The sequence below is a fragment of the Saimiri boliviensis genome, chromosome 5 (genome assembly GCF_048565385.1).
Source record: "Saimiri boliviensis isolate mSaiBol1 chromosome 5, mSaiBol1.pri, whole genome shotgun sequence".
In the NCBI taxonomy this organism is placed as follows: Eukaryota; Metazoa; Chordata; class Mammalia; order Primates; family Cebidae; genus Saimiri; species Saimiri boliviensis.
This window is the reverse complement of record NC_133453.1, coordinates 108352901-108474796: the sequence shown is the minus strand read 5'-3', so window position 1 is coordinate 108474796 and position 121896 is coordinate 108352901. Positions and strand designations below refer to the sequence as shown.

Below are 121896 nucleotides of genomic sequence, written 5' to 3'. Positions count from 1 at the left end.
GCCGAGGTGGGTGGATCACGAGGTCGAGAGATCGAGACCATCCTGGTCAACATAGTGAAACCCCGTCTCTACTAAAAATACAAAAAACTAGCTGGGCGTGGTGGCGCGTGCCTGTAATCCCAGCTACTTAGGAGGCTGAGGCAGGAGAATTGCCTGAGCCCAGGAGGCGGAGGTTGCGGTGAGCCGAGATCGCGCCATTGCACTCCAGCCTGGGTAACAAGAGCAAAACTCGGTCTCAAAAAAAAAAAAAAAGAATTGAAAAAATTGTCTTGAGGCTGTGGGTGACCTAAAAGCACTCGACAAGCTTTTAGGAGTCCTTTCTATGCTCATCGGTCAAGCTGTGCCTTGGCTCCGAGAGTCCCTTGAACAATTTAGCCAGTTTTTTCCCCTAATTCAGAGGAGACAGCTCAAATCCTTGCAAACTTCTGAAAACTAGAATCACCAGCTAGTAGTAATTATTACTTACTGCAACCGCCTCCAGCTACCTTTAAACATTGGCACTCATCAGTGACCCCTTGGTCACCATAAACCCCCAAAGGACATTTTCCCTCTCAGAGCAGTAATGAATCCTTGGTACCTGTATTGTCCATTCTTGCATTGCTATAAAGAAACATCTGACCAGGCATGGTGGTTCCCGCCTGTAATTCCAGCACTTTGGGAGGCCAGCGTGAGTGGATCACTTGAAGTCAGGAGTTCAAGACCAGCCTGGCCAACATGGTGAATCCCTATCTCTCCAAAAAAAAATCTCAAAAATTAGGCAGGTGTGATGGCGCCTGCCCATAATCACAGCTACTTGGGAGGCTGAAGCACAAGAATCGCTTGAACCCAGGAGGTGGAGATTGCAGTGAGCCAAGATTGCACAACTGCATTCCAACCTGGGTGACAGAGAGAGACTCTGTCTCCAATAATAATAATAATAATAATAATAATAATAAAAGAAATATTTGAGACTGGGTAATTAATAAAGAAAAGAAGTTTAATTGGCTTGCAGTTATTCAGGATGTTCAGGAAGCATGATGCTGGCATCTGCTTGGCTTCGGGGGGGCCCCAGGAAGCTTACACTCATGGTGGAAGATGAACAGGGAGCAGGCATGTCTTACAAGGCAGGAGCAGGAAAGAGAGAGAAGGGGGATGTGCCACAAACTTTTAAACAACCAGACCCACGATAACTCACTCACTGTAAGAACAGCACCAAGACAGGAAGGTGCTACAGCATTTCTGAGAAATCTACCCCATGATCCAATCACCTCCCACAAGGCCCCACCTCCAGCACTGGGGATTACAATTCCACATGAGATTTGGTGGGGACATAGATTCAAACCCTACCCGTATTTAAAGCCCATGTGTTCTCTCACAGCACAAATAGACTTTGGATACAAAAGCCACAAAGATTAGGCTCAATGCAGCCCAGACCCGAGAGGAACCTACTCATGATCCCAGGGCTCAATGAAAAAGACCCGGCAGGAGTCAGTGGTGCCTTGCCTGTGTTCCTTCGGGACCTCAAGAGCCATCAGAAATCTCCTTCAGGTTGTTTCATTGGTCATCAGAACTGTCAAAAGCCAAAACTGCAAATAATTTTGTAATTTTAAATGATCCAATTGGCTTTTATTAGCAATTCACGAATAAGGGCAGCATTTACTCTAAAAATTTAGTTAAGGTCCTCTGATAAGCTGAGCCGAAGAGATTGGCTTTATAGGTAGAAAAAGGGCTGAAGAAGGCAGAAATAGAAAACCGAAGGCTGACTGGTCACATCAGGTTACTCCAAGGTATTTTCGTTGTAACAGTTAAAGCAAAGGGGACTTCCTCAGCAAGCTGGCTAAAACTGGCTTGTTTGCAGATTTGGTTACGATCTTTCCCTCTCCTGATTTCCTAGAATGTCAGACAAATCAGTTTCAGTTTGGTGACATGAAACTTTAGCATGAGTGACTCCATTTTGGTTTGGTCTACTGGGGTCTGGTTCAGGAGCTCAGTACAAACCAATGGCCTCCCATTTAATGTATATTATTGAAACTAACTTGGTATTATTCGAAGTATATTGTCAGAAGTTTAGGATCTTAACTGAAATACCCGAGGTAACTCCTAAGAAAATAACTTAAAAAATATACAGAAAAGTAAAGAAGAAGGGAATCAAAATGATATATTATAAAAAATCAACTACAAGAAAAGGTAGTAATGGAGAAATTAAGAAACAAAACTAAAAGATGCACAGAAAAAAATTACTAAATAACAGAGGTAAATCCTTCTTTATCAGTAATCACTTTCAATGCAAGTTGACTAAACTCTCCTATTAAAAGACACAGAATTGGGTAGGCAGGCGTGGCGGTTTGCATTTGTATTCCCAGCACTTTGGAAGGCTGAGAGAGGAGGACTGCTTGAGCCCAGGAATTTGACACCAGACTGAGCAACATAGTGGGATCCTGTCTGTACAAATAATTATAAAAATTAGCTAGTTGTGGTAAGAGATGCCTATAGTTCCAGCTCCTCAGGAGGCTGAGGTGGGAGGATAGCTTGAGCCCAGGAGGTTGAGGCTTCAGTGAGCTGTGATTGCGTCACTGCACTCCAGCCTGGCTGACAAAGGGAGACCCTATCTCAAAAAAAAAAAAAAAAAAAAAAAAAGAAGAAGAAAAAGAAAGAAAGGAAGGAAGGCAGAGAATGAATGATGGGATGAAGAGAAGTTGGTTAATGGGTACAAACATTCAGTTAGATAGAAGGAATAAGTCCTTGTGTTCAATAGCACAGTACAGTGGCTATAGTTAATTATATACTGTACATTTCAAAGGTAACTAAAAGATTTGAAATGTTCCCAACACAAATGTTGAAGGTGATGGATATCCAAAATATCCTGATTTGATGATCACATATTAGTTACGTGTACCCTAATACTACATGCATCCCATAAATATGCAATTATTATGTATCAAAAAAAAAAAAAAGAAACATAAAAATACAGGTTAGGCACCTATAATCCCAGCACTTTGGGAGGCTAAGGTGGGCAGATCACCTAAGGTCAGGAGTTCAAGATCAACCTGGCCAACATGACAAAAACCCGTTTCTACAAAAAATACAAAATTAGCTGGGCGTGGTGGCACATGCCTGTAGTCTCAGCACTTGGGAGGCTGAGGAAGGAGAAATGCTTAAATCCCAGGAGGCAGAGGTTGCAGTGAGCCGAGATTGTGCTACTGCATTCTGGCCTGGGTGACAGAACGAGTCTGCCTCAAAAACAAAAAACAAAAAATAAAATTAGCCAGGCCTGGTGGTGGGTACCTGTAGTCCCAGCTACTCAGGTGGCCAAGGCAGCAGAATCACTGGAAACCAGGAGGTAGAGGTTACAGTGAGCTGAGATCATGTCACTGCACGCCAGTCTGGGTGACAGAGCAAGACTCCATCTCAAAACAAAAAACAAAAAACAAAACCCTATATGCTGGCCACAAGATACTTATTTTATATATAAAAAAACAGCCAGGCGCGGTGGCTCAAGCCTGTAATCCCAGCACTTTGGGAGGCCGAGGTGGGTGGATCACGAGGTCAAGAGATCGAGACCATCCTGGTCAACATGGTGAAACCCTGTCTCTACTAAAAATACAAAAATTAGCTGGACACGGTGGCACGTGCCTGTAATCCCAGCTACTCAGGAGGCTGAGGCAGGAGAATTGCCTGAACCCAGGAGGCGGAGGTTGCGGTGAACCGAGATAGCGCCATTGCACTCCAGCCTGGGTAACAAAAGTGAAACTCCGTCTAAAAAAAAAAAAAAAAAAGAGGCTGAAAATGAAAGGATGGAAAATGATATTTAGACTTAAATTACTAAAATCTTTTATTCCAAAAGGGGAAATGATAAAAAATTACTAAAATTAGAAAATGAAAGTAGAGATACTAATGCCAATTTTATAGAAATGGAAAACATTAGAAGAGACTGTTATGAATAGTTACAAACCCACAAATTAGCCCAATCTAGCCACAACTTCAGACACCTAATTAGATGAAATAAATAAATTCTAGAAACACATAATCTACCAAAACTGATTCAAGAAATGAGTGCGGGTGGGGGTCCTATGGAAGGCAAGCTGGCAGTGTGGAGGGCTGTTGGGGGTGAAGGCACCTCATATAACAGGGCCAGGCCCAGACATTCATGTCTTTGTAAAGTGAAACATTCAATGATAACCTTCCTCTGTAAAGATGCTAAAGCCAGTTCTCATTCTAAAGAACACAGCAAGCATATCCCAGTATGAGAGCTCAGTTACTGGGGAAGACGTCTCTGAAAGCAAGCTTCCAACTAGAAAGCACTCTGGACCCATTCATCTGCATTTTCGGTGAGCTTGGATCACCTTCCCTAGGGAGGCTTCTGAAGACTGATCAGTTTTTTTTTTTTTTTTTTTTTTTTTTTGAGACGGAGTTTCGCTCTTGTTACCCAGGCTGGAGTGCAATGGCGCGATCTCGGCTCACCGCAACCTCCGCCTCCTGGGTTCAAGCAATTCTCCTGCCTCAGCCTCCTGAGTAGCTGGGATTACAGGCAAGCGCCACCATGCCCAGCTAATTTTTTGTATTTTTAGTAGAGACGGGGTTTCACCATGTTGACCAGGATGGTCTCGATCTCTTGACCTCGTGATCCACCCGCCTCGGCCTCCCAAAGTGCTGGGATTACAGGCTTGAGCCACCGCGCCCGGTGACTGATCAGTTTTCAATGATCCTTACAGGAGAAATGCCCCAGAGAAATGCAGTATTTCTATATAGTCTATTGGAATATATTGGATCTCTAGGAAACGCCAGAATTATTAGTGTAGAATATATTCAATGGTTCACAGGCTACTGTGAAGCATTATTTTGTGGCTTGACAGTACAACTCCCAGAACCAGCTCCTATTTCTGCAATGAGGTGTTCTTTCAGACTCAGTGATAACGCACAAAACCTGCAAATTCATGCCGGGCACATTCTAAAGTGAAAAAAAAAACCAAAAAGGAAACCTAAAGACACATTCTATGTTGCAGGGATAACAATGACTGATCTTAACCGGAGAGACACCTAGAATTTTGTGTTTGGACAGGCTTCTTTGACAGATGGTGTGGGGAATTCAGCTTTGCCAGGTACAGCAGTGATTTTTATAGTTTGTGATATAAAAAAATGTGAAGAGGTCCCAGAGAACATCTTCAAGTGACAACGGCAGTCCTGGAAGGACAAGTATTTTGCCTCTTCAATCCTGCAAGACTTGAGCGGGGGATGGATGGCTTGCTTAGTGGGTACAGTGTGTGTCGCTCCAGAGATGGATGCACTGAGGGCCCTGACTTCACCACAACACAATATATCATTGGAGCAAAAGCGCATCTTTATTACTTGAATATATACAAAGAAAGAAAGAAAAAAGGTTTTTATATAAGAATAATTTAGGCCGGGTGTATGGTGGCACACGCCTTTAATCCCAGCACTTTGGGAGGTTGGGGCAGGTGGGTCACCTGAGGTCAGGAGTCCAAGATCAGCCTGGCCAACATGGTGAAACCCTGTCTCTACTAAAAACACAAAAATCAGCCATGCGTGGTGGTGCATGCCTGTGATCCCAGCTACTTGGGAGGCTGAGGCAGGAGAATTGCTTGAAGCTGGGAGGCGGTGGTTGCAGTGAGCTAAGATCAGGCCAGTGCACTCCAGCCTGGGTGACGAGCAAGACTCCATCTCAAAAAAAAAAAAAATAATAATAATAATAATTTTAACCTGCAACTTATAAAAGTATACAAACTCGCCCTCTATATATATCACAAAATTCTTAGATTTCCAAAAAAGGTCAGGTGCTCACACCTGCAATCCTAGCACTTTGGGAGCCCAGGACAGGAGTTCAAGACCAGCCTGAGCAACAAAGCAAGACTCATTTCTACCAAAAATTAAGAAGTTAGCTTGCCAGGTGGCACATGCTTATAGAACAGCTACTCTGGAGTTGGAGGGGAGGATCACTTGAGTCTGGGAGGCTGAGGCTGCAGTGAGCTGCAATTGCACCACTGAACTCCAGCCTGGACAACAAATGAGGCCTTGTCTCAAAAAAAAAAAAAAAAAAAAGAAAAAAAAAATCCCATAAAACTTTAAACTCATGAGACTCAACATATATCCTGACTGCAACATTACCAGGGCTCACATGCCTAGCGTAAGTTTCCAACCACTTGGAAGAAACTGACTGTCACCTTCTCAACCTTTGCCCACCTATTTGTGCAAGTTGCAATGTGCTATGGCTTCAACACCGTAGAAAGGTAACTGAGTGCTGGTGAGGGACTGATGATGAAATCTCCTGACATTCCGGGAGTCACTCTGAAACATCATCGTGGCAATAATGTGAATTTACCAGACCCAATGGAAACTTTGAAGAAAAGAAACATGTGGACAATAAAATGCCTTGCAGCCCTCCAAAATAAACAATCTTTAAATAGGAATAATTAAAATGAAATAGTTGCACATAAAAGAAAAAAGAAATAGAAAATCTGAAAATAGTCATCTACCACATAATGACGCTTTGGGCAAGTCAGACCTGATAAATGGCCATGGTCCCATAGGCTTTCATAGAGCTGCAAAATTCCTATTGCCTGGTATTACTGTAGCCATTGTTGAGCAATGCATTACTCATGTGTTTGTGATGATGCTGGTGTAAAAAGGCTCACTGCACTGCCAGTCATACAAAAGCATAGCACATACAATTAAGTACAGTGCATAATACTTGATGATAATGAACAACTGTTATTGGTTTATGTATTTAATATACTATGCTTTTAATCAGTATTTTCGAGTATACTTCTCTACTAAAAATACACACACAAAAAAAATCAGCCAGGTGTAGTGGTACATGCCTGTAATCCCAGCTACTTGGGAGGCTGAGGCAGGAGAATTGCTTGAACCTGGGAGGTGGAGGCTGCAGTGAGTTGCGATGGCTCCACTACACTCCAGCCAGGGCAACAAGAGTGAAACTCCATCTCAAAAATAAATAAATCCTGGCCCGGCACGGTGGCTCAAGCCTGTAATCCCAGCACTTTGGGAGGCCGAGGCGGCTGGATCACGAGGTCAAGAGATCGAGACCATCCTGGTCAACATAGTGAAACCCCGTCTCTACTAAAAATACAAAAAATTAGCTGGGCATGGTGGCGCGTGCCTGTAATCCCAGCTACTCAGGAGGCCGAGACAGGAGAATTGCCTGAGCCCAGGAGGCGGAGGTTGCGGTGAGCCGAGATCGCGCCATTGCACTCCAGCCTGGGTAACAAGAGCGAAACTCCGTCTCAAAAAAAAAAAAAAAAAATAAATAAATAAATAAATAAATAAATCCAAATAAAAACAAAAAAGAATATAAAATGGCACAGTGACTATAAAAAATAGTTTAGTGGCTATACACGGAATTATCATGTGATACAGCAATTCCATTCACCGATATAGATTCAAAGGAATTAGCCACTGAAACAGACACTTGTATACCAGTGTTCACTGCAGTATTCCTTACAACAGCCAAAAGGTAGAAACAACCAGGTATCTACCAACACATAAATGAATAAAAATGTGATATACACTTACAATGGAATGTTACTCAGATTTAAAAATAAATGAAGTCCTGGTGCATGCTACAACATGGATGGACCTTGAAAACCATGTGCTACGTGAAATAAGCCCAACACCAAAGAACATACATTGTACAATTCTAGTGGCATAACATTGTATCACGATTGCCACTGAGCTGTACACTTAAAATAGCAAATTTTATGTTACATATATTTTAATACAGTTTTAAAAATTAGCAATTTAATGTATCAAAAATCTTTGAACTATATACTTAAATAGGTAAATTGTATGCTATATGAATTGTGTTTCATGATCCACCTGTCTCAGCCTCCCAAGGTGCTGGGATTACAGGCGTGAGCCACTGTGCCCAGCCAAAAATAAAAAAAATAATCAATTGTATTTCTATTGCATACTCATTGGTATGGTAGTACCAATGAGTATACCTACTAGGAAATTAAGAAAACAATTCAATTTACAATAGCATCGAAAACAATAAAGTCCTTAGAAATAGTTTTAGCATATGAAGTGAAGAACTTATACTCTGAATACTTTAAATGAAAGAAATTAAAGTAGCACTAAATAAATGAAAGGACATACCAGGTTTATAAATCAGGAGTCTTAATACTAAGATGGCAAAATTTCCCAAACTGCTCAACAGATTCAACATAAACCATATCAAAATCCTAGATGACTTATTTGCAGAAGCCTGATCCTAAATTCACATGGAAATTTATGGGCCCCAGAACAGCCAGCTCAACCTTAAGAAAGACTAACAAAATGGAGAACTCACACTTCCCAATTTCAAAACTTACTACAATGTTACAATAAGTGAAACAGTAGGGTAGAGGCCATCACATATACAGAGCAATGGAATAGAATTGAGAGTCCATAAATAAACCTTTACATATACAACTTATTGATCTTTGAAAAACTGTCAAGACACTTCAGTGGAGAAAGAATCGTTTTCAACAGATGGTATTGGGACAACTGGTTAGCCAAATCTGTAGTATTAACGAAATCAAGTGGGACCCCTTTATGTCACACCACATGCAAAAATTAACTCACATTAAACACCAAAATAAGGGTAATAGTTACAGGCTGGAGGGTTTGTTTTGGGGACAACAAAATGTTCCTTTTTTTTTTTTTTTAAGCGGCTGGAGGGGGCCAGGACCACGTGCTGGAGGCAGAGGGATCCCCCCCGACCCTTTCCCAACGAAAATATTCTCAAACTGATTATTGTGATAGATGCCCAACTCTGTGAATATGATAAAAGCCATTGAATTATATACTTCAAGTAGGTGAACTGTATGGAATGTAAATTGTAATACCTCAATAAATCATTTTAAACAATGATATGACAAAGGGTTATCACTAATGATTGCATGGATGGGACAAGGATGATAAAGGAATCCTATGAACAATTCCATGCCCACAAATCTCATAATTTAGATGAAATGGCCCAATTCCTTAAAAGACAGACACTAGTAAAACACACATAAGGAGAGAGAGACAATCTGACTATGCCTATGTCTATTTTAAATTGAATCAACAATTAATAATCTTCCAAAAAAGAAAATGGCAGGTCTAAATATTTTCACTGCTGAATTTTACTGAACATTTCAGGAAGAAATACCAATTGTCTATGATCTCCTCTAGGAAACAGAAGCAGAAAGAACACTTTCACTCATTGCAAGAGACTAGTATTGCTCTGATGCCAAAACCATGCAGAGATAAAACAAAAAAGAAAACCACAGACCACTAACTCTTATGAACACATGTGTTGGGAAAAGCAGCAAAGGAGAAAGGACTTACAGAGTGCCTACAGAAATCGGTTATGAGTAACATATAAACAAGGAACAACAAACGGAGGAAGGCCTCTCCATGCCTCATGTTCTGGTGCAGGGTGACCTCAACTCTGTTGTCATAAACATTGTGCTCAAGGATGTAAAACCCCTTCGTAGCACTATGACGTAGCCAGACCTGTAGGCTCCTTGTAAGGTCCACATTCCATCAGCTGCACGTAGATAATAAGCTAAAGACAACATGTTCTTGTTTTGTGAAACTCCCAAACTGCCAGTGTTATCAGTCCTTAGAATAACACACCAGCTCCGACTCACTGATTCACTCCACCATCACGTCACCCACTCCCCACCATTACTCCACCCCTACCCTATAGATCAAAGTGATTGTAATCAATAGTGTGGATAATCAGAGCTCGGGGCCTTCACTGTTTCCTCCAAAGTAATTAGTGATCACCCCCTGGTCCCACTGTCTCTCTTAATCTGTTTTTTTCTCATTCCTTTGTCACCACCGAACTCGGGGTACCCATGGATGATGTAGGGCTGGTTCCCTACATTCTGGTGCCCAAAGTGGGGCTCATGGATCCCGACATTCTGGCACCCAATGTGTGGGGCTCATGAATTCCCTACACATTTATACAACAAAATATTGCCAAACTGAATCTAACAATGTATCAAAAGAATTGCACATCACAACCAAGTGGGCTTTATTTCAGGTATGCTGGGGTTGGACTGGCTGTATCGACAATGAAAATTCAATTAATGTAACCTACTATGTTGACAGTCTAAAAGGAAAATTTACATGATCATATCAGTTGATGTAAAAAAGCATGTGACAAAATCTACCATCTATTCAATGATCGAAAACTCTTAGCAAAGGAGGAATAGACAGGAGCTTCCTCAACTTGATAAATCTACAAAAAACCCTACAGCTAACATCATAGTGAATAGTGAGAAACTGGTCACCTTACTCTTAGGATTGGGAAGAAGGGGAGAATGTTGGCTCTCTCCATTCCTATTCAATACCTTTCTGGAAGTCCTAGCTAATGTATTGACAGGAAAAGGAAATACAAGTTATACAGATAGGAAAAGGAGAAATAAAACTGTGTTCACAGAAGGAATGATGGGTTCTGTAGAAAATCTCTAAGAATTGGCAATAAAGCCCACCCAAACAAAACAGCAACAACAACAACAAAAAAACAAACTTCTGCAAATATTGCAACATGTAGTACCCAAGGTTAATAACATAGAAATGCCAATTGCTTTTTCTATATGCCACCAGGGAACAACTGGATTTTGAAATTAAAAAGTGCCATTTACAATAGTACCAAAAAAATCAAACACTTACAATTTTTTTTTTTTTTTTTTTTTTTTTTTCTGACATGCAGTTTCACTGTTTTTGCCCAGGCTGAAGTGTAATGGCACAATCTCGGCTCACCGCAACCTCCACCTCCCAGGTTCAAGTGATTCTCCTGCCTCAGCCTCCCAAATAGTTGGGATTATAAGGTGTGCGCCACCACACCTAGCTCTTTTTGATTTTTAATAGAGATGGGGTTTCTCCATGTTGGTCAGGCTGGTCTTGAACTCGACCTCAGGTGATCCACCCACCTCAGCCTCCCAAAGTGCTGGGATTACAGGCGTGAGCCACCAAGCCTGGCTAAACACTTACACATTTTAATGAAATATGTACAGGATATAATATGAGGAAAACTACAAAACTCTAGTAAAAGAAATCAAAGATATAGATAAAGGGATAGTTCATATTTGTGAGTTAGAACACACAACACTGTTATCAATCATTTCCAACTTGATCTACAAAGTCTACATAATGCTAATCAAAGTCTCAGCAAACTATTTTGTAGATAGTAAAAGACAAAAGACCCTAAGAGCCAAAACAAGAACGAAGAACGAAGATGAAAAGCTGACAGTGCCCAGACTTACTATAAAACTACACTCTATTCATCAAGAAAGTGGATCAGTGGAACAGAAGCGAAAATCCAACAAATACAGTCAATTGATCTCTGACAAGGGAGCAAAGGCCATTCAATGGTGCTGGAACATAGCTGGGTGTTCATAAGACAAAACAAAACACAAAAACCCTGACTGGGCGCAGTGGCTCATGCCTGCAGTCCCAACACTTTGGGAGGCAGAGGACGGATTGTTTGAGCTCAGGGGTTCAGGACCAGCCTGGCTGACATGGTGAAAAACCATCTTTACAAAAAATACAAAAATTAGCTGGTCATGGTGGCATGCACCTATAGTCACAGACACTTTGGAGGCTGAGGTGGGAGGATAGCTTGGGTCCAGGAAATTGAGGCTGCAGTGAACCATGATCATGCCACTGCACTCCAGCCAGGGTGAGAAAGCGAGATCCTGTCTCAAAAACAAAAACAAAAAAATCTTGACCTTACATCTTTCATAAAAATCAACTCAAAATGGGTCATAAATCTAAATGTAAAACACAAAACTATAAAATTCATAAAAAAAACCCAAAAAATCTAGGTGCCTTGGGTTTAACAGTATCTTTAGCTATAATGTTCAAAGCATAATTCATGAAAATAAAATTAAAAAGTTGTACTTTATTAAAATTAAAAACATCTGCTCTTCAAAAGGTACTACTGGCCAGGCATAATGCCACAAGCCCAGCGCTTTGGGAGGCTGAGAGGCTGAGGTAGGAGATTCCTTGAGCCCATGAGTTTGAGATCAGCTTGGGCAACATGAGAACCCATCTCTACAAAAAATACAAAAATCAGCTGGGTGTGGTGGTGCATGCCTGAAGTCTCAGCTACTCGGGAAACTGAGGTGTGAGGATTGCTTGAGCCTGGGACATTGAGGTAACAGTAACCTGTGATCACGCTACTGCACTCTGGTCTGGACAGCAGAATGAGACCCTGCCTCAATTTTAGAAAAAAAGGCCAGGATTGGTGGCTCAGGCCTGTAATCCCAGCACTTTGGGAGGCCAAGGTGGGCGGATCATGAGGTCAGGATATCGAGACCATCCTGACCAACGTGGTGAAATGCCATCTCTACTAAAAATACAAAAAAATTAGCTGGCCATGGTGGCGTGTGCCTGTAGTCCCCGCTATTTGGGAGGCTGAGGCAGGAGAACTGCCTGAACCTAGGAGGCAGAGGTTGCAGTGGGCTGAGATCAAGCCACTGCACTCCAGCCTGGCTCTGTCTCCGAGAAAAAAAAAAATAAGGTGAAGACGTGAATAGATATTTCACCTGAGAAGATAACTAAAGAAGGCAAATGAACATAAGAAAATGCTCAACATCATGTATCACCAAGGAATTGCAAATGAAAATGAAATACCACTACATACCTATTAGAAAGACTAAAATCCAAAACACATTGACAACACCAAATCCAGGAACTCTCATTCATTTCTGGTTGCAATGTGAAATGATACAGCTATATTAGAGGACAGTTCGGCAGTACCTTACAAAACGAAATAGTTTCTCACCTTACAACCCAGCAATCACACTTGTTTTCTTAACCAACTGATCTGAAAAGTGATTTATGCACACAAACCTGAACACAAATGTTCATAGCAGCTTTATTCGTAATAGCCAAAAATGGAAAGCAAACCGTAGGCCCTTCGGCAGGGAAGTGGACGGACTGTTGTATACTCACACAGAATACCTCTCAGCAGGAGAAACCGACAACATACTGATATTCATGACAAATGGATGAAGCTCAATTTATGTTGAGCAAAAGGAGCCAAACACAAATAAGTATGTACTGTATGAATCTATTTATATGAAGTGAAAGAACAGACAAAACTACTCTGTTAACAGGTGGTAGATCAGAGTTTACTGTTTTTTGTGGGGGGCAGGGTGAGGCAGAGGGGTACTGACTACAAAAAGGTGCTCCTTTGGGGTTATAGAAACATCATGGATCTTTATTTGGGTGTTGGCTATGGGTGTATATATTTGTCAAAACACAAGATTTTGACACATCTTATTAGGATTTGGGCATTCTTTGCTGTATTTATACAATAAAAATGATTATTGAAAAAAAGGTTAGTGGGGCAGTGGAGGGCTATGATTGGATGTGGCAGTGCCTAGGCTGGTCTTGAACTCCCAGGCTCAAGAGATCTTCCTGCCTTGGCCTTCCAGTGTTGAGATTATAGGTGTGTCACTAATCCTCTTTAATAAAACTGTATTTTTGTTTTCAGACAGGGTCTCACTCTGTCACCCAGGTTAGAGTGCAGTGGTATAATCTTGGTTCACTGCAGCCTCTGCCTACCAGGTTCAAGTGATTCCCTGCCTCAGCCTCCTGAGTAACCGGGACTATAGGTATGTGCCACCACACTGTGCTAACTTTTATTTTTCTTAGTAGAGACAAGGTTTCACCATATTGGGCAGGCTGGTCTCAAACTCCTGAGCTCAAGTAATCTGCCTGCCTTGGCCTCCCAAAGTGCTGGGATTACAGGTATTAGCCACTGCACCCAGCCAATACAACTATATTCAAAAACCATTGTTTGTAGGCAAGAATCGTCCCCTCTGCCTCTCCTAACTGCTGATTGCATTGTCCTCTTAAGGGGAATACGTCCTGAAAATACTGTTTTCTAACCTGCACTGACTTCAAGCCTTGTACTGACAAGCTTTCTTTGAAAAAGTAATCTCTAGCCTGAGTAACACAGTGAGATCTCATCTCCTAAAAAAAAGGGAAAAAATTAGGCTGGAAATGGTGGCTCACACCTGTAATCCAAACACTTTGGGAGGCTGAAGCGGGTGGATCATGAGGTCAAGAGATTGAGACCATCCTGGCCAACATGATGAAACCCCCTCTCTACTAAAATACAAATTAGCTGGGCATGGTGGTGAGTGCCTGTAGTCCCAGCTACAAGGGAGGCTGAGGTGGGGGAATTGCTTGAACCTGGGAGGCAGAGGTTGTAGTGAGCCGAGATTGCACCACTGCACTCCAGCTTGGTGACACAGCGAGACTCCGTCTCAAAAAAAAAAAAAAAAAAAAATTAGCTGGGTGTGGAGGCAAGTACTGGTAGTCCCAGATACTCGAGACTGAGGCAGGAAAATCGCTTGAGTCCAGGAGTTGGAGGCTGCAGTGAGCTATGATTGAGCCACTGCATTCCAACCTGGGTGACAGAGTGAGATCCTATCTCAAAAAACAACCCACAGAGACATTCTATAATACAGAATCCCACATATCTGAATCCTGTCCTGCTCTAGCCGAAGACCACATGTGATCACTAAGGCAACATGTGCACTGATGAGAAACTCCAGCAAAGGAACATTATTCCAGGAGTCACACTAGATTGGCGCCTAGTAAACAACTGGTAAAACCTTTTAAAGCGTTCTCCATATTTTCATGAAAGACTCCAGTCACACAGTCTCGATGACACCCAGACAGCCTAGGCTCTGCAGGCCTGGGTGGCCCAATTGCAGGAAGGCCAATAGTCTTCTTTGCTTCTCTCTTCCCCAGTCCTACAGATGATCGCTTACCATTCCACTATGAGGAAGGCTGTCTCAGTGAGCCATGGCGTCGGTCCCAAGGGCAAGGGTGGAAATGGAACACTGCCCATCTGTTCAGGTCAGAACAAAGAAGAGATCTAACTCCAACCTGGTAGCTGAAAGCACGTGTCCTAAGGAAGGAGGATGGTCATGTCTTGTCCGCAGAGGCAACAGCCTTTGAGAAAAATCTTTCCTGGTCTGTCACATGGAGGCTAGAGATGGCTGGTCTTCTGCCCACAGGAAGCCGATCTGAGCTACCTTTCTACTCAGGTTAATTCAGAGCAAGAGCAACCTATGGACAGGATCCAGCCGCCCAAAAGCTCCGCCTCCAGTACGGCAGCCTTAACAGTCTTATAATTGAAGCAATTTCCAATTACATATCAGCACAGGGCCACAATACAGGCTCATATTTAAGGCAGCCAAAATCCCAACAGATTTTACTACTGTAGCATATTCAAACTACCCTGATAAGTGGAACTCTACGTGAACAGCAAAACTTCAACGAACGAAGTAGGCTCCCAACAATATGTAAGAAACCAAAGCACAGTAAACGTTTCAGTGAAGGTCAGTGTGGCACTGATTCACTTTACAAGAAGATGCAAACTGCGCATGTACAAAAACCTCTGAGTCCTTTATTAACGTCTGGAGATGTGTGGTACATACAATTAACAGCATCACACCAGCTACAGAAGTACAGATAATCAAGATTGTACTTCAGAACAAGGATCTGAGAGCAACTTACGGTGTTGCCTGCTCTGAACCTCCACAAAAACCCAATTCTGACACACGCAAGACAGACGATATAACAATTTCACATGGGAATGGTTCTTTTAAAAAATGACAAGAACTAATAGTTCAAACCCTTTAGAGTGTGAGATGTGGCAGCTCGCTTGGTGCCATGGCACTGCTGTAAAAGGCCAACATGGGCATTTGAAGGTCAGGCAGAAGAACCGAATGGGGTGGGTGGAAGAGGTTTCATTTTCAGTGTAGAGATAACAGATGGTCCGAGTGGATGCCTTCAGTCCAGGCTCGGTATGGGGCCTGCAGGAATCCACTATATAAATACAGTCTATAAACCGGACGGCTGAGAAACACCAGCCAGCCATCCTTGTCATTGCTTCCAACTGGTGGACACTGACGCATCCGAAGTCACTCAGGACACAGAGCAGATTTAACAGGGGTGCACCCGAACGCAAGAAGGTGGCTCACTGTGTCCAGTCAGCTCTGATCCCTTCATGCCACTGGATGCCATGGGTCCCTCTGCTTTCACATGTGAATGAAGGAACACTTCCTTTGTTTCAATGTTCCACTTTGGAAATAACCAAAACCCTCCCCCCACCCCCATCATCATTCTTCATAAATTCTGCTTCCAATCTCCCGATTCTTCTGGGTCTAGGCTTTTTCCTTTCGCTTCAATTTTGACACTTTTTTGACAGTCCCGTTCTTGTTAAGAAGCTTCAGGACGCGGTCTTTATGATCTAAAACCTTAAGCATGGAGTCTCTGGCTTCACTGATTTGATCCATCACAAGTTTACATCTCTGCATATTTCCCTGAAACAGAAGACATTACATCATTAATCAGTGACCATGAGGATAGTACAGCTTTTAACAAACTGTTTGCCTTTGGGCAGAGGCTATGTTGAGGCTTCCACAGAGAGAAAATGTCTTCTTGTTTCTCAGTAGTGCAGGCTGAAGCACATGTTTTTACTGCAGATATGAGGGACATAGGGGGAAACGGAAGAAGTAGGGCTTTATAGAAAGCAACTTTATAAAGTGGATGATCAGAAGGGAAGGGGCTCATTCAAACCTGTATCAGTTCATTTATTCGGTGGAGATCATCATCAGTTGCTGCTTTTTTCTTTGGGATAATCCCTTCCTGTAGGTTGGTAAGTCTTTCATAGACGTCATGTTCAAGATTCGTCTGCAACACACAAAAGGGAGGATATCATGACCTCAGAGATATTTTTCTCTGTCAATCCCAGACAAATGAACCCACCTTGAATCACTTTTGTAAACTGCTTCAGAGCTGTTTGGGTGACAACGTCCTTTCTTCTAAGGACTAAGATACTAAGGTTTAAAAACAGTAAAGGGGCTGGGCACAGTGGCTCACAACTGTAATCCCAGCACTTTGGGAGGCCAAGGCAGGTGGATCACTTGAGGTCAGGAGTTTGAGACCAACCTGACCAAAACGGTGAAACCCCATCTCTACTAAAAATACAAAAAATTAGCTGGGCGTGATGGCGCATGCCTGTAATCCCAGCTCCTTGGGAAGCTGAGGCAGGTTCGCTTGAACCCAGGAGGTGGAGGTTGTAGTGAGCTGAGACTGCATCATTGCACTCCAGCCTTGGCAACAAGAGCAAATCTCTGTCTGAAATAAATAAAATAAAAACAGTAAAGAAAACTGATCAACAAAGATTTACATTATAATTTGCCATAGTTGAGAGTCTACCTGCAAGAATAACTTTTGAATACTGCCTTGAATCCACAATTCTTCTGAAAAACAAGTCTCCAAGTTTCACAGAAATGATTTTTGCTAAATCAAAAATAGCGAAGGCACTACATTTTTTAGATACTACCAACGTTCTTCAGATCACTGCTACTGAAAAGAAGGAAAAACGTTTTTTTTGAGATGGAGTTTTACTCTTTTTGCCCAGGGTGGAGTGCAATGGTAAGATCTCAGCTCACTGCAACCTCTGCCACCCTGGTTTAAGTGATTCTCCTGCCTCAGCCTCCGTGTAGCTGGGATTACAGGTGCAAGCCATCACGCCCTGCTAATTCTGTATTTTTAGTAGAGAAGGGGTTTCTCCATGTTGGTCAAGCTGGTGTCAAACTCCTGACCTCAGGTGATTTGCCCACCTCAGCCTCCCAAAGTACTGGGATTACAGGCATAGAAGGAAAAACTTTATGAGGTTGTTGCCTCCTCTTCACCCAGCTGCTGAAGGAGGGATTCTTGCACTAGGGTTATAGAAATGGCCAAACATACAAGATCCAACACTGGACAGATAAGACTAGCAGTTTATGAGTCACAAATATAGTCATGCACTACTTCGTGACAGAGATATGTTCTGAGAAATGTGTCTTCAGGCAATTTAGTTTTTGTGTGAACATCACACCACATACCTAGGCTATATGATAGAGCCCACCGCTCCCAGTTACAAACATGTACACCACGTTACTGCAATGAATAGTGTGGGAAATTGATGTATTTATGTTAAGTATTTATGTATCTAAATATATCTATATATAGAAAAGATACAGTAAAAATATGGCATGACAGATGAAGAATGGTACTCCTATATAGAGCACTTGTTACGAATGGAGCTTACCAACACTGTTAAGGTGCTCTGGGTGAGTCAGTGGGTGAGGAGTGAGTGAATGTGAAGATCCAAGATCTCACCATACAAATACTCTAGGCTTTATAAACACTGTGTCTTAGGCTACACTAAATTTATTAAAAATATTATTCTTTGTTCAATAACAAATTAACTTTAGTATACTCTACATTTTTTACTTTATAAACTTTTAAATTGTTTTAAACTTTTTGACTCTTTTGCAATGAAACTTAGCTTAAAAGACACATTGTTGAACAACTTTGGACACTGTTGGACGGTTATGAAAAATATTTTCTTTCTTTATATCTTTATTTTAGAAACTTTTTCTTTTTTATTTTTGAGACAGTGTCATCCAGGATGGAGTGCAGTGGCACGATCATGGCTAAGGGCAGCCCCTGTCTTTTGGGCTCAAGAGATCCTCCTACCTCAGCCTTCCAGGTAGCTGGGACTACAGGTGTGCACCACTACACCTGGCTAATTAAAAAATTTTTTCTTTTTGTAGAGACAGTGTCCCACTATGTTGCCCAGGCTGGCCTTGAACTTCTGGGATCAAGAAATCCTCTTGCCTCAACCTGCATTAAGTACTGGGATCATGTGCCTGAGCCACTGAACCTGGCCCTGTTTTTTCTATTAAAAAAAAAAATTTAACTTTTTAAACTTGTTTGTTAAAAATGAAGACACAGTACAGCCTGGGCAACATAGTGAGACCCTGTCTCTACAAAAAATTTTTCAGCTGGGTGCAGTGGCTCACATCTGTAGTTCCAGCTATTTGGGAGGCTGAGGTGAGAGGATTATTTAAGCCTAGCAGGTCGATCATGGCTGTAGTAAACCATGATCGTGCTTCTGCACTCCAGCCTGGACAACACCACCACCACCAACAACCACAAAGAACAGGAGAGAGGGAGAGGCCCTGGTCTCTGAATGATGATGTGTGTGACTGGCTTATCTGAGTAATATTGGAATACTGGAAGCTGACAGGGAACTGGAGCCCACTACTCAGTGAGGAGCAGGAATTGTGTGCCTGGTCCCTGTGGTATAAGGATTATTTGCCTAGGAGACTTCATCTCAGGGAGCAGAGTGGGGAGGAGGGCCTCATGGTTAGGCCGTTTTAGGGTCCCCCTATTTCAGATGTCATAACAGCACATCCCACTGAATCTTAAATTTAGGTCTTATACCACAGTTGTTCCATATATTTTGGATCTGGGTACCAGAACTCAGATATATTTCAATTATAATCACATGTAACTGACACAGTGATTATACTACGTAGCACACGTAAAAATTCTACCATTACCCATGTTAGCTGGGAATGCTTCAGAGTCACTTTTTTAAAAAGTTCTATGAACTCAGCTATCTCCAGTGTCTTCTCCTCTCTTCAGCATGAGGAACAACTGCTAGAACTCCACTTACCAACTGTAGTAACTGGGCGGCACAGAGGTGGACTTTCCAGCCTTGAGCACGACAGGATACTCCTTTCTGATTAGCTATTTCCTGCAGCATAGCTTTCTTCTCCTCTGGAACCATAAAAAATAAAAACAAGTATATTTCAGTGTTTAAAAGTTAAATGGTTTGTGTTCAAGCAGCCTAAATTCCATTATTTTAACAAGAATTTAGGTTTTATTTATTTATTTATTTTTGAGATAGTGTCTGGTTCTGTCACCTAGGCTGAAGAGCAGTGGTACAATCTTGGCTCACCACAACCTCTGCCTCCCAGGCTCAAGCAATTCTCCCACTTCAGCCTTCCAAGTAGCTGAGACTACAGGTGTGCGCCACCATGCTGGGCTCACGTTTGTATTTTTTGTAGAGATGGGGTCTTCCTATGTGCCCAGGTTGGTCTTGAACTCCTGGCTCAAGCAATTTGCCTGCCTTGGCCTCACAGACTATTGGGATTACAGGCATGAGCTACTGCACCTGGCCATAAGAACTTCTTTACTTGAGGTGGTGGTTTCATTTAGCGGGGGGGGCAAGCCAAGAGGTCTCCAGGCTGCTTACTCTCCTCTTTCCCCTCCACTAAGTGCTACCGCCTAAAGCAGGGCTGTCACTCAGAGAAAAGCTTGCCACATGCCAAGCCAGGGCCTCCCCCATCTCTAAGGCCCTGGCTCAAACATTTTGCCAGAAGAAGTGAGCTGTATTAACAGATACCTTTTAATTTCTTCCTGAAGCAACTGAGTCCATTTGCAAGAGTGTAAAGAAGTTCAGACCTAAAGGTGCTCCCAAGAACAGTGGAGGCTATGGTGAAGGGAACTGGGGGGAGATTTGTGGAACTAACGAAGATATAGCCTAGACTATGTACATGCTGGTTTGAAGGAAAGAACAACCTATAAGAGAAATAGGGGAGCCTTTCTGAGGGCAGAACAAATATGGAACACTGACATCAGAAACTATCCTGCCCAGGGAACTACAATTTGACTGAATTTGTTTTATAGAGGAACTTGTGCTCCAGGGCAGCGTTGAAAACATTATAGAGAAAACACGCAGCAATTGGTGGCTTTATCAGCTGGGTAAAGTGAGGGATAGAGTGGAGGAGACAGCGTGGTGGCTCATGCCTGTGATCCTAGCACTTAGGAGGCCAACTTGGGGGTGGGAGTGGGGGTGAGGATTGGGGAAGATCATTTGAGCCCAGGAGTTTGAGACCATCCTGGGCAACATGGTAAAACCCCATCTATACAAAAAATACAAAAATTAGCTGGGCATGGTGGCATGCACCTGTGATCCCAGACATTTGGGAGGCGGAGGTGGGAGGATCGCTTGAGCCCAGGAGGTTAAGGCTGTGGTGAGTCATTATCATGCCACTGCACTCTAGCCTATGCAACACAGTGGTACACTGTCTCGAAAAAAGAGTGAAAGAGAGAGCCCACCAAAGCCACTGTCATCTTAGGGTGACTGTGGGCATGCACAAAGGTGAGCCTCCCTGAGCAGCAACAACAGAAACAGAACATGCATGTGCAAATGGGGGATGAAGTGGCTAGATGTCGCTAAATTAATCCAGTCAGTCACTGAGCAAATAGACAAGCAAATAACAATTGGAAGCCCAACAGTGGGGATACCAGTCTGAGCTGCTTCAATACATTATCTAAAAAGTCCAGTTTCCAACAAAAAATTCCAAGGCTTGCAAAGAAACAGGAAAATACAACCCATACTCATGAAAACAAAGCAGGCAACAGAAAGTGCCTGTGAGAATGACCATGTCATGTTCAACAGAAAAATATCTCAAAATCCCATAATAAATACGTTCACAGCCCTAAGAGAAAGCAAGACTGAAGAAGTAAGGGAAGGTGAGATGTCTGACACATGAAATAGAGAACACTAATAGAGAAGAGAAATAACAAAAAAGAACCAAGTAAAAATTCTGGAGTTGAAAGGTACAATAGCTGAAATGTACAAATCACTAGAGGGGCTCAACAATTGCTTTGCACCGGTACAAGAATTAGCCACTTTCAAGATAGATCTATGGAGATTATGAAAGCCAAAGAACTGAGAAAGAATAAAGAAAAGTGAATAGTGCTGCAGAGAAATGTGGGGCACCATTAAGAAAACCTACACATGCGATGGGCATACTGTGAGAGGAGAGTTAAGACGAAGACAAATATTAAAAAAAAAAAACAAAAACGGCACAACACTTAGCAAATTTATTGAAAATAACCTGCACACTGAGGAAGCTGAAGGAACTACAAGGTTTTTTTTTTTGTTTTTTTTTTTTTTTTTAAGACATACAGAAGCTTATTCTAAACTTCGTATGGAGAGGCACAGGAACCAGAATAAGCTTTTCTATGTCTTAAAAAAACCTTGCTATGGGCTGGGCATGGTGGTTCATGCCTGTAATCCTAGCACTTTGGGAGGCTGAAGTGGGCAGATCACTTAAGGTCAGAAGTTTGAGACCACCCTGGCCAACATGGTGAAACCCCAACTCTACTAAAAATACAAAAATTAGCCAGGTGTTGTAGTCCCAGCTACTAAGGAAGCAGAGGCAGGAGAATCACTTGAACCTGGAAGGCAGAGGTTGCAGTGAGCAGAGATTGTGACATTTGACTCCAGCCTGGATGACAGAGTGAAACTCTATCTCAAACAAACGAACAAAAAAACCTTGCTATAATTTTGGTAGGAAGTGTATTAAATCTATAATCAGTATCTGGAAAGAACTCACATCTTTAATATGTGTTTTCTAATCAATAAATATTTTATGTCTCTCCACTTATTTGCAGCTTTTTTTTTTTTTTTTTGTCTGAGGTAAGAGTCTCACTTCCATCACTCAGGCTAGAGTGCAGTGGTGCAATCTTGGCTCACTGCAACCTCCACCTCCCAGGCTCAAGTGATTCTCCTGCCTCAGCCTCTCAAGTGGTTGGGATTACAGGTGCCCGCCACCAAGCCTGGCTAATTTTTTTTGTATTTTTAGTGGAGACAGGGTTTTACCATGTTGCCCAGGCTGATCTTGAACTCCTGACCTCAAATGATCTGCCTGCTTCGGCCTCCTAAAGAGCTGGGATTTGAGCCATTGTGCCCAGCCAGTATTTAAAGTTTTCAGGAAATAAATTTTGTTCACAGTTTGCTAGATTTATGCCTAAGTGTATCATTTTGGAGGAGCAACTATGAATAATCTATACTTTTAACATCAGTTTCCAGAAGTTCATTCCAAGAATTTAGAAAAATAATTTGTGTTACTTTTAAATCTTTGTTGTTTTTAAAAAAATGATTGATTTTTGTGCTGACATTGTATTCTGTGACCTTACTGAATTCATTTACTAGTTCCAGGAATATTTTTTGGGAGAATCCTTGACATTTTCTATCTGGACCATGAGGTCATCTGCAAATGGAGACAATTTCATTTATTTCATTCCCATTTGTGTTACTTTCAACTCTTTATCTTGCCTTATTGTGTAGTCAAATCTGATACTACATTGAGTGGGAGTGGTGAGAGAGGACCTCCTTGTCTTTTTGCCAATCTCAGGTGGAATTCAGTCTTTTGCTATTAAGTATGTTAGATGGTTTTCTGCAGACTTTATCAAATCCAGTAAGAACCACTCTTTTCTGTTTTTGAACAGTTTTATCATGAAAACGTGCTGAATTTTGTCAAGTTTTCTACATTGATTGATATAATCATGTGATTTTTCTTTTTTAGCTTTTGTTGTGGGTTGAATGGTTTTCCCCCAAGAGATATATTGAAGTTCCCTGATACCTGTGACTATAACTATATTAGAATGTAATGTAGGCCGAGTGCAGTGGCTCACACCTGCAACATTAACATTTTGGGAGGCCAAGGAGGGTGGATCACTTGAGTTCAGGAGTTTAAGACCAGCCTGGCCAACGTGGTGAAATCTTGTCTCTACTAATAACACAAAAATGTTAGCTGGGTGAAGGGTGAATGTCTGTAATCTCAGCTACTCAGGAAGCTGAGGCAGGAGAGTCATTTGAATCTGGGAGGCAGAGGTTGCAGTGAGCTGAGATCGCACTACTGCACTCCAGCCTAGGGGACGCAGCAAGACTCCATCATAAAAATAATAATAATAATGATAATGTTATGTAATTTGGTTAAGAAGTTATACTGGATTAAGGTGAGCTGTAAATCCAATGACTGGTGTCCTTACAAGGAGGAAGGGAGAGAGAAAAATAAAGAAGGGAGAGTGAGAAAAGGAAGGGGAGAGAAGGAGAAAGCATAGGAGAGACAGAGAAGAATGCCATTTGAAGATGGAGGCAGAGACTGCAGTGGTGCAGGTACAAGCCAGGGAACACCAAAGATTGCTGGCAGTCACCAGAAACCAAAGAGGCAAGGAAGGATTCTCCTCTAATGCTTTCAGAGTGAGCATGACCCCATTAGACCTTTATTCTAGATGACCCCAGAACCACGAGAGAATAATTTGTACTGTTTTATGCCACCCAGTTCGCAGTACTTTGTTATGGCAACCCTAGGAAATTAACAAGGCCAGTCGACAGAGTGAATTACTTTGGTTTTCAAATGTTGAACGAGCTTTGTACAGCAAGAATAAATTCTACTTGGTCAAGGTATATACTGTTTGAATTGATTTGCTAATATTTTATTAATGCATTTTTACATCTATATTCATGAGGACTAATGATCTGTCATTTTCTATATTTGTACACTCTGATTTTGATAGCATGAAAATATTGGCTTCATAAAATAAATTTGGAATGTCCTTGCCTATATTTTAAAAGACACTGCAGAAAAATGGATCATTACCTGGTCAGCTGATTATCTTATCAGTATGTAATATCCCTCTGTGCCTCCAGCAATTTTCTTTCCTCAGAAGTTTACTTTATGTGACATTAATATAGCCACTCCTGCTCTTTTGTAAATTAATTTTTGTATTTTATATGTTTTTCTTTTTTTTTTAGTTTTTTTGAGACGGAATCTTGCTGTTCCCTAGGCTGGAGAGCAGTAGTGAGACCTCAGCTCACTGCAAACCTCCACTTCCTGGGTTGGAGTGATGCTCCTGCCTCAGCCTCCTAAACAGCTGAAACTACAGGTGTGTGACTCCACTGCCAGCTAATTTTTGTATTTTTATTAGGGCTGTGGTTTCGCCATGTTGGCCAGGCTGGTCTCAAACTCCTGACTTCAGGTGATCCACCCACCTTGGCCTCCCAAAGTGTTGGGATTACAGGTGTGAGCCACCATGCCTGGCCTGTGTGTATTTCTCTAGCCTTTTACTGTCAATCTACCTATGCTGTTGTATTCAAAGTGAGTTTCGTGTACACAGTACGTAGTTGGATTGTGTTTTTTCATTATTTCTGCCAATCTGTGTTTAATTGGCACGTTTAGACTATTTATGACAGTAACTAATATGTTAAAGCTTAGGTCTGCCACATTACTATTGCTTTCTGTGCTTCTTTTCTGTTTCTCTTTTTCCTTTTTTTTTTTTGAGATACGGTCTCAACTCTGCAGCCTAGGCTGGCATGTGGTGGTGCGATCTCAGCTCATTGCAACCTCTGCCTCCTGGGTTCAAGAGATTCTCCTGCCTCAGCCTCCTGAGTAGCTGAGATTACAAGCACCCACCATCACGCCTGGATAATTTTTTTGTATTTTTAGTCGACAGGGTTTTACCATGTTGGCCAGGCTGGTTTTGAACTTCTGGCTTCAAGTGATCCGCCTACCTCGGCCTCCCAAAATGCTGGGATTACAGGCGTGAGTCACTGTGCCCAGCTCCTGTGAGTTTTAGTCTACCTTGGATGTATTTACACATATAATCTATATGTATTTTATAACTTAGGGAAAATAGCTGCACTAAAGCTTCATAGTCAAGAGGCAGCGTGTAAAGGTTAGTATGAATATACTGAAATAGAAGATTTGGGGATCATAAACTCTTCATCTGTCAAGTTATCTTTCTTGAGATAATTTTTGAAGAGCAAGTTCCAATAAGCATTAAGACTCTTGTAGTGTGGCTTAAAATGCTATCAGGCAGATTCCTAAGTATTTTTTCTACGGAATTCTTGCAGCATGAAGAGATGTTCAGTGGTTCATATCCTATTTCCATTAAAAGGCAATACTCCCTGACCTCTGGAAATCTCACTTTCTTTTCAAACCTCAGAGTACACTGTGAGGAAGAAAAGCTGGGAAATGTAGCCATCTCTGTACTTCCATTCAGAGACTGAACTACTAGCATTTCCACTTCTGCTTAATTAGTCAGTACTCCATCCAAGTTGGACTCATTTTGAACCTTCAAGAAAACCCTTAGAGCAGTTTCCAAATGCAATTTACGTAAGAGAATGGGAAATGTGACCAATTATCTATAAACTCATCTCTTTGTACATATATTTGAGTGCCAAGTCCATCAGTAGAAATATTTGCAGGTATCTGCAAAGTACTATCAGCCATTTTTAATCATACGTGGGTTTATTAAAAGGTCATTCTCAGATTCCACAAGAGAAACAAAACATTTATTGAGGGCTTACCCTAGACCACTCTAAGAGCTTTGTATATAAGTTAAACAAAAGATCTTTTGGCAGAAATGCTTACAATGCATGTATATTTTGGCATCCTAGGAACTACTGTGGACTAAGAACTGTGTTACATGGTAATCCAGTACAGCTCTTCCACAGTGACTCTGGAAGCCACAGGCATCCTCCGACAGTACTTATGGAACTGTTAACATATAGATTTTACAAAAATCAAGGCTGTCACTTAACCATTCAACTGCAATTCCAATGAATACACACAGCTTTCTAGGGCAAAGGGTAATTTTCTAAGTTTTATATTCTATGGGATATACTTAAACACTAAAGTCTCAAGATGTTTTAACAAAAATGTACAGTTTTTTTGAAACTAGAAAACCATGGTTCTGTTTTTCTTTCTTAGTGTAATTACAACACAGCTAAGTGTTATACCAATTTCATGCATTAATACCGAATGTTTCTGGGGAAACTGACCTTTGACCCGGACGTCACTGTATCTCTGAAAGTGGTGGTAAGCAGCTTTCCAGGGGTTCCGATAGTGACGAAGCAAAGTAATGGGGGGTCTTGGACGCACTGGGACATACCTCACACCTTCCTCATCTATTAAAAGACAAGACATTAAACAACTTATTAGCATTGTCAACAATCCCCAAGGTTCAATTCCAGTAAGTGAGGTGTAAGTGAAGGTGACTACGTAGCGAGCCTCTGGGTTGGACCCTGACTTTACTGGGAAGCGTCGTAAGACAAGTCAGCCTGTGACCATTACCAATATACTCCTTGGGAGGAGACTTGCGCTTCTCAGCCTTCACCAGAAGACTCTTGGCAGTGGACTTCTCGTCATCAGTGCTGTTTGTCTCCATCATGTCACCTTCTTCTGTTGAGATCACGTGCTGTTGCTTTCGAGGCTTTTTCCTTGGGGAGGCACCAGGTGGTAGGTCACTTGTCGGCATGGACAGGTTGTTTGCCAGCAATGCAAGAGATGGAGACACAGTGTTGGTAGCCAGTGGAGGAACTGCTGTCACAGGAAAAGGAGCACACACATCTGTAAGAACTCAAGCATAAGAGAAAGCTTTACTTACCTCCAGCAAAGACAGTGATTACGTGGACAGCACAGAGAGCCAACGTTATTGAGTCTTCCTATGTGCCTGGCACTGTGCTAAGCCCTCTGTGGCAGAAGCAGCAAACTCCTCCCTAATAGCCCATATCCTCATCTTCCTTAGTTCCAGGACCTCCCTTTGACAAGGACACAATGATATTTAGCTAAAAGAATGTACTTCCTAGCCTCCATTACAGGTGTGGTCATATAAGATGGAAATAGAAGTGTAACAGTCATGTGAGTAAGTGGGCATTATTACTATCCTTCAATTCACAGATGTGAAAATGTGGCATAAGTCACACAAGTATGAAATGGGCAAGCTGGGAGCTGACAGAGGCAGTCTGGTTTCAGAGCTCACACTCCCACTTAGCACAGTGTGCTACCTCCAGATAAAAAGCATCCATTGCGAGGATATAAACATTTGCTTGAACTTGTATGAATCACACATTTAGGAACTTAAACATCATGTTAAAGGCTCATCTTAACTCTTATTTTCACTACCATATACTTGCCCTATTTTCCTCTACCCATTCTGCTGCCCACTCCCAATAGTCATACCCTAAACTTTCTTTTCACTGTTGACTGCAAACTGCCTCACACTCAATCTAAATTTCTAACATTCAACTCCATAGTTAAATCCAACTCTCTTTCCAGGTTCCTACCCTCAGTACTCAGCCTCAAATACTCCTTAAGCCTACAAGGAACTATTACCTGTTCCTCCAACCGTGTTCCTGCAGTCACTCATCCCTCTCATGTCTCTCCTCCCCGATCACCAGGTTTTAACCCTGTAATCACTGTATTTCTTTTCTTCCTTCATTGTTCCTTCCTTTTCTTGCTTTATTGTGCTCACTTAGCAAAAGCACAAGAGGTTAAACCCTATTCTCCATCTAGTCTGCACCTATGCAACTGAATGTCACCAGAGAGAGACACAGTGTCATGCTTACTGGCCTCACTTGGACAACCCTATCCTACGTGCTAAGACCAGTCTCTCTCACGATGACTACGTCACACCTTCTCCTCCCTCAAACACTAGATACCTCCTCCACCATCTGTACTCTCAGTAGATGGCCTTACTTTCTATTTTACTGAAAAAGGTAGATGCAGTCACAAGAAAATATCCATTAAGTCCCACCACCTCATCTCTTCACCTCCACTATGTCCCTGTATTCTCTCCTCCATGCTTTAACAAAGATCAACCTCTTCAGGTACACAAAAATCTCACCCACTCTTACCTCCTCAAACACTGCTCCAGGAATTCACAACTTTTACCTGCATCGCCAATTCTTCTCACTCTACTAGATCATTCCCATTAACATGCAAAACTCTAATTTGTCCCATCTTAAAAAAATCTTCTTGGCTGGGAGTGCTGGCTCACACCTATAATCCCAGCACTCTGAGAGGCTGAGGTGGGCGGATCACAAGGTCAGGAGTTTGAGACCAGCCTGGCTAACATGGTGAAACCGTCTCTACTAAAAATAAAAAAATGAGCTGGGTTTGGTGGCCAGTGCCTGTAATCCCAGCTACTAGGGAGGCTAAGGCAGGAGAATCGCTTGAAACTGGAAGGTGGAGGCTGCAATGAGCTGAGATCACACTACTGCACTCCAGCCTGGGTGAAAGAGCAAAACTCTGTCTAAGAAAAAAAAAATCTTCTTGACATCATGTCACTTTAAATACCTTTTTCCTCTTCCTTTAGAACAAATACCTCTAAAGTGCTATTCATACGTAATGTCTCTATCTCTCCCAGCTTTCTCCTTAACTTGCTCTCAATCATGCTTTCACCCCATCATTACACAAAAATTGCTCTTCTTGAGAACTCTGTGACCTCCGTTTGCCAAGTCCAAAGGTCACTGCTCAGACCTCAAATTCCTTGATCTCTAGAGAGCATGTGATCCACCTGATCCTTCCCTCCTCCCTGAAATATATTTGTCCTCACAACTTCCAGGACATGACATATCGTAAGTTACATTCCTACCCTGTGGTTCCCTCCATTCAGTCTCCTTTGCTGGACTTCACTTCCCCTCCTACCTCATGATCGTGCACTGTCCTAAGTAAGACTAGATCATGGACTGCTTCTGTTTTTATCAACATTCATTCCCTAGGTGATATGAACCACTCATCCATGCTCATGACTTTAAACACAATTTATATATATAATGACAACTCCCAAATTTATATCTGCAACTTCATTTTCTATTCCAAAAGCCAGCCACATAGATCCAACTATTTACTTGATGTCTACATTTGAAATGTCTAGCAGACATCTGAAACTTACCCTATCAAAAACTAAACTCCTAATCTTTCCCTACAAAATAAGGTCCTCCTGTAGGCTTTCCTAATTCAGCAAATGGCAACTCTGGCTTCCAGTTGCTAAAGTCAAAAACCTTGAAAGTTGTCCCAGATACTGTTTTCTCATACTCAACACCCAGTCATTAAACACCCTTAGCTCTACCTTATAAACATATCCAGAATCCTACCACCTCATACCACTTCCACTTAACCTTGGTTGAGCCTTCACTGTTCCTTGTAATTAATGCAAAAGCTGCTTGACAAGTCTCCCTGATTTTATACCTGCTCCCAGAGTCTGTTCTTTCCCCAGCAGCCAGAGTGTTCATCTTCAGTCCTAAGTGAATGCTTGGCACTGCTCTGCTCACACTCCCTGCTCTGCTCAAACAGCTCCCTGCCAATCCCAGCAAAGCCAAAGCCTTTCCAACAGCCTGTGGGCCCTGCTCAACCAGGGTCCTACTTCTCTGACCCTGCTGCCTGCCACTCCCCTTTTTACTTAGCTCCAGCAACCTTTGGTTCTTTGCTATATTTTGAGCACATCATGCATGCTCCTATCTCAAGATTTTTGGACTTACTGCTCTCTGCCCTGGAATACTCTTTTCCTGGGTTTCCTAATGGCCAGCAACTTCATTTATTTAATGTCTCTACTCAATAGTCACTTCCTCAATGAAACTTTTTCCTAAAACCCTTAAAAAAATTCCAGCCCTGGCTATAACTTACCTTATATTTCTTCCCTGCTTTGTTTCTCCATAGCACTTATCACCCAAACATATATATACACACACACACATACATACATATATAATTTAGTCGTCTTTTTGCTGCTTGTCTCCCTCACTAGAATGTAAGACCTAAGAGGATAAAGCTGCATGTGTATTACACAGAGTTGCATCGTCAGTGGCTAAAACAATTCCTGGGGTAAACCTCTATAGGTTGAGGCAGGATTACAGGTAGTTTCCTTGCACAGAGAGGTAAAGGAAATCAGCCAAAAAGAGCAGATGAGTAGCATAACTGAGGATGTTTAATATCCCCTTCTGGATTACTCATGGTATCTTTCAAAGAAAGTGCCAAGGCTAAATATACCCACAGAAAGAGATTTCATGGCAGAATAAAAGTAAATAAACAGTAGATTAAAAAAAACAAAAAAAAAAAACTACAGACACAGCACAATCACCCCTCTATTGGGCAAACAACATGAGACAGAAATGGAGGTCTTCTCACTGAAATGGCAGGTAATACTGGGTAGCTAAGCACAAATAACTTGCTTTCTCCTTTGGATTTGTTTATACGTCACATAGTTTGTATACTGAATATTACTTTGGTAGGAAAAAAAAATTCCACAATGAATTATTAAAAAGCAAAGAAAAAGAAGAAAACCTCTAAAGTGACCTGACTTTCTCAAACCGGAAGTTCAGAGTTAAGATGATGTGGGAAAGGGAGAAATGAATTGTTTTAAGATTTTTCTAATCAAATATAGGTTTATCAGCAACATAAATCTTACTTGATTGTATAACAAGGCAATGAAACTTGGCAGGGAATAAGTTGTAAATAAATAGTACATAGCTATAACCATATTGTGACTCCTTTTACATGGAAGCATTTTCTTAATGCACGCAAAGAAAACCATACTAAAGGATATCCATGGGGAAATATTAATTTCTTTCCTGATGTTGTTAAGAAATTAAACTTAATTACAAAAGGGAAGCAAAGTAGTTTTAGTTCTCACAACAAGTTTATTGCTTTCTTCTACTTATCAAAAACTAATGACAAGCAACATCTAAAATGAGCATCAAGAGTCTTAGCTGAGGGTCACAGGAGAATCTGGATGCTGGAGGAAAATTAAGGAAGGGGAAGAGGCAACTGCCAATGGAGAGTATTCCATTGACGAACTTACCAGAAACTGGTCTCATGATATCCATTGGTTCTACTTCTTCTTTCACTTTAATTTCAGGTACAGGAGGGCCCAAGACAGAAGAGAGACTGCCACCCACAGTGGCTGATGGAGGTGGTGCAGCTGCAATGGTGGTGATAGGTGGTGTGATGGGGACTGCTCCAGGAATGGTTGAAAGGGCAACGGCTGGTTGTGACGGGGGACTGGCTGCTGCAATCATAGTTGGAATGGTCGGTGGGGGCTGCTGGGCAGTTGGAGGGACGGCAATGGTAGGCTGATCATTATTTTGATTGGATACAGTCTCCATGGACACAGTGACGGGAGTGGCCATAGACACATGGATTTCAGACTTGGGTTTGGCACTAAAACACAAAAGAAAAGCACACATAGCAAATAAGCTGCCTTCATCCACAACATCTCAGAGGATGGTTATTTGTTCAATTATTTCTGTCCAGCACAGTACAATTGATATTCTATTTCTTTTTTTTTTTTAATTTTTTAAAAATTTGGAGGTGGTCTCACTTTGTTACCCAAGCTGGAGTGCAGTGGTATGATCTTGGCTCACTGCAACCTCCTGTCTTCCAGGCTCAAGGGATACTCGCACCTCAGCCTCTTGAGTAGCTGGGACTACAGGTGTGTGCCATCACCCAGGCTAATTTATGTGTGTGATTTTTTTTCATGGAGATGGGGTTTTACCATGTTGCCCAGGCTGATCTCCAACTCCTGAGCTCAAGTGATCCGCCCACCTCGGCCTCTCAAAGTGTTGGGATTACAGATGTGAGCCACCATGCGCAGCTCTAATGCTCTATTTCTTGACTCTAAAAGTTTAATAAAGCAATTTTAAATGGAAATCAGTTTTTAAAAATATATTATATGCCCTGCTCCTACCCAAGTTTTTGTAAGCAGTAATAAAATTAACTGAGAAAATAACACATTAAACAACTCACTCAAAGTCATACTGTCATAGCACAACCAATTTTCAGAATATTAATGTACTTTTTCTCCCAGAATTCTTCAATATATATGTTGCCTTTGGAGTTATTTTTCTTTTTTGACTACAGTTGTAGTTGAGAGGGACTGAAGTTGAGCTGATTACCAATGGCCAATGCCTAATCAACCATTCCTATGTAAATGGAATTTTCATAAAAACCTGAAAAGCCTAGGTTCAGGAGCTTCTGGGATGGCTAAGCATGTGAAGGTTCCCGGAGGGTTGTGTGCCTGGAGAGGCCACGGAAGCTTCACATCCCTTCTCCCACGCTTTATGCGTCTGTTCCATTTGGCTGGTCATCTGCATCCTCTGTAACAGCCTTTATGATACATAGGTTAATGAAAGTAAAGTGTTTTCCTGAGTTCTGTGTGCTGTTTTAGCAAATTAATCAAACTTATACATGGGATCTGGCTGGTCAGAAGAACAAGTAAAACCACCTGGGGCTTGCATTTGGCGTTGAAAGTTGGGTGCAGTCTTGTGGGACGGAGCTTTCAACCAATGAGACCTGACATTACCTCCAAGTATCATAATTGAATTTCAGGGCACCTACATGGTGTCTTCTGCAAAACTGACTGCTTGGTTGTCAGGGAGAAATCCTTCCCCATTTCACACTAATCAAAGGTCACAGAAGCTTCTGTGTTGTTGTTGAGTGAGAGAAGGCAAAAACTCTTTGGTTTTTACTCCTATATTCTCAGATGAGTAACTGTATACTTGGAATTTTTAACCTGTAGAAATGAAACCATTGAGTTGGGCCTGGTGGCTCACGCCTATAAATTCCCAGCAGTCTGGGAAGCTAAGTAAGGCAGAAGGGTCACACGAGGCCAGGAGATTGAGACCCAGCCTGAGCAAAATAGTAAGACCCCATCTCTTAAAAAAAAAAATTTTTTTTAATTAGCCAGGTGCATTGGCATGCACCTGTAGTTCCAGCTACTCAGGAAGCTGAGACAGGAGAACTGCTAGTGCCCAGTAGTCTGAAGTTGCAATAAGCTATAATTGTAACATTGGTATTTCAGCCTGGGCAACAGAGGGACTAGACAGAAATTCTGGAATATAAAAGTGTAAGTGCTGAAAGGGGGGAAAAACCACTAGTCTCAACTGCATATCTAAATAGGCACATGAAAGAATCGGCTAGTCGTGGTGGCTCACGCCTATAATCCTAGTGCTTTGAGAGGCCACAGCAAGAAGATCGCTTGAGCCCAGGAGTTCGAGACCAGCCGGTTAAAATAGGGAAACCCCAACATTACACAAATTAGCTGGGCATGGTGGTGTGTGCCTGTGGTCCTAGCTACTCTGGAGGCTGAAGAGCAGGAGGACTGTTTGAGCCTGGGAGGCTGAGGCTACAGTAAGTTATGACGGCACCACTGAACTCCACCAGCTGCAACAGAGCAAGACTCTCTTTAAAAAAAAAAGAAAAATTAAAGCAAAATATTAAAACAGTCACATCTGTTTTATTACTATGATTTTCTCTATTTTCCCAGACATTTACAGATTTTCATATTGAGAAGGCTTCAAGATAAATTTGAAGATACCTAGAAAAAAAACACATGAGAGATTGTAAATAAGAGAGAAAAGATTAAAAAAAAAAAAATCAAGTAATTCCAGAAGTTCACCTGATAAATAGGATTTCCCCCCAAAAAAGGAAGAGATGGAAACAGAGTAGAAAACAAATTGTGAAAGAAATAATATATCAAGATTTCCCTGTACTGATCAACACGAGTTTTCAGACTGAAGAGACCACTGATTATCCAGCACATATAAAAACAACCAAGCCAAATTCTGCTGTCAAGTTTTTGAACATGGAGAACAAAGGTCATTAAAGCTTTCAGAAAAAAATGAACATATAAGATAAAAATCAGCTCTCAAAAATCATATCTGGGTTTCAAAAGTAAAAACAAAATGTAGAAGACAACAGAATAGTACCTTTATATGTATGCCACTTTCTCTGTCTCACATATATATGTGAGAGTGAGAAAGAGAGAGACTTTCTCACTGTGCTGCCTAGGCTGGAGTGCAGGGTACGATCATGACTCACTGCAGTCTTGAACTCCTAGACTCAGGTAGTCCTTCCGTCTCTGCCTCAGTAGCTGGGACTACAGGTGTGTGTCACTATGCTCGACCAAGTTTTGTATTTTTTGTAAAGGCAGGGTTTCGCCATATTGATCAGGCTGGCCTCAAACTCCTGGACTCAAGCGATCCACCTGCCTTGGTCTCTTGAGGTTCTGGGTAAGCCACCATACTCGGCTAATATTTTTAAAGAGCAATGTTTTCCCATCTAAAATTCTGCCTGCCATCCTATCATTTAAAAGTGAGGGTAGGAGTTGTGTTTCAGGAATGATGGAGTAGACATACTTTTTCCTATTCCTCCCACCAAGTATAGCTAAAAATCATTGAGTGTTATATACAAAGCAAGCACAACAAGCTGCCGAAAAGTGAGGAGAAAAAGACACATTGTCTAGGGAACTCAAGACCCCAGGAATGGCACGGTAGTCAGTTTCCTGGATTTGCTTTTTGCCTTGTATGTCCCAGATAGGGTGTTGGAGAAGCTGATAACCTGTAAATGCCAAAGAGCAGAGACAAAAACGAAAACAAAAACAAAAACAGGAGTCCCAAGAAAAGCCTACTCTCTCTAGCCCAAGAACCAAGAAAAAGGAGTGGCTTGGCATGATAAAAGTCCTGTAGACAATAATTGCTCTACTCCAGTGAAACACCAAAGAAACAACTGCAGCCCTGGCCAAGGCTGAGGAGAGCCTAGACTTCCCCGGCCAGGTTGTAATGAGGGGCAAGGCAATGCCCCTTCTTCCCTGCTGGGGTAATTTGAGAGGAGGTCTTCTAAAGTACAACCTATACATAAATCCAGTCTTACACATATTAACACTTAAAATGTACAATTCTAAACAGAAAATCACTCATCTTATCAAGAAACAGGAAAATCACAACTTGGTAAGACAAGATGAATGATGAAGAACTTACCTGACAAGGACTTTAAAGCAGATATCAGAAATATGTGTCAATATGCAATTACAAATTCACTTGAATGAAAAAAATAGAAATATCTTAGTAAAAAAAATCAAAGTGATAAAAACTTTGGAACCAAATGGAAATTAAAGAAATGAAAAATATAATAACTGAAATAAGATGGTCTTGCTGTGTTGGTGAGGCTTGAGTGCAGTGGCTACACACAGGCATGATCACTGACCACAACAGCCTGGTCCAGCTCTCGACCTCAAGTGATCCTCACTCCTCAGCTTCCTGAGTAGCTGGGACTACACAGGCGAGAGCCATCGAATTTGCCTTAGAAACAATGAAGCCGAAGACAGATCAGTATAATTAGCCTAATCTGAACAATATAGAGAAAACAGACTGAAGACTGTGGATAGGATAAAGATGTTTTCCGATATGCAAAGTATAAAAAACTGGTATCTTGGGCATTCTTTCACTACTGCGGAAGAGGTGCTCTTACAAATCAAGGGGGTAGGCCGGGCGCGGTGGCTCAAGCTTGTAATCCCAGCACTTTGGGAGGCCGAGGCGGGTGGATCACAAGGTCGAGAGATCGAGACCATCCTGGTCAACTTGGTGAAACCCCGTCTCTACTAAAAATACAAAAAATTAGCTGGGCATGGTGGCGTGTGCCTGTAATCCCAGCTACTCAGGAGGCTGAGGCAGGGGAATTGCCTGAACCCAGGAGGCGGAGGTTGCGGTGAGCTGAGATCGCGCCATTGCACTCCAGCCTGGGTAACAAGAGCGAAACTCCGTCTCAAAAAAAAAAAAAAAAAAAAAAAAAATCAAGGGGGTAAATCAAGAAAAAGCAAGCATACAGGCTCAGGTGACAAGGTGAAGGGAATTCAGAGCCTGGTGGAGAAAGGAGGCACCAGGAACAACAACTGGGCACCAAGTCCAGACAGGGACTAATACAGACTGGGGCAGGGAGAAGCAAGGCTTCAAGTGGGAATATGATCAAGAACAAGCACAAATGACAGAGATCTGATAGGTTTGCCTCATTTAGAGCAGTTCTGCAGGTTTGGTGGAGCGTCTGAAGATGAACTAGTGATACCTAGAAAAACCTAAACAAACATAAGCCTTATAGTACTAAATGACTTAAAAAAATTAAATTCATTTATATTGGCAATTATTGGATTTACTTTTTAAATGTTTTATATTTTCCAATATCTTATTTTCCTTATATGGTTTTTTATTATATTATATTATTTATTTATTTTTAGAGACGGGGTCTCGCTATGTTGCCCAGACTGGAGTGCAGTGGCTATTCACAGGTGTGATCCCATTACTGATAAGCACGGGAGTTTTGACCTGCTCCACTTCTGACCTGGACCAGTTCACCCCTCCTTAAGCAACCTGGTGATCCCCTGCTCATGGGAGGTTACCATATTGATGCCGAACTTAGTGTGGACACCCAACTGGCATAGTGCACTACAGCTTCAGAACTCCTGGGCTCAAGTGATCCTCCCACCTCAGCCTCCGGAGTAGCTGGGACTACAGCCACGTGCCACCACGCCCAACTCCTTAAAAGTTTTTTGCTTTGAATTAGTAATGCATTCACATGTTTCAAATGATATATCGAGAAAGCTCCCTTCTTCTAAGCCATCCACTATTACCTTCCACACAATACCACTGTATCTCAGCATTCCATTGACTCTAAGATGGCAACAATTACAAAATGAACCACTATTTTGTGTATACTTAAAAATGCAATAACTAAATTCTAGAATATTAAGATGTCATCAATTTTAAGTAATATATTGATTTTAGAGATGCTATGGTTTTAAAACCTTGTTTCTCACAATGAAATACAATAATTTTTTGTATGCACTTACAGTACTTATGCATGTAGACATAAGCAAATATAAATGTTTTTTTCTTTTCTTTTTTTTTTTGGAGACAGAGTCTGGCTTTGTCGCCGAGGCTGGAGTATAGTGGCATGATCAGAACTCACTGCAGTCTCAACCTACCAGACTCAAGCAATCCTCCCACCTCAGCCTCCCAGTAGCTGGGACCACAGGTGTGCACCACCACCTCTAACTAGTTTTTGAATTTTTTTGTATAGTTAGGGTTTTGTCATGCTGTCCAGGCTAGGCTCAAGCGATCCACCTGCCTCCGCCTCCCCAACCTCTCTAGCAGCTGAGACTACAGGGGTGGACTACCATGCCTGGCTAATTTTTTTTTTTTCCCAACTTCAGTAGAGACAAGGTCTTGCTCTGTTGCCCAGGCTGGTCTCAAACTCCTGAGCTCAAGTGATCCTCCCATCTTGGCTTCCTAAAGTGCTAGGATTACAGGTATGAGCCACTGCACCTAGCCCAAATGTTATTTTCTTACACAATCTCCCTGCTTATTTCAAAAGTGTCATAGCATATACCTCATACCTTGTTTTACTGATTCATTTGGGTTGTGTTTTTGACTTATAACCGTATTTTATTTACCCAGTCCCCTATTCGTGGTAGAGTACAAAGACCAATACAGATAACAACATTCAATGGACTAAAAAACTACAAATTTAACTGGGAATATTTGGAGGCAGAAGATGAGTGGAATGCATACATCCTACCAAGAAATGCAATGCCCAGCTACAGTGGATGAACCACATGCTGTCAGAGCCAGACTTCCCAATGTATGACATTTCCTTGCTTCTCTACGCTAAGAAATTTGGGGAACGTGAGGGTGGCATGAAAACTACAGGGTGAGAGGAGGTGCTTCTGAGCACTAGTGCTGACTGCTCAGGAGAGCTACATTTCAGAGTGGAGCTGCCCAGGAAGCAGCAAGCCAGCTGAGATCTTTCAACAGAGCTCTTCCAACTCTGGTGTGCTAGCTCTCAGCACATTGACACCTTTTTCATCTGATACGTGCGCCAGTGCATCTGAATAATAAATTACCACACATACCTGGGAAAGAAAAATGCCTCTGTAATTTTGATAAGTATTGCCAAGTTGCCCTTCCATAAGGGTTATAACAGTTAACACTCTCACCAAGAATAAAAGCACCCAATTATCCACAGCTTTTCCAATAGCATATTTCAAACTTCTGGCATTCTGCCAGTATGAAAGGTAAATGACAGTGTCTCAGTGTGCTCTCAGTTTGCTCATCTCTTGATATAAAGAAGTTGAAGGCCGGGCAGCACTGGCTCATGCCTGTAATCCCAGCACTTTGGGAGGCTGAGGCAGGTGGATCACGAGGTCAGAAGTTCGAAACCAGCCTGGCCTGGTGAAATCCCGTCAATACTAAAAATACAAAAATTAGCTGGGCATGGTAGTGTGCCTGTAGTCCCAGCTACCTGGGAGGCTGAGACAGAAGAATCACTTGAACCCAGGAGGTAGAGGTTGCAGTGAGCTGAGATTGCACCACTGCACTGCAGCCTGGGCAAGAGAGTGAGACTGCGTCTCAAAAAAGAAAAATTAATTGAGCATCATTTCACATGTTAAGGACCATTGGTACTTCTTTACCTGTGAACTAATTGTTCAAAAAGGTTGCCCATTTTTCTACTCGACTGACTTACTTATTCTTCATTTCTGACAGTTATTTATATACTACAAAGATTAGCCGTTGGATACAAGTTGGAAATATATTTTCCCAATTCATCATTTGTCTTCACTTTGCTTATTAAGTGGTTTCTTGACAAATGTAGTTTGTTTTTTAAATAATTTTTACTGAGTTAAATTTCTCTCTCTTTTTAAAGACAGAGTCTCACTCTGTCACCCAGGCTGGAGTACAGTGGCATGATCCTGGCTCACTGTAGCCTCAACCTCCCAGACTCAAGCAATCCTCCCACTTAAGGCTCCTGAGTAGCCAGCACCACACGTGTTTGCCACCATGCCTGGCTAATTTTTGTATCTTTTGTAGAGATGGATTTTCACCATGTTGCCCAAGCTAGTCTCGAACTCCTGAGTTAGAAGCAATCCGCCCACCCAAATTGCTGGGATTATAGGTGTCAGCCACAGCACCCAGCCCTGAGTCAAATTTCCCAATACTTTCTTTTTATAGATTCTGAAGTTTAAATCATAATGTGATATGATTTGGTTCTGTGTACCCACCCAAATCTCCTCTTGTAGCTCCCATGATTTCCATGTATTATGAGAGGGACCTGGTGGGAGATGACTGAATCATAGGGGAAGGTCTTTCTTATTCTGTTCTCATGATCGTGACTAAGTCTCACAAGATCTGATGGTTTTAAAAATGGGAGTTTTCTTGCACAATCTCTTTGCCTGTCACCATCCACGTAAGATGTGACTTGCTCCTCATTGCCTTCAGCCATGAGTGTGAGGCCTCCCCAGCCACATGAAATTGTGAGTTCTCCATCAAACCTCTTTCCTTCGTAAACTGCCCAGTCTTAGGTATGTCTTTATGAGCAGCATGAAAACAGACTAATACATAATAGAAAATATCCTTCCTGTTCTAAGATTATAAATAAATTTATCCATGCTTTTTTCTTTTGTTATTTGCACAGAACTAAGTAAGTTCAATGTAAAAAACTCCTTTTGAATTTTTTTATGGTTTATCTTGATTGAGTTAGTGTTGGCAGGGACTAGAAACAGGAATGACAGGAGAAAACAGAATGCCCTTTTAACCCATTTGAAAATGTTTTTTGAGAGCTGGGCATAGTGGTATATGCCTGTAGTCTCCCACTCAGGAGCCTGAGGCAGGACAATGACCTGATCTGAGGAGTTCAAGGGGTCAGTGAACTGGTCACACTACTGTACTGCAGCCTGGGTGACACAGTGAGACCTTGTCTAAAAAATAAGTAAATTTAGGCGGGCGCGGCAGCTCATGCCTGTAATCCCAGCACTTTGAGAGGCTGAGGCAGGTGGATCAGGAGTTCAAGACCAGCCTGGCCAATATAGTGAAATCCTGTCTCTACTAAAAATACAAAAATTAGTGGGTTTGGTGGCACATGCCTGTGATTCCAGCTACTCAAGAGCCTGGGACATGAGAATCACTTGAACCTGGGAGGTGGAGGTTGCAGTAAGCTGAGAACCTGCCACTGCACTCCAGCCTGGGCGACAGAATGAGACTATCTTAAAAAACTAAACAAAACAGGCCGGGTGCGGTGGCTCACACCTGTAATCCCAGCACTTTGGAAGGTTGAGGTGGGCGAATCACAAGGTCAGGAGATTGAGGCCATCCTGACCAACATGGTAAAACCCCGTCTCTTCTAAAAATACAAAAAAATTAGCTAGGTATGGTGGCACGCACCTGTAGTGCCAGCTACTTGGGATGCTGAGGCAGGATAATCGTTTAAACCTCGGAAGCAGAGGTTGCAGTGAGCCAAGATTGTGCCACTACACTCCAGTCTGGCAATAGAGTAAGACTCCATCTCAAACAAAACAAAACAAAACACAACAAACAAAAAAACCCATACTGGCTGGGAGTGGTGGCTCAGGCCTGTAATCCAAGCACTTTGGAGGCCAAGGCGGGCGGATCACCTGAGGTCGGGAGTTCAAGACCAGCCTGACCAACATGGTGAAACCCCGTCTTAAAAAAAAACAAAAAAACCCAGACTAACACTAACCCAAGTAGTCCCAGTTACCTTAGAGGCAGAGCTGGAAGGATCACTTAAGCCTGGGGAGAGTCAAGGCTGCAGTGAGCCAAGCCATGACTGTGCCAATGCACTCCAGCTTGGGTAACACACTAAGAGTTTGTCTCAATAAATGAACGAATGAATGAACGAATGAGGAGTAGAAGGCAGGCATGGTGGTGCACGCCTGTAATCCCAGCACTTTGGGAAGCCGAGGTGAGCGGATCGCTCAGGAGTTTTGAGACCAGCCTAGTTAACATGGCAAAACCCTGTCTCTACTAAAAATACAAAAATTAGCTGGGCACAGTGGCACATGCCTGTAATCCCAGACACTCAGGAGGCTAAGGCATGAGAATTGCCTGAACCAGGGAGGTGAAGGTTATAGTGAGCTGAGATCACACCACTGCACTCCAGCCTGGGAGACACAGCAAGACTGTCTCAAAAAGAAGAGAGAGAGGAAAAAAAGGTATAATTAACACACAAAATTTAATAGATCTATTTCCCCTTATTATTATTTTTTTTTAGACAGAGTTTCGCTCGTCACCCAGGCTAGAGTGCAACGGCGTGATCTCAGCTCACCGCAACCTCCGCCTCCTGGGTTCAGGCAATTCTCCTGCCTCAGCCTCCTCAGTAGCTGGGATTACAGGCATGCGCCACCATGCCCAGCTAATTTTTTGTATTTTTAGTAGAGATGGGGTTTCACCATGTTGACCAGGATGGTCTCGATCTCTTGACCTCGTGATCCACCCACCTTGGCCTCCCAAAGTGCTGGGATTACAGGTGTGAGCCACCGCGCCCAGCCGTATTTCCCCTTATTATTATATGCTATTTGTTGTCTGCTAGAACTGATGAGGTCTGAAAAATGTGAATTAAAGCCTTTTTGCTTCTATGCTGCTTTTTGAAACCCTCCTCATACTTCTTATAAATTCTGCTTTATGAATCTTGATGCTATATTATTTGGTATATGGATATTCTTAACTGTTAAAACTTCACTGTAAATTAGATCCTTCAGCCTTATAAAGGACTCTCTGTGTTTTGCATTTAAGCTGAATTCCACCTTTTTCTGATAAGATTTCAATTTGTTTACCTTTGCTTGATAAATCATTTGAAAAAATATTTGTGTGTGTGATTTGAGTCCTCAGATGACATCTTTTTTCAGTGGTATTTTAACGTTGGTTTCCGTGGGATTACAATCAACAGTCTACATTCATACCAATGTAGTTTGCATTGATACCAAGTTAACTTCAATAACATACAAAATGTGAAAGGATAGAAAAAGATATTTCATAAAAATGGTAACTGAAAGAAAGCTGGGGGCCTGTATCAGTATTAGAGAAAATGGATGTTAAATCAAAAACAAAAGACAAAAGACAGACTAAATTAATAAAAGATTCATCGAGAAGACCAGGCCAGGTGTGGTGGCTCACACCTGTAATCCCAGCACTTTGGGAGGTTGAGGCAGGTGGATCACAAGGTCAGGAGATCGAGATCATCCTGGCCAACATGGTGAAACCCCGTCGCTACTGAAAATACAAAAATTAGTTGGGCTTGGTGGTGTGTACCTGTAATCTCAGCTACTCTGAAAGCTGAGGCAGGACAATTCCATGAACCCAGAAGGCAAAGGTTGCAGTGAGCCGAGATGGCGCCATTGCACTCCAGCCTGGTGACAGAGCAAGACTCTGTCTCAAAAAAAAAAAGAGAGAGAGAGGGCCGGGCGCGGTGGCTCAAGCCTGTAATCCCAGCACTTTGGGAGGCCAAGGCGGGTGGATCACGAGGTCAAGAGATTGAGACCATCCTGGTCAACGTGGTGAAACCCCGTCTCTACTAAAAAATCAAAAAAAAAATTAGCTGGGCATGGTGGCGTGTGTCTGTAATCCCAGCTACTCAGGAGGCTGAGGCAGGAGAATTGCCTGAACCCAGGAAGCGGAGGTTGCGGTGAGCCGAGATGGCGCCCTTGCACTCTAGCCTGGGTAACAATCGAAACTCCGTCTCAAAAAAAAAAAAAAAAAAAAAAAAAGAGAGAGAGAGAGAAGACCAAAGGACTGGGAGAAATAATCAAAGGGCATAATGTTTCAGTTAAGCAAAATGAAGAAGTTCTAGAGCTCTGCTGTGTGACACTGTGCCTACACTGAACAATAATATACATTTAAATTTTTTCCTGCCAGGGCAGATCTCATGTTAAGTGTTCATACCACAATAAAGAGAAAAAGATACAGCAATTATAAACCTTCACACATCAAAGAATGGGGCCCCATATAACAGAATATAGGAAGGAGACTTTGACAGAATTAAAGGGAGAGACAGAGAGGACAATGAGAATAGCTGGAGATTTCAGTACCACGCTTTCAATAATGGTTGGAACATCCAGACAGAAACTCAGCAAGGACACAGAGGACTTGAACACTAAACAAACTAGGCCTAACAGACATATGGAATACACCCAACAACAGCAGACTGTACATTCTTCTCAACGGCACATGGGACATTCTCTAGGGTAGACCATACATTAGGTCAAAATTCAAATTTCAAAAAATTACAAAGACTGAACCCACACATAGGATATTTCCTAAATATAATATGAGAAGGAAAACGGGAGAATTCACAATGGCATGTGACATTTCTTCCCTGAGTCAGATAATGGTTTTGAATATATGCAGAACACTTCTTAAACTTTTGGCATCTTCATAATGTAACAGCTATAGTAAACCAATTTTTTTTTTTTTTTGAGATGGAGTTTTACTCTTGTTGCCCAGGCTGGAGTGCTATGGCACCATCTTGGCTCACTGCTGCCTCTGCTTCCTGGGGTTCAAGTGATTCTCCTGCCTCAGCCTCCCAGTAGCTGGGATTATAGGCACCCACCACCACATCTGGCTAATTTTTTCTATTTTAGTACAGACAGGGTTTTGTCATGTTAGCCAGGCTGGTCTCAAACTCCTGGCCTCAGGTGACCCACCCACCTCGGCCTCCCAAAGTGCTGAGATTACAGGTGTGAGCCACCGTGCCCAGCCTTTCTTTTTCTTTAAAGACAGGGTCTCGGGAGGCGGAGGCTGCATTGAACAGAGATCACACTACTGCACTCCAGCCTGGGAGACAAGAGCGAAACTCTCTCAAACACAAAAAAAAGATGGGGTCTCACTCTGTTACCCAGGCTCCTGGAGTGCGGTGGCATGATCTGGGCTCACTGCAGAGATCCGCCTCCCAGGCTCAAGCAATTCTCCCACCTCTCACGTAGCTGGGACAACAGGTGCACCACCACACCTAGCTACTTTTTTGTATTTTTAGTACAGACAAGGTTATGTCTGTTGGCCAGGCTAGTCTCAAACTCCTGACCTCAAGTAATCTGCCTGCCTCAGCCTTCCAAAGTCCTGAAATTGTAGGCATGAGCCACCACGCATGACCTGACAAGCAACTTCAAGTTCCGTATGACTAATGTTTTCTCCATTACTTTCTTATGTCTAGATCAGGTGTTGATAAACTATATCCCAGCCCAACATCAGTTTTTTTTTCATTGAAAACTTTACTTGAAAAAATAAAATTTCAAATATTCAGGTGAGACACAAACCCAATGTTCTTGCTTTGAGGCCTATGAATTAACATGGGACACTCTGTGTGGTGGGACAGTTCCACTGACAGTTCGAGTTCCCGAGGTAACAGTTCTCAGTTACCTTGGGAACCCCAGCTACTTGGGACTTGGGTCGCAAAGCCACGATGGTAGTTTTGTCTTGCTGGGAAGCCAGCTGAGGGCCTGCCAGGGCTGGAGGACCAGCTCTTCCAGGCAGGGCTCAGGGCCTCTCCCAGAAAAAAGAAGCTTTGAAGTGAAAAGGCAACGAGGGGCCAGTGGGCTCCCCGCGATGGGTCCTTTGGAGGTAGATTTGCTCCCCACCATGCATGCAGGGCTAAGACCCCCAAATGAGCCAAGAAGTCCATGCCCTTGGAAGGGCTACAGCTTGTTCAGGCCATGAGCCAGGATGTACGGTGGACGGTTCTCCAAATAAAAAAGCTCCAAGGGTTTGTCTACACTGCTTATCTGCTGGGGCTGTGAGTGGTGAGATGGTGGCCTGCCTAGGGCTCCTGGTGCTGGGCTCGGGAAGAGTCACTCATTGCAAAGGGCAGGCAAGTGAACCAGGGCCACCTCTGTCCCCAACCTGTGGGAGGAGTGGGACCCTAGCCCCTGAGAAGGGCAAGAATAAGCCTTTGAGAGTGTCACAGGAGTCCTCCAAGAGTGATGGGTTTTCAGTCATCAGCCACAATAGAGAGAGCCCAGAGCTGAGTTTGGCCTCATTCTCCCATTCCTGCTGCTTGTCTAAGTGGCCTGGCTGGTCAAGCTGCTGGGTCAGGTCTCCAAAGGTCTTGTGCATTTCCGAGTAGTACACCACCTGCGCTCAGATGAAGGACTCGAAGCTGGGCTGGAAGTAGTCGAGGCGGCTGCCGTAGAAGCACGGCATCTCCTCCAGCAGCTGCCTGTTCTTGGCTTCAAAGTCCTCCCACACAGGCCGCAGCTCCTCTCGCGCCTGGTGGAGCTCGGCCAGCACTGGCCCCATCTTTTCCTTGTACTTCTCCACCTTGGCCTGCAGCCTCCTGCGGTCCTGCAAGGCCTGTTCCCGCTGTTTCACGGCCATGTTGAGGCTGGGAAAGATGCTGCCGAACTTTTTTAAGGGCTCAATCACAGTCTTCTGGATCTGGTTCACCTTTTCCTGGTTGAAGGCATCCATCTGCTTCATGACGGTATCCAGGGTTGTCACCATGTTCAGAAGGTCCTGGTCTTGCTCACAGAGGGGATTTGAGAGTAAGTCCAAGGATATCTTCACAGCAGATTTTGACATGGCAGGGCATGGTGGTGGTGGTGGCAGCTCCCAGGGAAGGAATGTCTTCCTTTTGTGATCAGTGCTTGGTAGGAAAGCTGTGTGTTTACACATCAGTAACTGGCTGAGGCTTAGGAGCTCCTGATTTTTCCTGACAGTGCTCTCCATGATGTGTGATTATATCCATCCTCTTGGATCTCTTGCAGGTCTTCCTCCTAGAACGTAAGCTCCTATCCTGCCTTGCTGTTGACTATCTAGCGCTGAGAGTGCCTGGCACATGTGGGTTCTCAGTCAGTATCCAGGTTGGCGTCGATGCTCTTCTTCATGTCTTTCTGTAGCCTTCAGGGTCTGCTCTTCTAGCCTCATCCTTCTGAGGTTGACACTCACTGCTGGAGTTTTCCATACTCCCTTTCAAAGTCGCTCTCCACTGTTTTGGGCACAATCTGTTTTTTGGGCTGCCCAATCTTAAAAGGAATCTAGCTCATGGTCCCAAACCTGGGCCTGCCGCCGGGGTTCCCAGCCACAGCTCGTTCCTCTCCCAACATAGTTTTGTAGATGAAGTCTTTTAGATAGCAGCACCGACATGAGGACTCATGATAGAGACTACACGACTCACAAAACCTAAAATAACTATCTATTTTTTCCCTTACTGAAAAAGATTATCAATCTCTGCTTAGATGATCAACGAAACAGTAAACAAAGTGCTATTGATGATTTCTGTGGAACAAGTGCTCTAACCAGGGCCAATTTCAAGGTGCCAATGCTAAATCAGTCAGGGTGGAGTGGGCTGGGAGTGCAGGGGGGGAACGTGAAACAACACACCATTCTATATAATTATTCCATAGGAAGGGTGAAATGTAGCTGAATAATTAGCAAGTGCTGAGTTTTAAATATTTACTATATTTAAATTATGAGTTTTTACACAGTAATATAATTTTTTCAATGGCTATATTTAACGCCTGCCTCATAAAATTCCTGATACTGTATCAATCTCTTTTGAGTTAGTACAAGTCAAGTTCAGCATGCCTTTACTTCATGTTTCATTTCTACTTTCCTGAATCACTCTGTGGTTGGTGTGCCTCTGTATACAAGGCAGAGGTGGGGGTTCTGCTTTGCTATGCAATCTGGAATCAAGGGAGTTAAGGCCTGAGCTACTACAACAAATCATCACAAACTGTGTGGCTTCAACTGAAGTAGCCTGTCTCACAGTTCTGGAGGCCAGGAGTCTGAGATCAAAGCATCATCAGGGCTAGTTCTTTCTGTGGGCTGTGAAGAACAGATTATTCCATGCCTCCTCTCCCAGCTTCTGGTGGCTTTGCTAGAAATCTTTTGTTCCTTGGCACCTTCCCAATCTCTATCTTCATGTTCACATAATATTGTACATGTCTATGTCCTAATTTCCTCTTTTTCTAAGAATACTAGTCATGGGTCAGGTACGGTGGCCAACGCCTGTAATCCCAGCACTTTCGGAGGCCAAGGCAAGAGGATCACTTGAAGCCAGGAGTTTGAGACCAGCCTGGGCCATATAGCAAGACCTCGTCTTTACTAAAAAAATTTTTTTAATTAGTTGGGCATGGTGATGCATGCCTAGAGTCTCAGGTACTTGGGAGGCTGAGGTGGGAGGATCACTTGAACCCAGATCACACCACTTACTATACTCCAGCTTGGGTAACAGAGCCAGACCCTGTCTCCAAAAAAAAAAACAAAAAAAAAAAAAACAAAAAAAAAACCAATACCAGTCATATTGAATTGAGAATTCCCCCTACTCCAGTAGGGCTTCACCTTGACTATATCTGCAATGACCCTATTTCCAAATAAGGCTGCATTCTGAGGAACTGGGAGTTAAGACTTCACCATGACTTTTGGGGACACAATTTAACCCACAATGAAGCCACTGACATGTATTATGATGCATGCTTGATCTTACTTCTCTCTTATAGTATGTTCTATATGGTTTACCTTTATCTTTGTGTCTCTCTTAAAAAAAAATTTTTTTTTTTTAGACAGGTTCTTATTCTGTCACCCAGGCTGGAGTCGAGTGACATGAACACAGCTCACTGCAAACTTAACCTGGCAGGCTTATGCAGTCCCCCTGCCTCAGCCTCCTGTGTAGCTGGGACTATAGGCCCACACCACCACATCTGGCCAATTTACATATTTTTTGTAGAGCTGGGGTTTCACCGTATTGCCCAGGCTGGTCTCGAACTCCTGGGCTTCAGCCATCTGCTGACCTCAGCCTCCTAAGGTGCTGGGATGACAGGTATGCGCCACCACACATGACTATCTTTCTCTTTTATTTTATTCACTTTTTCATTTCTATCTTCTGCAGCCAATATTGTCTTGTGTAGTTTTAATTTTATCTTCCTTCTGTAGTGTCTTCATTAGTTCTCTACTGAGTCCTGTCAACTCCTGTGTCATCACTTTATGTTTTGCCATTTACTCCAGGAGTCTTTTGTATTTGATCTTCTTGTTTTCCTTCACAGAGATGGTTATTTTGTTATGTTTAAATTCATGGTGGTATGTTTCATTATAAATTTCATTTGTCCCGTCAACATTTTTTGGTCAGTGTCTTAGGGAACAGATTAGTATAGTTTGTTGCTCCTTTCCTACATTTTAATTTAATTACCTTCATTTTAATCCTTTTCTGTTACTCATCAGTGAATGGAGTTGGGCTCTTTCTAAAATAGCCATTTATATGAGATTCCTTTTACTTGAGTGTGGGCATGTGGTGAGTTCATTCTCCCAGCTAGTTATTTCTTCACAATCCAAATGCTCTCTTCTTTCAGGTGCCACAGATTGACTACTGCAAATAAGGCCAGTCTGAGTGCCTGTGTGGGCCCTACCTCCACAACTTCTCAGAAGCACAGCAAATCCAAGAAAGATTCTAAAAAATTAGGCCCTGCTCACCCTATGTCTGCACCTGTTGTTGCTCCCAGGAAGACTTTTGTACTTCATGGAATGCTCTTCACCTTCAGGAACAACAGTTGAAAACTAAGTCCATATAAGTCTTTGTTTTGAAAACAAAAACAAAAACAGACCAGGTGCAGTGGCTCATGCCTGTAGTCCCAACATTTTGGGAGACCAAAGTGGGAAGATGAGTTGAAGCCAAGAGTTCAAGACCAACCTGGGCTACATAGTGAGACTCTCATCTCTACAAAAATAGTATGAAAATTAGCTGAGCAGGCCGGGCATGGCGGCTTATGCCTATAATCCCAGCATTTTGGGAGGCCAAGGTGGGTGGATGACTTGAGGTCAGGAGTTTGAGACCTGATTGGCTAACACGGTAAAACGTTGTTTCTACTAAAAACACAAAAATTAGCTGGGCATGGTGGTGGGTGACTTTAATCCCAGTTACTTGGGAGGCTGAGGCAAGAGAATCACCTGAGCCTGGGAGGTAGAAGTTGCCATGAGCCAAGATGGTGCCAGTGTACTCCAGCTTGGGCAACAGAGTGAGACTGTCTCAAAACAAACAAACAAAAAAATGGCGGGGCGTGGTGGCTCACGCCTGTAATCCCAACACTTTGGGAGGCTTAGGTGGATCACCTGAGGTCAAGAGTTTGAGACCAGCCTGACCAACATGGGGAAACCCTGCTTCTACTAAAAACACAAAAAATTAGCTGAGTGTGGTGACGGGCACCTGTAATCCCAGCTACTTGGGAGGCTGAGGCAGAAGAATTGCTTGAACCCAGGAGGCGGAAGTCGCAGCGAGCCTACATCATGCCATTGCACTCTAGCCAGGGTGACACAGCTAACAGTTCCTTTTCTATGTTTAGATACACAAATATGAACCACTGTGTTACCACTGCCTACAGAATTCAGTATAGTCCTGTACAAGATTTCAGCCTAGGAGCAATAGATTGTACCATATAGCCTAGGTATGCAGTAGGCCATCCCATCCTGGTTTGTACAAGGATGCTCTGATTATGTTCATACAACAGTGCAATTGCCTACTGATGTATCTCTCAGAATGCATCCCCATGGTTATGCAGCTAGCTCTACAGTCCCCATATCACCATGTAACTAACAGATGCATATCATGATCAGTAACTAATCACATCACTTCTTTTGAAGTCTGGTAATGATCAATCACTGAACATCGTCTGCATAAACAGATCATGAAGACAACAAAGCATGTAGTTGTGTTGCTCTGGCTTCTTAGTGATAAACCAATTTGAAATTTTAAGAAAATGGAAGACTGAATATGAGAATGAGTCAATGAGGATGAAATGCAACAAAAGACCAAAAAGGGGCAAGGCCAGAAGTGAAATAGTTTGTGATTTGAAGATTTCAAAATGGTCCAGCAAAGACAAGAAAGACTAAGACCCAGACTTGTAAAAAGCTGTGGTACGGACCATACTGAAAAAGTCCAGTGAATAGAAAAAGGAAGGTCAAGTAGCTTTAATATCATCTTTCAGTTGAAACTGTACTAGGAAAGCCACTTATGACACAAACAGTGTTTATTTCTATTTTGGATTCAAGATAGTAATAACCAAAAAAAGATTACAATCATTCAAAACTGAAGTGTTGAAGTTAGTTTCCACACTGAAAGAAAATGGTAATTAGGGAAATGAATTACTGCCAATGAAGGCTGGTTTCAGCACTTCAGAAGTCAGTATGACTATGAATAGTGCTGAGTGAATCAGCAAACTGCCATCACAGAGAGAGATGGTGCTATAAAGTGTGTACCCAGAGTCCAAGAAGAAGTGAAGGCCAAGTGGTTTTGAGGAAAAGGATGAAGAGGTCTCAAAAGTCACACTGGCAGAAACCTTCACATTTAACGAAGTCTTGGAGATGTTCCACAACACTGAAGGGCAAAGGGTAAAACCGTGGAAGTAGACCTCAACTTAAAGAGTGTGACAATTCGCCAAGGCTTAGAGGAATTCTCCCTCTGTACTTTAAGTTAGACAATAAGAAAAAGGAAGCACTCTTCCAACCACTCTTGTGTTTCTAATGCTTTAAATGATACTGTATTAAGTAAATATTCGTTTCACTTTTTTAAATTTCATTTTTTAAATTCATTTTTTCATTTTCCCATATGTTACAACCTACAGAAAGAAAGGTTTTAGGATTTTCACAAAAGTTTTTAAAAGTCACAGAATAACTGTAACCTTTCCATTAACTACCAAGATCATTTTGCAGCTTCATTTTATATGGTCATTTTTATGTTTTTTATGTTATCGCGCTAATGTGCAAAGTGACAGGTCTAAGTTCCCTTATGAAAGCCTTGGTTCTTCTTTCCTCTGCCTGACACATTCCAGCATCAAGGAACAAATGGCTTATTCTCTCATGCTCTTCTCAGAGAAGGCTTTGTCTGTAAATTACCAACTCTTCCTCTCATTACTTTTTATTCCCTTTACACTGTCTCTCTTTCTTCCTACATTTATTATTTCTTCATATCCACTAGAAAGTAAACTGAAAGGGAATGGACACACTACATCTATTTTTGTGACTGCTCTATATCCCCACATCCTAAAATAATACCTGGCACAAACAAGGCTTTCATAATTTTTTTTTCTCAAATGCAGTTTTATAAAAAAGTAGATCTAAATATACTAACATGGTAAACTCTTACTGATAAGTAAAAAATGCAAAACATAAAACAATATAATCAGTAAGATCTCTTTTAAGAATCTACCAATTGGGACCAAGAGAGGTGGCTCACGCCTATAATCCCAACACTCTAGGAGGCCGAGCCAGGAGAATCAAGAGGTCACGAGATTGACACCATCCTGGCCAACATGGTGAAACTGTCTCTACTAAAAATACACAAATTAGCTGGCGTGGTTATGTGCCCTGTAGTCCCAGCTACTCAGGAGGCTGAGGCAGGAGAATCGCTTGAACCCAGAGGTGGAGGCTGTAGTGAGCTAAGATTATGTCACTGCACTCCAGCCTGGTGACAGAGCGAGACTCCTTCACAAAAAAACAAAAAACAAACAAAATCTATCAATTGACGTGTAAAGATACTTATCAAAACTGTTATCTTGACCACAGAGGAAGTCTACAGGAAAAAACAAACAAAACCCCAAAACTGTCACCAGTCATCATTATTTTAGGAAGTGGGACTGGCAATGTGGATGGACAATGAGACAATAATTTTCACTTTATACATTAAGTATTTTTATATTATCTAATTACTTTTTCCAATATAATATTACTTGTAGAATTAAGAAGAGAAAGAACAAAGGAAAAGCAGGCACTAAATATTGTCATAAGGTCAGGAATGGTGGCTTATGCTTGTAATCCTAGCACTTTGGGAGGCTGAGGCAGGCAAATCACCTGAGGTGAGGAGTCTGAGACAGCCTGGCCAAGATGGCAAAATTCTGTCCCTACTAAAAATACAAAAGAAACAAACAGACAAACAAAAAATAAAAAAAAAAGGGGGCATGGTAGCACACGCCTGTAATCCCAGCTACTCCAGAGGCTGGGGCAGGAGAATCACTTGAACATGAAAGGCAGAGGTTGCAGTGAGCTGAGATCATGCCACTGCACTCCAGGCTGGGCAACAGAGCAAGACTTTGTCTCAAAAACAGAAAAAACAAAAATAAATACCTTCACGATGTCATTTTTGAATGCCATAGCAACTGAGTGTTTGCTGTAAGACACATAAAAAGTGTTTTAAATGTATCATTTTGTTTAAATACACAAAACTTCTATGAGGTAGATGTTATAAGAATGCCCACTTTATAAATCAGGCAATGGGAATCAGAGAGGTTGAAAAACACATTCAGGTCATGCCACTAGAAAGTCCATGTAAGTTGGAAGTGGTGGCACACACCTATAATCCCAGCTACTCAGGAGGTTGAGGCAAATCCCTCAAGTCCAGGAGTTCAAGGCTGTTGGTGTTATGATGTTCTATGATGACAGCTGAGAATAGCCACTGCACTCTAGCCTGGGCAACATAACATAGCAACACTAAGTCATGCATGCTTATTACTCTCCCCACTGCAACGCTGTGTGGTTAAAAGCAAGAGTGGTAAGAACACTTAGGTGCTCACCCTGCAGGCCTAGGTGATCCAGATGTACTCCGCATAGAGCTTTCCACTCGAGGACTAGCAACATCAGGAGGCTGGGGAGGAATGAGGGTTTTCCGAACTGCCATTCTGAAAGAGATAAGAGAAAACCTGGAAAATGGCAGTCCAAGGGCATTAAAGGATAAAAAATACAAGATATATATTTGCCAGATATACCTAGGACAAAATAAAAGCCCTACACTGACTAAGTTTTTTTTGTTTTTGAGATGGAGTTTCACTCTTGTTACCCAGGCTGGAGTGCAATGGCGTGATCTCGGCTCACCGCAATCTCCGCCTCCTGGGTTCAGGCAATTCTCCTGCCTCAGCCTCCTGAGTAGCTGGGATTATAGGCACACACCACCATGCCCTGCTAATTTTTTTTGTATTTTTAGTAGAGATGGGGTTTCACCATGTTGACCAGGATGGTCTCGATCTCTTGACCTCATGATCTACCCGCCTCGGCCTCCCAAAGTGCTGGGATGACAGGCGTGAGCCACCGCGCCCAGCCGAGTATTTTTAAAATGGATTTTTACTTTCTCAGATACCACAGATACATTACCAAAAAAAGCCAAATAGTGCCAAAAATCTTTATAAAAAAAAAAAAAAAAAAAAAAAAGAGCAGGTCCCTTCCTCATTTCTGCTCATTTCCTGTCAGGCTCCCTCCAGAAAGCAACCATTAGGACTCTTAGCCACTGCTTCTAGCATGCCACATCTCCTTTCTACTTAATGTTATTAACAATAAAATCCACATTAAGTGTTCACAATCATTATTACACCTATGGTGTTTATAAAGACTTGGAAGCCAAGTGAAAAAACCTGATCCAAGAAGAGTCGGAGATCTATTGTGTTGTGCAGCAGAGAGGCCATGTAAGGCTCTGCTAGATAGTTAACCATCAGGTTAGCACTATGAAGATATGAGCAATCTTGACATGTTCAGTTTTGGTAGAGTGGTAGGAACAAATACCAGTTGAGAGCATGTTTGAGAGAAAATAACTAGTCAAGAATATACCACTTTGCAACACTTAATCACTAATGGATCTGGGTACTGATCATCAGAGCCACTAACATCTCAAAAAGGGTGGACATCAGACATCATGTGTCTTCTGGTAAGAGACTCAATCACCAAATTATGAAGCAGTCTTGCCACAGAAGCAATAAGAGAAAAATCAGACCAAACCTTTAGAGTCAAGTAACAACTTACAGAAAATGTGAAGGACAGAACAAGTGAAATTACACTATGGGTGCAGTCAGTTGAACTAAGGTCTTTAAGAAGATATATGTAAGCCCAATCTCCAGTCATTGATTGAACCTCACTTGAAAAAACAGCCTTTGCAAATCTCAAAATAAGAGATCCTTGATTACATTTGGATGTAGAGCTCTGGATGTAGAGTTTAAAATCCAGTGACAAGTATCCTAGTAACAGAAAGGGAAGGGAGCTTTGAGACACAGGTACCAGGGCAAGGCCATGTGGTGACGGAGGCAGAGATTGGGGTGCTGTGCCTGCAAGCAAAGGAACACAAGGGTCAACAGCAGCCACTGGCAGCCAGCACGATGAGATTCTCCTGAGAACCTCCAGGAGGAACCGACCCTGATGATGCCTTCATTTCAGATTTCTAGCTACTGGAACTATAAGATAATATATGTCTGTTGCCTTAAGCCAGAAGATTTATGGTAGTTTGTTACAGAAGCCCTAGGAAATGAATACATTGGGATGCCATCAACAAAATCCAGAGGAGGTGTGGTCCAGAAGACCAAGTTTCTTCAACAAATAAGCTGCAGGAAAAAAAAGAGATAGAGGAAACCTCGATAATAAAGTGACTTTAAAAGTCATATTAACTGGCCGGGCGTGGTGGCTCAAGCCTGTAATCCCAGCACTTTGGGAGGCCGAGGCGGGTGGATCACGAGGTCGAGAGATCGAGACCATCCTGGTCAACATGGTGAAACCCTGTCTCTACTAAAAATACAAAAAATTAGCTGGGTATGGTGGCACATGCCTGTAATCCCAGCTACTCAGGAGGTTGAGGCAGGAGAATTGCCTGAACCTGGGAGGTGGAGGTTGTGGTGAGCCGAGATCACCCCATTGCACTCCAGCCTGGGTAACAAGAGCGAAACTCCGTCTCCAAAAAAAAAAAAAAGCCATATTAACTAATTACAATGTATGCATCTTATCAGAATAAATAATACTCAATATACCAAATAAATAGTTCTTTCAAATAAATATTATTTTAAATAATATAAGAAAATGCCTGGGTGTGGTGGCTCATGCCTAAAATCCCAGCTACTCGGGAGGCTGAGGCAAGAGACTTGCTTGAACCGGGGAGGCGAAGGTTGCAGTGAGGCAAGATCACGCCACTGCACTCCAGCCCACGGAACAGTGAGAGACTGTCTCAAAAACAAACAAAAAAACCAAATTGTGTGACATTTCAGACCACTGGAAACCTAAGCAATGACTGGCTATTTGATATTAAGGGGTTACTGGTTTTTTAATGTTATGTATCTCTCCATAGGAACATGCTGAAATACATACAAATGAAATGACATGGTATCTAGGAAATCGCTTTAAAATATGATAGGAGGGGTTAGCTAAGCATACAGGTGAAGCAAAATTGGCCAAGAGCTGTTAAGCTGAGAACTGAATTTCGGCGACAGGCAAATACTCAAATTTTTTCTTTTCTTTTTTTGAGAAAGAGTCTCTCTCACTCTGTTGCCCCGGCTAAAATGCAGTGGCGCGATCCCAGCTCAAGCGATTCTCCCACCTGTCTCCCAGGGAGCTGGGATTACAGGCACCTGCCACCACACCCTAGCTAATTTTTGTATTTTTAGTAAAGACGGGGTTTCACCATGTTGGCCAGGCCGGTCTCGATCTCCTGATCTCAGATAATCACTCCGCCTCAGCCTCCCAAGGGGCTGAGATTACAGGTTGAGCCACCGCACCCGGCCACAAAATTTTCTCATGTTTAAAACTAAGGATGAAAGTTAAAAAGGAAGATCAACTGCACTGCTGCCACCCCACTTGCCGTCCACACTGGCCAAAAAGTAACCAAACCAAAAATATATTTTAAAAAAGACAGAACCCAATGAGAAACATCACTACAAACCAACAGAATGACCAAACTCACAAAGACTGCCCAGAACAAGTGCTGAGGTGTTGGTGAGGACGAAATAATGATTACTCCTGGTGAAACAATGATTACTCCTGATGAGAGTGTAAATGGGTAAAACCACGAAGAAAACCAAACCTATGAAAGTTTAAAATAAGCACACCCTATGACATAGCAAATCCCTCGGTATTTAACAGAAATGCGCTCATGCATGAATCAAAAGTCATGCACAAAAATGTTCACGGTATCATTACAGGCAAAACATGGAAGCAACCCAAAACATGGATAAACAAACCATGGTACTGCCATATATGGTATTTTACACAACAATAAAAAAATTATAATCAAGGCCAGGTGCTCACGCCTGTAATTCTAGCACTTTGGGAGGCTGAACTGGGAGGAATGCTTGAGCCCAGGAGTTCAAGACCAGCTGGGGCAATCCCATCTCTATTAAAAATACAAAAACTAAGGTGGGAGGATCACCTGAGCCTGGGGAGGTAAATGCTGCAGGAATCTGTGAGCATGCCACTATACTCCAACCTGGGCAGAATGGATCCCATCTCAAAAAAAAAGTACAATCACATGCAATAATGCAGATGAATTACATAAAACCAAGTTATGAAAGTCAGACTCACACACACAAAAATGCACAATATATGATTCTATCTATCCATTGGTTAATCACCTTTGGGAAAAGATGTTGGTAACATTGTTTCTTGACTTATATTGTGGTTGGCTACTGTTTATTTTGAGACTATACATCCATATCTGTGACATTTTTTATATACTTCAATAAAAATGATGAAAAGGAGACTGACAGAAGACCTGGACACAGCAAATGCAATTTGTTTTTACAAATTAGAGGGAAAAAAAATTTAGGTTGGTAGATGGTAGAGCAAAGTGAGCTCAACAGAAGGATACTGTAGACAGAAGAAATGACAGCATGTTTTTATACTGTTTATGTGAATGATCTACTAACAAGAAAAAGCTGAGGCTTTGTGGGGGAGGAAGAACTAGAGCATCATTCCTGAATAGGCAAGAAAGGAGACAAGGCACTTTGGAGAGGAGCCCAGAGAGCTTGTCTAGAGGAACAGACAGGAGGCAGGACACGGGGTACTGCCACTGTAAGTATTATAGATGTGATAGCTGCAGACTGTGGAAGTTGTCTTTTGATTGTTTTCTTTTTTTTCAAAAAAGAAGCAAGTCTGTTGACTAACAGTGAAGACAGAAGAGGCCTGGGAGTTTTGAGAGAAGGAAATGTAAATCAGTTATCTGGAGGGGTGTAGGAGAGGATACTCTGATGGTCTGCTGTAAGATCCTAATGCGTCTGTGAGGCTAAGCAAGACCAGTTGGCAAGATGGCTTTCTCTGCCACAATCTGCTGTACATGTGCCAGCACAAATGAAGCAGAAAGTTGGATTTAAGTCTGATTTTGACAAAGCAAAGTGGGGAAGGAGGGTAAGGAAATGACTGCAAGTGACCACAGACTCTGAATCGGGAAGAGCAGAGAAAGAGACCATGAGAAGCAGTGAGGAACATGAAAAGGTTGATCAAGGGACTGCAGGCTGCTGGGGGTCCCCTCTGGAGCTGGAGTTCCGCTGGGAGGGAGGTGGGAAGAAAGAAGGTGGGCTAGGGGCATGGGAGCACAAAGACAAGTCAGGAAGGCTTATTGAGCTTATGTGCTAAATGCCCACACTAGTGGGGAGGGTGGAGGCAGGAGAAGCGTTCAAGCACCTGATGGGCCAGGGAGCTGGAAGATCATTTCTGATCATTAAAGGTGAAGACAGGGTGCTACAAAGTGCCAGGCATCATGTCCTTCCAAAAGGCATACAGATACACCCGCAAAATCTAACTCGACTCTCTGAGTCTCTGGTTCTGCCCTGCTCAAAGCCTTATGGTGCTACCGAGCACATGAAACGTAACTCGGGAACAAAGTATTTAATGTCATTTCATTTTAATTAATTAGAATTTTACAATGGATACTCGATCCAGTTATTGAGAAATGTTTTATTATCGGGAATAACTTGGCTATTTAAAAATCTACTGTTTCAACTGTAAATGTTATGATATTTAAATAAAAATCAAGTGTTTTTGAGGAGAAATGATCTGAAAACGGCAGCTGAGGCATGACAAGGACATCTAGCTTACCTCCAGGCTGAGTCACAGTAGGGATGTGGAAGAGAGGCAGGGACCACTTCTGCAGGGCAAATTGAGTCCCTGAGGAAAAGCCAGGTTTAAAGCAAGAAGGTGTGGATAAAGTAGAGACATGGGCACTGGGGTGGGGACTGCAGTGCCACATGATGACTGTGAATTACACAGGGCATAGACAAGGGTCTTTGGGAGGAAGTATGGGAGAAACAGGCACATCTTTTTGTCTCCAGTGTTGCAAAATTTCAAAATACTGGCCTGAGTTTATTGTATCCATTGAATACTGTGCAGAGCACTTCTGTAATTAGGAAACTCATTTCTTTCAGTTTCGGTAATTTTCGATTACTTTGTAACTTGTTACTTTGTAATGATCCCTACTCCTTTTCTCTGATCTCTCTTGCTGAAACCCATTACCTGGAGGCTGTATTTCCTGAACTAGTTCTTTTTCTTGTCATTTTAAATTTTCTCCTGTCCTTTGCTCCAGTTTTCTTGTCTTTTTGTTCCACGTTTGATATTTCTTCATCTTCCAATTCTTCTACTTGAATTTCTGCTATCTCATTTCAGGACCAGTTCTTTTCTCCTCCGCATGTTCTTTTTACATAGCACTGTGTTACTGTTTCATGAATGCAACTTTTTCTTTAGTCTCTCTGAAGGCATCAGGGATAGTTTTTGCTTACCTTGTTCATTTGTTTTGTGTTTTACTCTCCCTGCCTAGCTTCTACATCTTCCAAGGTGCACTGGGCATGTATTTATTGTGGTTTCTGTCTTTCACTGTTAGAGGTCCCCTCAGATATCTGCCTATCATTGGTTGTATGTTCATGATTAAGAGTGGGTGTTCAGGGGAGAGGGACTGAAATGCTGGCTGGGAGCTCTAAGCTTTGGAAGGGCATGAGGTTCACTGTAGGGTAATCTAATCCTGTCCTTAGGGAAGCCCTAGTGTTAGTATTTTCAGAGCTCCCCCTTGGGCTGGACAGACTCCCCAGAAGGAAAGTGGAGTCCTCTTCTCATTTTCTATCTAGAATCAAGTTCACCTGCCAGAGTTCTATCAGCTAAAAGCAGGGAGTGGGCTGGGAAGTGTTCAGTATTCCATAGACACATGGTCAGCCACAATCTCTTTCTGGTAAAATTCTCATGACCTCCGCAGTGCTGGGTGATCCTAGTGGACCACCTGCAGAGTTTGAACTTGCAGGCTCCTGCTAAAGGCAGGAAGGGGCAGTACACCACATGGCGTGGGTAGAAAATGGGATTCTGGGCTCTAACTTGAACACTTCTCAAATGCAAAGGTTTTAACTGATCCTCCTTAGAAGAGAGAGCCCCTTTCTTCACCCCCAGGACCTGCCTGTTGTTGGTCCTTGTGAAGATTTTCCAATTTTAAACGAGGATGGCTCTCAACTTTCCCCTATGCAAGCTTCATATTTAGCTTTCTCACAGCCAGGGCGCCACTGCAAGATAGTCTGCTTCCCAGCTTCAGTACTTAGCTGCTACTGTGTCCTCTCCCATTTTCCCCATTCTTATGTGTTCACAACTCTTTTGAAAAAAAGTTATATAGGGCTATGAGAGTGAGAGATTTACATGTGTGTAATCCATCTGTGATCTTAATCACAGGCTTTACCTTGTGTTTTTACTAATAAGGTAACTTTGTCACAGACTGACTTATCCTTTAAAAAATACCAAGTATTCCTAATATGCAAAGATAGATAGGGACTCTGGTCTATGCACAACTCTGTGCAAATGAAAACCCTGCACAGACCCTCGTCCCAGTAATCTAAGTTTGCACTTGCTTTAGTATTTTGATATTGATGCCATTAGCTCAGCTGAGCCACAGAAACTCTGCTCTCTGAAACATGACTGCTCATCTTCCACCTCCAGAATGGTTAAGCTGAACAGCACAGCACATACCTTCCTGCCTATGATCCACCAACTGAGAAGCTTACATGCAACACAAAACACTATCTGCTACTAAATATGAGCCTTACCGCACTTCAGAAATTGCTTGCCAACAGTGACAAGGAAGAGGAACAGGGAAGTGCTGGGAAGGGAGGGGCGGGTCCCTGGTGAGGGCTCAACCCTCAGCCTGTGCCCAAGGATCTAGGTGAGGACAGGCACCTTTGTTTTCCCGCCCAAATGTTGCATTTCCCAAGACCACCCTGGCCTGCCACACCCCCATCCTGTGTCTATAAAAACCTCTAAGACCCTTGCAGGCAGGCACACAAGTGGCTGGACATCAAAAGGAACACATTGGCAAAAGAAGACACAAGTAGCTGAATGGCAAGAGAAAATCGAGGGGAGCATGCCGGCAGAAAAGCACATGACACACACTGGCACGCCACCAACCGGCAGGCCACCAACTGGCAGGCCACCAACTGGCAGAACGATGCAGAGTTTGGCCAGGGCAGTCGGAGGACAGCCTGGGCTGCCTGGCCCAACTCCAGAGAAAAATCATCTCCCTTGTGGCTCCCCCATCTGCTAGAGCGACTTTTACTCAATAAAACCTTGCACTCATTCTCCAAGCCCACATGTGATCCCATTCTTCCAGTATACCAAGGCAAGAACCCTGGGATACAGAAAGTCCTCTGTCCTTGCCATAAGGCAGGGGTCTAATTGAGCTGGTTAATGCAAGTGGCCTATGGATGCCTAAACTAAAAGAGTACTCTGTAACACACCCCTACTGGGGCTTCATACGTAAACATTCACTCTAGATACTGCTGTGGGCTTGGAGCCCCAAAGCCTGCCCGTCTGTAGGCTCACCCTAGAGGTTTGAGCAGCAGGGCAGTGAAGAAGCAAGCCACTCCCACTGTTGCACGCCCTTTGAGGGGAACAAGGGAACTTTTCCCATTTAAACAGCAATGATTCATGCTGAATCAAGTATATGTATGAGTTAATGTAAGTACCTACACAAGCCCAAGAGTTAATTACAAGCTATTTTAAAAGTTCTATGATTGAACTTCCAGAACTAGAGAGAATTAAAACAGTATGCAACAGATGCTTACAAACTAACACCCCACTGACTCCAGGATTTGTAAGATCTGGCAGTCTAGGCTGGGTAAGGCTCTACTGAATAATCCTGTCACAGAAAGTGAGAGATGAGTTTGATACTAGCATTAGATATGAGTGCCTATTATGTATACCAATTATATCCAGAACCAGAGGTGTCATTTAGCACTACTACGTCTACTCACCCATCTGTGGCAGGTTTCTTCCGGAGTATGCTTGGCCGTGGCGATGAGCCCTGGGCGGGAGCGTTGGTGCTAGCACTCTGGCTGTGGGTCTGCACCACGGTTGTTGCTGCTGGAGCAGCACTGAATGGATTGCTAATGGGGTTGGCCACAATTGTGGCTCCATCTGCCAACACCACTGCTGGAGGAGAGAGGCAACAGGAAAGAACATTGAAAAGAGGAAACATTGAAATAGAAGAAACAAATGCTGCAGAAAAATAGGTAAAAATGATGAGACTACTAGAATTGGGTATCCATCTTCTAACCGTCCAATTTCAAATTGGTAAGAGACAAAAGCACTTCATCTAACAAAGAGCAGATAGCCAAGTGGGAGCAGTTAAGTCTACCGATGCATGATCCATACCATTATTTTTTCTTTTTTGAGAGAGAGTCTTGCTCTTTTGCCCAGGCTAATAAAGTGCAGTGGTGTGACCCATACCATTGTTTTTTCTCTTTTTATTTTTTAGAGAGTCTTGCGCTGGAGCGCAGTGGTGTAATCATCTCAGCTCACTGCAACCTCTGCCTCCCAGGTTGAAGCAATTCTCCTGCCTTAACCAACTGAGTAGCTGGGATTACAGGTGTGCACCACCACACCTGGATAATTTTTGTATTTTCAGTAGGGATGGGATTTCACCATATTGGCCAGGCTGGTCTCAAATTTCTGACCTCAAGTGATCCACCCACCTCAGCCTCCCAAAGTGCTGGGATTACTGGTGTAAGCCACTGTACCTGGCCCATACCATTATTTTTTCTTTGCTCTATAATCATTTCCTAATTACTAATAAATGAGATAAGGCGAACAAAGTATACAGTGTAAGTACAGTCTCTCACTCTGTTACTTTACATTCTTTACTCATATAATTCTTAGGATCATTGTAATTCCCATTTAGAGAGATTAAGAAAACTAACAGGAAAGCCTTAGTAAAAGAGCCACAAACAGAAAACGTCATCTACTAGCTTAACAGTATGCTCTAAAGTACATTTCAAGAAATATACTCATCCAGTTTTTGTAAAATATCAGTATCTCTCAACCCCCAATAATGGTGCCATCCCCAATCTCTCTTTAGAAACACATTCAACTAACAAATATTTTAACTATACACTTAATGTTAGCATCAATACTGGTTAGCATGAGATCATACTCAGAAAATATCCATGTCTGACAGTTTTTGACCTATACATATGGCGATTTCACAGGAGTCAACTTAATACCATGAGTTTTCTAGTGGGTGCCCTTAGATGTAGCACACCATTCTACCAGGTGGGTCATTATGGGTAAACTACCTCTCTATCAATCATGTCAAAATAAAACACCTGAGAGACCTTGATTAAATAGTTCAATTCAAGGTCCACAGAACAATTAAAATTCATAGCTCCAGCCCGGCGCAGTGGCTCATGCCTGTAATCACAGCACTGTGGGAGGATGAGACTGGCGGATAGGATAGCTTGAGCTCTGGAGTTTGAGACCAGCCTGGGCAATAAGCAATATCCCATTTCTACAAAGAATCTGAGGCATAAGGACTGCTTGGGCCCCGAAGGTCAAGGCTACAGTGAGCCATGACTGTACCACTGTACTCCAGCTGGGCAACAGGGAGAGTGAAACCTTGTCCAAAAAAAGATCAGTACCTTGGCTGAGAAACAGCCATCTTTGTAAAACTGTATCAGAGAAATGGCTAATTAATAATAATCCAAATATATGGAATCTTAAATTCAGCTGAAAAAAGAAATAACCTGGCTGGTATGATGGCTCATGCTTGTAATCCCAGCACTTTGGGTGGCGAAGGTGTGGAGATTGCTTGAGCCCAGGAGTTTGAGATCAGCCTGGGCAATATGGCGAAACTCCGTCTCTATTAAAAATACAAAAATTAGCCAGGCATGGTAGCTCGCACCTACAGTCCCAGTTATTCGGGTGGTTGAGGTGGGAGGGTCACTTGAGCCCAGAAGGATCACTTAAGTGCAGTGAGCCAAGATCACACCACTGCACTCTAGCCTGGGTGACAGAGTGAAATTGTCTCAAAAAAATCTAAATACAGTGACTTATTCCATTTTTCAAAATGCTAGTCCACTTGTATTTCTTTTTAAGCATTCATAATATTAGCTAACATCAGCATAAGATTTTATAGCTGTATTTACAACTCTGAATAAAATTTTCAATGAGAACACTAGTTACAAGGTGAATTTTTTCCCTCACCTAGGAGCTTTTAATAAAGACAACACTTCTCACTATGTGCAAATGAATACTAGGCTATTCATCTATATTATTTCTAACATTTACAGTGACCCTGAAACTGTAAGTTCTAAGCAACTCATATTATTAATACATAGAAAAAACGAAGGCCTAGAGAAATTACAAGACCACAAAGCCAGTGGCAGAAAAAGGATTTAAATTCAAATGTATCTCTTTTTTCTAAACCACCTGCTATGCAAAAATTTAAAATTACCTGAAGTCTTTCCTTCAGGCTGAGGCTGCTGAGTACCCATTGGTGCAGGCTGAAGCCCTTGTGTGTTGATTGGGGTTGCTGAGTGAATTCCCTGTGTGCCAAGCGGTGCAGGCTGTATCCCTGGGGTCCCGATGGGGGCTGGCTGGATGCCCTGGGTACTGATGGGTGCTGGCTGGATCCCTTGAATATGTCGAGCATGCGATGCATCTACTGTCATCAACTGCATGGGGTTTAGATGGACTGTAGACGCTACCCCCACACCAGTCTGAGCTGTGATGGCAGAGTTTGGAGCCTGAGCTGAAACTAAAAATGATGCAAAAGGTGACTACAAGAAGGTTAGTCTCATTCTACACAGTCTACATAAAGTGAGAAACACCAAAATAAAAACAGGTTTATTCTACTGTATAATATCTAAATCCGCGGTTTGAAACTTGATATACTTGGGACTGTTATTTCCTTTTACTTCCTACCAATATGATGTTGTCTTTATACAGATTATTAGAAATATGATTAAAACAAGAAAAAAGGCAATCAGCTATTGAATTGCAAATATTAGCCAGGTAACCATGCTAAATAATTAATATAAAACGTCAGAAATACACCCTGAGGTCCCAGGTCAAGAACCTCTGCTTTCATTGACAGCGCCACTATCACATGTAGTTCTGAAATACGGCAGTATGAATTTCAAATGGCATGTATCTGCCAGAAAGAGAGAACACGTAAGTGTCCTGTGTTCTACAAGGCAAATACCCCATCTACTGTATATATCAAAAAACAAACAAACAAAAAGAGTGAAAACAAGAGCATTCACAGAAAGCAACAAAAAAGGAGGAATTTCTCACTATCTGTGGAAAGAAAATAGAGGACTTTTTGCTTAGTCATCAAAATAATCCAAAAAAGTAGAAACTTGTTTTCAAAGCTATTTAAATACCTTATATTTGTAAGATACCTTTTCCGTAAATAGTCAAATATCCTACAATGTTTGAAATTTTATACCAGGACTGTTCAATGGCATATTAGGTCACTCATGCAACTTTAAATTTTCCAGTGGCTACAATAAAAAAGTAAAAAGAGCCCAATGTGGTGATTTGTGCCTGTGATCCCAACACTTTGGGAGACTGAGGTATGAGGAATGCTTGAACCAAGGAGTTCGAAATCAGCCTGGGCAACATGGCAAGACCCCATCTCTATAAAAAATTAAAGAATTAGGCTAGCATCATAGCATGTGCCTGTGGTTCCAGCTACTCAGGAGGTTGAGATGTGAAGATCCCTTGAACTCAGGAATCTGAGGAGGTAGTGTGCTATGATCAAACTACTGCACCCCAGCCTGGGCAACAGAGAAAGACTCTGTCTCCCAAAAAAAAAAAAAAAAAAAAAAAAAGGTAAAAAGAAACAGGCCAGGCGCAGTGGCTCATGACTGTAATCCCAGCACTTTGGGGATCCAAGGCAGGCAATCATTTGAGAGTAGGAGTTCAAAACCAGCCTGATGAAACTCCATCTCTACTAAAAATACAAAAATTAGCTGGGTGTGGTGGCACGCACCTGCAGTCCCGGCTACTTGGGACACTGAAGCAAAAGAATTGCTTAAAGCTGGGAGGTGGAGGTTGCAGTGAGCCCAGACCATACAACTGCACTCCAGCCTAGGCAACATAGTGAAACTCCATCTCAAAGAAAAAAAAAAAGAAAGAAAAAGAAACAGGTCAAATTAATTGTGAGCACGTATTTTATTTAATATATTCAAAATATTACCATTTCAATGTGTCATTAATAAACTTTTTTTTCTGAGACAAGGGTCTCACTTTCTTCCCTAGACTGGAGTGCAGTGGCATAAACGACATGGCTTACTGCATCCTCAACCTCGTGGGGTCAAGCAATCTTTCTGTCTCAGCCTCCCAAGCAGCTGGGACGATAAGCATGCACCACCATGCCTAGCCAAATTTTTTATTTTTGGTAGAGATTAGGTCTCATCTAACTTGATGTCAAACTCCTGGGCTCAACTGATCCTTCCTCCTCAGCCTCCCAAACTGTTAGGATTATAGGCATGAGCCACCGTGCCTAGCCTAAAAATTCTTAACAAGATATTTTACATTCTCTTTTCCATACTTTGTCTTCAAAATCTAGGGTATATTTTACTCTTCAAGTACATCTAAATTCAGATACTGAATTTTTATCAGAAATGCTTAATCTGTATTTTGATTTCATAAAGCCTACAATTGAAAAAGTAGTTTTACATTGCTAAGTTGTCCAAATACACTTGAAATTTCTTGAAATTAAATAAAATTAACAATTTTTTCATGTACACTTAATCTACTTCAAGTGCTCTGTGGCCACACGTGCTGGTGGCTACCAAACAGCACCGTGAAGCAGGAGGGCAATGTACATAATCCAGGCAACAATAATGCTTTTTCTTTTTTTTTTTTTTTTAAGATAGGCTCTCACCTTGTTACCTAGGCTAGAGTGCAGTAGTGCCGTTATGGCTCAATCCTCCCACCTCAGCCTTCCCAGTAGTTGGGACTTAGAGGCATGCACCACCATGCCTAGCTAATTGTTTAACTTTTTCTAGAGATGGGGTCTCCCTATATTGCCCAGGATAGTCTCAAACTTATAGGCTCAAGTGATCTGCCCACCATGGCCTCCCAAAGTGCTGGAGCATCAGCCATGGTGCCCAGCCCTAGTCAATAAGGCTTTTTTTTTGAGACAGTCTCACTCTGTCACCCAGACTGGAGTGTAGTATCACAATCACAGCTTAAAGCAGCCTCTACCTCCCAAGTTCAACTGATTCTCCTGCTTCAGCTTCCTGAGTAGCGGAGACTACAGGTGCCCACCACACCCACTTAATTTTTTCTTTTTTTTTTTTCTTCAGTAGAGTGGGGGTTTCACCATGTTGGCCAGGCTGGTCTTGAACTCCTGACCTCAAGTGATCCGCCTGCCTTAGCCTCCCAAAGTGCTGGGATTATAAGCATGAGCCATTGCGCCTGGCTGGCAATAGTCTTTCTGATACCCAGAGTGACTGGAGGGTCTCACAGGAAAAGATTACACAGACTCTGACCTTTAAGGATTGTTTTTCCTGGATTAGCAAAAAGAACACTGTTTACACATCATGATGGTGAGAAGAGAGCATAACTAGAATAAAAAAATACATATATAGCTGGTATACCAAATCTCTATGACATGCAATTTATATAATAACAAACCTGCACAAGTGTCATTGAACCTGAAAGTTTTTATAAACCTTTATAAATTAAAAAAAATAAAACCAATATTTACATAAAATAATGGAAACCCTATAAAAGTACTATTCTATTCGTTGTAACTACTATCATTTTAAGGAGTAACAAAAATTGTTAACATGATTGTCCTTAGGGTGGCATAGTACTATGCAAATATTGCAAATGAGTAACAACCTTTTATAGACCATAAAGATGATGATTTAAGACCTTAAAGCTTCACATTTTAACTGAATCTGAAAGCAGAAGCTGAAATAATTAATCTCATATAGAAATAACCATAATCAATTTCTACGTCATTGTTGGCAAAAATTAAAATGTGAAAAGGCATCTTAAAAGCAGGGCTCATACCTGGATACTGTCGGATAGTGGACACAGAACTGGTGATTGGGGTGTAGGTGTGTGCCGCCAGTGGGTATGCAGAAGGTGGATAAGTTGGCAAAAAGTATTGGAATTGAACGGGAACAGACGGTCTAGAGATAGAACAGATGATAGCAAACAAAATGGTCATTTTCTTCTTTACCTTCAAATGATCCTATCCCCCAGATCCTCTTTCTATCCTTCAGAACTGCCAAATGAGCTTCACCCAAATTGTGTCCCAAACAAACTCTTACATCACAGAACACACACCAAGAATGCAAAATTAAAAAAAAAAAAAAAAGTGGATACTATAAAAACCTATATCAATAAATGTAAAAACATAGATAATATTCTCTGGGTGATTTTTGAGAATAAGTCTGAAAAACAATTCACAAAAACTCAGTAATCAAATCTTCTCTGCTCAATTCCTTATAAACTACACTAAACTCAGATTGATTTACTGGCCAATTTTATTAAAAATACATAAAACGAATAATCCCAATTTCATTCAAACTGCTTTGGAAACAATGAAAAGAAGAAATGAGATCCAACTTATTTTTATTATTTTAGAGACAGGCTATGTGCCCAGGCTGGAGTGTAGTGGTTATTCACCAGCGCAATCATGGCACACTACAACCTTCAACTCCTAGGCTCAATCAAGCCTCCTGCTTCAGTTGCCGAAATTCTGGGACTACAGGCACGTGCCACTGCACCTTGTTCCTAGTTTATTTTTTGAGCTTCATATAGCCTTGATACTACTATTGGAACAGGAGAATATGATAAAAGAAAGATTATAAATAAATCTAATTCACGACAACAACAAAAATCCTATATAAAACTGAATTAAGAACCATATAAAGTTTAATACATCATGATTGAATAAAGTTTATCACACAAAGAGAAATGCTTCAACATGAGAATGTCTATTCATGTTTTTGATAAATTTAAAAAGAATAATTTAAAACATAAAAGATAAAAACATTTGATAGCATTCAATAAGCTATTCATGATATAAATACCTAAGAAAATATGAAGTAGGCCAGGTACAGTGGCTCATGCCTGTAATCCCAACGGTTTGGGAGACTGAGGCGGGCAAATCACTTGAGTCCAGGAGTTCAAGACCAGTCTGGCCAACATGGCGAAACCCTGTCTCTATGACAAATACAAAAACTAGCCAGGTATGGTGGCACACACCTGTAATCCCTGTTATTCAGGAGGCAGAGGCACAAGATTTGCTTGAACCTGGGAGGCAGAGAATGCAGTGAGCCGAGACTGCACCACTGCACTATAGCCTGGTCAACAGAGTGAGACCTCATCTCTACAAAAAAATTTTAAAAACTTAGCCAGGTTGGCCGGGCACGGTGGCTCAAGCCTGTAATCCCAGCACTTTGGGAGGCCGAGGCGGATGGATCACGAGGTCAAGAGATCGAGACCATCCTGGTCAACATGGTGAAACCCCGTCTCTACTAAAAATACAAAAAATTAGCTGGGCATGGTGGCATGTGCCTGTAATCCCAGCTACTCAGGAGGCTGAGGCAGGAGAATTGCCTGAACCCAGGAGGCGGAGGTTGCGGTGAGCCGAGATCGCGCCATTGCACTCCAGCCTGGGTAACAACAGCGAAACTCCGTCTCAAAAAAAAAAAAAAAAAAAAAAAATTAGCCAGGCATGATTGGCATGTGCCTGTAGTCCCTGCTACTCGAGAGGCTGGGGTGGGAGAATCATTTGAGCCTAGAAGACAAGGCTGCACTGAGTTATGATGGTGCTACTGCATTCTAGCCTGGGCAACAGAGTAAGACCCTGTCTCAAAAACAAAACAAAGAAACAAATGAAAATGGTAGGACCCCTTTGCCTTCCCTCAAAACTGTCCTTACTTGTAGGCAAAATAAACATGTACATAGACAATTTATAAACATTCAGAGAATCTATAAACATTTATAGAGCTAATAGAAGTATTCAACAAGGTGGATGGACATAATATCAATGTATTAAAATCTGTAAGCATTCCAGACACAAATGATCAAATTAGAACACTTAACAATAACCTGATTTTGAAATTACTTTGTATATACTGTATAGGGTGCTTTATGGGAGAGGCAGATACAAACATGGAATGCGGGAAGCTATGGGGTTGAATCAGAGGTATCAGCATGAACTCAAATGTTCTTAAAATATTATTTACTTCCTACCTCTGCCTGCTCAAATGGCCTAGAAGAATGACAAATCATGGCAACAAGCAGGGTTAATACCCAGATCTTGGTTTGTAAATGACAAAAGGGCTCCTTGGAGGAACAGCAGATTTCAGGGCCCAGACAGATAAAGTTCAATAGGAATCTGGACTATCTCATGATGGAAAATAAGGAAAGGCTAGAATGGAGGGGATGTGGCAAAATCCACAGAAGTAAACAGAAAAAGCCCCCAAGGACCAACTGAGATCATTTGAGCACCAAAACAGATGACAGCAATGGGTTCTAACAGTGAATAAAAGCAAATCTACAAGTCTGAGCCAATTAAAAAACAGTAAAATGTTCGACATAATAAATAAATAGGGGTGGGTAAGAGAGTTTCTTTACATCAGAATGCCAGCTAATATACGTAGACAACACATTAGACAGAAAAACTTACTATTTTGTAACTTTCGATTCAGCCAGGAATTAATAATAGGTCTGCAACTATTGAATGAATATTTACTTGAGAACACGATATTTATACTCAGATATTTCCATACAGATTGTTTGTTTACAAAGGAGAAAAACGTGCTTTTTTAGTAGAAAAAACCAGCAAACATCACCTTCACTAAGTAATGAATGTTAACATAATCAATACAGGAAAAACAGGCAGCATGAGCTCTGTGATGGAACGGGAAGAATACACTGCTTACCTGGTATAACCTGAATGTAACCATGAGGAAACAATGTGACAGTATCAAATTCCCCAAAACACCCGGCCTCTCCACACTCTTCAAAAATATCCATGAATAAAAGAGAAGGGAGAGCTCGGACTCCTTTCAGATAGCTGTACCGAAGTGACGTCAGAGAATGTTTTTACTCTTCTGTGCTACAAATCGAGGTACTTATGAGTAAATGGTCACAATGCTGCAACCTTTGCTCTCAAAATGGCCAAAAAATATTAAACACACAAAACCAAAAATATAAATACCAGAACATCCACCAAAGGGAGACTGGTTTGAAAAAAATTACACATAAAAAAGGAATTATACGAAGTGTAATTTTCAGGAGAAAATCTGAAAACATGAGTAATAAATACAGGCCATATTTGTGGGTTGTTTTATGCTGATAAAGCAGGATGATTAATGACACAGTGAGGCAGAATAACCAACACATGGCCTCCTACCTATTGTCACTTCGTGTTTCCATGGCCACAGGATTGGGAGAGGCCCGATGTCCGGAGATGGGAATCAGGCTGCTCCTTTCAGCAGGGTAGTCAGGCTGGATCCGAGGAGAAGTGTGTGTGATCTGCTGGGGCACCACCTTGGCTGCAAACAGTAAACGCCAATTCCATGACCACTCTAACACTTGCTTTTTTGGCATACCAAAACATTCTTGGCTAGCTGCAATCTTATGAAAGCAAACAAACTAAGCCTGGATTTTTAATCAAAACAAAAAATGAAAAATAAGCACATAAAAGTTCAACAGAATTAATTCAACCCTATCATTCACTGATATATCCCTATAGTTATTAAAGCAAGGCTCAACATTAATACTTATACAAAGATAGCAGTGACCAGGCTCTTTTCTCCTCATCTGGCTTTTTAATGACCTGTTTTTAAAAGGAGTAAATTGTTTAAAAAGTAAATAGGCCAGGCACAGTGGCTTCCATCTGTAATCTCAGCACAGTGGGAGGCTGAGGTGGAAAGATCACTTGAGTTCAGGAGTTCAAGGTTATAGTGAGCCACGACTGCACCACTATACTCCAGCCTCAGTCACAGACTGAGACCCTGTCTCAAAATTAATAAACAAACAAAATTTTGGGTTAAAAAATGGAAAAAAACTTAGATTCTACTCTAGGTCCAGAGATAATTATAAAACATAGCTAATTAGCAATGAGAAGACCAATTTAATTCCCAAGTCTGTTTCTTTACCTATAAAGAAGCCTTCTTTAGATCACTTAATAATTTCCAAGGTCCTTTGGATGTCCTGCGATTTTATGTAATACTTTAGAGCAAAATCAAAATCAATGATTACAGAGTTTTCAAATTCAATCTGAGGCTCCAAATGTGTACTCCTTTAAAACCTGCAATCCAATTTTGTTTGGAAGGTATAGCTGAACTAGAATATACTTGACACTATTCTTTATAGACCTATTTATTAACAGTATGCAAGGGAATTCAGAAAGAAAAGCTGTGATCTTTTCTTTCTTACTTTTTTCTCTTATCAGAAATACAGAGGGACAGCTTCCATCTGTGTAAAAACGCAAGTTACACCAGTGAGAGGCACATTAACAACAGAGACTAGACTATGAGGATACCAACATATTACCCTAAATTCAGAGCATTTAACATCAACGGTAAGCTGCACAGACCCACTGTGATGCCCAGCCAGCTCCTATGGGAAGCAGCTGGAGAAGTTTTTGCAGGGTGATAGCAGAGATGCCCATCTGACCACTGAAGATTGCATCTATTGGCCAACGCAGAGAGAAGCTGGCATGATAGGTTTTCCATCAGCGACGTAAGCAATGAAGTGGTGAGTAGGGAGCAACTAAGACTTGCTTTTTCACGGAGGCCCATAAAAGGCAGGAGAAAATGATGCTTCCAATAGGAATAAAGCTGCCATATGACAGGGTAGCTAACCAATTGTTGGTGGTCAGACACACCACATCCCTTGGCCATTAGTTTAAATCTACTTGTTTTCTAATTTAAAAAGCCATACAGGCCAGGTGCAGTGGCTCATGCCTGTAATCCCAATACTTTGGGAGGCTGAGGCTGGCGGATCACCTGAGGTCAGGAGTTCAAGACCAGCCTGGCCAACATGGTGAAACCCTGTCTCTACTAAAAAGACAAAAATCAGTCGGGCATAGTGGTGCACACCTGTGATCTCAGTTACTCAGGAGGGTGAGGCAGGAAAATCGCTTGAACCTGGGAGGCAGAGGTTGTAGTGAGCTATCACACCACTGTAGTCCAGCCTGAGGCACAGAGCAAGACTTCACCTCAAAAAAAAAAAAACAAAAAAAAACCAAAACACCAAAAAAATACCCCATACATTCTCAATAATCAAATAAAAACCAAGGGACTACACAGTGCAGAAAACATTAATTCTGTCATAATGCTATCTCCAAAATGTATCCCTATTTTCTGAATAATGTGATCATCAGATTTTGCTTTCTATAATTCTGAGAACATGGTCACATGTTGACCCGAACATGGAGGAAATAAGACTGGTATTCTACTGGAATAGAGACAAAAACCTTATACTTGTGATTTATCAGGCTCTTTTCCCTGAGCCAACATATTCCTAATAAGAATAGCTGAATTCAGATTTAACATCATCTGAAGAGGAAAAGCTCACTTGGAAAAAGCAACTTGCGTGATTTTAATATATATGTTCTACTTCCTAACTTGAAGCTCAGGGATCCCAATACAGGAATAGCCAGATACATAAGACTTATAAAGAGACTTAGACTCCCACACAGTAACAGTGGGAGACTTCAACATCAGTATTAGACAGATCAACAAGACAGAAAATTAACAAGGATATCCAGGACTTGAACTCAGATCCGGAACAAGTAAACTTAATAAACATTTATAGAACTCTCCACTTTAAATGCACAAAATATACACTCTCATCAGCACCACATCACATCTACTTACAGGTTTAAATGAAATATTGGTTGGCTGTTTGTTATTTTCTTCCCTCATATTTTCCTGTCTCCATTATTAAGCACAATTATTGGCATAAAATAGGTTTTCAATATCCATTTTTAGACTGCATTCTAGCCTGGGCAATAAAGCAACACTTCCGTTCTCTCTCCCTCTTCCTCTTTCTTCCTCTCCTTCATTCCTTTTTTTATTTTTATTTTTTCTTTCTTTTTAAAAAAAATTAATATAAAAGCATAGAATATAAGAGGTAGAAGTTGTGAAAGTATTTGGTGTAACCCTCAGTTTTTATAGAGAAGAAATTATGTTCCAATTAGGTTACGACTTGCTTTGTAGAGCCAAGACTAGTTAAAGCTGGGTCCCAGGCAGGAGAATAGCCAGCTGAAAGATAAATTCTTTCCCCAGCATTCCTGTCCATGCAATTAGAGTAACACTGAGGTTAGGAATGCCATCTGTTTTACTTACTATATTATGGAGCCTGGCACATAATGGGCATTTCAATAATGTGTTTCATGAATAAACAAATGAATAAGCAAATCATAAGAATAAATTAATATTAATTTAAAAATGAATAAATGAAATTAATAAAGTATTAATCATTTTTAATATTTGTTAGAATATAAAGGATTAATTTTCAGTTATATGTAATATTATTTTCTTGATAACATAGCATGTATTTATTTAAAAAAAAAAAAAAGAAAAAAATCAGGGATCTAGGGTTGTATCAGGTTTCCCTTCTCAACTGAGCTACCTAACTTAAGAGAGATCCTATCATAATATAGAAATATTGGGGTTAGCATAAAAGAAAACAAAATGACAGCATAAACTCCATGGAATGTAGGAATACACGTATGTATGTCTCCCAATACTTTTTAGTGAGTCTACTTCCAAGGTGGGATATCTTAGGAAGATGGAGGGACATTCACAAGAACCAATCTCTAAAAGCTTCTTCATGGTGGAGGGTCAAGAGGAAACTAGACAGTCCCTCTGGACCACAATGGACCCTCTTTATTGGTCTGACTTTCTATCACAGATACAAATACCTGAATGAGGCTCCTGACGTGTAAGTGTCTGGGTGTGGCTCTGCTGTGATAGCACTCAAGAGAGCTGATGACACAGGCAGAGTAAGGAAATAGGCAGAAATGGCAATATGGACAATTTGCTACCTTTTTCAACAAAAGTGTGTTAATGCTAAACACATACAAAACAAACTTCTTTTCACAAATATAAATTAAATTCAGAAGGTTATGGGAAAAATTTGGTGTCTCTAATGGCAAGTCATAGTGAGCAGCAATGCAGGAAAGGCCCAGTGGCAGCACCCTCTGTGCTAAAAGACCTCAGTGAAGCTGAGCACCTATTTAAGGCTGGTGTAGGCTGGTCACCTAGAACAGGAGTAGGAACTTCCTGAGTACTATAATTATTCTAGAAATGAGGATTCTAAGTTTGCTCAGGGGGCAGGAACCCACATTTTATGTCCAGTCACCAGTATGTCAGGGTGTCCTCTTCACAAAAAAGCAGTCTTATTTCCAAGTGGACACTATGTTAAAAATATGGCAGCTGTCCTATATCTTTCGAGAGTAAAGAACAGTAAGATGACATGCTCTTCAATATAAAAGCAAGGCAGAGGAAATACTAGAAATGATTAATGAAGCCTACAGCTGGTGGGCTAATGAAAGCTGTGTTCTTCCTAGGAGGCCAGAGTCCCTGCTTTGGATGCTATGGCAGTGAGAAAACAGCCCCCTGCATAGGTGTCGGCAACCTATGGTCTACAGGTCAATCCAGCCTGCTGTCTCATGAGCAAAGAATGATTTAACACTTTTAAATGGTTCAGGGCAAAAAGATCAAAAGAATATATTGTGACTCATAAAAACAATATGAAATTCAGGCCAGAATCAGTGGCTGAATGCCTATAATCCCAGCACTCTGAGAGGTGAAGGGTGGAAGGACTCCTTAAAACCAGCAGTTTGAGAGTAGCTTGGGCAACACAGCAAGACCTTGTCTACACAAACACACACACACATTTTTTTTTTTGAGACCAGGTCTCACTGTTACCCAGGCTGGAGTGCAGTGGCACGATTCTCGCTCACTGTGACCTCCACCTCTCAGATTCAAGTGATTCACCTGCCTCAGCTTCCCAAGTAGCTGGCAATACGAAGGTATGTGCAACCCTGCCCGGCCAGTTTTTTTTTGTATTTTTTTTAGTAGAGATGGGTTTCACCATGTTGGTCAGACTGGTCTCGAACTCCTGACTCAAGTGATCCCCGTCTTGGCCTCCCCAAGTGCTGGGATTACAGGTGTGAGCCATCATGGCTGGCCTACAAAAAACTTTTAAAAATTAGCGAGGTGAGGTGGCATGTACCTACAGCCCCAGCTAATGGGGAAGCTGAGGAGGGAGGATAGCTTGAGTCTTGGTTACAGTAAGCTATGACTATGCCACTATACTCAAGTCTGGATGACAGAGCAAGACCCTGTCTCTTAAAAAAAGGAATCAAATTTCTCCATCCATAAGCAGAGTCTCATTGGTACACAGTCAGACCCATCTGTTTATATACTGTCCACAGCTACTTGCATGACACAGAGTTGAACAGTGGTGATGACGCACACCTATGTGGTCTGCAAAGCCTAAAAGAAAAAAAAGCCTAAGTTTCTAGAAAGTGTGCAAATCCCTGAGCTTGATGACTGAAGTTGGACTGCCAGAAACTTTCCAGGAATTATTTTAAAATTCAAAGTATACATATACTTAGAATAAAGAAAGCCTAGAAGAAATTCTAGGATGATTGTGAAGTACTGGGGGGCAGCACTCAGATGAAAACCTGGGGAACACACTTGAGCCTTAGTGTTCTTCCCACTGTTGTGTCACTCAAAAACCTTCCCTGAACAATCTGTCAACGTATACAAGTTTTCCTCATTTCAGATCTTTGCTTTTCTTGTTGTTCTTGTCCAACTATGTCAGTACTGCTTATTTTTTATAAAAGGTACAGTTTGACAAGAAAGGAAGTCAAAACTACAGTTAAAGTTTGAATACTCAAGAATTGTTACCCTCTTTTACCCCTACCATCAATGCCAAGTCTGTATGATACATAATATTAAAAGTCATATTTGGTGTTGCTTTGAAAATCAACAATTGTAAAAATCAATACTAGCCATCAACATGAAGGCCGAGTCAGAGGAGCTACACCACTCCCTGTAAGCTTCTGTCTGAAGGCAGCATGCCACTTACCGACTGGGATGTTTGAGGTGGTCACAGCAGTCGCATGGGAGGAATGGGAGGGCACTGTCATGGTAACAATGGTACTTGTGGGAGCTTGTGTGTGTGACACAGATCCTGAAATAAAGGAAATTCTTTCACAATAACTTCTCTGCTCACGTTACAGATTCTCAAAAACCAGGGAAAACTCTGGGAAAAAGTTAAGAGAATTTTTCTAGCCCACTGTTTTTCTCTGAATGAAGGTGAGAAATAAAAAATTAACCCACCACTCTTGCCTCCTTTATCCCCTGTAGAAGGAAGAGCAGGGTTATGGACTTACCAGCTGTAGTCGCTGAAGGAATGGTGTTGGTTGCCAAAATAGGTGCTACTGTGGCTGCAGCAACTGGCGTGCCAGTACTGAAGATCGTTTTCTGTGAGGGAAACCCCACAACACAGTTATAAGAACGTTATCCACTGCATCCAGGCTAAACGCAATCAATGCCTTCAGTATAGCCAGGCCCTCTGCACATTTTGCACATTTTTGGTTTTATCCAACAAAGTAGTACACAGGTGGTTCTCCACCTTTGGTTTTACCTGAGCCATGGTATGAAGCTGCTGTTTTGGCGTCCCTAATGCAGGGTGAGATGGTAGTGTGATTCTTGTTGTGACATCTCGTGACTGGGCGGGACGCTGAATACTAATTGCTGCAGATGGTGGATGCTGGATAGACAAAGTTGGCCTACTGAAAAGATAACAAAGACACAATGCAGACAGACAAGGTCATTTATGATTTTTTGCTCAGTTACAGTCATGCAAGTTATACTTTTTCATAGGTCTATGAAGTTCAGAGTTAACAAGACTTGGTCTTTACACCAATGATGCAAAGGGCTCACTGAGTTTGTCTCGTTTTAAAAGGCATCAATTTGTATCACAAACGGAATAAATTAACCCATGAGTTGTTCTCAGTATCCTTGATGTAGTTAATCAATATCCATAACACACTTAAATTAATATCATTATAATAATTGCACCTCAGGTCAGGTGTGGTGGCTCACACCTATAGTCACAGTGCTTTTGGGGGCATCAAGGGCTTGCGCCCAGGAAGTCAAGGTTACAGTGAGCTATGACTGTGCCACTGCACCCCAGCCTGGGGGAGAGAGTAAGACCCTGTCTACATAAAAAAATAAAATAAAATAATTGCACTTAACTCTGTGGATAAATCTGAAAATACACTATAAATTTTTATACTGTAAGTTTTTGACAAATTTCCTCAAGAAAGATCACAATTTTGATTAACCGCAGCTTAAACTATAACCCTTGAAGCATAGACCTTCCTCCCAATTTTATATCATTCCTTACCAAATGTAAGAACACTCTTGAAAGGATAAAAAGTGACAGTTATGACTGACTCAGGATTGGAAGGGAAATCAACAGAAGATGCCAAATTAATTGGTAGCAAGCTACTGAAACAGCAACACTGGCAAGAGAATTTGACAACATAACAAAGTTGGCTATTCAAATCAGACGGAAGGCCACACGCGGCAGCTCATACTGGTAATCCCAGCAGGAGGACCGCTTGAGCCTGGGAGGCCGAGGCTAAAGTGAGCTGTGATTGCACCACTGCAGTCCAGCCTGGGCCGCAGGGTGAGACCCTACCTCCAATAAAATAAAATGCAAAAAAATCACTTCAAGTGACAGTCAAACACATCACCACTCTGATTAATGGGATCTAGCCCAAGGACAAAAAGAGCTGTGAAGTTACTTACTTAGTATTCTTATTGTTAGTAGTAATCTACAAAAAGCAAGAGGTTAATTTATGACAAATGGACAAATGATACAGGTGCTTCTTTTTTAAAAAAAATACTTGATACTGTATTTTTACTACACCTTTTCTGTATTTAGATATACAAATACCACAGTGTTAACAACTGCTTACAGCATTCCATACAGTAATGAGCTGTATAGGTTTACATACTAGGAGCAATAGTTTTAGCACCACAGCCTTGGTGTGTAGAAGGTGACACCATCTAGGTTCGTGTTAAGTATACTCTATGACGTTTGCATGTCAAAACTGCTACCTATAAATTTTTCAAACTGCATCCCCTTCATTAAGTAATGAATGAGTGTAAAATCTTAGAAAGCAAAAAAAAAAAAAAAAAAAAAAAAATGTGTAATGTTACATACATTTGTAAATACCGGTATGTATCCATTACCAGTGAAGGAGTGAAAAACAAATTTTTTTTTTTTTTTTTTTTTGAGACAGAGTCTCACTCTGTTGCCAGGCTGGAGTGCAGTGGCGTAATCTCAGCTCACTGCAACCTCCACCTCCCAGGTTCAAGTGATTCTCCAGGATTCTCCTGCCTCGGCCTCTCAAGTAGCTGGGACTACAGACACACGCCACCACACCCGGCTAACTTTTGTATTTTTAGTAGAGATGGGGTTTCACCATATTGGCCAGGATGGTCTCGATCTCTTGATATTGGGATCCAACTGCCTTGGCTTCCCAAGTTGTTGGGATTGCAGGTGTGAGCCACTGGACCCGGCCAAAAATTTGTAATTAATATAAGATTCTAAAACAGGTGGTGGCTCATGTCTGTAATCCCAGCATTTTGGGAAGCTGAGACGGGCGGATCACCTGAGGCCAAGAGTTCAAGACCAGCCTGGCCAACATGGTGAAACCCCATCTCTACTAAGAGTACAAAATTAGCTGGGTGTGGTGGTACACATCTGTAGTTCCAACTACTCTGGATTGCTTGAACCTGGGAGGCAGAGGCTGCAGTGAGCTGAGCTTGAACCACTGCACTCCAGCCTGGGCAACAGAGCAAGACTCTGTCTCAAAAAATGAATAAACAAATATAAACAAAGAGCAAAATATTAGCAGAAAGACATGACTATCTTTACCGTATTGAGTACCTCTGTCCCCAGAAAGAGCCCAAAAGCAATGACACACCAGAAACAATGAACACCTCTAATACCCAGAACTGGGGTTATGAATACTACTCTCCACTAAAAAGAACCAAGGGGAATTGGCTGATTTGAAAACTAATAAAAATGGGAGAAAGCCTGAGACATCATGTATCAGAAAGGATAAAGTACTCAAAGGCTAATGGGAGGAGTCATCAAAAGGAAACTTGGGCCAGGCCTGGTGTAATGACTCATGCCTCTAATCCCAGCACTTTGGGAGGCCAAGGCAGGCAGATTGCTTGAGTTCAGGAGTTCAAGGCCAGCCTGGGCAACATGGTGAAAGTCTACCTCTACTAAAAATACAAAAATTAGCTGTGCATGGTAGCACACAGCTGTAGTCTCAGCTACTTGGGAGGCCAAAGCAGGAGGATCCCTTGAGAGCCCAGGGGGGAGAGGTTACAGTGAGCTTAGATTGTGCCACTGCATTCCAGCCTGGGTGACAGATGACACCGTTTTTTTTTAAAAAAAAAAAAAAAAAAAAAAAGACACTTGAGCCAGCTCAAAGGGGGTCTCATTAGCCCAATTTGGAGCACTGGGAGAAAGAGACTTTGATTAAAACATTTTGGGTCAGGCGTGGTAGCTCACGCCTATAATCCCCAACACTTTGGGAGGCTGAGGAGGGCAGATTGCCTGAGATCAGGAAACCAAGGCCAGCCTGGCCAACATGGTATAACCCCATCTCTACCAAAAATAAAAAAATAAGCCAAGCGTGGTGGTGCACACCTGTAATCCCAGCTACTTGGGAGGCTAAGGCAGGAGAATCGCTTGAATCCAGGAGGCGGAAATTGCAGTGAGCTGAGATCATGCCACTGCACTCCAGCCTGGGTGACGGAGCAAGACTCTATCTCAAAGAAAAAAAAAAGAAACAACATTTTGAGGCTGGGTACGGTGGGTCATACCCATAAACCCTAGCACTTTGGGAGCTGAGGCAGGAGGACTGCTTAAGCCCAGGAATTTGAGACCAGCTTGAGAAACATGGCAAGTCCCAGTCTCGACAAAAAGTAAAACAATTACGCAATTGTAAGAATTAGCAATTAAGCAAAAAGTAAAACAATCTTGGTGCACACCTATAGTCCCAGGTACTCAGGAGGCGGAGGCGGGAGGACAGCCTGAACCCCAGAGGTCAAGGTTGAGCACTGCAACCTTGACCTCTGGGGTTCAAGCTGTCCTCCCGCCTCCGCCTCCTGAGTATCTGGGACTATAGGTGTGTGTCAAGATGTGATTCAGCCTACGTGACAGAGTGAGACCTTGTGTCAAAAACAAAAGACAACAACAAAAAAAACCCCACTCTGAATATTTAACATCTATAGTTCCATAGGAACCCACCCACACACACCAAAAACAGAGGGATTAAGTGCTCCCTGTTCTGTTGTCTTAATCACCATATTACAGGTTGAGTATACCTTATCTAAAATGTTTGGGATGAGAAGTGTTTCAGATTTCAGAATTGTATACTTACTGGCTCAGCATCCCTAATCCAAAAATCAGAAATGCTTCAACAAACATTTTCTTTGGGTGTCATGTCAGTCCTCAAAAAGTTTCAGATTTTGGCGTATTATGGATTTTGGTTTAGGGATACGCAACTGTGTATTTCTCCCACAGATCAGTTTTTTTCCTTGTTAATAACCTGAAAGGCAACTCCACAGATAGAGCACCAATTCAGGGATCTGGTATCTACAGAAAAAATGGGTGTTAAATTATAAACGAAGTTGTGATTATCCTCCAGTGTTCAGATGGGTCCTTGCATGACTGACTTATTTGGAGGACAATGGTATTATAGGCAGATACTACCAGTGAAGCATTTTTTCCTTCTTCTCTCAGAGAATAGTAAGGAAATGGTAAGGAAAACAAAAAAGAGAAATACAGTACCCCCCTTTTGCAAAATTAGGAGACATCTGAAACCTGAAACCACAGGACAGCAGAACTGCCAAAGGTAGGGATAACCAAACAGGAATTCAGGAGCCAACGAAGGGAGGATTTCTTTCTTTCCTCCACTTAAAAAAAAAAAAAAGACAGAGAGAGAGAGAGAGAGAGGGAGATAAGAGTTTCATTAAGTTCTCACTATGTTGCTCATGCTGGTCTTGAACTCCTGGGCTCAGACAATCCTCCTGCCCCAGCCTCCCAAAGTGCTAGGATTACAGACATGAGCTACCATGCCCAGCCTGAACAAAGAATTTCTGGGGCTACAATTTTAGGGATAAAATCCAGCAATGAAGTATAGTGCTCCAAAATGAGGAGCACACATTGACAGAGAAAACCAAAATCATTTGTGTAACAGTGGGAGTGGAGCTGGCAGTGAAGCAGTATCTGGACCAGTTTCAAGAGTTAAAAAGCAAAGGATCTAGGGTTAAACTAGGTTTAATTAGGGTTAAACAGATAAGCTCCATCTGTGGGGAACAGTGAGGGGGACCCAGTGAAGAGAGGCTTTGCCATTTTAAGTGGTCTATTTTCACTGACAGTAGTAAAGTAATGGCCAACAAAATTCAAACACGGAACACTGGGTCATTTGGAAAATTTCTCCAAACTCGGTATATAGTCCAGGCTACAACAAGAACCAATTACAAACAGGGGATCCAGAATAAAGTCAATCCAATCAAAGATGAATACTCAGAAAGGAACCAACACAGGATCTATGAAAGATGCTAAAACACAAAAGGCGGAATGAAACACACTAGCAGTGCTTTCACTAGGCAGATGAACACTGTACCACGAATTTAAAAACTTAATGAAGTAACTGCTTCTATGAAATGAAAACACAAAGCAAAGATGTAAGAGCTCACTGGAAATGATGAGAGAAGAACAGAAGACAAAATATATGGGCAGGGCTCCAGAGAGAAACAGAATACAACTGCTCAGCAGTTTCAGGAATGAAGGCAAAATTAGAAGTGGAACATGAGAGACAATGCTGAAAATCAGTCAAGGATGGTGAAGACTATGAAAGCACCATTAAAGGGAACAGTTAAAAAAATTACATGACAGCGCAAAAAGATTCAACACATCATTAGGTGCTCCTCTCATAAAATGGAATAGAATGAATACATTATAACTGGCCAGGAGTGGAAGCTCATGCCTGTAATCCCAACACTTTGGGTGGCTGGGGCAGGCAGATCACCTTGAGGTCAGGAGTTCAAGACCAACCTGGCCAACATGGCAAAACCCTATCTCTACTAAAAGTACAAAAATTAGCTGGGGGTGGTAGTGTGTGCCTGTAATCCCAGCTACTTGGAAGGCGGCGGTGGGAGAATCGCTTGCTCGCTTGAATGGTGTGGGGGAAAAATGGCAGGATGGGGCAAGGGGGTGGCAGGCAGCGGACATTGCAGTGAGTGAAGATCACACCACTACACTCTAGCCTGGGTGACAGAGCAAGACTCGGTCTCAAAAAAAAAAAAAAAAAAAAGTAACAAAAACTGTTCATAAGTATGTTCATAAATATAGTGTTATTGTTTTTGTTTAGAGATGGAGTCTCACTCTGTCACCCAAGCTGGAGTGCAGTGGTGTGATCTCAGCTCACTGCAACCTCCACCTCCCGGGTTCAAGTGATTCTCCCACCTCAGCCTCCCAAATAGCTGGGATTACAGACATCCGGCCCCACTCCCGGCTGACAGACGGGGTTTCAACATGTTGGCCAGGCTGGTCTCCAACTCCTGACCTCAAGTGATCCACCTGCCTCAGCCTCCCAGAGTGCTGGGATTGTATGCATGAGCCACTGTCCCTGGCTGATAAATAGTTTTATGCTCCAGATTGAAAAGGCACACCATGATTAGAACAAAACCAAAAATAACGGTCATTACAAAATACATGCTATTAAATTTGCTGAAATTCAATGAAAAATAATCAGGCGCCGGGCGCGGTGGCTCAAGCCTGTAATCCCAGCACTTTGGGAGGCCGAGGCGGGTGGATCACGAGGCCAAGAGATCGAGACCATCCCGGTCAACATAGTGAAACCCCGTCTCTACTAAAAATACAAAAAATTAGCTGGGCATGGTGGCACGTGCCTGTAATCCCAGCTACTCAGGAGGCTGAGGCAGGAGAATTGCCTGAACCCAGGAGGCGGAGGTTGCGATGAGCCGAGATCGTGCCATTGCACTCCAGCCTGGGTAACAAGAGCAAAACTCTGTCTCAAAAAAAAAAAAAAAAAAAAAAAAAAAAATAATCAGGCAATGAGACAAAAAGACCAAGGCCTCTGTAAGGGGTTAAGGGGTTTAAAAAAAGAAAATCAGGCTCTGTGCAGTAACATCCAGATCTAGAAGACAGGGAAAAACTACCCATCAAGTAATCATGGAAAGAATATACAAACAACAAAAACACTCAATCGGCCAAACTATTGCCTAACCTGAAATGGGAAATGATTCTCAGCAGTAAATTTTCAAAATGTTGGTGCTTTAAGATATGCCTTTTTTGAAGAAAATAACAGAAAATAAACTTCATTTAACCAAGTAATGACTGAAAAGACAAGGGTCAAAGAACTGACAGATTGAATGTATTTACAGCAGAAAAATTAAAATATTACTTAGATTTTTCTGGAATTTTACTTTTTTCCCTATAGCTTGAACCAATTTCATTATCACTGGTTTACCTGGCCCCTTTGAGAGTTTGGTAGAATTCTATGAAAGCAAGTCTGGGTATGGCGGCTCACACCTATAATCCCAGCACTTTGGAAGGCTGAGGGAGGTGGATTGCTTGAGCCCAGGAGTTTGACAACAGCCTGGGCAACAGAGGGAGGCACTGTCTCTACAAAACATTTTAACATTAGCCAGGCATGGTGGCATGTGCCTGTAGTCCCAGCTTTGGGAGGTTGAGGTAGGAGGATCACTTGGGCCTAGAAGGTCGAGGCTGCAGCCATGATTGAGCCACTGCACTCCAGCCTCATCTCAAAAAAGAATTCTATGAAACCAGCTGGACCTGGTGCTTTCATGAGAGATAGTGCTTAAAATTTTTTTCTATTTCTTCTATGGAAATTGGTCTGCTGAAAATTTCTATCTGCAGAATTCAAAAAAGTTAGGCATTAGGAATTTATTATAATTGTAGATATAAAGAGAAAAATCATCTGATTAGGGTTTTCGTCTGTTTAATTCACTACTTGTAGTATATTGCTAGTGTTAGATGAGCGAATGCTAAAAATGCATTCAACAAAATTCAATATCCAGTTTTTTATTAAAACATTCAACACAATGGAAAAGTTACTTTGACAATATGATTAAAAATAAAAAGCCTACCCCTAGTTTTCATCATACAGTCGTCCCTCAGTATCCATAGGTGCCACATCTGTGGATTCAATGAAGCATGGATTGAAAATATTCAAGGGGGAAAACGATTCCCCCAAATTCCAAAAAGCAAAACTTGAATTGGCTGAGCACCAAGTACTACACTGAATCCACATGAATGAAGTGATGTGTAGGCATCGTAATAGGCACCGTAGGTAAGCCAGAGATGACTTAGAATACATGGGAGGAGGTGCGTAGGTTATATGCAAATACTATGCTACTTTATATGAAGGAACTTGAGCATCCTTGGATTTCAGCATCTGCAGGTGTTCCTGGAGCCAAGACCCCAAGATAGAGATGACTGTATACCCATTTACACCTTGTGAATTTCCTCATACCATCTGAATATATTAACTTTTATAAAGTTAAAATGAGTACCAAGTAGTTGCTTTTATGTTGGGTAGTTTTGTCTCTTTGTACCTCAGGCAACATATTTATTAATAACTGCCACAGAGTAAACTATCCCATTTATGGAAGAGAGAACAAAGGATCGGGGAGTTGAAAACCTGCTTAATGTCACACAAATAGATAATGGAGCTAATAGCTAAAGGTAAGTTCCAGGCACTGGTTCATTTAAACATAATTTTGTTCAGAGTTCTGTTCCAGGTCCTCTTCTCACTCTCTAGTACCCTTGGAGAGACACCTGAGGCTTTCATTGTGGCCCATGCACTGATCACTCCTAAACTCATTATCTCCAGCACAGACATCTCTTCAAGCACACACTAACAAAAGCCACTTGGTTGTTCCACAGATAAACTCAGCCTCCCACAGCTCAAGCTTTTCTAAAATCTGCTTTCCTTACCTTGTTTTCCTTTTCATTTACCAGGATAAATAAGGAGGAAACCAAAGAGGCACCTCCGATTCCTCTTCCTTCCTCGCCATTCTGCCCTACTTTCAGCTGACACTCAGGTCCTAGTGGTACCCTGCTAGCTTCTAACAGTTCCTTTCTCCATGCCCACTACTCTTGCTTTGATTCAGTGAATCCCTTCTGGTTTGCGCTACTGCCAAAGGCTCCCTTCCCTCCATATTCCAATGGCAAGAATCAACTGCCCTCCCCAACTTTCCCATAATGACTTAAAGATCATAAGGAAAAACACCATGATGTCATCCCTGATTGTGCCACTCACAAAAAGCCTTTAAGATCATCCCTCATCAACCAGACTTTAACCCTCTATGGCTCTGCAAATCTTGGTTTCTTTCAGGATCTCACTCTGTTGCCCAGGCTAGAAAGCAGTGGCACAATCATACCTCATAGTGATCTCTAACTCCTGGGCTCAAATGATCCTCCCAGTTCAGCCTCCAAGTACCCAGAGCTATAGGTACATGCCACCACACTTATCTTTTTTTTTTTTTTTTTAAAGAAATGGGATCTTGGTATGTTACTGAGGCTGGTCTGGAACTCCTGGCCTCAAGTGATCTTCCCACGCTGGCTTCCAAAAGCACGGGGTTACAGGCATGAGCTACTGCAACCAGCCTAAATCCTTTTTCTTTTTTGGGCGTGGGGGTGGGTAGTGGAGATGAGGTCTCACTCTGTCACCCCAGCTGGAATGCAGTGACACAATCACAGCTCACTGTAGCCTCAGCCTCTGGGGCTCAAGCAATCCTCCCACCTCAGCCTCCTATGTAGCTGGGACTAGAGGTACACATCACCATGCCTGGCTACTTTTTTATTTTTTATAGAGATGGGATTTCCCTATGTTGCCCAGGCTGGTCTCAAACTCCTAGACTCAAGTGATCCTCCTGCCTCAGCCTCCCAAAGTGCTGAGATTACAGGCATGAGCAACTGTATCTTGCCATCACAACTTAAAATGCCTAAAATCAAAGTATAAAACTCCTCTCCCAAACCTCCCACTCTCCTCCACCCTGTTAGATATATAGACCAATTAGCACTGGCAAATAATCCTGACTCCACTTCTCCTCTCACACCACCCCAGACCCCCCACCCCATGCCCCAATGATTCCTCAGAAATCTTTTTTTTTTTTTAAAGCCAGTCAAATTTAAGAGTGGGGGGTTGTATACCAACTTTAGTGACACTAATGTTAATAAGTTCTGATAACCCACTACCATCGGACCAGCCAGAGATCTTCTTGACTCTATCCTTCAAAATCTACCCAGGGCCAGGCGAGGCAGTTCATGCCTGTAATCCTAGCACTTAGGGAGATGGAGGATCACTCGAATCCAGGATCACTCGAGTCCAGGAGTTTGCAGCCAACCTGGGCAACAAAGTGAGAGACTGTCTCTACAAAAAAATAAAAAAATTAGTTAGGTGTGGTGGCACACATCTGGAGTTCCAGCTACTTGGGAGGCTGAAGCAAAAGGATCACTTGAGCCTGAGAGCTTGAAGCTGCAGTGAGTCATGACTGTGCCACTGCACTCCAGCCTGGGTGACAGAGCGAGACCCTATCTCCAAAAACTAGTAATAGTTTACCCACAATCTAACTATGTCTTTCTACATCCACCTTCATCTCTCCTAGATGCCGGCCATACCCTTCTACATCTCTGCCTCTAACTTTGCCTCTCCACAGCCTATTCTACCTAGCAACCAGGCTGAGCCAAGTGAAACTTCAGATCACCGTGTTGCTCTGCTGAAAACTCTGCTAAGGCTTCCCATCATGCCCCAGCCGAGTCCATGTTCTTAGTGTGGTTCCTAAGGGCCTATGTGACCTGGAGACCCTGCTACTTCCCCTAAACTCTTGCCACCTTGGCCTAATTGATGCTCCTTGTAAACAGCAAACACAATTCTGTCTCAGAGCCTTTGCAATTACTGTTCCCACTGCCTAGACTGCTCTTCTCTCAGATAACCATATAGCTCACTTATTTTCTGCTCAAATGTATTACTATCAACAAAGCCCTCTTCAACCACATTATATGAAATGGTAAATCCCCTGCACCACCCACCCTATTACTCCCTTTACCCTTATTTTTTACCAAAGCACTTTTCACCATCCAAAAAGTCACATATTTATTGCATCTCCAGCCCCTAAAAACAGAAACACTGTGTGGGCAGGAATTTCTTTGTTCACAGCTTTAGCCCCAGGATTTAGAGCACTATATAACTCAATAAAAAAAGCACCACTCAATAAATATTCACAGAAATGAATGAATAAAGGAAAAAAGAGTGAAGGAGGAGGATGGCAGGAAGGCTCAAACTTCATACTCCTGTGTATACCTGAGTGCTGAATCAGTAGCATGTGCTGCTGTCGTAGTGATGACTGGAGACTGGGCTCTGGTGGCCGAGACAGTTGCTACCACAGCAGGAGGGATGGCATTGGAGGTGGTCACAGGCGGCCGAGACTACCAAGAGAAAAAACAGTTTGATTAAAACAAAAATAAAAGGAAATGTAGGAAGCCAAATACTAAATGTGTAATTTGAAACTTGAGCCCACAGATAAGTATGTTTCTGTTCAAGTAAAAATAAATTCTCACCATTCCAATGAAGGAATTCTCTTTTCAAATAGGTTGTTATAAGACCAAGAGACAGGCTGGGTGCGGTGGCTCATGCCTGTAATCCCAGCACTTTGGGAGGCCGAGGCAGGCGGATCACCTGAGGTCAGGAATTCGAGACCAGCCTGGCCAACATGGTGAAATCCCATCTCTACTAAACACAACCAAAAAAAATCAGCTAGGCGTGGTGGTGCATGCCTCTAATCCCAGCTACTTAGGAGGCTGAGATGAGAGAACTGCTGAACCCAGGAGGCAGAGGTAGCGGTGAGCTGAGATCATGCCATTGCACTCCAGCCAGGGCAACAAGAGCAAAACTCCATCAAAACAAAACAAAACAAAACAAAAAAGAACCTCTGAATCATCAAAAATATCCCTTATTAGGATAACTTTTAAAATAGTGTTTTGAAAAAATAAAACCCATTTTGACTGAACAGTACACGAGTCTCTCCTGTGCAAATATGATTGGAGTCAAAATTCTGCCCTATTATTGGTGCCACTGGGCTCTCACCCTTCAATCTAGAGTTGCCACAGGTCTGTTGTTGGTCTTGGTGTAAACATTTTACACTTCCATCCAACCCAGCACCTTCCACAGAGGGCCTACTATCTCTCAGACCATTTAAGTTTATGAGTATAAGGCCAACTCAGGGTAACAGTATTCTTTTCTAGGTAACAGTTCAGGGTGCCCACATGCTTTCTGTACGTTTTCATATGGACAGAGTGCCCTTATCACATTTATGTGTGGAATGTTCCTCTGAAAAATAAGCTCCACACGGACTTCATTCACTTATCCACCGTTATTCTTCAAATTACCTGAGCTCTGATTCTTCCCTCACTCTTAACCTTGAAACTTGCATCTAAACCAAGCTTTACCCATTCCTCATCCTTGCTTTTCATCTGTAGCCTTTTACCTGCTGCTCCTACCATGTGCAGCTGCGTGTCTCACAACAGGGCTACTGCACCAGCTTCCTCACTCGGGAGCTCCCTCTTGGTTCTCGTCCTCCTCTATCCCTTCATATATATCGTGTATACTACTGGAGGCCTAATACTCCTCTGACTGTGTTTTCTTGGCCAGCAAGGTCTTTTATTTTATCCTGAAAACTGTAGATACTACCTAGTGTCATATTCAATACTCTTCCTTATTATCTTAACCCCAGTTGTTTCGCACATCTGTCTGTCCCCTTAAAAGTGCTTAAGGGGACAGACCTCCTGCACATGATTCAGCTAGATTATTATTACTATTGTGTGAGATGGAGTCTCACTCTGTCCCCCAAGCTGGAGTGCAGTGGCACAATCCTGGCTCAATGCAACCTCTGCCTCTTGGGCTCAAGGGATTCTCCCACCTCAGCCTCCCGAGTACCTGGGATTATAGGCGCATGCCATCATGCCTGGCTAATTTTTGTATTTTAGTGGAGATGGGGTTTCACCATGTTGCCCAGGGTGGTTTCAAACTCCTAAGCCTAGGCAATCTGCCTGCCTCAGCCTCCCAAAGTCTAGAACTGCAAGCGTGAACCACTGCAATGGCCTAATCTCATCATTCAACAACAATTACTTCAATGATACATAGAGCCATTATGTTAAAAAAACAAAAACGATCTTTGACCAGCCATGGTGGCTCACACCTGTAATCCCAGCACTTTAGGAGGCCGAGGCAGGCAAATGACTTGAGGTTAGGAGTTCAAGACCAGCCTGGCCAACATGATAAAACCCTGTCTCTACTACAAATACAAAAATTAGCTGGGCATAGTGGTGCAAGCCTGTAAACCCAAATATTTGGGAGGCTGAAGCAGGAGAATCGCTTGAACCCGGGAGGCAGAGGTTGCAGTGAGCTGGTATCACACCACTGCACTTCAGCCTGGGCAAGTGACACTCTGTCTCAAAAAAACACAGTGGTTCTCACTACTGTATTATATACAGTATATAGTTTATACTCTATATCCTAGAGAACCCAATTTACAGATACTGTACTTCCTGCAAATACATTATACTTCAGTAGTAATGAGGCCATAGATTTCCTTGAAAAAAAGCTGAAAGGCATGGACCATCTTCTTGAAACAAACATACATATATGCATAACTTTCAGGAATCCACAGACCCCCGCTATCCAAATTAAAATCTCTCAATCCTAGCTGGCCTTTACTACTTGCTGTCTACAACTATCACTCCCTTCCTTGCCACTGTTCATTTTCCCCTTCACTTCCTCTTCACTCTCTGCATCCTCATTAGCACAGCCTTTCCAACACGAGGCCTTTCCACCACCTCTCCTCTGTGTTCTTACAGACTGCCACATGACACTGTGCATCTTTCAAATTTCCCTATGTCTGGGCAACTAGACAAAAAGTCCCTGAGGTCAAGATGTGCCCAGTGCCTGGCAGAGTGAATAACTCCAATGAGGCCCTTAATGCACCCCAGGCTCTGACGTGCCTGGATTGGTTGGTGAATGATGTGCTGTACTGCTGGCTGAGCAGTAGCAGCATTTGGCAGCTGCGAGGTCGGCCTCAGGACTGTGGTCACTTTAGAACTGGACATCACGGCAGCAGCAGCTGCACCTGAAAAAAAAAAAAGTATTTATTATATTTATTCTAGTTATATTCCCTAGGAAAATAATCAACATAATTCCTAAAATTCAGATAGCATTTCCGTACTGAGCTGAAGTATGGCATGTATACTTCCCATTTAATCACAGAGAAAATGAAGAAAATGTGTATTCAGGAGATTAAGTAATAATTTATATTACCTCTTCAAAGACAATCTTAAGTGAAACTAGCTGCTGCTTTCTGTTTCTGTTGTGTTACCGCAAGTGCACACAGTGGTAAAGCACACAGCGAACAGCCGCTGCCTCAGCTGTGACAAGGGCTTGAGCACTTTGCCTACCACTGTGTTTGTTCCATTAGAACAGATGTCAACATTGCGAAAGGGACATATTATGAACCCTAACCTTAACCCTAACCCTACCCTGCAGTTTTGACCCTGCAGACCCCCATAAGGGCCTGTGAACCACATTTGGAGAACCACTGAGTTGATATAACCAAGCAAACCTGGTCTTGTGTTGGCTAACTTGATTTTGCCAATTGTTTTACACTCTCCAATAAAAGGTAATAATTTCTAGTCAAAACTCATTTATTACCTTACAGAACTTAAGGGTAAAAATAAATCAATCTTAGCCAGTGTGGTGGCTCAACACCTGTAGTCCTAGCCACTCAGGAGGCTAAAGGGGTAAGATCACTTGTGCCTGAGAAGTTTGAGACCAGCTTGGGTAACACAGTAAGACCTGTCTCAAAAAATAATTATTATCATCATCATCTTACTGCTATGTAAGTTACAAAACTGAGTAAAGATCATCACTGAACTTTAAAAATATTCAGTATTAATATTTGTGACTATTAAAAATGAGGACCATACGCAGTCTAATAATAATAAAAACCATGTTGAGATTACCATAGCTTGAGGAGTTTCTCAATGTAAAGGACCATTTTAGACCTATCAAACATCTTAATTGCGTAAGTATACACACCTGTAAAGCAACAATAATAAGCACATATCACACATACCACGCTAAAAACATGCATCGCTCCAAGTTTATTTCTACTGTCTTGCAATTCTTTTTTCTTTTTCTTGAGACAGGTTCTTGCTCTGTCACCCAGGCTGGAGTGCAGTGGCACAATTCCAACTCATTTCAACCTCTGCCTTTGGGGCTCAAGCCATCCTCCCATCTAAGCCTCCTGAGTAGCTGGGATTACAGACGCATGCCACCACACCTGGCTAATTTTTTATATTTTTGTAGAGACAGGGTTTTGCCATGTTGCCCAGGCTGGTCTCAAACTCCGGACTCAAGTGAACCTCCCACCTAAGCCTCCCAAAGTGTTGGGTTTATAGGCATGAACCACAGTGCCCAGCCTTTTTTTCTTTTGAAATAAAAGAGATTTACTTGGTTCAGGTGCTGCAGACTGTTGTCCTACAACTTTAACAAGCTGATTCTAGATACATTCTATGTTACATATTTTACCAAATAAATATCTGCTACTGCATTTCGAGAGTTTGAACAAAATCCACAGCCTTTACCTCGAGGTAAATGAGAAGCTCCAATGTGAAGAGGGGGCCCAGGAGCATTGCTGCGGATGATAGACATCTGTACATTTGTAGTCATGATGTGATGCAGGTTACTGGGATGTCCCTGAAAGAAAGAGGATAGAATGTTATTTTCACATGTTTGGTCTTAGCCATTGCCTCTAGGAAGTCACTTGCCTCCAAATGTGGGTCAGGTTGTTCCTTTTAGATAGTGAGTATCCCAAGAGAAAGGGCTAAGGACATTTAGCCTGAGCTACTTTTACAAGCTATACTGTGTAACAGGCATGTGAGAAGTATGAGGACCCCACAACTGCTGCCGGCCCAAATAATAACCGGTAACATATTTTGATACCTACTTTTAGAAACTCTCATCTGCAATATTAGCTTTCACACTTGTTTTCTCTATCCTGGACAAATGCTTATTTTTTCCCATTCTCACTATTTCCTTTACGTACTGCTGCACCCATCCGTTCTTTAAGCTTTGTGGTTGCTAAGTAAATGTCAGCTAGCATCCAACAGGTGCTCCCCTACCAGTTCTTCAGCTCAACCCTGAAATGTCCCTTAAATTCTCCCAAACCACAGTGGTCAGTGCTTCTCAGCTAAGGGTTCTGGTACTTCTGAGAGTACTCAGCAGTATGACAAAAGGAAAAAACACAGTACACCTCTTTGGGAGATACATTTTTCTTGAAAATGTGAAGGTAAAGTTTTTAGATTTAGTTTTTTCCCCAGGTAATTTAAAACATTTAATAAAAAGTATACAGCAAGGCCGGGCGCGGTGGCTCGAGCCTGTAATCCCAGCACTTTGGGAGGCCGAGGCGGGTGGATCACGAGGTCGAGAGATCGAGACCATCCTGGTCAACATGGTGAAACCCCGTCTCTACTAAAAATACAAAACATTAGCTGGGCATGGTGGCGCGTGCTTGTAATCCCAGCTACTCAGGAGGCTGAGGCAGGAGAATTGCCTGAGCCCAGGAAGCGGAGGTTGCGGTGAGCCGAGATCGCGCCATTGCACTCCAGCCTGGGTAACAAGAGCGAAACTCCGTCTCAAAAAAAAAAAAGGACACAGCAGAGTAGGATTGCAAAAATTCACAAAAAAACCTTAAAACAGGAGACTTCAAAATAAATGTTTGCAACTAAGGCCGGGTGCAGTGGCTCATGCCTATAATCTCAGCACTTGAGAGGCTGAGGCAGGTGGATCACCTGAGGTCAGGAGTTGGAGACCAGCCTGACCAACATGGCGAAACCCTGTCTCTACTAAAATACAAAAATTAGCCAGGCATAGTGGTGCACACCTGTAATCCCAGCTACTCGGGAGACTGAGGCGAGGGAATCGCTTGAACACGGGGCGCAGAGGTTATAGTGAGCCAAGATCATGCCATTGCACTCCAGCCTGGGTGATAGAGAGAGACTCTGTCTCAAAAAAAAAAAAATTTGCAACTGGAGATCTGCTTGAGGTAACCTATCAGTATCCCATGAGATGCACATCTGTGCTCCTCAGAGAAACCAGAGAGAAGCACTTCCCACCACTACCCCCAGGAGGCTATTCTTGACACTAAAACCAAACACAAACCAGACTCCAGACTCCTCAAGGACACAGACTATTTTACCTAGATTTATATATCACACTGAGGGTTGAGCCGAGCATATAGTAGCTGCTCAATAAATTCTGGCTAAGTGATCACTATGGATACTGGCTTCTACTCCCTACAGTTATCCTTCTCTCTCAAACCTACTATTTTCCCTTGCAGCTTTGGTGACTATTTAATTTTTTATTACTGTGCCTAATATACTGCTAGCATTCACTAAATCCTGATCAACAGTTTGGCATTTCAGTTTGAAAATCAGCAAATTAAAAGGAAGAAAAACCTGTTGTCCACTGATTGTTGCCACAGGAATGGCTGAAGCTTGAGGGATGCTACTCTCCATGGTAACGGTAACCTGCCCTGGAACCTTGGGGGGAAGTGACAGGGTAGAAGGTGGAGCAGGAGCAATGGGACGGCTAGGCATGGTGGGCTTCGGGGGTGGCTGCAAAGAGAAAACCACACAAAACATATCAATGGCCTCATACTGGTAATGCATCTCAGTCCACAAATAAGAGTACACAAATCAAATCTGGAGAGTGGCAGGAAAGATGCTACAAGCTTTATACATTTTATCTATTCGCATCATAGTGCTTCTGTTGAAGTACTAGCATTTCTATTTCACAAATGAAGAAACATACAAAGCAAGGCTAACTAACTCGTTCAAAGCCATGCACACAGTTAAGAAGCAGAACTGGGAATAAAGCCCAGAGCTGCATGGCTCACAGCCCACACCCTTTCTTCTACATGATGCTGCCTCCCAAGTTTGGGTGGATTAAACAAAACTCCCAGTAACTGAAACATAACCCCAAGGTAATGCACAAGCAATATTCTCAGAAACCCCCAAATTAACCAGTCATTAAAACAAACCTTAAAGAAGAGTGCCACTCCAGTTGGCCCCATGATACTGGGTTATCATAACTTACTAACGTTAGTGTCGTCTGGACAGTGGCTCACGCCTGTAATCCCAGCAATCTGGGAGGCGGAGGCGGGCAGATCACTTGAGGCCAGGAGTTCAAGACCAGCCTGGTCAACATGGTGAAACCCTGTCTCTACTAAAAATACAAAAATTAGCTGGGTGCAGTGGCGCCCACCTGCAATCCCAGCTACTTGGGAGGCTGAGGCAGGAGAACTACTTGAACCTAGGTGATGGAGGTTACCGTGAGCCAAGATCCTATCACTGCACTCTAGCCTAGATGACAGAGAAAGACTCCGTCTCAAAAACAAAACAAAAAACATTAGAGTCATTAAGCCCCCACTGCTGAATCTGACTGGCTTAAAAAAAAAAAAAAAGAAGGTCCCTCTCCAAGATTGTATCTAACTCAATATGCCAGTAAGTTTAATAATATCAATATAAAAATGGTAACAGCAAAGATCCTGTGATGCCAACTGCTCAGCAGCACAAGACGAGGCACTGTAGAAAATCAGGGCTAGGTTACAGAGAAAAGCTAACTCATAGGCACTAAAGAAAAAATGAAATATGATCCTAAGATACAGCCTAAGATTTTGTGCAAATTGTTACAAACATTAGTCAGTCTTTAGCTCTGGTTCAGTGTGAAGTTTTAACCCTCTCCATTACCTTCATGAGTCCCTCCGAAAATGAAAGTGGCACTGCTGGCGTCAGGTGTGCTGGCGGAGCTGTCACTGCAACAGGTGTGGCTGATGCGACAGCATGGTGTGTGGACAACATCTGCACCTGTGGATAAGGCCTTACCACAACAGGCTCTTGCTTCTCCTCTCGGGACTGGAGGGAGCTGCTGGAACTCATGTGCTCCCTGGCACTGACTTCAGGATCTCGACCAGATTCATCATTGACTAGTAAAGACATTAAGAGTAACACAGTATGTCACAGTCTCCCAATGTAAGATAGCAGCACAGACAAGAGTGGCACCTAAAGTTAAATCTCAGGATTGACGAAGTGACCATTTTCTTGTGATGTTTTCTTAACAAGGCCAATATGGGCACTGTATTCTCCTGATGGACTATAAACACAAGAGCCACAATTGTGTAATATAGAATTTATTCTGGATATTGTAGCTTTCACACCCTTACAAATAAACTACCTGAAAGTTATCTAAAATGAGCTGAAATAGTTAAAAGTACAATACAGGATATGACAATTTCATTTAAAACATCTTAAAATGTTATAGAAGCCTGATATTAAAAAGATATTTTATGCTGGCCAACATGACAAAACCCCATCTCTACTAAAAATACAAAAAACAAACAAAAAAACCCCCCACTTTTCTTGTAATCCCAGCTACTTAGGAGGCTGAGGTGGGAGGATTGCCTGAGCCCAAAAGGCAGAGGTTGCAGTGAGCCAAGATTGCATCATGCACTCTAGACTGGGTGACAGAGGAAGACTCTGTCTAAAAAAATTTTTTTTGTTTATGTATGGCTGGTTCAGTGGCTTGCACCTACAATCCTAACACTTTGAGAGGCCAAAGCAGGCAGATCCCTTGAACCCACGAGTTCAAGACCAGCCTTAGCAATACAGCAAGATTCCGTCTCTGTAAAATATTCAAAAATTAAATGGGCACGGTGGCATGTACCTGTAATTCCAGCTACTTTGGAGGCATAGGGAGAAGGATCACTTAACCTTGGGAGGTCAAGGCTGCAGTGAACCAAGCCAAGCCATGACTGTGCTACCTGCACTCCAGCTTGGGTGAAACAGTGAGACTCTGTTTCAAAAAAAAAAAAAAAAGAAAAGAAAAGAAAAGGTGGTAGGGGGCTGGGCACGGCAGCTCACACTTGTAATTCTAGCACTTTAGGAAGCCAAGACAGGCGGATCATTTGAGATCAGGAGTTCCAGACCAGCCTGACCAACATATTGAAACCCTGTCTCTACTAAAAATACAAAAAAATTAGTTGGACGTGGTGGTACACACCTGTAATCTAAGGTACGTGGGAAGTGGATGCACAAGAATTGCTTGAACCTAGGAGACAGAGGTTGCAGTGAGCTGAGATTGTGCCACTGCACTCCAGCCTGGACAGGGGGGCAAGACTGCACCACTGCGCTCCAGCCTGGGCAACAGAGCAAGACTCTGTCTCAAAAAAAGAAAAAAAAAAAAGATATTTTGAGTATAATTCCTAACTTTAAGAACATGTAATTTTTCAAAACTGAGGGAAAGAGGAGAGATATTTTTTACTGTATGCTCTTTTTCTTTTGGAGTTTTGGATTACCAGAAGACATATCTATTTAAAAATTTTTAAATTTTTTCTTTTTAATTATTTTTTTGAGATAGGGTCTTGCTCTGTCTCCCAGGCTGGAACATAGTGGTGGAATATCAGCTCAAACTCAGCTGATACTCAGCTCAAACGACAGCTTCAAACTCCTGGACTCAAGTGGTCCTCTGCTTCAGCTACCCAGGCAGCTAAGACTACAGGCACACGCCTCCACCCCTAATTTTTAAATTTTTTTACGAACACAGGAGTTTTACTATGTTGCCCAGTATGGTCTTCAACTCCTGAGATTAAGTGTTCCTCCCGCCTCTGGCCTCCCGAAGTGCTGTGATTACAGGTGTGAGCCACTGCACCTGGCCTGTTTAAAAATTAAATTAAGTAATTTTTAAATACTTAAGTGGAGGCGGGGTATGGTGGCTCACAACTGTAATTCCAGCACTTTGGCGGACCCAGGCAGGGAGATCAGTTGAGGCTAGGAGTTCAAGACCAGCCTGGACAACATGGAGAAACCATGTTGTCTCTACCACAAATACAAAAAATAGCCAGGTGTGGTGGTGCACACCTGTAATCCCAGATACTCCGGAAGATGAGGCATGAGAATCGCTTGAGCCCAGGAGGCGGAGGTTGGGAGATTCTGCCACTGCACTCCAGCCTGGGGGACAAGAGCAAGATTCTGCATCAAAAAAAAAAAAAAAAAAAAAAAAAAAAAAAACTAAGTGGAAAAAAATTAGAGAATGAATAATAAAGTAATAAAGGAAGAGCTTGTGAAAATATTAACTCATACTTCTTGATAATTTTTCCAAAATATTAACATTCTTTTTTTCTGAGCATTTACTTATGCAGAGAATTTAAATTATTTGAAATACTATAAAGTAAAGTGGCCCCCAAGCTTACCCCACAAAGGCACCAACACTTAAAAGTTCTGGCAACAGTTCCCACCTCTTTTAAATTTTGGGTGGGTTTTTACTCATTTGAATTTTTTTCCTTAAAGTATGATCTTCATAAAGGTGAGTACACAAATGTTAGCTGTGCACTTTCTTTCTTTCTTTTTTTTTTTTTTTTGAGACGGAGTTTCGCTCATGTTACCCAGGCTGGAGTGCAATGGCACGGTCTCGGCTCACCACAACCTCTGCCTCCTGGGTTCAGGCAATTCTCCTGCCTCAGCCTCCTGAGTAGCTGGGATTACAGGCACGCGCCACCATGCCCAGCTAATATTTTGTATTTTTAGTAGAGACAGGGTTTCACCATGTTGACTAGGATGGTCTCGATCTCTTGACCTCATGATCCACCCGCCTCAGCCTCCCAAAGTGCTAGGATTACAGGCGTGAGCCACTGCACCTGGCAGTTGTGCACTTTCTTTCTTTTTTTTTTTTTTTTTGAGACGGAGTTTCGCTCCTGTTACCCAGGCTGGAGTGCAATGGCACGGTCTCGGCTCACCACAACCTCCGCCTCCTGGGTTCAGGCAATTCTCCTGCCTCAGCCTCCTGAGTAGCTGGGATTACAGGCATGTGCCACCATGCCCAACTAATTTTTTATATTTTTAGTAGAGACGGGGTTTCATCGTGTTGACCAGGATGGTCTCGATCTCCTGACCTCGTGATCCACCCGCCTCAGCCTCCCAAAGTGCTGGGATTACAGGTTTGAGCCACAGCGCCCGGCTAGTTGTGCACTTTCATATGAAAGTTGGAATTTAATAAACTGAATATGCCCAAATAAATAGCACCCAGCTCAAGATAGAAAACATTATTAGTCCCCCAGAGATCCTTAGTTTGGCCCTATTCTAGTTACTGTCCTCCCAAGGAAACCAATCTCCTAACACTATAGATTAGTACTGTCTGTTTTTGAACTTTATATAAACAGACTCATAACAAATACACTCAATTGTGCTTTGCCTCTTTCACTGACAGGTATGAAATTCATCCACATCAGTGTACACAGCTGTAGTTCATTCTCAATGCTGTATATAGTACAACATGTGAGTAATGTACAAATTATCCATTTTACTCTTAAGAGACACTTTAAATAGTTTTCATTTTTTTTCTGTTGAATAATGCTAATAATATTCTTGTACATGTCTTTTGGTGAACCTATGTACCACTTCTACTCAATATATGCCTAGGAGCGGAACTACCGAGTAGAGAATACTGCATCGTTCTTTAAAGGTGAAATGGAGCCAGGCGCAGTGGCTCACGCCTATTATCCCAGCACTTTGGGAGGCTGAGGCAGGCAGACATCTGAGGGCAGGAGTTCAAGACTAGTCTGGCCAACATGGTGAAACTCTGTCTCTACAAAAATACAAAAATTAGCCAGGCATGATGGCTGGTGCCTATAATCCCACCTACTCAGAAGGCTGAGGTGGAAGAATCGCTTGAACCTGGGAGGCAGAGGTTACAGTAAGCCAAGATTGTGCCAAAGCACTCCAGTCTGGGCGAAAGAGCAAGACTCTTCTCTCAAAAACAAAAGAAAAAAAAGGTAAAATGAGATTCTATTGTATAGATGTACTACAGCTTTTAAAAATCACTGTATCATTAACGGTCTTTTAGGTTATTTCCAAATTTTTGCTTTTAGCAACAACCTTATCTAGCGATCTCTTCGGGAAAAAAATTTCTTAAAGTGCAAGTGCTGGGTGAAAAGACTGATGTACGTTTTCTTTTTTGCTATATATTAACTTTTCTCCCAGCTGATTAAAACCTCTTTATCACTGGGCATGGTGGCTCACACCTGTAATCCCAGCACTTTGGGAGGCTGAGGTGGGTGCCTCACCTGAGGTCAGGAGTTTGAGACCAGCTTGGCCAACATAGTGAAACCCTGTCTTTATTAAAGACACAAAAAATTAGTTGGGCGTGGTAGGAGGCTCCTGTAATCTCAAATATTAGGGAGGCTAAGGCAGGAGAATCACTTGGACCTGGGGTTGGGGGGATGGTGGGGAGGTTGCAATAAGCTGAGATCATGCCATTGCACTCCAGCCTGGGTAACAAGAGCGAAATTCCATCTCAAAAATAAAAACCTCTTTACTGAGGAATCAATTACATAGAGTAACATCGCTGTTTTAAAAGAAAAGTTAGGTAATATTTTTATGAACATCCTCAGTAACACCAAAGAGCAGAATGGTTGGGTAAAATGGTAAGCACATCTTTAACTTTGCCAAAGTACTTTCCAGAGCAGCTGTAGCACTGTCTGTTCCCATTAGCAGTGTACAAGAGTTCTAGCTGCTCCTCTTCCTTACTCATGTTTGATATACAGCCATTCTAGTGGGTTGTGGTGCGTGTCTCACTGTAGTTTTATTTAGCATTTCCGTGATGACTAGTAATGTTCAACATCTTTTTATGTAATCACAGCCCATTCATATATATCTGCTTTAGTGAAGCGTGTGTTTATCTTTCGTCCATTTTAATCAATTAGCTTTACTGAGGTACAATTTACATATAAAATTTGCTAACTCTTCGTGTAACATTAGATAAATGTTCACAAAAGTATACGGTGGTGTAACACAATCATGATACAGATCATTGCCATTACTCCAACAAGTTCATTCATACCCCTTTGTAGTCAATTCCCTCCCTGCCACCTCTATTCCCCAGAAACCACTGATGTGCTTTCTGTCACTATGGCGTGGTCTTTTCTGGAATTTCATATCACAGAATTACATCATCTATAATCCAATGTATCTGGATTCTCTCCTTAGTGTAATATTTCTGAGGTTTATCCATAATGTTGTGAGTATTGGTAGTCTGATCTTTTTTTTTTTTTTTTTTTTTTGCCAAGTAGCACTCCACTGCATGGATGGATACACTACTATTTACTTATCCAGTCACCCGCTGATACACATTTGGACTTCTCCCGTTTTGGCTATTATTAATAAAGCTTCTATGAACATGTGAGTAAAGTCCTTGTATAAACATACGTTTTCATTTACCTTTGATAAATATCTGTGGAATGAGATTGCTCAGTGATGTGGTTAGTGTATATTTAGTAAGATATTGCCAAATTGTTTCTTGAAGTGGCTAGGCCATTTTGCATTCCCAACAATAAAGTATGAGTTCTATTTGTGCCACAACCATACCAACACTTGGCATTCTCACTCTTTGTAATTTAGGCTTTCTACTCGATGTGCAGTAGTTTCTCACAGTGGTTTTAACTTGCACTGCCCTGAGGATTAATAATGGTGAACATCTTTTCATGTGCTTCTTTGGCACTCATCTAGCTCTACTGAAATATTTTCTCGTTTTAAAAAAAATCAGGTGGTTTGTCTTTTTACTGAGTTATGAGTTCTTATTTTTTTCCTGGAGACAGGATCTCACTCCGTCACCCAGGCTGGGGTGCAGTGGTACAATCTCAGGTCACTGCAACCTCCGCTTCCCAGGCTCAAGTGATCCTCCCACTTCAGCCTCTCAAGTGGCTGGTACTATAGGCATGAGCCATCACACCTGGCTAATTTTTTGTTGTTGTTGTTGAGATAAAGTCTCAGCTCTGTTGCCCAGGCTGAAGTGCAGTGGCACAATCTCAGCTCACTGCAACCTCCGTCTCCCAAGTGATTGTATTGCCTCAGCCTCCTAAGTAGCTGGGATTACAGACACCCACCACCATGCCCAGCTAATTTTTGTATTTTTAGTCGAGATGAGGTTTCGCCATGTTGGACAGGCTGGTCTTGGACTCCTGGCTTCAGGTGATCTGCCTACCTCTGCTTCCCAAAGTGCTGGAATTACAGGCATTAGCCACTGTGAAATTAGTCTGGCCCTGGCTAATTTTTGTATTTTCTGTAGAAACGGGGTTTTGACATGTTGCCCAGGCTAATCTCAAACTCCTGAGCTCAAAGTGATCCACCTGCCTCGGCCTCCCAAGGTGCTTGGATAACAGGCACAAGCCAGCGCGCCCAGCCTTTATATTCCCCCATAATGATGTTGTGATCTTCCAGCACTGCTTTATTGAAAAGACTCATTTCCCTACTGAATTACTTATGCACTTATATAAAAAATCAATTGGCTATATATGTCTGGTTCTATTTCTAGATCCTCCACCTAAGTTGTTGTGGAAGATAGAGTCTTCTGTTATTCTAGAGAGTAATTTTCTTCTAGAGAAAGTAACATCTAAGTTGAAACTTGAAAGAAGCAGGGATTAGCCAAATGAGTCAATATATGGAAAGGAAGAAGGAAGACTATGGCAAAAGGAAAAGAATGTGCGAAGTCCCAACATCATGAAATGGGAAACTTTTTAATCATTTATTTAGAAATATGAGTAGATACCATTGAGCAGGAGTCATAAAGTAGCTTAAAATCATTTCAAGTCTAAAGAGAACTTAAATAAATTTATAACAGAAACTAAGTTGGTAGCCACACAAGTAACTCACGCCTATAATCTCAGAATTTTGGGGTATAGGTAGGAGCATTCCCTGAGGCCAGGAGTTCGAGAGAAGTGTGATCAACATAGCAAGACCCCACCTCCATTGGAAAAAAAAACCTAAGTCGGCGGGAGAAAGGCAAAATGATAGGAAATGAGGCTGAAACATTAGACAAGGGCCACAATTCATAAGAAAACACACGGCAATTAAAGATGCCTCCATCCGGCACAGTGGCTCACATCTGTGATCCTAACACTTTGGAAGGCTGAGAAGGGAGCACTGCTTGAGTCCAGGAGTTTGAGACCAGCTTGAGCAACATGGTGAGATCCCCACTTTACAAAAAAATTTAAAATTAGCTAAACATGCAGCTGGATGTGGTGGCTCATGCCTGCAATCCCAGCACTTTGTAAGGCCAAAGAGGGCGGATCACTAGAGGTCAGGAGTTCCAGATCAGTCTGGCCAACATGGTGAAACCCTGTCTCTACCAAAAATACAAAAAAAAAAAAAAAAAAAAAAAATTAGCTGGGCATGGTGATGTATGTTTGTAATCCCAGCTACTTGGAGGCTGAGGCATGAGAATTGCTTAAACCTGGGAGGCAGAGGTTGCAGTGAGATTACACCACTGCACTCCAGCCTGGGCCACAGAGCGACACTCTTGTCTCAAAAAAAATTAAAAATAAATAAAATAAAACTAGCTGGAATGAGGCGGCAGTGAGCTGTGATTATGGCACTGTATTCCCATTTGAATGACAGAGACTTTGCTGCAAAAAAAAAAAAAAAAAAAAGCCTCAGCTACTGGTTTGAGCAATGAGTAGATAGTAGTACCATTTACCAAAAGAAACACCAGAATCGAGTGGTGAAGAAAAAGGAATAGAAAAGCATTTAACTTTGCAATGTCATATTTTTACTTAATACATAGAGAAAAAGAGTTTATGAAGAAATTCCTCAACTTCAGCACTGCTGCCTAGACTGGCTACTTCTCTGTTGGGGGCGGTGGAGGGGCGCTTCCCATTACCTTTTAGGATGTTTAGCAGTATCCCTGGCCTCTAGCTATCAGATGCCAACAGCATTCTAGTTGTGACAACCAAACTATCTTTAGGTATTGCCAAGTATTCCCTGGAGGACAAAACCACCTCCCAAACACCATTGCCACTGAGAACCACTGACTGATACCACTCAAAGGGTGTAAGACTAAAAACTAAGTTGTATCTATGTATATACAACCAGCCCGCTATATCCATGAGCTCCCTGATGTGGATTTTACCAACTCTGGATTTGAGGAGAAAAAATATTCAGGGAGAAAAAAAAAAAAACATGGTTGCATCTGTACTAAACACATACAGACTTTTTCCCTTGTCATTATTCCCTTAGCAATACAGTATAACAACTATTTATATAGAATTTATGTGGTAGTAGGTGTAGCAAGAAATCTAGAGATGATTTAAAGTATACTGGAGGACAGGTATAGGTAACATGCAAACATTACACCATTTTACATCAGAGTTGAGCCTTGTGGAAATCTGGTCTCTGAGGTGGGTCCTGGAACCAATTCCCCACAGATACCATAGGAAAACCATATATTCTTTGTTTTCCACTTCTTTTCCTAGATTAAATAAACTTGTAAAAGGCAAGATCTGTTCCTTAAACACCTCTGGGCTCCCTCACAGCACTAATGCTATACCCCTGGACATTAATTAAATAAGAATATATTAATCCATTTCAAAAACAGTTCTTACAGGTATGCTTTACTATAAGTTGAATGTGTACTCTAGTACATGTGAACAAAGTCGTTAAAACAGGAAGAAAAAAAGCCTTGTTTAAATTAGAATAGCAATATACCCTTTCTTCAAATTCAATAAAGAATTTACTAAAATCCTAGAAAGAATTTGCTAATTTTTAAGTGAGAAAAATGGCAATATTCTTAAAGCAGGAAGAAATACTATAGAACATTACACATCTCACCTGTAGCAGCTGGGTTTATCAATCCAGCAGAACCACTGTTTGCAATCTGAGAAGGGGCCTGGCTCAGCCCAGTGGAAGGGGCTCCTAACCGAGGAAACTGTTGAGAACTCATTTCCACCTGTAGTACATACAGTTATATGGTTATTACAAGATTCTGAGATCTGAATCAATATTGAGAAATTAAAGCATCTTTAGTATCTATGAGTCCCCTGGAAAAGCAAATACTGCATCATTTATTTTAAAACAATAACTTGAGATCAATACAAAAGCAGGCATTATCTAAACTACCTAAGTTTTTTTTAACTACATCGTTTATACGGCGCTGGCGGGTACTATGACCCTCCATAAATACTTGTGGATTGCTATGCTAAAAAAAATCACCATTGAATCCTGTACAACAGTCACATGACAGATATTACCACAATGTATATTTCTCTGTAAAGTTTTATGAAAAATGGCATGTCTCTTTGAAACACTCACGTCTTATACCAAGGTGAACAGAACCGTGATTAGTATGTCATAGGAACATTCGGAGGGAGATACCCAGCCCTAAGAAAGGATCGCATATCTAACAACCAGACCTGATGCAAAAGAAATTCTCCAATGCTCTTCTTCAAAGGCCTCCATTTACGGATTTCCTTTTCTTTATCTTTCATAGACCACCCCCCTCACAGAGCCAGAGGACCCGAAGTCTTCCCCATCTTCTCTAAAATCGTCCCCCACTTTTCCCTCAGGAGCCAAGCTCCGCCGATCTCCCCTGATTCGCCCGCAACCCCACCCCACCGCGAAGCCCCCGCTGAAATCAGAGGACGCTGGTTTCCAGACACCTCGGAGTGTGAGACCCCGTCTCCGGGATGGGGGTTCGGACGGGCGATCTGGGTCGCCCCTCGACAAGACGAGCACCGTGCCTCTTTACCTGTAGCCGCCGCCCGCCGCCTGCACCGCCCGCTTCGATCTCGCCCGCCTGGGGGTGCCGCGGAGGGCCCATCTCGGCGGCGACGCTGCGCTCGGGGAGCGTCGGGAGGGATCGCGGCGGCGACGCCCGGGCCCGCCGCTGTCCAGCCCCGCTGGCCCCACTCACCCCCGCCACCCGGCCGCCGCTCGGCTCGCAGTCCTCTTCCCCCGAACCTGCCCCTGCCTCCCCCGCCCGCCCATTGGCCCCACGCCCGGCGCGTCATTGGAGGACCAGGACCAATCTACAGCGACCTGCTCGTTCTGAGCCCGCCCCACCCTCCCGCCGACCGCCAGCCAATCAGGCGCGAGCCTAGCCAGGGCAGCCCAAACCCCTCGAGGCTGAGCCAATGGCAGAGAAAGACAGGAGCCCCCGGCGAGGGGGGCGGGGAGCGAGGAGGCCCCGCCTCGGCCGGGGTCTGAAAGCGGCGGGCGCAGGGCCCGGATGTGGAGAGTCACTTTAAACTGCTCCAGGAGCCAAACTCCCTGGGCCGCCCGCCCGCCCGCGCTCCCCCGGTCGCTCTGCTTCCCCGCCAAGGCCCATGTCCGCCACGCCCCCACGCCCGGGTCAGCCCACCCCTCCCGGTGCCTCTCCCTTCCTCGCCACAAGACACCCAGACCCTGTCGCCGGCCCAACCGCCGTGCACAGCTCGCGAAAGAGCCGGGGTCCGAGCCTCAGGAGACGAAGATCCTCTGCCCTTCCCCGGGGACGCGCAACGGGACGGTCGCTGCAGCCCGGCTCGGCCGCCCCGCCCCCTCGTCTCCTCCCCTTCACTCCCGGGCGCCCGTCCCGCCATTACCTGGGTGCTGCACCGAGTGGCTGCCGCACCGCCTCGAGCTCGCTCCCGCGCGCTCTCCGTCTGCGGGGCCGACGTCCTCAGGCTCCGGACCCGCAGCCGCCGCCGGGGCGCTAGCACTCTGCCCCCCACCCCTCACTCCAGCGCCGCTGCTTCCGCCGCCGTAACGAGCCTCCCATTTATTGGCTGGCGCAGGCCCCGCCTCCTACCAACTCAGCCAATCGCTGGTGGTCGTGAGCGGGAGCGTAGACCGGCCCGCCCCTCCGAGCCTCGGCGTCCTCTGGGAAATGTAGTCGCGGGGCCAGGAGGGCGGACCGCGAAGGAGGTGGAGAGCGCCGGGGCGGGGCCGCAGGCGACCCGGCCAGGGCAACACACCCCTTCGCCGTCTGAAGTCAGTTCTGTCTTTTTTCTTGGCCGAGTGAGAAGACAGTGGATGCCACCCTGTGCCTCAACCTGAGGGCATTGGGTTTCATTTTCCCCACAGGGAGCGGCGGCGCGGCGCGGGAAAGGGTAATGGAGGCCAACTGCGGCGGCCGAGGGGGCCGCGGGCCGCCCGGGTGTCGTGACGGTGCCCGCCTCCCTACACCGCGAGTGGGACTCGGTGTCCCCACGGGGGGCCGCGATCCGCACAGCCTACGCGCGGCGGCAGCAGCCAGGCGCGGCGCCGGCGCGGCTCTGTGGAAACAGGCCGGCGGGACGCAGGGCTCCGGGCGGCCCGGGCGCACCTGCGCGCGCTTTCCGCGTGATAAAGGACCTGAAGGGGGCAGTTTTATTTTGTCATTTTGTTTGGGGTTCAGGGTTGGAGTTTGTGCACCTGTAGAAGTCTTAGCCATATCTACCGAGGCCACATTTGCGTTTGATAAGAGATTGAGGGCCCCTCTTCCCTTACCAGATGGTCATTCAGGCCTGGAGCTTTGTGATTAGTTATGAAATAAATGGGGCTCAAACCTCCTCTTCGTATCGTGCCCAGTTGTGTAAGACAACTGCTTGGATAGAAGGGAGTAGCTCCTGGCTATAGCCCAGGGATGAATCTCAGATCCTCCTCCCCTTCTAGCCACTTTCCTTTTTCACCTTCCTCCCTTCATTCTTAAACTTCTAAAAAGTGACTGCTGTGACACGTCAGCCTCCTCTCTGCTTAGGCGGTCCTTTTCCCTGTTGGAGTTGCCACTCTTCTCAGACTGCTCCCAAGAACTTGCCAACACCTACTCGACCTCAAACGCAGTGGTCCTCTCTTAGATCTCATCTTGTTCAGCTTACTGACCAGTAGTAATTCCTCCTCGTACCTTCCCTTGGCTTCTATAACCAGGCTGTCTTCTGCTTCTACTCCTGTCTCAAGCTCCATTATACCTCCTGTTTCTCATAAACACAGCATTCTTCAGCGCTCCAATGCTCTAGTGCTATACTGGCCTCCTGAATGATTTGATGTATTCCCACAGTTTCAAATGTCATCCTTTTGTCTGTGTGTCTGTGTGTGTGTGTGTGTGTGTGTGTGTGTGTGTGTGTGTGTTTGAGACAGGGTCTCAGTTCAACCCACGCTGAAGTGCAGTGGCGTGATCACAGCTCATTGCTGCCTTGACCTCCTAGGCTCAACTAATCTCTTGCCTCAGCCTCCTGAGTAGCCAGGACTGCAGGCACATGCCACCACACCCTACTATATACGTATATATACACATATATATACACAGACACATATATATACATATATACGTATATATACATAGATATATACACACATATATACATATATATACGTAGATATACATATATATACATATATATATATATATATATATATATATATATATTAGAGACAGGGTTTCATAATATGCCCAGGCTGGTCTCGAACTCCTAAGCTCAAGTGATCTGCCCACCTCGGCCTCCCAATATGCTGGCATTATAGGCATGAGCCACTACATCCAGTCTCAGATACCATCTTTGAAAATGTTACACTGGGTACGGTGGCTCAGTTCTGTAATCCCAGCACTTTGGGAGGCTGAGGCAGGTGGATCACCTGAGGTCGAGAATTCGAAACCACCTTGACCAACATGGAGAAACCCCATCTCTACTAAAAGTACAAAATCAGCCAGATGTGGTGGTACCTACCTCTAATTCCGGTAACTCGGGAGGCTGAGGCAGGAGAATCGCTTGAACCTGGGAGGTGGAGGTTGCCATGAGCTGAGCTTGCACCATTGCACTCCAGCCTGGGCAACAGGAGCAAAACTCCATCAGAGAGAGAGAGAGAGAGAGAGAGAGAGAGAGAGAGAGAGAGAGAGGAAGAGAGGGAAGGAAAAAAGAAAGAGAGAGACAAAGAAAGAAGAAAATGTTATCTGTGTGGTGACCTCTCTGAGTTGTATACCTGTAGTTCCACCTGATGGGCCAGTTGACACGGAAGTCTTACAAGCCCCTCAAAGTTAATGTATTGAACACCTTTATTGATTTGCTTCACCCATGTACTCCTCTTGATACCTGGCTTTACTTACTGGCATCACCATCCTTTCTGTCTTCAGCTTCAACATATATGAAGCTGAAGACAGAAAGATTGCTACATTGATATGCACCTCTGCCTCCTTTCCAATTGCTTCCATAGCTGCGGCTCAAGCTGTCATTATTTCTTATCTGAATTGCAGCAATGCTGCTGTCCCCCTGAAATATCTTCCTACACCCAATATGTCCTCCAGAATTCTTTTTCTTTTTTTTTTTTTTTTTTTTTTTTTTTGAGACGGAGTTTTGCTCTTGTTACCCAGGCTGGAGTGCAATGGCGCGATCTCGGCTCACCGCAACCTCTGCCTCCTGGGCTCAGGCAATTCTCCTGCCTCAGCCTCCTAAGTAGCTGGGATTACAGGCACGTGCCACCACGCCCAGCTAGTTTTTTGTATTTTTAGTAGAGACGGGGTTTCACTATGTTGACCAGAATGGTCTCGATCTCTCGACCTCGTGATCCACCCGCCTCGGCCTCCCAAAGTGCTGGGATTACAGGCTTGAGCCACCGCGCCCGGCCAGAATTCTTTTTCTAAATCGCTAATCTGGATCTAGCCTTACCATCCACGATGTTTCTATATCTTCAGAATATATTCCAAATCCCTATGCCCAATATCCAAAGGCCTTAATAATTTAGTGTCTACTACCTCTCCAGAAACTAGATACTCTCTCAACAACAGTTTCTACTAGTTGTCTGCACAGTTTGGCTTCCAGCATTTTGCTCTGGCCTGAAGTGCGTTCTAATAGGTTAGGATCTTCAGCAATCATCTAGAAGAGTTCTACCAATTCTATAATGCCTAGCTGGAAAGAAAATCCTTTCCTTTCTGCAAGAAGCCTTCCTGCAATTCCTCTCCTTTCCCCACCAACTAGAATGCTTCCATAGCACTTCGTTAGTACCCCTCTTACAGCACCGATCTGTGTCTGCCCATATTCCTCCTGCAGTAGGTTGAAAGGGAAACTATTCGTCTTTATATCTCCTGTCAACAGGGTTTTAGACCAGGAAGCATTCAATAAATGTTTGCTAAATACATAATCACAAAGGCATCAGTGCTACTATATGATTGAAATCGGAGTTTACCTGAGTTACTTGGGACAGTAGCTATGGCTTTGTTCATCTGTGTCTCTAGTCCCTCACGCAGTGGACACTTAAAGAAAAACAGGTGCTTCACCCATCTTTTATCACTAGGGTTAGAATTACCATCAACTGAGCTTGGTGTGCAAAAGACACTTCCACACTCCTCAAGTATGCAAGCCCTATGCCAGTTTCAGGAGCTTATTAGTATTTGAGGTTCTTGAAAATTGGCCAGGCATGGTAGCTCACACTTGCAATCCCAAGTAGAACACTTGAGGCCAGGAGTTTATGACCAGCCTGCCCAACATGGTGAAACCTCATCTCTATTAAAAATATAAAAATTAGCCCAGCATGGTGGGGCATGCCTGTAATCCCAGCTACATGGGAGGTAGAGGCTAAATCGTTTGAACCTGGGAGGCGGAGGTTGCAGTGAGCCAAGATTGTACCACTGCACTCCAGCCTGGGTGACAAAGCAAGACTCAGTTTCAAAAAAAAAAGAAAAGAAAATAATGTTGTTCACCCATGATATTTTGAATGGATTAAGCAGAGGTACAGTAGGCATCATATCTGCTGAGTGGTTTTCTAGAGAAAAGCAAATACCTACTGTTTTCTGCCAACAAAGCAGACAGGTTCTCCATGTAGTGTCCTGTAGAAGTCAGTCAGATGTCAGCAAATGGTCCGTGAGACTTGGTGAAGTGATTGAAACCACTTTTGCAAAATCATGACAGTGAGAGATCTCAAACATAGTTGATTCCATCTTACTTCTGACCTCCAAGCTACTTTGGCTATTCCTGGGTGTAGAGGAAGCTAAGTTTCAGAATTTAGTTTATAGTTTAACTTGAAAGCAAAGATGATAATAGTCTGTCTCTAAAACTAACACCCTCCTTGCTTGGAGACCCAAACCACCTTTGTAAGTCCAGTGGAAGGCCATGAGAATAGGATTATGAGAGGGGCCTGAACTCTCCTAAAATGTATTCAGTTTCTATAATCCCTTACTGCTCAGGAGTCACGTGGCCAGAGAGCTCAGATTTATGACTTCCCCAAATGCTCCTACAGATAACATCATTGTTGTAAAGATTTTGTTTTGTTTTGTCTTGTTTTTTAGATATATTTCAGACTGATCCTACCTGAAGTAGTGACTCATGGCTCCACTGGTCCTGTGGCCCCACCCAGAGGCAGACTCAGCACATGAGGACTGTTTTCCACACCCTGATGATTTCATCCCCAACCAATCATAGCACTCATTCCCTATCCCCCTGCTCACCAAATTGTCCATAAAACCCTAAACTCTGAGCCTTTGGGGAGACAGATTTGAGTGATAATTCTAGTCTTCCATGTTGCCGACCTCCTGTCAATTAAACACTTTCTCTGCTGCAATGCCAAAGTCTCAGTGGATTAGTTTTGTCTGTACAGTGGCTAGGAAGAACCCATTGGGTGTTTCAACACTTTGTTGAATTTTTTTTCTCTTTTTAAAATTGTGTGTGTGTGTGTGTGTGTGTGTGTGTGTGTGTGTGTGTGTTTAGAATTCAAGGGCAAACTGGTGGTAGTAGCCTGCAAGTTTTTATTGAACAGTACTGCTCCTTGTGGAGAAGGGCTAACACATAGGCAGTGTGCCCAGAGTCAGCCAGGTCATTACACTTTGGTGGACCTCTTTACCACTGGATCCAGATGGTTCTCACTCAGTCACTGCATGAACAGTCTAATGATACTCTCTGCAGTTGCCCTCTGTCCAAATATTTCCCTTGACTCAATCTCCTAGTCAGGGAAAGACTTGTTTCTTCTAGGTCACTCATGTAATATAAGCATACCCTTACTTATCTCCAGCTAAGCTACACATACTAAATGAGCTATATATAAAGGATGTGTTTCTTTTGAACTTGTCCATATTGATCGTTTTTATAGCCTCCACCTGTTTATTGCCCTGGGCAAACTCAGAGTCTTTCTCCTCCTGGTATCACATTCTGTACCATTGTCCCCACCCCAACAGCACCTATGCCATGTGTGGCAGAAGACTCTAGGATGGTGCCCCGTGATCCCTTCCTAGTGTTCGTACTCTTGTGTAGGAACCAAGGCAAAGGGATCATTCCTTTGCCTTGAGTGTGGGTGAGACCTGTGACTTTCCACTAATCAGTGGCCAATGGCAGAGGTGGTAGGATGGCACTTCCTGTACTCTGTTAACTTATACAGCCATGTGGTCTGTAGCAATGTTTTGGTCAAGGACAGACTGCATATATGACTAGTTTCATGACATTATAATGGAGTTGGCTGCTGCTGACTGCTGGTTGTCCCTGGAAACTCTACACAGCACTTCTCCATCTTATGGCTTCAACCAATGCATGGCTTAGCTTTTTTATGGCTCTCATGGGACTCAGGCTTTTCAGCTTTAGCTCCTTCTATTCTTCTTTCTACATCATTTTCAAATTCTGGAGAAAATTGAGAAGGGTAGCTAATTGCATTCCTCCTACCTTGGGTAGAACCTTCCTTGTAGACAGCCTTTTTCTTCCATCTCATCTCTCTTATCCAGCCAGGAAAAGTTCTCTGGTTTTAGGGACTGGTGATCAAACTGGGCCCACCTTGATCATGCAGAATTGTCTTCCTATCTCAAGTTCCATACCCTTCATGACATCTGCAGATGCCTTTTTGCCATGGAAGGTAACACCTCCACAGATTCCATCCAGAAGTTAGAGTGTGGGCATCTTTGCAGGGGTCATTGCTATATTTACACTCTATGTCTGATTAACCCATGGGAATTCAGGACCCAGTTTCTCTTCCAACTCTGCTACTAGTTAGCTGTCTGACACTGGGACAAACACTCTCTCTTGGAGCTACCAGGTCACATCAAGACTTCATGTCTTGAGAAGCCATGTTTGAAGACCCTGCCATATAGGTTGATACTGAGGTAGGATTCATGGGTCCAGGTTAGGTGGAACAGGTCAGCTACCTAGAGACATCAGGGTCGACTGAACCTGCAAAGCTTTTCCTGAGGAGACCAGACAGGAGAAGCCCCATTAGCTGTTATGTGATTGGACCGAGCCCAGGATGAGCCTAGAGAGGCACAGAAGGAACACTGGGGTTGGGGATTTCCAGGAAGGCAGGAAAGGCTGGGCTATCAGAGCTCACCACGTTCAGTACCAGCCGCACTGTGAGTGGTATGTCAGTCGGCACGGAGACTTGGCACAGCCCAGACAGGCAGCAGGGCTGGGTCTCATACCCATGCTTTTCAGATTGCAGGGTCCTTCTCAGCTGGTCAGCCTGTGTAGGGCACGTTGGGAGCCAGATGTATGGCTGATTGCCCCACAGGGTTGTGGGGTGAGCCTTATGCTATGCTGAGGTGCAGGATCCAAGAAATAAAGAGACAGGACACAGAAGTACAAAGAAAATGCAGCTGGGCTCAGGGGGCCACGCCACCTATAAGCAAAGTCAAGCTGGCTGGTGAGCGGCTGGTGAGGCAAGGCTGGTGAGGGTGGTGAGCCCTGAATGTCCAGAAGCATGAGTATTTATTGTGTATAGATTAGGGGGTAGGGCAATGAATGAAATCATCTTTAAGGACAGTGATAGGGTCGTGAGCAATAAAACATAGGGTCCACCCCCATTAGGTCACCTAGGCCAGGAGGTGGACAGCTCGCAGCAAGGGGCCCGTTCCCACTAAGGCAAGGGCCCTGTTCCCACGAAGGCAAGGGCCATGTGCAGTAAGGGGTCCATCCCCATTAGATCACCGAGGCTTGAAGGTGGGCCATGCGAAGTGAAGAGCGTGCAGTGTGCGATACTTCTATCTATGGGAAACTACTTCTAAGAAGATTTATAGGAGGATGCTTTAAGTCATATAGCAGTGACAGAGCTGTCAAGGTTAACGCCGCCTACTGGCAGCTAATGGATTCTATGGGAAGATGCTTTTCAAGCAGCACAGTAGCAAGAGCTGATAAAGTTCACAGTCACCAAGGTGGATTGCCGTTCTGAGGGCAGCCTTCCACAAGAACTGGAGCAAGGTCCTATAACTCCTTTATCAGGAGGGGTGGCTCTCACCCCAAGCCTGCCATACAGCGGGTATCTTTACAATACTGAATGCTGCTGCCTGGGCCATGGATTCTTGTCCTGGTATAACTGTCTTTCTCTTAAACCATGCTCTTGTCCTGGTATAACTGTCTTTCCCTTAAACCACGTGTCTGCTCTAGGCATTCCTCTGATTATGAACTAAGATATAATTATAGGTATATATGTAGGGAAATATTCTTTAGGCACTCATACTATCAACTATTATATGATTATATAGAGAGGATTATATAAAGGAAGACTTCAAGCCCTATTTCTATAAACTAATATATGATTATGTAAATGATATATAAAAGGAAGTAGCTGAGTAGTAACACTATAAAGTGAGATATTCCTCAAGCCCCAACTGTGCCAGGGTTTTGCTTAGCTCTCATTCCTCGGTGCCTATATGGGGGGTTACCCACAAGCCTGGTCCCTTCTGACTCTTCGTGGCCTTGTGGCCAACTTATTGTACTCATGACAGTTAGAATGTGACCCCCATTCCGAGGCGCAGAGGCCCTGCAGCCCTATAGAAGCCCTGTGGACACTTTCCCCAGGCTCAGAGACTTACATCAGGTCTGCCACCTGCTCCTTCTTCAAGGCATTGTGTGGCAGATTGCCTAATGCTCCCTGGAGCCTAGCTGCTTCTACTGATCATACCTGGGGGCAGTAAGGCTATGAGTTTCAGTCCAGCCCCTTCAGGAAAAAGGTCATTCAAAAACAGACTCAGGAGCCACTGCAACCTCCTTTGGATGTGGAATAGGAAATGCCTAGGTGGCTGGCCAGACCATTTGCCCTGCCCTCACACATGTCTCCCAGGAACCTGACCTCCTCTCACAATAGGCTGGGGCAGATTGCTCTAGAAATGGCTGTACAGCTTTTTAGTATTTGAGTATACTTTGTTATTTCTTTGTCTTTTCTTTTTCCTTTTTTTTTTTTCAGGGTCTCACTCTGTTACCCAGGCTGGAGTGCAGTGACATAATTGGCTCACTGCTCGGCTCAGGTGATCCCCCTGCCTCAGCCTCCAAGTAGCTGAGACTATAGGCATGTGCCACCATACCTGACTAATTTTTGTAGAGATGTTGTCTTGATATGTTGCCCAGTCTGTCTCGAACTATTATGCTCAATCAATCTTCCCACCTCTGCCTCCTGAAATGCTGGGATTACAGGCATGAGCCACCGTGCCTGGCTTGTTTTCTTACCATAATATTTTTATGTACCTCAGTACCTATGTTGACCAAAAAAGCCAAATTTGGCTGGGCGCAGTGGCTCACACCTGTAATCCTGACACTTTGGGAGGCTGAGGCTGGCAGATCACTTGAGGTCAGGCGTTTGAGACCAGTCTGGCCAACATGGTGAAACCCCGTCTACTAAAAATACAAAAATTATCCAGGTGTTGTGGTGTGTGCCTCTAGCCCCAGCTACTTGAGAGGCTGAGGCACAAGAATACCTTGAACCTGGATAGCAGAAGTTGCAGTAAGCTGAGATGGCGCCTCTATGATAGAACGAGACTTGGTCTCAAAAAAAAAAAAAAAAAAAAGCCAAATTCTGTAAAATATTTAAACAGGTTTATTCTGAGCAAAATATGAGTAACCATGGCTTGAGGCACAGTCTTAAGCAGTCCTGAGAACATGTGCCCAATGTGATTAGGTTACAGCTTGGTCGTATAGGTTTTAGGGAGACAGATGACATCAATCAATACAAGTGATATATACATTGGTTCCATCTGGAAAGGCAGAAAAACTCGAAGTAGGGGAAGGGGTGCTTACAGGTCATAGGTCCATTCATAGATTTTCTTTTTGTTGTTGTTGAGACTGGGTCTTACTCTGCAGCCCAGGCTGGAGTGCAGTGGTGCAATGATGGCTCACTGAAACCTCAGTCTCCTGGGCTTAGGTGATCCTCCCATGTCAGCCTCTCTAGTAGCTGAGACTACAGGCATGTGTAACCACACATGGCTAATTTTTTGTTGTTATTGTATTTTTAGTAGATACAAGGTTTTGCCATGTTACCCAGGCTAGTCTTGAACTCCTGGGCTCAAGTGTTCTACCTGCTTCAGCCTCCCAAAGTGCTGAGATTGCAGGCATGAACCACTGTGTCCAGTCAGATTGAAAGATTTTCTGATAGGCAATTGGTTGAAAGAGTTAAGTTATTATCTGGCCAGGCATGTTGGCATATGCCTGTAATTCCAGCACTTTGGGAAGCCAAGTTGGGAGGATCCCTAAAGCCCAAGAGATTGAGACCACGCTGGGCAACATGGTGAAACCCTGTCTCTAAAAAAAAAAAAAAAAAAAAAAAAAAAAAAAAAAAAAAATAGCCAGGCGTGGTGGTGCATGCCTACAGTCCTAGCTCCTCAGGAGGCTGAATGGGGAGGATGACTGGAGCCCAGGAGATTGAGGCTTCAGTGAGCTATGATTATGCCACTGTACTCTAACCTGGGCAACAGAGCGAGACCCCTCTGTTCCCTCGAACACCCACTCCCTCAAAAAAGTGTTTATCTAAAGACCTGGAATTGGCCGGGCATGGTGGCTCACTCCTGTAATCCTAGCACTTTGGGAGGCCAAGGTGGGTGGATCACCTGAGGTTAAGAGTTCAAGACCAGTCTGGCCATGATGGTGAAACCCCATCTTTATTAAAAACAAAAAACAAAAAACAAAAAACTGGAATCAATAGAAAAGACTGTTTGGGTTAAGATCGGGGATTGTGGAGATCAAGGCTCTTACTATGCAGATGGAGTCTACATAGGTTGTCACCCTTAGAGACAGATGGAAAATGTTTCTTTTGTATTTTTAGCAGAGATGAAGTTTCACCATGTTGGCCAGGCTGGTCTCAAACTCCTGACCTCAAGTGATCCACTTGCCTCAGACTCCTGAAGTGCTGGGATTACAGGCATGAGCCACCATGCTTGGCTATATATACCACAGTTTCTTTATCTACTCATTGATTGATGGGCATTTGGGTTGGTTCCACGTTTTTCCAATTGCAAATTGTGCTGCCATAAATCATGTATGTGCAGGTGTCTTTTTCATATAGTGACTTCTTTTCCTCTGGGTAGATACCCAGTAGTGGGATTGCTGGATCAAGTGGTAGTTATACTTTTAGTTCTCTAAGGAATCTCCACACTGTTTTTTGTAGTGGTTATACTGGTTTACATTCCCACCAGCAGTGTGGAAGTGTTCCCTGTTCACCGCATCTATGCCAACATCTATTTTTTTTCAGTTATCTTTTACTATTTTTTTCCCTATAAGTTATTGGGGTTCATGTGGTATTAGGTTACATGAGTAGGTTATTTAGTGGTGAGTTGTGAGATCCTGGTACACCCATCACCTGAGCAGCATACTCTGCACCATAAATGTTGTCTTTTATCCCTTTCCCACTTCCCCCTCTTCCCCACAAGTTCTCAATGTCCATTGTATTATTCTTAAGCCTTTGTGTCTTCATAGCTTAGCTCTCACACATCAGTGAGAACATACAGTGTTTGGTTTGCCATTCCCAAGTTACTTCATTTAGAATAATAGTCTCCAGTCTCATCCAGGTAATTGCAAATGCTGTCAATTCATTCCTTTTGATGGGTGAGTAGTATTCTATCATATACCACAGTTCCTTTATTCACTCATCGATTGATGGGCATTTGGGTTGGTTCCACCATTTTTTCAATTGTGAATTGTGCTGCTCTAAACATTTGTGTGCAAGTATCTTTTTTGAATAATAACTTTTGAATAATAATCCAGTAGTGGCATTGTTGGATCAAATGGGAGTTTTACTTTTTGTTCTTTAAGGAATCTCCACACTGTTTTCCATAGCGGCGGTACTAGTGTACATTCCCACCAGCGGTGTAGACGTGTTCCCTGACCGCCACATCCACACCAACATCTACTGTTCTTTTATTTTTATTTTTCGATTATGGTCATTCTTGCAGGAGTAAGGTGGCAGCACACTGTGGTTTTGATTTGCATTTCCCTGATCGTTAGTGATGTTGGGCATTTTTTCATATGTTTGTTTGCCATTTGTATGCCTTCTTTTGAGAATTGTCTATTAACAGCCTTAGCCCACTTTTTGATGGGACTGTTTGTTTTTTTCTTACTGATTTCTTTAAGTTTGTTGTAGATTCTGGATATCAGTCCTTTGTCAGATGTATAGATTGTGAAGATTTTCTCCCACTCTATGGATTGTCTGTTTACTCTCCTGACTGTTCCTTTTGCCATGTAAGAGATCTTTAGTTTAATTAGGTACCAGCTATGTATTTTTGTTTTCATTGCATTTACTTTTGTTTTTTTGGTCATGAAATCCTTGCCTAAGCCAATGTCTAGAAAGGTTTTTCCAATGTTATCTTCTGGAATTTTTATAGTTTCAGGTTTTAGGTTGAAGCCCTTAATCCATCTTCAGTTGATTTTTGTGTAAGGTGAGAGATGAAGATCCTGTTTCATTCTCCTACATGTGACTGGCCAACCATCCCAGCACCATTTGTTGAATGTCCTTTCCCCAATTTTTGTTTTGTTTGCTTTGTTGAAGACCAGTTGGCTCTAAATATTTGGCTGCAGCTATGGTAAAAGGGGTTGAGTTCTTGATTTGATTCTCCGCCAGGTCACTGTTGGTGTACAGAAGAGCTACTGATTTGTGTACATTAACCTTGTATCCGGAAATTTTGCTGAATTCTTTTCTCAGTCCAGAAGCTTTCTGGAGAACTCCTTAGGGTTTCAAGGTAAATGATTGTATTGTCAGCAAACAGGGATAGTTTGACTTCCTCTCTACTGCTTTGGATGCCCTTTTTTTTTTTTTTTTTTTTTTTTTTGAGATGGAGTTTCGCTCTTGTTACCCAGGCTGGAGTGCAATGGCGCGATCTCGGCTCACCGCAACCTCCGCCTCCCGGGTTCAGGCAATTCTCCTGTCTCAGCCTCCTGAGTAGTTGGGATTACAGGCATGCGCCACCATGCCCAGCTAATTTTTTGTATTTTTAGTAGAGACGGGGTTTCACCATGTTGATCAGGATGGTCTCGATCTTTTGACCTCGTGATCCACCCGCCTCGGCCTCCCAAAGTGCTGGGATTACAGGCTTGAGCCACCGCGCCCGGCCTTGGATGCCCTTTCTTTCTTTCTTTCTTTCTCTTGTCTGATTGCTCTGGCTAGGACTTCCAGTACTACGTTGAAGAGGAGTGGTGAGAGTGGGCGTCTTTGCCTTGTTTCCATTCTCAGAGGGAATGCTTCCGACTTTTCCCCATTCCGTATTATGTTGCCTGTGGGTTTGTCATAGATGGCCTTTATTACCTTAATGTATGTGCCTTGTATGCCGATTTTGCTGAGGGTTTTAATCATAAAGAGGTGCTGATTTTGTTGAGTGCTTTTTCAACATCTATTGTGATAATCATGTGATTTTTGTTTTCAATTCTGCTTATGTGGTGTATCACATTTAATGACTTGAATATATTAAACCATCCCTGCATCCCTGGTATGAAACCCATTTGATCATGGTGGATTATCTTTGTGATATGTTGTTGGATTAGGTTGGCTAGTTTTTTGTTAAGGATTTTAGCATCTACGTTCATCAAGGATATTGGTCTTCCGTTTTCTTTTATTGGTTGTGTCCTTTCCTGGTTTTGGGTTCATAGAATGAATTAGGGAGGGTTCCTTCTTTTTCTATCTTGTGTAATAGTGTCCAAAGGATTGGTACCAATTCCTCTCCGAAAGTCTGGTAGAATTCTGCTGTGAATCCATCTGGTCCTAGACTTTTTTTTGTTAGTAATTTTTGAATTACTGTTTCAATCTTGCTGCTTGTTATTGGTCTGTTAAGGGTATCTAATTTTTCTTGGTTTAAGCTAGGAGGGTGTATTTTGTTTTGTTTTTTTGAGACAGAGTTTTGTTCTTGTTGCCCAGGCTGGAGTGCAATTGCACACTCTCGGCTCACCACAACGTCTGCCTCCCAGGTTCAAGAGTTTCTCCTGCCTCAGCCTCTCAAGTAGCTGGGATTACAGGCATGCACCACCTCTCCTGGCAAATTTCGTATTTTTATTAGAGACGTGGTTTCTCCATGTTGGTCAGGCTGGTCTTGAATTCCTGATCTCAGGTGATCCGCCTGCCTCGGCTTCCCAAAGTACTGGGATTACAGGCATGAGCCACCACGCCTGGCCAGGAGGGTTATATTTTTCCAGGAATTTCTCCATCTCTTCTAGGTTTTCTAGTTTATGTCATAAAGGTGTTTGTAGCAGCCTTGAATAATCTTTTGTATTTCAGTGGTGTCAGTTGTAATATCTCCTGTTTCGTTTCTTAGTGAGGTTATTTGGATTTTCTCTCTTTTCTTGGTTAATCTTGCTATCGGTCTATCAATTTTATTTGTCTTTTCAAGGAACCAGCTTTTTGTTTCATTTATTTTTTTGTATTGCATATTTATATATTTTTATTATTATTTTTAAAGATGGGGTTTCACCATGTTGGTCAGGCTGGTCTTGAACTCCTGACCTCAGTGTGATCTGCCTGCCTTGGCCTCCAAAGTGCTTGGATTACAGGAGTGAGCCACCATGCCCAGCCTTATTTATTTTTATTTTGTTTTCTTAGAGATGAAGTTTCACTATGTTTGTCAGGCTAGTCTCGAACTCCCGACCTCAGGTGATCCACCCATCTCGCCCTCCCACAGTGCTGGGATTACAGGTGTGAGCCACTGTGCCTGGCCATATGTATCATTTAAGCAGAGCATTTCGGCCATTTACATTCAATATTAGTATTGAAATGTGAGATACCATTGCATTTATCATGCTCTTTGTTGCCTGCATACTTTGTTTTGTTTTTTGTTTTTGTTTTTTAACTTACATTTTTGTTTTATAGGTCCTGGGTGATGTATGCTTTTAAGAGATTCTGTTTTGATGTGTTTCCAGGATTTGTTTCAAGATTTAGAGCTTTTTTTTTTTTTTCTAGCAGTTCTTATGATGCTGGCTTGGTAATGGCAAATTCTCTCAGTATTTGTCTGAAAGCAACTGTATGTTTCCTTCATATATGATGCTTAGTTTCACTGGATACAAAATTCTTGGATGACAATTGTTTGTTTGAGGAGGCTGAAGATAGGGCCCCAACCCCTTCTAGTTTGTAGGATTTCTGCTGAGAAATCTACAGTTAATCTGATAGGTTTTCATTTATAGTTTACCTGGTGCTTCTGTCTCACAGTTCTTAAGATTCTTTCCTTCTTCTCAACTTTGGATAACCTGATGACAATGTGCCTAGGTGAAGATCTTTTTGCAATGAATTTCCCACGTCTTCTTTGTGCTTCCTGTATTTGGATGTCTAGGTCTCTAGCAAGGCAGGGGAAGTTTCCCTTGACTCCACCAAATATGTTTTCCAAGCTTTCAGAATTGCCTCCTTCCTCAAGAACACCAATTTTTCTTAAGTTTGGTCATTTACCCTCCACCCCCAACAACAACGAAAACAAAAACAGTAATTGGAAACCCTCTGGGTTGACCCCTCCAAACCAAGCACAGCTGAACCGGGACGGTCCGGCTCCGTGGGGGAGGGGCTTCCGCCATTACTGAGACTCTCCACCGCTACGGAGGCAGGCTGCCGTTGCCGAGGCAACCCACCGTTGCCGAGGCAACCTGCCACAACAGAGAGAATCCGCCATAACAGAGGCGGGGCCACCATTGCCCAGACAGTTCTAACTACGCCCATATAAAAAGGACTACAGGGAAGAGCTCAGGGCAGCTGGGCGGAGCCCACAGCAGCTCAGCAAAGCCCCTGTGGGCAGGCAGAGGCTAGGCGTGCTGCTAGCTGGGCGGGTCCGACCTGAAAGAAAAATCAAAAAAGGCAGTAGTGCAACGGAAACGCATAAAGCTCCAACTCCCTGGGACAGAGACAGACAACAGGTGGATAAACCCACAAAAATGGGAAGAAACCAGCGCAAAAAGGATGAAAACTCCCGAAACCAGAACACCTCTCCTCCTAAAAGTGATCACAACTCCTCACCAGCAAGGGAACCAGACCGGATGGAGAAGGAGGGTGATGAAATGACAGAATCAGACTTCAGAAGGTGGGTAGTAAGAAACTACAATGAGCTAAAAGAACATGTTCTAACCCATCGCAAAGAAAATAGGAACCTTGAAAAAAGATTGGACGAACTGCTGACGAGAATGGACAGCATAGAGAGGAGTATAAGTGAATTGATGGAGCTGAAAAACGCAACACGAGAACTTCGTGAAGCATGCACAAGCTTCAACAGCCGAATTGACCAAGCAGAACAAAGGATATCAGAGGTCGAAGATCAACTCAATGAAATAAAAAGAGAAGGCAAGAACAGAGAAAAAAGCGCAAAAAGGAATGAACAAAATCTTCAAGAAATGTGGGACTATGTGAAAAGACCTAATCTACGTCTGATAGGTGTACCTGAATGTGATGAAGAGAATGAATCCAAGCTGGAAAATACTCTTCAGGATATTATCCAGGAAAACTTCCCTAACCTAGCAAGGCAGACCAATATTCAAATCCAGGAAATACAGAGAACACCACAAAGATATTCCTCAAGAAGAGCAACCCCAAGGCACATAATCATCAGATTCACCAGGGTTGAAATGAAAGAGAAAATGCTAAGGGCAGCCAGAGAGAAAGGTCGGGTTACCCACAAAGGGAAGCCCATTAGACTCACAGCAGATCTCTCAGCAGAAACCCTACAAGCC

The 121896-nt window shown here is 42.8% G+C and overlaps 1 protein-coding gene and 1 pseudogene across 16 annotated transcripts; both read right to left on the bottom strand.

The window, feature by feature from the left end:
• Positions 1–15398: 15398 nt before the first annotated feature.
• Positions 15399–105826, bottom strand: SAP130 (Sin3A associated protein 130). 16 transcript variants are annotated; one of them, XM_039480001.2, is made up of 21 exons: positions 105673–105826; positions 103922–104039; positions 95018–95253; positions 93725–93883; positions 91853–91964; positions 90215–90339; positions 87519–87643; positions 76715–76862; positions 76461–76551; positions 76154–76258; positions 70455–70596; positions 67094–67215; positions 63516–63818; positions 61039–61216; positions 52597–52701; positions 31294–31652; positions 26787–27071; positions 26495–26620; positions 19529–19632; positions 16594–16707; positions 15399–16337 (listed from the first exon to the last, which is right to left on the bottom strand). In XM_039480001.2, exons 2-21 carry the CDS (start codon positions 104031–104033, stop codon positions 16179–16181), a joined length of 3210 nt encoding a protein of 1069 aa, XP_039335935.1. In that variant the 5' UTR covers positions 104034–104039; positions 105673–105826; the 3' UTR covers positions 15399–16178. The 16 variants fall into 16 exon arrangements, with proteins under 16 accessions (XP_039335935.1, XP_039335937.1, XP_039335938.1 ...); XM_039480003.2 differs by having other exon boundaries at positions 26787–27035; XM_039480004.2 differs by having other exon boundaries at positions 26787–27035; positions 61039–61213.
• On the bottom strand, positions 31660–52449 carry LOC141584628 (bridging integrator 3 pseudogene; annotated as a pseudogene).
• Positions 105827–121896: the final 16070 nt, after the last annotated feature.

Excerpts from the sequence above, each read along its gene's own strand:
- SAP130 (XM_010342221.3), bottom strand. The coding sequence starts at position 104,909 with ATGGGCCCTCCGCGGCACCCCCAGGCGGGCGAGATCGAAGCGGGCGGT. Across the intron at positions 76,259-76,460 it reads TCCTTCAGCGACTACAGCTG|GATCTGTGTCACACACACAA; the intron begins GTAAGTCCATAA and ends CCTTTATTTCAG. Across the intron at positions 67,216-70,454 it reads GAAACACGAAGTGACAATAG|ACCGTCTGTTCCCGTTCAAT; the intron begins GTAGGAGGCCAT and ends TTCTATCTCTAG.